At 55.8% G+C, this 121,896-nt stretch overlaps 3 protein-coding genes across 4 annotated transcripts; 1 reads left to right on the forward strand and 2 right to left on the reverse strand.

Moving 5' to 3' along the window:
• Positions 1–8,211: 8,211 nt before the first annotated feature.
• On the reverse strand, positions 8,212–14,277 carry AIPL1 (aryl hydrocarbon receptor interacting protein like 1). The gene is made up of 6 exons (XM_070394068.1): positions 14,182–14,277; positions 13,410–13,589; positions 10,726–10,914; positions 9,703–9,879; positions 9,438–9,579; positions 8,212–8,414 (listed from the first exon to the last, which is right to left on the reverse strand). The coding sequence occupies exons 1-6, from the start codon at positions 14,275–14,277 to the stop codon at positions 8,212–8,214; spliced, it is 987 nt and encodes a 328-aa protein (XP_070250169.1).
• Positions 14,278–21,250: 6,973 nt separating this feature from the next.
• Positions 21,251–24,981, forward strand: PIMREG (PICALM interacting mitotic regulator). Of its 2 annotated transcripts, none has more exons than XM_070394791.1 (4): positions 21,251–21,544; positions 23,131–23,426; positions 23,939–24,022; positions 24,975–24,981. In XM_070394791.1, the coding sequence occupies exons 1-4, from the start codon at positions 21,251–21,253 to the stop codon at positions 24,979–24,981; spliced, it is 681 nt and encodes a 226-aa protein (XP_070250892.1). The 2 variants fall into 2 exon arrangements, with proteins under 2 accessions (XP_070250892.1, XP_070250891.1); XM_070394790.1 differs by lacking the exon at positions 24,975–24,981 and adding an exon at positions 24,617–24,650.
• Positions 24,982–26,684: 1,703 nt separating this feature from the next.
• Positions 26,685–115,876, reverse strand: PITPNM3 (PITPNM family member 3). Its single transcript, XM_070393547.1, has 20 exons — positions 115,770–115,876; positions 96,402–96,497; positions 86,884–86,991; positions 72,312–72,359; positions 55,252–55,328; positions 54,559–54,794; positions 51,669–51,858; positions 51,162–51,284; positions 50,546–50,727; positions 47,781–47,929; positions 46,404–46,574; positions 44,967–45,161; positions 44,296–44,444; positions 41,776–41,892; positions 38,970–39,086; positions 38,473–38,621; positions 38,089–38,238; positions 34,832–35,015; positions 32,003–32,131; positions 26,685–30,649 (listed from the first exon to the last, which is right to left on the reverse strand). Exons 1-20 carry the CDS (start codon positions 115,789–115,791, stop codon positions 30,347–30,349), a joined length of 2,895 nt encoding a protein of 964 aa, XP_070249648.1. The 5' UTR covers positions 115,792–115,876; the 3' UTR covers positions 26,685–30,346.
• Positions 115,877–121,896: the final 6,020 nt, after the last annotated feature.

The raw sequence follows: 121,896 nt of genomic DNA on the forward strand, positions 1-121,896 counted from the left end.
GAGGACATGGGCCCCAGACCCTGACACAAACTGTGGGCAGCAGATTAATGGGCCTCCACAGCTGTCCTGGTCCCCGGAATCTGTCCATGTGTTACCTTAGGGGGCAAACGGGACTGCAAGTGTGACCTTGCAATAGGGAGAAGGTCGTGGATTGTTGGGTGGGCCCGGTGTAAGCACCCGGGTCCTCATGGGAGGGAGGCGGGAGAGCTGGAGGCGGAGGAGGTCAGAGCAGAGGCTGGGGGATATGGAGCCCAGGCCTGGACGGCAGTGGCCTCGGAAGCTGGAAGAGGTAAGGAACGGAGTCTCCCCTGGAGCCTCCCTCGGGAGCAGGGCCTGCGGGCGCCTCCACTTTCACCCTGTGAGACTCCTTTCAGGCTGACCTCCAGGACTGGGAGGCAGCAAACTGATGTTTCAAGTTCCCAAATGTGTGGTGCTTTCCTACAGCAGCCACAGGAATGAATACAGTGAGAGCCAGTGCAGGTGCCTTGGGGAAGGAAGGAAGGAAGGAAGGAAGGAAGGAAGGAAGGAAGGAAGGAAGGAAGGGAGGGAGGGAGGGAGGGAGGGAGGGAGGGAGGGAGGGAGGGAGGGAGGGAGGAAGAAAAGGAGGGAGGGGAGGAGGGAGGGAGGGAGAGAGGGAGGGAAACAGGAAGCTGGGAGAACAAAACCCCAGCCTCCCTTTCCACCAGCCCCCAGTGTCCTGTCGGGGCTTCCCCTGGAGGAACCCAGCTAGAAGCCCAGAGACCCTCGGCTGTGTCCACACAGACCAATGTCCAAGGCAGAGCGCAGGGAGAGGAGGTAGCGAGCCGATCCAAAGACAGCGGGGTGACCTGGAGAAGCTCCCTGTGGGCTCACAAATGGCAGAAGTCAGGGGGCTCATGTGCGTCGGGAGAAGGAGCAGGAGGCCTGCATTCCCGCTGGCAAGTGAGGCCCCTCCCCTGCCCTCAGAACAGATCCCAGAAGACAGACTCACACCTGGAGTGCGGAGGGTGGAAATCCCTCCGGAGCTTCCCGGGAGAGGGTCCTCCAAGGGTCTCGTAGCCACTCTTGTGGCCAGTCTGCATGGATGGCCAGTCTGCAGGGGTGACCACCCAGACACCACCACCCCTGGTTCTGTCTTACCCCCCAGTCCCAGCCCAGACCACCCTCCCTCCTGCCCCACCACCCTCCTCCTGCCCCTCCATGCAGGGTGAGTTTCTGGTGATGAGAGAGACGCCCAGGGCCCAGGTGCCGGGCTGGCCCTGGCCCGCTGACACTGCCCAGCCTCAGATGTGGGCATCCTCAGACCCCGCCCTCGGAAACCACACCCCTAGGCCACTTAGCTGAAACTATAGCCTGGCACCAGCAAATAGGGCAACTGTGCCATTTGGGAAAACGTCCCCCTTCCTCCAGGCCCTTTCCTGCCATCTACTGGGAACTTGTAGTAACTGCACAAGCCTACGCTGACAATGGGGCGATGGGCTCCCCTGGAATTGTGCCCTGCACAGCACCCACAAATGGACGTGGCAGCCCGTAGCCTTGGACAGAGCCCTCAGCACGGCTGGCATGATGGGATGACAGGTGCCTATTTGCGTTGTCGTCTGTCTCCAGCCGCCCCGAAAACGATCACTGATGCCCCCCAGCAGAGACCACCAGGCACACGCTCTAGACCAGCGGTTCTCAACCTGTGGGTCTCGACCCCTTTGGGGGTCGAACGACCCTTTCACAGGGGTCGCCTAAGACCATCGGAAAATGCATATATAATTACATATTGTTTTTGTGATTAATCACTATGCTTTCATTATGTTCTAACTCCCCCAGAAATAACCAGGTTCAGGTCCTCAGGTGAGGACCTGCATCATGGAGGCTCCTCACAAAGCGAAGAAAGCATTGAGGGGTCTGACCCCCACTGGTCCAAGGGCCCCATCCCGAAGCTTCCCTGGGAAGCTGGCATCTGCGCGCTGCCAGTTCCCACCAAGGGCAGCTGTTCTTCAATCAACCACAACCAGGCATGGCGGGAGGAGCATTTGGCGAGCCAGCTGATGGCCTCCCTGAATCAGAGGGAGCCCTTGATGGCGGCTTCCCCACTGCCAAGCCTCCCCTCCCGGGGCCAAGGGTGCCTTTCATGTTCCTTCCTCTGCTCTAGACTCAGGGCATGCGCAGGCCCTGGAGACGCAGCTGCCGAGAAGACGGGGTGGCCCTGAGGGGCAGCCAGACAGGAGACCCTGGGAAGAGAGGCATTTCTAAAAAGACAATGCAGCATCGCCCGCGGAGGAATACAGTGCTTTGAGACCAGTGTCACTTTTCTTGGTTCCAAGTCCCCAAAGGGGCCCTGGGAAGTAGCTGTGAAAGAACGGAGACTGGTGGCAAATACTCTTTCCTCTCTCGCACTAATGAGAACGGCGGAAGCAATGAGCAATCATAATGAAGCCGGGAACGCTGCACGCTGGGAACGGCCATAGATAAGAAAGGGGCTCAGCCTAGCCTCTCCATTCAGGGGTGGAGAGCAGGGCAAGAGGGGGAGAGGCTGAGCAGGGAGCCGCCCTCCTGAAAGCAGGTGCTCCGAGGGGGTCAGGATGGCCCCTCCCTCGTAGACCACTCAATCAAGGTGAAGTTCAAGGCTGGTCTCAGGTAAGAAACTTGACAAGCCCAGGGAGGAAGAGGGAAAACCAAGCGTCCAGATGTCGCAGCGAGAGGACCCGAACCTGGACTGCGGCTTGTCATCCCCCGGCACTTGCCATGATGAGGCCAGTGTCCCGCGCCTTCCGCAGAGGGGCTATCCCTCGGGGGAGAGGAGGGGCCCGGGAAGGCCCAGGTGGCCGCCACAGCCAGCCCTTTCCACCACCCCCTCCTGCCAGGACGCCATCGGGGTGACGGCCCTGCAGGAAGTGAGCCAGCGATGCCCTCTATCGTTTGGCTCATCCCCACGGCTGCCGCTTACTGAGCAGTAGACGCCCGGGTGAACATGGATCCAAGCCATGTGTGTCAGTCCTGGGCTTGGCCACTCAGAGCGGGGTGACCCAGGCCTTTCCGCCTCCCCCACCCCACCCCCAGCTGGCCCTCTGCCAGGTGGCAATCACACTGCCCATCATGAAGTGGGCGGGAAGCACTGAACAGGGGGTGCCTCCTGCAGAGTCCGCACTGTGGAAGGCTGGCTACGTGCACCTGACTGAGGCTGCCTGGCCATTTCTCGTGGAGGAGCAGGTGTTTGCCATGGCGGCAACCTCCGGATGCACACCAAACCCTTAGAGTCACTCAGGGTGAGCCCCTCCCACAGCCTGGAACTGAGGCCGTGCCCCAGAGGGGCAGGAAAGTGCTGGTTCCAGTCCCCGTTTGTGGCATCTGGGCCCGAATTCACACCCTGCCCATGCCCATGTCCCTCAGCCTCTCTCCGCTTTCCTTCCCTCCCTCCAGCCTGGGGGAGACCTCCAGCCTGGAGGAGAGCTGATACCCTCTCGGAGGGGTGGCCGTGGAGAGCTGATCGAGGTGCAGGTGTGACTGGGGTCCAGCAAGGAATAGGGGGCACTCGGGGACTCGCTGGGTGGAGACTGAGGGGCCCGAGGAGGCACTGCTGCTCCGGGGACAGTGAGGGATGTAACCTGCCCAACACCAGCGTGACACAGGTCGCTCAGCACAGCCGCTGCAGAACCTCAGCCCAGCCTCCTCCCCCCCCCACCCCCCTGCAGATCTCCCCCTGTGCCTCCTGGTGCCAAACCCAACTGGAGCCGGGGGGCCAGGGAGCCTGGGCATCACATGTGGCACCTCTTGGGACAGAGCCGCTCAGACAGATCTGGGGACAAAGGGGGACTATCTGGCTGTGTAGGCTCTATAATGGCCCCCAGGTGCCCCATCCTGATCTCCGGAGCCTGGGAATAGGTTACTTCATGGCAACAGGGACTTTGCACATGTGATTACGTGAAGGGTCTGAGATGGGGTGTGATCCGGATTAGCCTGGGGCCCGTGTCATCGAAGGCTGTTTATGACAGGGAGGAGGAGGCTCTCAGGCTCTCAGAGGGGATGTGAAGACAGGAGACTCTGGAAGATGCGGTGCTGCTGGCTTTGAAGGTGGAGAAGGGGCCACCAGCCGAGGCATGCTGGTGGCCTCGCGATGCTGGAAAAGGTAATGTTATGCCCAGATCTCAAGATCCCCAAAAGACCACACTAGGAGCCAGCCAGTTCGATGCAAAAGCAGAAGGTCCTTTTATTGAGCTAGCTAGCCTGACTCCCGCTCCAGGCCAACGCAGCGACCGGAAGCAGAGTGAGACCGCCTGAGAAAAACAGGGTTTTAATAGGGGGTGGAGTGAGGGGAGGGGAGCTGACCATGGGCCCTACCCGCGCAAGTCGGGTCTTGTTACACAGGATGTGGTCATCTCAATGGCGCACGTCCCTTGATTGTCATTGGTTAGTTTAAAGTCCCGGGCGTGGCCAGCAGAGGCCTGGGCTTCCGGGAAGAAGGTAGCACATGGCTGCTGCCCCAACATGGAGGATACGGGCAAGATGGAGGGCATAGCCCTCGCCCTTTCAGGTAAGGAAGCTGCTTGTCCTGGGAGCCTCCAGGAAGGACACAGCCCTGCTGACCCCAGTGAGCTGTAAGAGGATGAGTCTGCGCTGTGTTAAGCCATTAAGCTTGTGGTGATTTTCTAAGACCTGCACAGTTCCCAGGGGGATCCCTCTGGCCACCCAGCCCCCTCTCTGATCTTGAGGTCCCTGTAAGCCCCAGCCCCACAGAGGCCAGAAGGATGGCTCATGCCTGGGAGCAAATGCCTTCTTAACCGGTGACAATACTCAAACAAAGGCTATGGACATGCTCTGAGTTGCTCCCTAGTTTTTTTCTCCTGTGCGTGTGTGTGTGTGTGTGTGTGTGTGTGTGTGTGTGTGTGATACGTATGCCCATGTACGGACTGTCTGGGAAGGGAGGCAGCACAGTGTAGGACAGAGTGCCCAGCCCAGAAGCCTGGAAATCTGGATGCTCATCCTGGGTCTACCCCAGCTTTCAGGTAGGATCTAGGGGAGTTACTAACCTTCTCTGATCCTCAGTTCTCCCACCTGTATGAGGGATGGGACACAGGCCCTAGACTACTGGCGTTCTGATTCCATGGTTCTAACCACCTCCTCTCCTGTCCCCAGCCAGGCCGACCCTATGGGAGTGGGGGTGGTCAGGGCTCATGGAAAGTCACCACGGTCCAGAGCCCAAAGCCCTTTCTGGAAAGTCCCACGGGCCCCCAGCTCCCGGCCCAGGAACCACAGCCTGCCTAGTCTCTGCTGCCCGCTGCTAGGCCCTCAAGAAACAAAGGCTCCCAGCCAGATCTCTTGGAAGTGGTTGAAAAGGAGCTCAGGGGATGCCCCTGCAACCTCCTGCAGCCACCTGCCCAGACCTGGCCAGCCAGGCCCTCCTGGAGGCTGCTGCCGGAGCCCACAGGAAGCCAGTGCAGCGGCCTGGTGGGAGGCTGCCTGCTGTGGGCCCTGGTCAGCTCCCCCGACTCCTGCATCCGCCTCCCTGCGCTAGGAGAATGGGGTGAAGTGGGGAGAAGTGGGGAATTAAATGTTGCTGGGATCTTCCCGCATCTACTAGGGCCGTGGTTGGCAAACTGCGACTCGAGAGCCACATGCGGCTCTTTGGCCCCTTGAGTGTGGCTCTTCCACAATTTACCACGTGCAGACGTGCACGTACAGTGCGACTGAAACTTCATGGCCCATGCGCAGAAGTCAGTATTTTGTGGAACAGCCACACTCAAGGGGCCAAAGAGCCACATGTGGCTCACGAGCCGCAGTTTGCCAACCACTGATCTAGGGTAAATGGAAAAGGGGCTGTGCATAAATGAATGAAGAAACTAGAGAAGAAATATGAATTTGGAAGGCATTTTGGGGAAAGCCAGCCAGAAACTTAGTTCTAGTGACTAAATTCCCTGAATCCTGGATCTCAACCCAGGGCTTTTTATTCACACATTTTGCCCTCTAGCAAAGCAGATATACATATCAAAGGTAAGGTTTGGTAAACAGTAAGGATTATCTGGTTGGGGGAATTGCTTTCAGCCATTCAGCTGTTTGGCCAGCAGCAGGTAATAATATGCAGATTTTCAGCCCTGCTGAAAGAGTCCATCCAACCTTTTGAGGACTTCTCGCATTTATTATGCATTTATTATGACCCGTGGGACTTATCCTCCAGCAAAATGTCATGGCTTCTGAAAAGTGGTGCTCTTGTCCTGTTCTCTGCCTTTGGGTAATGGTAGCAATATGAGGTGTCCCTGTCCTCTCTCTCTCTCTCTCTCTCTCTCACGAATTTACACAAGAGAAGCTCACTAATAAGTAAGAAGCGTGCTGAACAAGGCAGAAATGACCAGCGAGAGGTCTGCTGACCAGGCTGCGTGAGGGCTGCCCCCGGGAAGTGCAGAGCCACTGTGGTTAGAGGCTGCGTACACCGGAGGCGTGTCAGAGGCCGGGTTTCTCCGTGTCCACCATACAGACAGACGGGCGATAGAAGCGCTGGGCCAGGCAAGGCTGGGGGAAGCTACCGGGAAAGTCATGAACCCAAATGTGGCCTGATGTCAACCCACTGGGTGGCGTGCAAGAAGGAATTCCTAGGGCTTTCCCCATAGAAATGTCCCTAATGACCACACAGGTGACACTACACCTGAGGAGGCTTTGAAACATGCCCCTCGTTGGCTTGGGCTCACAAATGCCCCAGGGCATCGGGAGCAGAGGCTTGCCCACAGGGTGCGTTGGGCAGGACCAAGCAGGGCCCGGGGACACCTTCAGGCATCAAGCCGGCTGGGGGACCACAGATAACGTGAGATCCCCGCTGTCCCCAGAAAAGGGGTGGCCAGCGGGACTACTGCATGTAGAAAGTGGGCAGGACAATGGAGGCCCGGAAGTCTGCAGGCCATAGCTCCTGGTGCTCAGAGGATGCCCCTTGCCAGCCTCTTTCTCCCCTTCCCAGCCCTGGTTGAGCCTCTGGTGGCTCAGACACCCCTGAGGCCTCTCTCCCAGGGCAGTTAGGAGCAGGGGACAGTCCTCTGCCGCTCCCTGCTGGCCACTCCGAGCAAAGGCCCCAGGACACTGCTCTTCCTGCTTCTGTCCCCTTCCCGTGACCGCCTCTAGAGCCGCCCGGGCTTCTCTCTCAATACACCCGGAAACCCCATTAGACCCTGAGCCTGAATCAACCCAAGATTAACCCTCTCTCCTCCCTGGTGGGAGGGCTTAACCCTCAAATGCCCTCGTCCTGCAAAAGCCGGGAGAAGAGAAAAATCAAAACACTCCCCGGTTCCAATATCTGCTGCTACATGTGATGCCAGAATACCTTCCACCTGTGCCAGGGGTCACGGACTCCGACCCACAGGAAAACAAATGCAGTCACGGTGCCAGCGGGCCCTGCGGGAAACGGCCTGGCTGGCCCTTCCATGGAGATGCCGTTTATCGATTTTCAAAGCTGAGGGTCAACCTTTGGACGCAGCACGGAAGGTTGAGGTCTGGTCACAGGCCGAGCACAGGTGCTGACAGCCGGGAGGATGGAAACGCCAAGGCCCATCCGACTGCTCGGTGGGGGACGTGGGCGGTGGGCAAGGGGTCCCAGGGGCTGCGCCCTCCACCTGTACAGGGGTGGGCGAAAGTAGGTTTACAGTTGTGAGTACGAGAAGCACAGCTTATTCTTGTCTTGTTATTGATTGATTATTGTATTATGTGTTTGTATTGTTGCCATAGGAAGGACTGTAAACACACTTTTGCCCACCCTTTCACGGAAGAGAGTCAATGGGCTTCGATAGAGAGTTCTGGAGGGAGCGGATGAAATTACAAAAGTAACCATGCAAAGAACCGAAAATATCACTATCCAAAACGGGGAGAAGCGGAAGGAAGGGCTGAGAAAGCGTCAAAGCACTGAATCCAGGCGTGGAGAAAGTGTGACGTGCACGTTATTTGGAGATAGAGAAAACGAGCAAAAAGAGTGAAGTCCAGGGCGAAACCGCTGGCTCTGGGCTTAGAAATAAGAACTTCACTCTCATTCATAAACGCTTTGGGCTTTTATTTTTGCCAGGGGTAGGTATTAAATTGATTTTAAAATTTAATTTTAAACTGTAACATGTGACACGAAAACATTGGCCAACTGAACCAGAAATGGCCAGGCCATCTGCTGGCTGCCCACGGCCGGGCTGTCCGGTGGGCACAGGGGGGTCAGCGCGGTGGGGGGTGCCCTGGTGGGAGGCAGGATGGGAGCCCCCCCCCCCCAGGAGGCGCCCTGCCCTAGCCCAGCATGTGCTGGCAGCGCAGCCGCTCCTCCTCCCGCTTCTCCTCCAGGCGGCTCTCCAGCAGCCTCAGCTCCCTGTGCACCGCCTTCCGCATGGCCGGCTCCAGCTCCAGCACCTTCTCCAGGTCTGCCTTGGCCTCTGCCTCATTCCACACCTCTGCGTGAGCCCGGGCCCGCACATAGTAGGCCTTCACGATGCCTGCAGGGATGATAGAACCGGACCTGCCACCCGGGCCCAGGGGCAGCCCCACCCATGGGTCCTTACCAGCTTACAAACCCCTTAAACTTGACCAGATCCTTAACGTCTCTGTACCGGAGCCCATGTCCTCGACTGTAAAATGGGGGTGATGACGACTCCCCACCTTTGTGCAGACCCTTCCAAGGCCTCATAACTAATGTTATACTCATGAATTTCTATCATTTTTTCTTATAGAGCAGTGGTTCTCAACCTTCCTAGTGCCACGACCCTTTAATACAGTTCCTCATGTTGTGGTGACCCCCAACCATAAAATTATTTTCGTTGCTACTTCATAACTGTCATTTTGCTACTGTTATGAATCGTCACGTAAATATCTGATATGCAGGATGTATTTTCATTGTGACAAATTGAACATAATTAAAGCATAGTGATTCATCCCAAAAACAATACGTAATTATATATGTGTTTTCCGATGGTCTTAGGCAACCCCTGTGAAAGGGTTGTTCGACCCCCAAAGGGGTCTCGACCCACAGGTTGAGAACTGCTGTTATAGAGGCTCCCCAAATTGTGCACGCTTCCGGCCCGACCCCTGCACCTGTCCCGTTCGGCTATGACACCGATGAATGGCATGCCGAGTGCAGAGGACCGAGTGCCGGGCGCACAGTAAGTGTCTGATGCTGCTCCTACGAGTTCAGACACCGTCGTCACATGCGCACTGTGGTGCTGACATGCCTGTGCGTCCAGCACTGCGTTCACCTCCCAGTGTGCTCTCCATCGAGGGCCCCTTCCTAAAAAGCCTGTCTACCCTCCACACCATCACAGGCCTGGGAGCGCTTGTGTGTCTGTCCTGGTGCACATTCCAGTGAGACGCCTGTGCAATGAGCTCTGCTCATCCATCCCCTGCGACAGGCGTGCAGGCGGGAACGGCTGGGTGGCCGCAAGTATAGGCGCCTGGATGGCGACTGAAGAGGGCGCGGAGGTCTCAGCCCTGGGCCGGCCCGGCCCCGCCCCGCCGGCGCCCACCTGGGTGGTGCCTCAGGATGTCGCTGGTGTGCTCCAGCACCTCGTAGTACTCCGCCCTCTTCAGCAGGCACTGGCAGTAGTTGAGGGTGAGGGTGTTGATCATCTTCTCCAGCTTCAGCCACTGCGCCTCCCAGGGCTTCTCCTGCCCGTGGAGAAGGGGCTACCGTGAGCTGAGGTTGCAGCGTGACATCCCCTCCCATGGCCTTGGCCCGGACAGGGCTGCTCCCCCGGCCCCCACCCTGATGGCAGGGCGGGCAGCCCCCACCTTGGTCTGCAGGTTCCTCAGGCAGACGATGGCTTCCTGGTACTTGGCGGAGGCCTCCTCGTAGCGGCCCAGCTTGAAGAGCCGGTTTCCTTCCCCATGAAGGATGGGCACCGCCTGCATCCTCTCCGTGTTGCTCAGGTTCCAGGTCTCCCTCTGGTACTCGCTCGGGGCCTCCACCTGGCCGGGGAGGTGCAGGTGAGCCAGGGAGGGGGGGGAGGGAGGGGCAGGGGCCTGCGCCCTGGCAGGTAGGGACCCAGCACCCGCTGAAGTCAGCTCTGCACTTCCTACAGGGAGGTGCCCTGGAAGGAAGCCATGGCCCAGGGGCCCACCCTCACCGGCCCTTCCGTGCCAATCAGGCACAGGCACCTGTTGGTCAACAACTTTACTTCCAACGTCCAGAAGCTGCCATAACACTCCTGCCATTAGAACAAGACGCGGCATCGCCATCTGCTGGGAGCTGTGGTTATAAAGGTCCAGCCGCGCAATGTCTGTGCTGAGCACCTCGGAAGCGCTGCCCTGCCCGCGGCAGTGTGCACGCCGCGCCACTGTTCACACCGGCCCCGTGGGACGCGGGTCTCATTTGTATTCACGCGTGTCCCTGGGCTGAGGCTCTGCTTTGGCCATAAGCCAAGTCCTGCCGGGCTTGGCCCGCTCCCACCTCCATCACCTGGGCTGTCAGTCACTCGGGAGAGTCCGGTCTGAACCCGCAACCCTCAGGGACAGGGGTGAGGATAGAATCCAAACTTTTGAAGACAAAACCGGAAGTTGAGAACCAATAGAAGAAAAATGTCTCCGCATGAAAACAGATGACATTTTTAAAAATTGGTGCCAAACGGGCTTCTCCCTGGGAAAGGCAAAGTACCCTTTTGGGGGAGGGGGAGCGTGACCAAATTCTCCTGCGGTTTATGAGCCCTTTCCGGGTGAGGGCCAGTGGCCGGTGGGGTGGGGCTCCCAGGATGCCCACGACCCCGTCGCTCTCTGATGCTGGGCCAGCCCTCCACACACCCCCACACACAGCCCCACCTGCAGCAGCTCGATCACGAAGAGCAGAGGCTGCGGCTCCTTCTGCAGCTCGTCCAGGTCCTCGTAGCCCAGCGTGTGGTAGGCGAACATGTTGGCCAGCCCGCACGTGTGCACGTGCCACTCGGTGGGGTCCTTGCCCTCCGCCATCTGCCGCAAGCTCCGGGACAGGATGGGGTAGACGCCCGTGTGCTGGGGGAGAGACGGGCGGATGGCATCGGGGCTGTCTGCTCAGAGCTAGCCGGGCCTCAAGCAGCCCACTCCCAGCCCCCCAGCCCTCGGTATCCCATGGCCCTCCTCCACCTGCCCTAACCACCCCCCCCCCCCCCCCCCGCCCCACTAACGGCTACAGTAACTGCGGGCAAAGCACTCCATCTGTTTGCTCCTTCCGTCCTTAAAATGACTCAGCAAAGGAGGCACCACTGTACCCCTTTTACACATGAGGACACTGGAGCCCAGAAAGACTAAGTGACTTGCTTACGGTCACACAGCTAGGAAGTGTCCGAGCCGGGACCCAAGCCCAGCTCCAGAGGCCACGCAGGAGCCACGAAGCCGCGCTGCCTCTGGCGGCCCTGGTGGTCAGGCTAATGACTTCCTCTCCCAGGGAGGCCCTGAGCCCACCAAGCCTGGGGCTCGCGGGAGGGGAGTGAGGAGAGCAGTGAGGGCTCTGGGTCCCTGAGGGCCAGGTTGGTGTCCTGGCCGAGCTCTGGTGAGCAGTGAGCCCAGGGTGCCTGCCGAGCCCCAGGCCCCCCAGGTGGCGCGTGTCCAGTAGTGGGGCTGTTGCAGGGGTTCAGTGAGATAATGCGGATGTAGGTCCAGCTCAGCACAGCCTCGGCCAGCCCGGGGAGCTGGGGTTGCCACCCCTGAGACAGAACAAGCCTGGGAAAGCCAGCCCCTTGGCCTCAGCTGCCCCCCCACCCCACCCCAGGCACTGGAAAGCCCCACAGGATGGTCTCTGAGAGCCCAGCTCCTCGGGCTGGGTCCTGACAAGGCCCCTGTCAAGCTCCTCATGGCAGCTCCACACTATTGGGAAGTCACCAGCATGAGGATGAAGGTCACCCCTCCCTGCCCCCGCCAGCTGGGGTCAGCCCGAACGCCCTGGGCTTCTCTGTGAGAGAGGTGACCAGATGGCGTGTAAGCCTTTGGGATTAGGGCTGGACTGTGGCGGGAGCATGGGGGGGGGGGGGGGGGGGGGGCCAGGATCAGCTTCCTACAGGGAAGAGGTGCTCCGGGCCCCGACTCACAGGCCCTCAAAGGCCTTGTCCCTCTGGACACCTGCTTCCCGGGCACTGCCAGGGCCTGGTCAGCACAGTGGCTGTGGGATGCCACCGGGAGTGGCATAAAGTCTCAGAAAGGAAGTTAAAGGCCAGAGAAGGGGCACAACTCCAGAATCCCACCCCCACCCGGGCAGCACCTCAGAGGGAGAAAGGAGGGAGAAGATCCTGGCTCTGTGCCCACCCCCCGCCCCCGCTCCCGCCCCGCACCCCCCCCCCCCCCCCCCCCCCCGCAGCCTGCAGCCAGCAGGGCAGCCAGAGTCCCAGGAGACTCACTCAGCCCATGGGCTGTGCCCGTGGCAGCAGGGATTCCCCACATGCTGCCCCCCTCTGGGCTCTAGGACAGCCTGCTTCTGCCTGAGGGACTCTATCCACCCTGGCAGTCAGCCCCAGGCCTCACTCAGCTCCCACACTGGGCTGCTTCACCCTCCTTTGGTGAGGACTTTTGTAGATTAGTTGCCAACATTTAAATACTGAGAGAGTGTACACGCTTGTCTCAAAAACTCAGACTATCCACTTCGCCTGCCCAGTGGGAGCTGGGAGCAGGCGACCTCCAGTCAGCAAGCTCCTGGCTCCCAGTGGGACTTTAGTTTGCAGCCCCTGGCCTCATAAGACGGCACCAGCAAAAATTCCCAGATGCCAGCACCCTCCGTAAGGAGGGGGGGGGGGGGGTGGCCAGGAAAGAACAAGGAGGGATGTATTTCAGGGCAGAAGCTCCAAGAGCCCCTCTGGTTTAGAGGAGGGAGGGAGGGAGGCCCCTGGCCTGGAGAGACTGTCCAAGCCAAGGGCTCTGCAGGGGCTGACAAGCAGCAACTGCTGGGGGAAAACAGGCCTCGTAAGGTCTTTGTCAAATAGACATGCCTGCCCCACTGATGGCTTAGTCTTTCCAAAACTGAATGATGAAGTGAGGGGCCACCCAAATGAAACCTGCCAAGCCTTTCATCCTTCCTGGCCGGGTGCTGCCTCTTGTCCCACTTCTAGACCTGGCGAACTCCTACTCATCCTTCAAGACCCAGCTCAATGGCACCTTCTTGAAGAAGTTCCCCTAAAACCCCAAGGCAGTCAGCTGCCCCTCTCCTGTGGCCCTGAAGCACGCTGCCCCGGCTGCGTTACGCCATGGCACTGGCTGCCCTGCCCTGTGAATGCTTAGGTGTCTGCTCCTCCTCCAGAAGTCAAGTTCCTTGAAGGCCAGGGACTTTGCCTGCTTTATTCCTAACACCCACTCCCACCAGCCAGCCTCGACACCGTCACTTCAGGGGCTTATTCTTAACCCATCTTCGTCTTTACAGTGGCAGGGAGTGTTGTTTTAGGCCCCCCTTCCTGAAACACAGCAGCCCTGAAACACACAGAGTGGGTGGGTGTGTGGGCCGCGGAGAAATCAGCCCAGGGTCTGGGCCGGCCTAGCCTACTTACGATGGTGTCACACCAGAACTCAGCCACCTCGCGGACCCGCATGGACGTCAGCAGGAGCTCCCAGACCTCCAGCTTGAACATGTTCCCGATGATCAGGTGCATGGGCTGCCCTGCCTGCTTGCTGTCGTCGATCACCGTCCGCTCCTCGTCGCATTTCATGGTGCGGAAATGGAAGGTCACCTGGTCCCCGAGAGAGTGGGCCCTGGTCTAGACACACCTCCCGAGGCCCAGCAGGAGCCACCCCTCTGTCACCGACTCTCAGGGCTGGCCTCAGGGTCCGCTCCCCAGCTCCGGTCAGATGCCTCAGACCCCCAGAGCACCCCCACCCGCCTGCACTCCCCCAGGGATGAGGAACCCCCTCCCCCATAAATGATCCTCGTCCCACTCTTGACAGCTATGTGGGTCAGGATGTCTTTCCTTAAATCAGCCCTAGGTCTGAGGCCCTAGACACAGCCCATCACCCAGGGAAGCCACCAGAGTCTTGTGGCCAAACACCACGATCCCGGAGAGCCCCTCCTTCTCACCTTCTCACTCAACATCTGGGGCTCCGGAAAACTCCCAAAGCCCGTCCCCCATCCCATGCTGTCGTTTAATTTGCAAAGTACCAAAATGCCCAGTGAATAGACACCCGTTCAGATGCCTCGGGGCTCACAATCCCAGGAAGGGCCTGCCGGCCATTTTTGGCAAAGCTAAGACCTGTCTGCAGTGCTCTGTGGCCAGCGGGCTGCAGAGGCTGCCATGGCCAGGGAAGGGGGGAGGGGGCCCCACTCACTCGAGTTCCGGTGATGAAGTTTGGGAGCTCCCCTAGGCCCCCGTGCAGAATGGTCTTCTTGATCCCTTCCACGTTCAGGAGCAGAGCGGCATCCATGGCTGTGGGAGCTGTCCAGCCGGAGCTGATATAATCTCACCAAGGGAAGGTGCTCTGGCTAAATCCTGGGGATTTGCCCTGCGGGGGAGGGGAGGGGTGCGAATTAGAGGAGTGAGGCAGGGTGGTGCCCCATGCTGGCTCCAGACTGCTCCTCCCTCAGGGCCACTCCCTGGCAACACAGCCTTCTGCCCCATCCATCCACTCCTCTCGGGGATGGGGGCCCCGGCCTGTCATTATTGCATCAGCTTTGGTTTTGTCAAGAAGAGAGGAAGTTGGCTGCAGCCTTCTTAAGGAAGACAGCATTGAGGGAGTGAGCAGTAGTGAGGACTCGGGCCACAGGAGGAAAGGAGAGACTGACGCAAAGCCCCTCGCCCTGCCTGTCCCTGGCGGTGGCCCTGGTCTCAGGGTCTTAGTCTCTTTGAACCCCAGGCCGGGCCCTGTGGACTGGGTGGTCCCTGCTTTCCCTCTTTTCTATTTCTCCCTCCTCTTCTCCCCAAACTCTATCCACCCACAAGAGGACAGGACGCGACATTGTGGAGGGAGAGGATTGGCAGGTTTCTAGTTTGGGAGAACACTGAAACAGGGTATGAGAAGCCGGGCAGCTTGGATAAATTTGGGGAGCCCTCCCCAGCCCCATTCCAGCCTCTCCTGCAATGTCTGGCTGGGGGCAGCGGAGCTCTCCCCTCCTTTTCGGGGGGGGGGGGGGGGGGCGGGGAATCCGCAGGACTTATTCGGAGTATCAGGGATCCCCTTTCTGCTCTCAAGTGAAAAATCATGTAAAGAGTTGGTGTCTGGCGCCACCGTGTGGCAGATTCAAATTTTTTTACCTGGTCTTTCCAAGGTCCTGAGGGTGATGAGGATTGTTTCTTGCATCACAAAACCTTTCTCTGCTGGACCCCGACTGACTTCTTTCCTAGAGATGGGAAGAACCCTGCCAAGGGAGAGATGGGAGTGCGGGTGAGCCAGGCAGAGCTGCATGCGAAGGGCTGACCTTGTGGCTTTAGGTGTCTCCTATCCCCAACTTCATTTTCCCAACTGAAACGGGAAAATCACTCTTTCCTGCCTCCCTCTCCTAGAAGTTGAGAGGCCTCCCTTGAGCAGTGAATGGAACCCCGAAACCCAGCACCCCTGAAAGTCTCCCATAGCGGCTGGCGTAGAGGAAGCCCAGCCTGGGCCAACTGGTCTGGGCCCAGGAGCCCAGACTGAGGCAGCAAGTCAGACCCCTCCAAGACTACCCCCCCCACCCCCTAGTGCTCAGACCCCCGCTCCGGTCCTCTCTTGGGGTAGGGAGTCAGGGTGGGGGGCAGAGATCCTCCTCTTCTGTCCCATCCTTTCTTGGCCACACAGCAACCTAGAGCATCGGAGGTAAGATGAACTCTTAGATGAAAAACTGCAAAGGAAATAAAAGTGATCACCATACAGTCCAGGGAGGGAGGGAGGACACGCAGCAGGGGTGGGGTCCTGGCGATGTCCTGGGTGACAGTTACATGAGGGTTTGCTTTCTCAGTATTCATCATACTGAGCCTCATGGTTTAAGCATGTTTCTGTTCGTGATATAATTCACATGGGTAGGAAAGGCTCTAATCATGCCTCACACTTAAACTTCTCCCACTGTTTCAATGGCTTCCCTGTGTAGAAGGGTCAAAGGGTACACACTGGGGTTACAGAGTTGCTGAGAGGAGGTAGACTGATAGATTGGGCCCCTGGGTGGCAGGGGTGGGAGGTGGGGGGACCAGCCTGAGGGAAGGGGGTGTTACAACTGATGCCAGTGGTTTCGGTTTCACTGCTGAGAAGAATGAGGTGCTCAGGCCTCAGCCTCCAGACAGACCCCCCAGCCACCCCGTGACCCCCAAACTAACCTTCTAATGGCCTTCCTTAAAATGCAACTCCAATAACCCCACTGCCCTCTTCAATAAGGCTCCCCACTGCCTCTGGACAAATCCTAAGCTCCTTCCTGCGAAGGAGCCCTGCGCTCCTGGCTCTTACCACCCAGGCCCCTGCCCTCCCTCTCGCTCAGCCTCTCTGGCTCTGGGTCCTGGCAGTCTCCGGCTCCCAGCATCCGCTCACCCCCTCGCGTTGTCCCCTAACTCCTTAGCTACAGCAGCCTACATATGCCAAGGGCAGCCTGCTCTGACCCCAGCTCAGATGTGGGTCCTGCCCCTTTCCCTCCCCTCGCCGCCCCTTGCACTTCCCACCCATGGGATTTTGCACAGTTTAATGTCTGCTGCTTCCCTCAGACTGACAGCCCCCGAGGACAAGGAAACTGGGGAAGCTTTGCTGTTGGACAGGAAGCCCCCAGGGCAGGGCAGGGCAGGGGTTGGGGCTGGACCACAGAAAGCCTCAGCCTGAGACAACTGATTGATTTTCCTCTTTACCGGGAGGAGCAGGAGCCCTGCACCCCCCACCCCCACCCCTCCACCTCCACCGGGGGCCTGCTCACCTCAGCACATCCTCCACCCCGCACCCTGCCCCTGGCTCCACCGCCTTCTCGCAAAGGCAGAGGGAGAGAGCCTTCTCATTCAGAAGCAAATGTTGCTTCCTCCCTTTCTCATTGCCATGGAAACTGCTCTTCCTTCACCTAGCCTGCCAGTTGTGGTCCTGGGGAAAGGGTGAAACACCCAGGCAGGGAGGGCCTTCACTCATTCCCTCCTGAGGCTCAGTGAGACCATGGAACCACAGGCTAGGAATTCAGAGGTCGGAGTAGGACACCCGTGCTTCAAGTTTCAGCTCCGACTCTGTTCCGCCCTGAGCAAGATACTGAATCTCCGTGTTGTCATCTGTAATTGGGAATACAAATCATATCTACCACATAGAGTTGCCAGGAGGATTAAGGCAGAATAAAGAAATGCACTTGACACACACATGCTAGGGGCTGGACAGATATAAGCTGTTGTGTCGATGAACATGAAGTGCCAGGCATTGCGGCCACTACTGACAGGCAATTGTAGCAAGGGGACCCCATTTGAGATCCTTGTGTCCAAGGGTTTCCCTCTCACTAGTCTTTCTCACACTTTCAGCTCAGTTTTCCTAAAAATATCAACACTTGCTTTTCTCCCCTGTGTTTCATTGATAAAGGACATGAATTAAACTCCCTGATTACAATGACAAATACGAGTGGCATAAGCAGGCCTGGGAACAAACACTTCTGAGGCTGGGAACAACTCAACCAGGGAACAAGGTGAACGGGCGAACAGGAGCAGTGACCATTGTAAAATCACTGTGGTGAGCTGTCACCAGCCTTTTCAACAACAAAATAGGTAAAATATCAAAGGATAGCACACAAAGTCAAGTATTGTTTCAGGAGAAGTTTGTTTCAGTTGCATGTGTGTGTGTGAGCTACATGGTCCCCTTGAACATGATATTCCCTGGGCAAGAAGACACACACACACTCAAACACACACATTCTTTGCTTGGTTGACTCATTCTCTGGGTCTTAGCTTTAATTGACATATTTTGTCATAATTTTGTTTGATTAATTGATTGTTGATAAATTGATTCATTAATGTCTGTCACACCCCAAACACTAGATTTGAGCTCCATTAAGGTAAGGATGCATCTGTTTCATTGACTTCGTGGCTCTTTATATATATACTAGAGGCCTAGTGCATGAAATTCATGCACAGGGGATAGGGGGGAGTCCCTCAGCCTGGCCTGCACCCTCTCCAATCTGGGACCCCTCGGGGGATGGCTGACTGCCAGACATCTCTCTCACAATCCAGGACTGCTGGCTCCTAACTGCTCGCCTGCCTGCCGATCCGATCACTCTCAACTGCCCTCCCCTGCCAGCCTGATCGCCCCCTAACTGCTTGCTCTCCCACCGGCCTGATTGCCCCTAACTGCTTGCTCCCCTGTCAGCCTGATTGCCCCTAACCGCCTCTGCCTTGGCCCCCACCACTGTGGCTTTGTCCAGAAGGAAGTCGGATGTCCAGAAGATGTCTGGTCGATCCAGTCTATTTAGCATATTACCTTTTATTAGTATAGACTTAAGGCCCAATACATGAAATTCGTGCAAGAATAGGCCTTCCTTCCCCCAGCTGCCAGCACCCGCTTCCCTCTGGCACCCAGGGTCCAAGCTTCCCTCCAGCACCCGGGACCCAGGCTTCCCTCTGGCCACCAGCAGGCACCCAGCACCCGGGCTTCCCTTGCAGCCCTGGCTTCATCCGGAAGATCATCTGGAAGGATGTCCGGAAGGACGTTTGGTCTGATCAGCATGTTACGCTTTTATTACTATAGTTTTGGGTTTTTCTTACTTTTTTTAAATTGATTTTTAGAGAGAGGAAGGTGTTGAGGTCCAACCCCAGAAGGTCCAAGGGTCCCCAAAGGTGTGGATGGAGTCGGCAAAGAAGGAATGACACCACACGGAGACAGCCTTCAGTTGATCAGCAGCCTAGTCAGGACCTCTAGCCAGGATCTCCAGCCAAAGTTCTGGTCGGGATCTCCAGTGAAGTTCTGGTTAGGATCTGATGTTTATTGTCTTGTTATATCTGTATTTATACCAGTCGATTTTAATCCTATCAATTTCTATTGCAAAGGTTAGGGCGTTTCTTATCTCCATTCCAGGGAGTAAAGATTATGTAGCTTAAGCATGATTGTTTGTAGTTAAAGTGATTAACTACCTGCCTGGCACTTAGTTAAGGGGTTGTATCCCCTCCCTCACCTCAGGGAAAAATCCCCACCCGGGGAAACAACCTTTCTCGGAGAGGTGACCTTGGTTAAAACACATGGCGCTAAGGAGAGCAAACATATTAAGAACAATATGCTATATATGCCAGGTCCCTTGAAACATATGCTGTGCAGATGTTTCTTTCCTGCAGCGACTGTGTCAAGCAGCAAGGATAGACCGGCTTCCGGCAGGAAGGGAGAGGAAGAGAGGGAGAAACATCGATACGAAAGCAGAACATTGATTGACTGTCTCCTGCACGCCACCTACCAGGAATCGAGCCTACAACCTGGGCATGTGTTCTGACCTGGAATCAAACCAGCAACCTTTCAGTGCCTAGAAAAACGCCCAACCAACTGAGCCACACCGGCCAGGGTTGTGGCCTATTTTTAGCACAGTGTTTAATCTCTCAGACACCAGCAGGTGTTTGGAAAGACATGAGAGAGGGGACTTGGGGACGGAGGGTGGGCTGGGAGACACAGGGTGATGTTTGTTGGGGTGGTGGTTTAAGGCGCCTGCAGTGCCCAGGAGTTGGTATCCAGGAGGTGGTGGATATTCCTGTCTGGGAGAGGTGCAGGCTGAGAAGAGGCGGTGTGGTGTGCTGGTGAGGCACATGGACCCTGGTCCCAGACCAGCAGAGCTTGTATCCTTGTCCCTGCTACGTACTAACTGAGGGAAATCCGGAACCAACCTAACCTCTCTCTCTATACCCGAGTCTCCTCATCTAGTCACAGGCTGCAAGGAGGGTCAAATGGGTTCATAGTATAAAGTGCTTGGAACACAGGTACTTGGTGCATAGTAAGTGCCCCATATGTGTTCATGGTTCTCGCCATTCCATTGAGGGGGTGGGGGGGGCGGGCGGCTTGATAACTGAGGCCGGAAAAGTGGGTGTGATCACCCAGAGATGAAGATGAGGCTGAGGACAGAGCTTCAGGGAGCCCACCAGCAAGAGAGTGGCCACAGGGGTGAGGAGTGGGAGGGAGACCCAATGAAGATGGCAGCTAGGAACCCCAGGGGTGGCGTGGCCAGTGCGGCTTTGAGATCCCCTGTAAAGGGAGGGAGGAAGGGAGGACGAGGGTGCTTTCTAAATGCCATATTTTAGCTGGTTTGGATGCTAAGGGCAGGGAGGGGGGCATTCAACCGGAGAGAGGGACGGGGTCAGTGAGCTGGGGTGCAGGGGTGCTTAACCGGCGGCGGAGCGGAAGTGCTCTCCCATCTGTCCCCTTTCCAGGACGGGTTTTCGGGGCAGGATGTGGATGGCGAGTCCGGGGAACACAGAAGCGCAGCGCTTTGTCTCGGGGCAGCAGAGGGTCAGGAGGGAAGTTTGAAACCAAACCTCCCGGGGAACTCTTTGTGACAAAACCCCTGGACGCTCCAGGCGGAGCAGGAGAGGAGCCTGGGAGCCCGGGCCCGCCTCCGCCCCGCCCAGAAAGACCAGCCCGAGCCTCGGTAGTTGGAGGAGGGGCCGGGCCCGGGGCCTGGGCGGGACCTGCGGACACAAAGGAGCCGATTCACGCGGTGCCCAGCCCGCGGGGGTCCCGGGCATGAATGGGGACGACCCGGCAAATCTGAGAGCCGGACTCACGGCCGCGAGAGCAAAGAGCCAATAGGATCCCCGGCGCGACAGCGAGGCGGGGACGGGGCCAATCAGCTGCGAGGACGGGCAGGGGGCGGATCCGCGCCGAGTTTCAAATTGGCCGGGGTGGGTGAAGTGCGTCTGTGCTCAGCATCTCGCAGGCGTGGGAGCTTTGGGGTGAGTGTAAGCCGAGGCGTAGTGGGCCCTCTGTTCAGAAGAGACCAGAGGCGATGGGGTGAGGGGGGTGTCTAGTTAGGACAGGCATGCATGTGGGCATCTGGGGGTGGCAGGGTGGAAATCGGGGGCTCTGGCCAGGCGACCAGGATCTGGGTGGGAGCTCGCTGGATCAGGGCGGGCTGTGGGAGGCGCTGATCCGGCGCTGGGCCCCTTGCTGAGGCTCAAGGAGGGCCGATCCCGACCCTGCCTCCCTCCCCGCCTGAGGCTGGGATGAAAAAACAGCTGTTCTAGCCACAGCAAGGGACCGCAGGAAATGCTGACCAGCCTTGTTCAGCCTCTGCCCTCTTCCGGGCATCGCTGACCACACCCTCTCCTTCAGGAAGCATTCTCCTCCCACACCCACGGTTGCTCCCGGCCTGAGCCATCCACCCACCCCATGGGCCTCCATCCCATCTCTTCCCTTGTACCCAGGTCTCTGTGGAGCCTGGGAATGGGATGGAGGATGCCTTGCTGACCTGCCTTTTGACCTCTTCCCAGGGTCTGGTGAACAGAACAGACAGATGGCCTCTCGGTGGCCCGGCGTGAGCACGTCCATGCGCAGGAGGTCTCTCCACGACCACCAGCAGCTGGAGGAGAGCGATGAGCTGCAGCCTGCAGCTGGCCATCTGGAGGCCTCCGATGGAGCCCTGGGCTCCCTCTGCAGACAGTTCCAAAGGAGGCTGCCCCTGAGAGCAGTCAGCCTCAACCTAGGGGCGGGCCCCTCCTGGAAACGCCTGGAAACCCCAGAGCCAGAGCAGCAGGGCCTCCAGGCTGCAGCTCGCTCAGCTAAGAACGCCTTGGGTGCCGTGTCCCAGGTAATGCTGACCAGGTCCAGGTCAACAGCTGCCCTAAGGAGTCCCCAAGAACATAGACTCCATGAAGACAAGGACTTTGATTTGTTCGTTGCTGTGTTCCCAGCACCCCAAACAGTTCCTGGCACATAGTAGGCGCTCAACAAATAGTTGAGTGAGGGAATGAAAACAGTGTCATGGAGAAAACATCCTCACTCTACAAGATAATACAGTTGTATTGTGATGGAAATTGTAAGCCAGTGGCTAATGATGGGAGGACACCAAAAACTAGCTTAGTCAGTGAAGGCTTCCCAGGTGAGGTGATTCCATGGAATTCACCCAGGAAAGGGGAAGAATGAGGAGCATGTGACAGGGAAAGTAGTGTGAGCCCAGACCCAGAGCAGAGGGAGGTGGAATACTGAAGAGAGAGAGCAAGGTGGGGCAGTGGGAGGGGGCTCAGTGTGCCAAGGGTGTTTGGGCACCCCCAAGAGAGACGGGTGGTCTTGGGAACCAGTGGGAAGAATTTACAGCAGGGTGGGCACCAGGTCTAATTAGCATACTAGCACCTGTTCTTTAGCTAGCTGGTGAGTTAGATAGAAGGGGGTTAGAAGCAGATTCTCCCAGGTGGGGGCGCTGAGAGCCTGGCCTTGCAGAGGAGTGAACAGCCTCAAGAGCTGCTCAGAAGGTAGATTTGGGGGGCTGAGGTGTCAGATGAGATGTGTGGGCACGAAGATGTCCCTTATGTTGGGTGTGAGGTGCCTGTGGACCTTGCAAGTGGATGTGTCTTCAAACCTAGAGTCGGAGAGGCATGGAGGTGTCACCTAGAAAGGACAGAGGCCATGGGAGTGAATAGACCTCCAAGGGGAGAACTGGGGGCAGGAGGGGGCCCTCCTTAGTATCTGACTTGGAATCTGAAGATATGGGACAAGGAAGATGTTTTGGGGACCCTTTGTAGAGAGGTGTCTGAACCAAATGTTAGTCCTTGTCTAGAAGAACCCCATGATTGTTTTATGCCCAGGGAGCGGGGATGAAACCAGGCAGCCTGCCCAAGGGCACATAACTTACCTAACGTAACACGGGTCTTGCTCTAAGGACTCGACTCTGGTTTCCTCTCACTGAGGAAGAGCCTTCACAGCCGTCCCCCAGCGGAGTGAAAGGCCCGAGAGTTAGGGCTTGGCCCTGTGGGTGATGAGCAGCTGTGGGAGGGCACTGAGCAGTGCAGTGTCATGACCAGAACTACCCTTGAGAGGGATCTCTGTGCATCAGTGTGGAGGGTGGAACAGAGTAAGACCAGAAGCAGGGGGACGAATGATCTCACAGTGTCCTGGGGGTCAGGCTTTGCTCTTGAATCTCCGGGTCAGTCTGTGTTCAAAAGAGGGCTTGGTCTTAGGCGCCTGGAGGCTCTGTGAGCCAGAGTGGTTCTGCTGCAGACCACTCATACCTGGGGCTCTGAGCTGGGTCCCTGCAGTGGCATCACCCATATCCCTCACACTTGAGACAAAGCTGCTTGTATGCGTAGGATGGCTGGTAGGTGGAGGGGGTGGAGGTATGGCTTGGAGACTAGGGTGGCCCTTAGCTTGTCTGTGCTCACACTTCCATGTACCCATCAGAGAATCCAGGAGTCCTGCCAAAGTGGCACCAAGTGGCTGGTGGAAACCCAGGTGAAAGCCAGGAGGAGGAAGAGAGAAACACAGAAGGGCGGTAGCCCCCCAGCTCGCAGCCTGAGCCAAAGGAGCACCCGGCTTTCTGGAACCGGCCCTGCCTGCTCAACTCTGGGCCCCTGGGGGTGGGAGCGTCACCGCCGCTCCACCCAGACGGGCCCACGTGCCCACCCTCTGCGGAGGTCCAGGAGGGAGGCCGCCTTCCGGAGCCCCTACTCCTCTACAGAGCCCCTCTGCTCCCCCAGGTAAGTGGAAGAGTGCCTGGCCCCCAAAACACTAAGGGCCCCTCCAGGGGCTCCCTGGAACCAGGGGCACCCTGAGCTGAGTCACATCCGTGTTCTGGCCAGCTCTGCACCCCACTAGCCAGGGACCTGGGGAAGTCTTCAAGGCCTTAGTTCCCCATCTATAAAAGGAAGGAGGGAGCTCAGCTCTGCCTGTATCACATTCCCAAGCCTCCTAGTGAGCCTATAAGCCCGTTTTAAAACCACCTGGAGACTGAGACTCAAGTAGGAAAACAGCAGGGCTCACCTTTCTGCAAGATCTCCTGCCCTTGGCCTTGACCCCATGAGCCTTGATCCATCTGTTCTCTGCCAGCTGCTCCAAGGTGCTCTGATGTCACTTCCTGGAGCGAGGGTCTGGGGTGATGACCAGCCCCCACTGATCCCAGGCTGCAGTGCTGGTTTGGGGGGCAGGAAGGAGGCACCTGCCACAGGTTTCCAACTAGTTCCTGGTGTCTGTGGCCTTTCCTTCTGTTCAGTGAATCCGACAGTGACCTGGAGCCCGTGGGGGCAGGAATCCAGCACCTCCAGGAGCTGGACGAGGCCATTGCGGCTGAAGAGAGGTAAGCTGGCAGCCATCCTCCCAAGCAATGTGGCTGCAGGGTCCCCCTTTATAGGCAGGCCTCTGGTTCTGGCTCTGGCCACTGTATGACCCTGGCCAGTCCCTCCCCTTCTCAGCCTCAGTCTCTTCGTCTGCAACATGAGAGGACATAAAAGACCTAGATTGGGGGGGTAGTTGAGGATGCACCCTGGAGATTCGTGGCTTTCTGGGCCTCAGGCCACCACACATGTCCACCACCTGGAACTTCCCCAGGCTCCTGAAGACCTGCCGGGCCTCCAACGCTCCCCACGGCTCCCTTATGCCCTGCCCACCCATGGAATTGGGAAATGCTGTGTGGCTGCTTGGAGTTCCTGGTCTGTCTGCTCAGGACCCCATTCTGAGGGCGGAGCCCAGGTCTGGAGCTGCCCTAACTTGGAGCCATTTGTGCCTACATGGCCGTGACGGGCTCCTAGGTGGCCCTGCTAGCTTTGACTATATGCCGAGTGTGCCAAGTTCCCACCATGTTGCCGGGTGTGGTCTTGCCTAGTCCAGCCTGGGAGGGCCCTCAGAGCCTGCCGCACCCAATGGCCTGTCTCTCCTGCTTCCCCTTCTCTAGCGCTGACATGGCCGTTTCTCTCCTTCGAGACTGATGGAGTGCCCTTCAGGGAATGCCCTCCTCCTGAGCATCTTTCCTCGCAAGCATCTTTCCCAGCGTCCTCTTCCTCCTCTCCTCCTCCTCCTACATGAGCGCGTGTGCAGATTTGGAGGCGCGTTAAAGAACTGAGACTCCTGGAAAAACCCACAGAGCTGACGCCCAGCAGAGTGGGCAGCGTGCTATCTTCCTACCAGCTCAGACCTGAGCTGCTGACCTCACCCACCACCTTCCAGCTCCTCATTCTGGGGGAAGGCTCTGGTGTCCTCCTCCCTCCCCGCTGAAGCACAATGAGGGGCAAGAAGAGAGCTCCTTCTTGCAGGAAGTGAGCCATACCTGACCCCTACACCCCCACACGTGGGATCCATGCCTGCGCACCCTTGAGTTCCTGGAGGAAGCCCCCAGGAGCTGGCAGTGCCCCTGGGCCACTGCTGACAAGGACCTGACAAGCAAAGGCCCAGGTGGGGGCTGATCAGGGGCCTCTGCTCTCCTGCTTGGACCACATCTGAGCCCCGCAGAGACCGCCTGCCACAGCCCAGGAGGTGACTCCCCGCAGACCCAGTTCCTGGGTGCACAGCTCCCATGCCTGCCCCAAAAGAAGGGATGGTGCTGGGAGCCGGTCCATCCTTGCTGCTTGACACAGTCACTGCAGGGAAGAAACATCTGCACAGCATATGTTTCAAGGGATCTGGCGTATATGGCATACTGTTCTTAATATGTTTGCTCCCCTTCTTGGCGCTATGTGTTTTAACCAAGGTCACCTCTCCGAGAAAGGTTGTTTCCCCAGGTAGGGATTTTTCCCTGAAGTTAGGGAGGGAATAAAATCCCTTAACTAAGTGCCAGGCGGGTAATCACTTTAACTACGAACAATCACGCTTAAGCTACATAATCTTTACTCCCTGGAATGGAGATAAGAAATACCCTAACCTTTGCAATAGAAATTGACAGGATTAAAATCAACTGGTATAAATACAGATGTAACAGGACACAGAACCTAGAGACAGGACTTGGCTGGAGATCCTACACAGAACCTAGAGAGAGAACATGGCAAAAGATCCTGGATAGAACCTGGCTACAGAACTTGGCTGGAGAACCTGGCGACCAAACCTGGCTACAGAACCTGGAGAACCTAGCAAGAGAACCTGTACACAGAACTTGGCTGGAGATCCTGGAGGGAGAACCTCGCTATGCTGATGAAGTGAACCCTGTCTCCGTGTCTTTCCTTCTTCGCCGACTCCATCCACACCTTTGGGGAGCCCCTGGACCTGCTGGGGTTGGACCCCAACAGGATGGGAGAGATATCCAGGCTCTGAGACCTGGGGCCTACGGGTACCCATTTATGTTCTCAGCACCGGGCACTGTGGGTGGCAGCGAGGAGTAGCACTGCTCAGCAATTTCTGCCCTTTGTAAATTATTTAAGAAATCTGCTTTGTCATTTTATTTGAAAGAAATCAGGGCATAACTTCCCTCCATAATGTTGCTTTTCCATAATAAGCCTCTGAGAGATTGAGGGAGTCTCAGAGGGAAGGCTGGGGTGGGAGGGATTAAACATGGAACTTATATGCACATATGCATAGTCCATGGACACAGACAATAGTGTGGTGAGGGCCTGGGGGTGGGGTGGGGAGAGTGTGGGGAGAAGAGGATCAATGGGGGGAAAGGGGGGACATCTGTAATACTTTCAACAATAAAGATAATTTTTTGAAAGAATGAATAGGAGAGTTCAGCAATATAACCATGTACAAAATATACCAAAAATAATGGTTTTCTCGATGTACCAGCAGTACATCTATGGGAAATAATGAAATGTCTTCTTTCATCATTAAAAAGAAAAAAGACTCTGTATTTGACATCTCTTCCCTGTAACAACCCCGCCCTGCCCCGTGCCACTCTGGTCTGTCCTGGGCCAGGTTTTGTTCCCCTCGTCCTCCCCACTTCCCTCCACCTCATCCAGCCAGCCCCCTGCTCAGGGAGAGCAGGAGTAACAGCCACAGGTTTCCCAGCTTCATTCAGAGCAAAGCACATTTTAAAGGCAAATAAGGTTTTTATTTAAGTGACAACGTTTGAGAGTTAAAAACCAGCTCACATCAAAATCAAGACCCGTTGTAAAAATCTTTTAACTCCGTAATGCTGTTTTTGTCTTGTTAGAAATCTGATAGTTTACATGTTCTTTTCTAACGGATTTTGTACAAGGCAGCCATGAGGGGTAGAAACCTTTTTCCCCACAGACCCACCCACCACGGACAATACTGAGAGGTACACACAGGAACAGTCAGACGGCGAACAAGACCAGACAGGCTACCACCACCAAGTAAACAAATAGAAAGGACGGTGGGGTCCGAGGGTGGGGGTCCCCATGGGCGAGCCACCCTCCTGTCCTGCCCCTCTTTGGTGTCACCTGCCACTCCTTGCCCCCATGAGAGTGAGGTCCAACTGGTATTTACCCCAACCACCCTCTCGGTTTCTCAGCAAAGAGAGCAGGACCCAGACCAGGCCTCGATGCTTGGACTTGAGCCTAAGTATGATTTTTTAAGAAAGTTCCCCCAAACCCAGAGGCAGCAGAAGGAGGGAGGTGACTTCTTGTGGCAGATTAGGTCCCCAGCACCCTGGGCACCCACACCCCTGGGGGTTCAGCTGGAAAGTTGGTTGTTTAAGGCGGGGTCAGTTTCGAGGCTCCTTCGCAGCCCGGGCACCCCTCCCGGGCCGGCTGCACCTGGGCTGGGTGGGAGTGTCCACACAGAGCCTCGCCACAGCTGCACTTGGCCTCGGGCCCAGCTTTCATTGAGAAATGGGTGCCATGCTTTGTCTGCAGGACACTTCTGGGCATGGGTCTGGGTCCAGAGTGGTAAAAGGAGACCCAGAGAACCCACCCCCTAGCGATGTCTGAATAGTGGGGTGCAAACATGTTTGTTTTCTCTGGCCCAGGGTCCGGGCAGGAGGGCCGCTCATCCAAATGCATGAAAAGTCTCCCTTTTTTTTCATATTTAGTGAAGCCTAAGGGAGGAGTCGAGCTCTTTAGAAAAAAAACCATGATGCCACTTGAGCAGGCCCTGGCTGTGGATGCACCCTGAACCCCCAACAGGGCGAAGGGACAGGCAGGCGGCAGGCGGGCCCTCCAGCAGGACAGCCCCCCAACTGGGAGGAACAAACATGCCACGGAGAAACGGGGCGCTTTGGTCAGGCAGGGAAGTCCGCTCTCCAGCCCCGGTGGAGCCGGCTCACGGGAGCTGGAGGGATTCGCCAGGAAACAGCCGACTGGGGCCACCACGGGACGACTTGGGGAGGGGCAGCGGCCCCTCCAGAGAACAACACGAGACTCGGCTCTTTGTTTTGCTCCGACAAAACTGGACGAACAAAATGCAACAAACCACCAGAAGAGAAAGTGCTTATTGGTTACAGTTGCTGTGAAAAGCAGAACTGAAACCGACAATGTCGAGTCTGGTCACTAGACAGAACCACACAGTCACACCCACTAACACTGCGAGCGCGCCTGCTCGCAGCACTCACTGTACACCCTCACATCCCAGGCGTGAGGCTTCGGAGCCCCAGTCAGAGCTCCCACATCCCAGCTCCCACCCCCCAAATCAGCCTGGACTCAAATTCCCCAGTGTCCGGCATGCCTGCTCCCTCCGGCTCCAAGCCTGGGGTTCTCAGGAAAGGCAGAGGGAATCGGACGGGGGAGAAGGATCTCACGCTAATTATTTTATCACTTGAGAGTAATACATCGGTGCCTTCTGCAAAGAGGAGGTGGGGTTTCAGAGAATCAGGATAAGTCTGCCCAAGTTGAATTCAGGGCTATTTGGGAGGGAGGGGAAGGATTAGGGTTGAGGTGGCTAAGCCACATGAGCTGGTGCCTCATGGACGCCGAGAAAGATTCATGTGAAGGAGGAATGTGAACTGCCGGGAGGGAGGCAGGACCAGAGGGGAAGCCTGGGGTGACCGCCCCTTCCCAGCAGAGTTGCTTGGCACTGCTGAAATGCAGGTGCAGGACTGAAGGGACGCAGAGAGCTGGCAGACAGGCAGGCTGGGGTGGCAGGAGCGGGCAGACTGTAGAAGACACATTTCTAGTCGAGAGAGCAGGGTTAGGGGCTGGGATCCCTGACCGCTCCAGCCCAGTCGGGCGCCCTGTTTGCCAGTGGTGCCAGCCGCCCTCACCAGCAGCGGCCGGCCATCGGGGAAGACACTGGCCACATGGGAACTGCAAGAGGTAGACATTGAGCAGAAGCGACACTGAGCTGACACAGGTGCCTGCTGTGTATGCAGCTGTCCGGGCGCTGGGGCGGCCTGGCCCGTGACACAGAGAACTGGGCCGCCTCAGTGACAGCACGAGGGGCTCAGAGGCTGGCCCGCGCTGCAGGAGACCAATGCCCAGGCCAGGGGCCCAGCAGCACGAGGGCCTGGACAAGCTTCGAGGGGCCCCAGGAGAGCTAAGCCCCACCAACCTCAGGGGATGATCCAGGAGGAAGTTCTGGGCACCAAACCAAGCTGAGTGGCAAAGGGGAGGAAAAGGAATACAACAGTTTGAGCCAAAACTACCCCAGAACTCTGGGATCTCAGCTCTACACCTTCCAGGAGCCAAAAGGGAGGAATCAGACTGGGCCGCGCTGGAGATGAGGAGCCAGATTCATGCCCTCTGGGTCGGTGTCTCTGCTCCTGGGACAGTGGGTGTGGGCATCAGTACAAAACCACCTCTCCAAGGAGCAGGGACCCCTCCCCCAGCCCCAGGGGCGTCTCCGAAGCGGTGGGGCAATAGCTGCTCCCTCCGGCCCACTCTGAGTCCCGCTCTCCGACTGTGGGGACAGGATGGATCCCTGAGCCCTCTGAGGAGCTCGGGGCCTGGAAAGCCTCATGGGGCAGGAGTGAGGGATAGCCTAGGAGTCAAAACACACCCCCCTCCGATCTCAGCTGGGGAGATCCCGCAATTACATAGGAAGGCAGGGCCCAGAGAGGGCAAGCAGCTGGCTCAAGGGCTCACAGCCAGCCCAGCTAGGCCAGAGCCCAAGGCCGCAGCCTCACAGGGGATGGCACCAGGCAGGACTCCAGAAAGAGGAACAACTGCCCTCGGGGCCACAGGAGAGTGGTGAAGGTACTGAGGACAGAAGGTGGGACTTGAACAGCTGCAGGACAGCCCGTCAGCACCAGACCCCTCCCCCCAGGGCTGGGGACAGACACCTGAACATAGCTTGGCCCAGGGGGCACCCTCTCTCACCCAGAAAGTGGCCGCTTTGCCATAGGAGAGCCAGGCCCAAGGTGGGGACTCCGGATATCAGGCACCAATGCCACTCGCCTCTCCTCCTGCCAGCGACCCTGGATCCCCGGTCTGGGGGCTTCTCACTTCGGGGCCTGCCTCGCATGACCTTGGAAGCCCGGAGAACCCAGAAAGATGGTCGCCTTTGTCCAACACTCCCGTTTCAGGCAGGCCTGCACCCACCTCACAGACATCAACCCCATTAGGGCTTGAAGCCGCAGGCACCGGGGAGGCAGCAGTGGCTGCACTGAGACCCGGGATCTCATCCCCTGGCAGCCTAGGGAGCCCCCCAAGGCCGGGTAGGGCCCCTCCCCGCTGTGGTCAGACAATACTGGACAGACACGGGAGGGAAAAAGCAAGAAAGGGCCTGTGTCCGGGAGAAGGCAGCCGCTCCCGTCCCCGCAGGCAGCCAGGTAGGGGCCCCCTGCTCCACGCACAGCCCACCCTCAGGGCACCGACTCGAACTTGGGGGTCCCGCGCGCCCAGCTGAGCGCGGACAGGGGCCGCTCGTGGTCCTTGTCGGACTCGGGCTGGCTCTGGGCGCGCTCGGGCTTGGGGTTGGCGGGCGGGTCGGGCTGCTGCACCGACATGGTTCTGCGCAGGTGGTTGCGCTTGCGGAGGAAGTCGGGCTGCGCGTGGAGGCCGAAGCTGCCCTTGCGCAGGACCATCCGCGAGTTGTTCTTCTTGGGGCGCGCGCGGTGGCTGGTCTCCAGGGCGGCCAGGTGGGCGGCGTAGCCTTCGCTCAGGAACTGCGGAGGGGACAGGAGTCAGGCCAGCGGGGCAGGCAGGAGCCTGGTCCTGCCCCCAGCCCCCAGCGTCACCCTTTATCTGGGACACCCCATCATGGAGTCTCCAGCTCTTCCGTGGAAGCTGCAGGAAACTGGACGCTCTTACCATTCAAGGCTCCCGCCCCGCTTTGGACGCCTGAGCCCTCACATCTATCTGTACCTGTGGGCCTTCCGGATCCTCTGGACCCTTGTCACGTTCACTAAAATCCCAAACTGTACGTCTCTCCCACCATCGGCCTTCTACCCGGGGGAACTTAGTCATGTTCTGACCCCGTCAACGGCCCCCTCGCCGTTCCTTCCCACTGTGTGCTCAGCCTGCTGCTCACAGTGTGGTCTGTGCACCCGCAGCAGCAGTCTCAGGCCCCACCCCAGACTACAGATCAGAACCCGCATTTAAACAATATCCCCATGTGACCCACGAGGCATTTAGAGTTTGAGATCAGCACTGCTCTAGAGATCCCCTCTCAGGGGTGCCTCCACCTTCACACTCAGCATGGCCCCGAAAGCTCACTGCCTTCCCCTCGATCTGCTCCTCAACCTGCTTCTCCCCAAGCCGGAAACAGGATGCCCTCCTTGCCTTTCCCTTCCTGCGTCCCACACATCTGAACTGCCATTACCCGATCCAGTCCATCTTCCTAAAAGTGCCTCTCAGACCCTCCCACCTCTCTCCCCTTCCACTGCCCTGCCACCTCCTCCCACCCACCTGCCACCTGCAGCCTCTGAATTGCAAACACTCCACAGACTCAGAGCCCCAACCGGCAAGGCACACGGGCCACACGCGCACTGCCACCCCCGCCCCTCTCCCACTGCCCCGTCACACTCGGCCAAGCTGGCACTGGCAGTTTCCAGAATACACACGTTCTCTGTCCCCTCCGACCTTTGCTTTTGCCGCTGCCTCTGTCACTAGTGCTCCTCCGGGATCCCTAGAGCAGTGCCGGTCTCAAACTTCTAGGACAATGCCTCACACTTCTGAAAGCCAGCCTTGCTCCGAGTGCAGGGCACCTGTCCTTGTCTGGGGCCCCGCCATTCTGTGCTCCCCTTTCATTCACTATGGCTCCTGCACACTGCACTGTCCTTGTCTGCACATGCTTCCACCTGCCTACTAGGCTGGACGACATGACACCGATTCCACCGGGACTCTCCCCTCAACACAGGGCGTTTCAAGGCAGGTGTCCAGCAGTATTTGCTGAATGAATGAAGGAAGGAATGAGCAGATGAAGGAATGAGCAAAAAAGGGAGCAACCACCTACTCCCCCTTACTCTTTCCCTGGCCCCCACTCCCTGACTCCCAGCCCCAGCCCCGCCTCCACCCACCTGGCACTGGGTTTGGTACTTCTTGGTGGGCCGGCCCACAATGAAGATCTGGGAGGGCGGCAGGCCCAGCACGCTGTAGACAGAGATGTCCTTCGTGGAGCCATAGGCAGCGCTGATCTTGATGAAGCACTGAAACACAGAGCAGCTCATGGAGGGAGAGGGCGGCCCAGTCAACCCCCCACCACACACACACACACACACACACACACACACACACACACCAGTAGGTTCCTGGATCCCCATCCTCCAGGAAATTCCTGCTGGGGGGGCCTTCTCTGTGCACCGATAGAATCCAAGACATGGGTCTGCCTTGAAGTGGCCTCCCTTCTCTGCACCTACCCTAAACCCCTGGCCCAATACAGGGTTCTGCCTGGAGAAGCCAGGACCACACCGTCAGCTGAGCAGCACTATTCATAGGTCATGTGACAATGAGGCAAAGTGTTCCTTTGTGGACAAGGAAGTTGAGTGCCAGGTTCCCAGGTTTCCATGTCACAGAGCCAGTCTCGTCTGTCCTCCAACCCTGTGCCATCCCCACCGCACCAGGCTGTAGGCGCCATCTGGCCACTGCCTGGTGCTGCTGGTCTGATGTCCTCCCCAGAGCCTCATCCAGTCAGAGGATGGCTCAGCTCCTCCTCATTCCAGCATCACTTCCAGATCCTCACCCACCCCACCGGGAAGAAACCCCACCGCCTCTGAGGTGCTCACCATCTCGCAGCTCCTCACTTTGAGCCCCCCATCGACGTTATCTTCTCTCCCATTCACCCTCCCCCCAAGTTCAATGGAGACTTTTGGTCCCAGCTTTTCTTCCTCCTAAGTCCCACCATCACTGGGATGACTTCCTGTCCACGTGGATGACCCATCCAGTGTCTTGCCTTCTTTAAGGTCAATGACCAGCACCTCCAAGACTGGACCGGGAACAGCCACCTCTGAACTCTGAACCTTCACTTTCCCACGCTGACCCCCCTCCTTCCCTCTATGGCTCTTATAGCCTCTGGCCTTTTCCCACCTGCATTCTCTGCACTGTCCCCATCCTCCTCACCCTGCCCGGGGCTCCCTGTGGCTTCCCTGGGTTCTCTCTCCTCCACCTTGCATTCTCCAGCCCCTCATCCTCCAGCCCCTCTCCACCACCACCACCTCCACACACACACACACATACACACACACACCCCTCAGCCTGGACTTTCTCCATATCCACTTCTCCATTTCTACAAGCTGGCTGCTGAGAGCGTCTGCAACACCACAGAACCACACAGCTCTGGCCCTGCATATTCTTTCTGCTCCCCACACCCCAAAACACTGCCGATTTTTACTTCCCTCCCTGAGCTGCTATCCAGGCCTAGGTGTCGAACCTGAGAGGGCTTTCTCAGCCTGCTGGCCCTCTCCTCATTAGCTGGTTTTCCCCAACCTGCCTTTAGCCCAAAGGAAGAAGCAGTTTCTTTGCCCCTCCCAGTCCCACTTCCTGATTCGCCCCAGCTCACTCCTGCAACCTCAGTCCAGCGAGTCCACACCTACCCACACTACTGCCCCTCTGAGCCGAGACCCACCGTCTCTGCTCCCACCTCACGGCTCTGCCCCTCTGACCTTCTGAGGTGCCCCTTCTTCATCGAGGCCGGCAGTGTTCAGCCTTCATCATAAGGACATTTTCCTTCACAAGGACACTCCCTCCTTCTTGAAACCTTCTCCTGCCTGATCCCAGGAAGCTCCTCCCTCCTGCCTCCTCCCATGTGGTGCCCTCTGGTTCCTCTGCTGCTCCCCTTGCTGCTCGTGGGGGTTCAGCACAACCCCTCTCACCCCCTCCCATGGCTTCATTGGCCTGCTTCAGCTGGGACTGACATAGCACGTGTCCAATGGCCATACCAGCCTCAATGTGTCCACAAATGAGCTCATCTTCCCCCAGCCTGGTCCCCTTTCATTTCATTCATTCGCTCATTCATTCTGCTAACATGTATTGCCTGCCCACCCTGTTGTCATCATTGCCCCATTTGTTGGAGATACATTGGTGACAAAACAGCCACAACTGTGCCTCCATGGAGACTACAGTCAGGTCAGATTAGTAGCACCTGGATTTCTCCTGGTTACTCAAGAGGGACATCTGAGAGCCCCTCACTCCCTCCATGAAACCATCACTGGGTCCTGGCAATTCTACCTCCCAATTTGCCCATGGCTTTCTCTCCACCCCATGGCTACCACTAGACTCTGGTCTTCCTGTCTCTCATTTGGGCAACAGCTTCCTAACTGACATCCCTGCCTCCTGCTTCTCCCACTAATCTGCTCTCCACAGAGCTGCCGGAGGGATCTTTCTCCAGCCCAAATTAGACACTGCCACTTTAAGCTCTTCCATGGCTTTAAGTTCTTCCATAGTTCCCCACTGGCCTCAGCAGAGAGTTCACGGTCTGGGCCTGGCTTCTAAGGTTTTCAAGACCTGCCAGCCTCAGGTCCCTGAAGAGCTCCAGGACCTCAGCTCCCAAGTGGCCTTGCTCTGCCATGACATGGGTGCCTATTAAATGAATAACCAAATGCAGAGACAAGAGGGTAGGCTTGAGGATCAGGAGATACAGGATGCCAGTCTGCCTCTGAGATCCTGGGCAAGTCGGTGAGCCTCCCCTTCTTCATCTGACACTGGGGATAACAATACCCACCTGGAAGGGCTGTAAAAGGACCCACCGAGATCCACGCGAATGAGCTTTGCCAACTGGCCATCCACGTGCACGATGGGAGGTGGTGGGGTAAAGGGATGAGGGCCCGCGGGGTTGAGGGAGGGAGTACGGAGGAGAGTCCTGGGGGCCGCAGCCCCTCCCGGCCGCAGCCCCGCCCCCGCTGGCCGCTCACCTCCTGCACGAGGTTGCGGAGGAAGATGGCCTTCTGCCGCAGCGGGTCGTGCACCAGCCCGTCCGAGAAGAAGATCATGCCCTGTGGGAAGTTGTGCTGGGACAGCCAGGAAACCACCCGCTGCTTCTGCATGTCCGGCCGCCCCGTGATGTAGAGGATCATGTAGCCCAGGTCTTGCCAGTGCCTGGGGAGAGGGCATTGCAGCATCCAGCCCCGCCCAGCCCACCCGCGGCCCAGGGGTCTGCCCCGCCTGCTGCCTTCCTGAGAAGACGGAGGGGCTGCTCCAAGGAGCACTAAGGAAAACCAGGGGGATCCCCAAATCCATTCTCCCAGTTGAGCCCCTGAGTCCTGGACATCTCTCTCGGATGGCCCACAGGCACCGCATGCTCACAGCCACTGGTCCCCGACTCCTGCCCTCTCTGCCCATGTCCTTCTCTGCGGTGCTGCCAATGTCATTCAAGTTTCTGAAACCAGAGATAAGCGCCTTTGATTCCTCCCCTTTCCCGTTGCTGCCCTCCTTCCTCCTCCAATCAGGGAGCCAGCCTCTCATTCTACCAGGTCCTACTGCATCCTCCCACTGTAATCCACTTCTCAGCCTTAGCTCAGCCCCAGGTCTGCCTGGGCCACTGCAGGAGCCTCCTGGCAGGGCCCTTTGCTCCACACACACCCCTCCCCGCCCCCCCGTTCCTCCCCCCCACACACTTCAATCTAACCTGGACCTGCAACCTTGGGCAGGTTAATTAACCCCAGGGTTTCAGTTTTCACGTCTGTGAAATGGAGATGATATTAGCAACTACCACGCAGGCCATGCTAAGGATGAAATAAATGCATTGACCCCAAATGGCCCTGGCATGCTGTGCTTTATACCGGTGCTGCACTATTAGCCCCTGGACTGTTGCCATGGTGATGTTTGTAAATCACAAATCTACCTTTGCCTAAAAGCCATTCCTGGCTCCCCAGTGCCCTGAGGCCATAAGCCCTCTCCTCACTAGTGGCCTCCATGCTGTGCCCTGAGCTTGGCCTCCCCCAGTCACAGGGAGCTGCTTGGCTGCCCGGGACCAGCTTGCACTCTCCTGCTGCACAACCTCCCCTAGCAGGCTCAGGGCCCATCCCCTTATGTGCCCATCCTCCAGCTCTCCAGGCCCCTCCTCCAGAAGCCTTCCCTGCTTCCCAGGCAGAATCAGCGCCTCTTCTCTGTGCTCACACAGCACAGTGGGATGAGCGCTCCTGCTCTGAGCACTGGCATCCTGGCTGGGAGAAGTCAGCTAAGCGCAGACCTGTTTGCGAGCTTCTGGGGCACTAGCCACCCACTGGCCACTACAGATGGGGGGGTTTCCAGACCTGGCAGGTGACCAAAGAGATTGGGGAGATTTTGTAACAATGCACGGCCCCGGTGTCACCCCCAGAGAGTCTGGTTAGACTGACGTGGGACCCAGTGATCTGTGATGACAAAAAGCAGCTTCTGATGGGCAGCAAGGTTTGGGGAGCACCGAGTGGCCCCAGGAGCCCGCGGGAAAGAGGGGCGAGCACCAGAAGGATCCCCAGAGAGGAAGGACCAACCACAGCCTCCCTTCCCCAGCTGGCGGGATACTGACGGGGAGGGCTTCGGAGAAGATGTTCAAGGGAACAAACGGCACAGCCTTGTACGGGGGAGGCTGCCCCCTGAGATGCCATTGAGCCTGTCCATGACCTGTTCCCACGGGGCATCATGAGGTCAGCAGTCTCCTAGGAGCCAGGATAGCATTCTCTCCCCAAAGCGGTCACTGCTACTGGGGTGAGGCCGGACAGTCACCATCCCAACACCAAGGACTCACAGGACCCAGGACCTGTTCCACTCTTGGGGTTCTGGTCACTTGGAGTCCTGGATCAGTGCCTCCCACCCGTAACTGGATTCCCCACGGGACCGTGATATTCCTCCTCCTAGGATCTCTCCTCATCAGTGCCCAGCCCAGGGCCTGGCTTAGGAAAGGGAGGCGGGGTGGAGGGACAAAAGTGGTGCCCCTTTTGCTTTTCTATTGTCAAAACCCTCTGCACCCCTCTCAGCAATGCAATGGCCCTGGGGGGCTGCGTTTCCAGCCACACACCTGCCCTGTCCTAATCTGGTCTCCAAAATCCAACCCTGAACTTGTCCCACCTGCCCCCACACATGCTCTGCTCTTCCCTGTCCTTGTCACCTTGTGTCCTCCTCTTGGCCTATCTAAATCAATCGGTTTTCTTTTTTTCTCTCTTTCTCTATTTCTTTCTTTCTTTCTTTCTTTCTTTCTTTCTTTCTTTCTTTCTTTTTTCACTTGATAATATTTGTACAATGGCATGGATTGAAAAAATATATATACATCCATCCTTTAGGGGCTATCTCAAATGCCACCTCTCCCAGGAAGCCTACTCTGCTTTCTCCAACCAGCTGGAATAGATCCCATCTCTCAACTAGCCCTTTGGGTAGCTAGTCTCGAAAGACGGCCCCTCAGTGAGCCATGGTTGCCAGCATTCACATGTATGTGGTCCCATCCCCTTGAATCGGGGCTGATCCTGCGACTCGCTGATAACCAACAGGATGCAGTGGGAAGGACTCTGTGCCTCCAAGGCTGGGCCATAAGAAGGCTTGCAGCTTCCACCTGGATCTGGGACCCAGGGGGAGCCAGCCACCCTGTACAAAGTCTGAATAGCCTGAGGCCTCCCAGGGCAGCAGCCACGGGGAGAAACAGAGCCCGCAGACAAGGAGCAGCAGATGCAGTCAGGAGCCAGCCCTCCTGAACACCCGGCCCAGGGGAGCCTTCAGACGCCCCCGGCCCAGACCACCTTCTGACTGAAATTGCTAGAGACACCCCACATGAGAACCTTGCAAAAGAACCCAACAGCCCCAAGAACCATGAGACAGAATAATAATTATTATTTTAAGCAGCTAAGTTTGGAGCCATTTGTTACACAGCAGGAGATCATCAGAACACACGGATTTATCCTGATTCGGGTCAGAATGTGAGAGACCAGGCCCGATTCCCTGCAGAGGATGCTCGAATAGAGTTAGAGTAAGCGGAGGAAGGAGGGCAGGGCGGGCAGGGGGATCTGGGGTCTAGAACACGGCAGGAAGTATCTCAGGGATGCAGGTAAATTAACACTGGAGGTGAAGCCAAGGCTTCGGGCTCCTGGCCTCGAGGCCAGTGGGATTCCTGGAGGAAACCAGAAAAAGCTTATCTCTCTCCCCCAGGTTCGCTGGCTCCTGCCCCCGAAGGACACGTCCCTTGCAGGGAAGTAGCACTCACCGGACAACGTCCACTGCCCCCGGCCGGACCTTGGGGTCACTTCCCATGATGGACACGCTGGCGGCAAAGGACCCGTCGATGCTGAATACCACGCACTCCATGCCACGAGGCAGCACCGTGAGGTAGCTCATCGCACAGGTCTGGTCGCCTCTGCAAAGAACCGCTGGTGGTCAACCATGTGCTCAGGTCAGGGGTTAAGCCGGGGGCCAGAGGTCAGCGTGCCACTGGGTCAGAGCTCAGTCTGGGGCCAGAGAATCTGAGGATGACCTCGGCCATTTTCTCTCTCCCCTCAGGCAGGGATGAGGCCCAAAACAGAGCAGCCGAGGGCCCCATCTTCCGGAGAGGCTCTGCTGGAAGGGCCAGGGCAGTGGTCCTGGGTCTCACCTGACCACCATCTTCACGGGGTACACTCCCACCCCCAGGCGCCGGGGCCTCGGCACGCTGTAGGTGATCCGGCCGCTGCTGTTGGTGATCTCCGTGTCCAGGTGCACCCAGCGGCCTGAGGACGGCTCCGCCATCACCAGGATGTCCACCTGCAGGCAGCGAGGGGGCCAGGGAACCACTGAGACTGGGGGGCTGCAGGCTTGGCTGGGGGGCTCCACCAGGGAGCTCTCTGCCAAAACAGGACTCCGGGGCTTGGGGTCCTGCCGGATGTTTCTTGGTTCCTACCACCCTCTCTCTCCACTGCAGCCACCACTGGCCCCTCAGATGCGCCAAGTTCACCCCTGCTTCCTGGCTTACCGCCCCCCAACCCCGACCTCCCCAGGCAGGGTGTCTCCCAGCTCAGCCTCCCAAAGCCCTCAGCCCACATGCCATGTGGTACCACGAGGCACCTGGTGCACGTGTGGGCAGCCAAGGGGGGGGATGCCCAGCCTCTGTACCTTCTCTCCCGTCAGAGCCACCATGTCCAGGGGCCCGTACATGAACCGTCCCACCAGGACCTGGGGGCCGTCTTCGGCGGCAATCACGTCGTTGGCCCGGTGGTTGGCAGTGACGTTCTGCAAGGACAGAAACCAGCTCAGCTTTTGCATAGGGGCTGGAGGGACATGGACCTGCTAATGCCCTCCTATGAGCCCCATTAGAGCTCCCAAGACACAGTCACAGGAGAAAAACAGACCCTAAGACCCTAACGCTGTCCCCCACGAGCGCAGGGGTCCCCGGTGATGAGCATCCTCTGCTCTCTACTGTCCCCATGGCGCCGAGGAACCGCCAGTCCTCACAGCCTGGCACCCTCCTAGCTTCCTAGGCTGGAAACTGCCAGTCCACTCACTTCGCTTCTTCCTTCCACCTCTCTGCTCACACCCCACAGCCATTCACCGTCTGTCTCTTCTTAGTGAAGATGTACAAGAGCAGAGAGGATCGTGTGCCTGACACCAGCTCCTCTGCCGAGCCACTCTCGGCCACTCTGGTGCCCTTCCCTTGCTGAGTCCCCACCCCACCCCACCCCAGAGGGTCCGGAGCCATCCCGGACATCGCAACATTCTATCTGCAGCCATCCCAACATCCCACGCTTCTTCCCTTCCAGTGTCAGTTCATTCTGCAGCTCAGAGGCCTCCACTGGCCAGCACCCCCACTCCCGGCCTGGCTTCAACACCGCAGCCACTCAGTCTGGTAGCCCTTCCCCTACAGAACTGCCCACATGGCACCTCTACCCCACACCGTGATCTCTCTCGCCTGGGCTCTGCTAATGGCTTCTTAATGAAGCTCCATATTCAAAAACAGACCCCAGCAGGTCCACCAGCTTTATAAAGCACCAATCTGTTAACCCCAGGAACCCCGGGATGAAGTCCAAACCATGAGCTCAGCATTAAAGCCCGGGCAGCCTTCCAGCCCTCTTTCCTGCTCCCCTTCCAAGCCCCTCTGGTCCTTTCAGGCTGGGCTCTGCCGTGGCCTCTAGGCCTTGGCTCACACTGGGCCCCCCACCCTACATGCCATCGCTGGCCTCCTGCCCCCCTATTCCAGCACATCCACTATGACCTGACTCAAGGTTGTCCCCTCCCAGAAACACTGCTTGGACGCCCCCAAAAGGCCTCTACCTCCTCTCAGTCCCCAGGGAATTTTAATTCAGTTCAAGGAACATTTGCAGCCGCCTCGTCTGCATAGGCCCATCGGCTGGGCTTGGTGGACACAAAGAGGAACCAGTCACTAACCCTGCCCTGGGGACACCCCATCAAGGGCGGGACCCAGTCCCCCTCACGGGAACACGGGAGGGGGAAGAGTTGGTTCATGGAAACAAGCACATGGAAAGATGCTCGGCCTTGCTAGTTAGTCATCAAGGAAATGCAAATCAAACTACAATGAGATACCATTTCCCGCCCACTAGGATGACTGGAATCCAAGAGACAGATAATAACACGTGTTGGTGAGGATGTGGAGGACTCGGAACCCTCGTACACGGCTGAGGGGTATGGAAAGTGATGGTGCTGCTTTAGACAAGTTTTGCAGTTCCTCGAATTATTAAACTAGAGTTACCCTTTGATCCAGCGATTCCACTCCTAGGTATATGCCCAGGAGAAATGAAAACATCTGTTCACATAAAAACCTGCACACGAATAGTTAGAGCAACATTATTCATAGTGGACAAAGGGTAAAAACTGATTCATGGGTAAACAAAAATGCGGTACATCCATACAATGGAGTATTAGTCAGCCATAAAAAGGAATGAAGTACTGATACATGCGATCACATGGGTGAACCTTGAAAACATGATGCCAGGTGAGAGAAACCAGACACAAAAGACAACATATTGTATTATTCTGTTTATGTGGAATGTCCAGAATAGGCAAATCTGTAGAGACAGAAAGTAGCTCACTGATTGCTTAGGGCTGGGGGATGATGGCGAAAGGGCGTTTCTTTTTGAAATAATGAAATGTCAGGTTGCATACATCTGTGAACACACTAAACCTACTGAATTTTAAGTGGGTGAATAATACCTGAGCTATAGCTCAATAAATATGTCAAAACAGAAGAGTCAATTCATGGAGCACTGATCACCTTCTACCTTTTAGGACTCCTTGTGGGGTCATGTCTGGATCTTCCCACCAGACTGGAAGTGTCCCCCATAGGAGTGGCTGTGTCTGTAAACCCCTAATCCCCACTCACTCCCTAGAAGAGGACCAGGGACACAGTGGTCACTGATTGTTTACTGAGTGAATAAATCAATGTGTATAGCAAACTCCTATTTATATTTCAATACCCTTTAATGACGACTCTTCATGGAAACCATGCGTGTGCTGCCCTGCAATTCTTCTTTCTATCTCCTTCCCTTTGTCATGGCAAATCTCTCTCCAGACCATACTCAGTGAGTCAGACTGTGAGCCCCATGATCATGGACAGGACTCTTTCTAATTCACATCTACATCTCTAGAGGCCCTGCATAGAGCAGTTGCTCCGTAATTGGCATCTCACCATCCCCGGTGCCCTGGACCCCCATTCTTCGGGTTCCTCTGGATTCAAGCCACCTGGAACCAACTCTCCCATCTTACACACGCCCCCCCCCAAACCCCACCCCACCCCCACTGCAGCATCCTGGGCCTCATCTAAGCATGAAGCCCAGTATGTGTGAGCGCTCAGGTCTGGGGGGCAAATCAAAGGCCTTACCTGCCATGCGAATGCCCCAGCCCCAAGGGCAGCCCCACTTCTCTGAGGTCACCTCCCAACCAGTGCGTGACTCCCACCAGCACATACCCGCAGCTTGACCTGGGTCCTCTTACGAAGCCACTTCTCTCGGGGGTTAGTGGGGCTCAGGGTGGCAGGATCCAAGCCATCGCTCTCCTTGATGGTCACACTCTCATAGCGCATCACCTGATAGACGCCAAGCAGGGCTCCAGGTCAGGCCATCTCCACCCCTCCTCCTCCCTCCCAGGGTGTCAGGGCCCATCAGCTTGCAGCCAGAAGGCCCACCCCCAAGCCTCCTCACCTCCCAGCTTGGAACCCTCAGGAGGCTGGAGATGCCAGGACCCATGTCCCTGCCCTCCTGTCCTGACTGCTGCGGCCAGAGCACAGGCCCACAAATGCTCTCTGGCCTGGGAGCACCTTCTGTCCCCCACACCCAGACTTCACAGCTATCTATGTCTGTACCCATTCTCTGCCTTCCCTCCTGTTAGGTAGGGGACCCTCATCTAAGGTCACTGAAGCCCTGATCCCAGCCCCTCCTGCCACTCAAGGCCATTGCTCCTGCAGCATTCCCTCTCAGTCCTAAGGGACTGATCAGTCCCTCTCCACTGAACCATTCTCCTTTGCATACAAATATGCTATAATCGTGCTCACCTTAAAGAAAGAAAAAACACTCTCTCTCGGACCCCTGGTGTCTCTCCAATGATCATCACATTTCTGCTCTCCCTTACCCTGTGCTCTATCTCCCTTCCCTCCCTGCCGCCTCCCTCTGCCCACTCCAATCAGGCTTCTGTCCCCATTGCTCCACTGAAACCATTCTCGACAAAGCCCCGCCCATGACTTCCATTCTGCCCCACTCAAAGGTCCTCTCTCATCCATCCTCTCTTGCTCTTCCGTGATTCCTCCTCCTCTCTCTCTTGGAGCTGCAGGACTCAGCCTTGAACTTCTCTATCTATGGCAACTCCCTCAGTATCTGTGGTGTTGTGATTTATCATAAGAAATATATATATTTGTTTTTCATCCCCATTTCTGGCGCAGAGCTTCTAAAATCCTTGTCATTTCCCAAGTGATGAGAGCAACAAAGGTGTCTTTTATGTTAGTATGTTGACTTGGGAGGGAGGGGGGTTGGTTGCTAGGGAAACCAACCTTGTGAATAGATGGTTTAAATTTTCAGCCCCAACCCCTAACCTCCAGAGAGGAGAGAGGGGCTGGGGGTTGGCCAGTGGCCAACGATTTACTCAATCGAGCCCAGTAGTAAAGCCTCCATAATGATCTCCAAAAATAGGGTTCGCAGAGCTTCCAGCTGGGTGGGCAGAGCAGCATCCCAGGGGAGGCAGGGACGCTCCCCCCACTTCCCCACACCTTGTCCTATGCGTCTCTTCCATCTGCCTGTCCCTGAGTTATATCCTTTTATAATAAACTGTCATCTAGGAAGGAAAATGTCTGAGTTCTGTGAGCCGCGCTAGCAAATTACAGTAATAAGACCCAGGAAGGGAAATGGGAGCCTCTGACCCGTCCATCAGAAGCCCAGGCAGCACCTGGACTTGCGACTGGCGTCTGAGGGGGGCGGGGTCAGCCTTGAGGGACTGAACCGTTACCCTGTGGGATCTGAGCTATTTCCAGGTAAGCAGCGTCAGAACTGCGTTGAACTGTGAGGCACCCGGCTGGTGTTGGAGAATTGCTTGGTGCGGGGAAGATGCCACACTTTGGAATTGGTGTCAAAGTCAGAGCATTGTACCTGTCACCCTGTCACCGGCTTTAAATGCCATCCGAGCTCTGATCACCCACATTTTTATCGCTAAGCCTGACACCTTCCCAAGCTCCGGACTTTCTACTCCCCTTCCCTCTCAACATCTAACAGGCATCTCACCCTCCCAGGCCCAGATACAAGACTCCGTTCCTCCCGCCCCCCCGCCCCCCCGGCCCTGCTCCTCCCCAACCGTAAGGAATGGCCCTCCTGTAAATGCTCAAGTGGAACAGGACCCGTAGGCTCCCCTCTCCCTTACAGCTCAGACGTCAGCAGGCCCCGTCACCCCAGCTCAAACCCTCAGCGCCTCCACCACCAGCACCTCAGCCCCAGCTGCCCTCGTGAAGTTGAGCTCCTGTGTTTGCCTCATGCTTTCTCCCCACAAACAGCAGCCTTCCTTCTAAAGACACAAGTCAGTTGATATCTCTCCCTTGTTCAAAACTCTGCCATGGCTCCTGATTGGACCCTGCATAGCATCAAACTCCTGACCTTGGCCATCTAGGCTGTGTGTGACCGGGGCCCGCCCCCTATCCCTGCACCTCCTCCCCCAGCTCTCCCCACTCGCTGGCCTGTGCCACCTACGGACCAGGGCACGGAGACCCACAGAGAGCAGGTCTCTGTTACTCCGGTCTCCAAGTTGAAACTTGGGTACATTCTCCCATGTAGTTTCTATCTCACTTTCTAGAAAGTACCGGGCTCCTTATGAAGCCCGTTGTCTGACTGTCGCCCTCCCACCTGGCTGAGTGCTGCAAGGACTTCCCAGCAGCCGGCGCAGCCCGCAGGGCCAGCTCTTCTCCAGACACAGAAGGGCAGGAGCCTGCAGCGGGCCCGGAGGGGCGGAGTACCTGTCTCAGGATGAAGGCCACCACGTCCGTGGACTCCCAGTAGCTGGCGTGGAAGAGGTGGGGCAGCGCCACAGTGGGGAAGGCGGTGAGGACCTCGGGGCAGTAGAGGGCGTAGTCGATGCGCTTGGCACCCCACCACTTGGCCGTGACTGTGGAGCCGAGAGGGAGGTGAGGACAGCGCAGACTGCCTAGGCCTGGACCCATGGGGCAGAGTGGGACCCGTGCACAGGCGCAGTGGTGGACGTCCCACTCGGGATGCAAGTGCGAGGCCAGCACCCAGCTTACAATGAGCTCTAGGACATGGCTGCTTCTCTCCCCACCTCCCACCCACCCCTCCTCTAGGACAGGTGCCACAGATTGGTCCCCAGGAATGGGGACCCACGGAGGCGTCCATGGTCCCATCCCCCGGGCTGCCGGTCAGCAGGATTCCCAGTGGGGAAACTGAATGTTGGCATCAGGGCTCTGGCCGAGGTCAGAGCTCAGTTTGTGCCAGGAGGAGTCATGGCTCATGCCACAGTCAGGGTCAAAGTTCTCTCTGAGGTCAGAGTTCAGTGTGATTTCAGCTACCCCTCCTCTCTGCCCTCAGCAGCTCTGGCGGTGGACCAGCGGCCGCCCAGAGGTAGGTCCCTCTCCCTTGAACCCAGGGAGACCCCCAGATGTCCCTCACTCACTGCAGGAGGCGCCGACGGGTGCCAGGCTGTCTGAGGACCTGGAGCTCTCGCTGTGCGAGCTGCCCTGGCTCATCCTCCGCCCCGGGCGCTGGGACTGCGGGGCCTGAAGGGGCGAGGCGGGGGCGTCCACCATCGGCGGGCTTCCCTGGGAGCTGCCCTCCAGGAAGAGGGCGCTGTGGGTGTGCAGGGCATCCGCTGGAGGGAGAACTTCATCTCAAACAGAGCCACCAAGCTATGCCGGCCCCACGCGGGTGGGAGGCAGGCGCTCAGAGATGACCACCCCCAGCCCTGCTCTCTCACCCCAGACAGGCAACCTGCACCTCTCACCCCCCGGAACCTGGCTGGGACGCCTTCCCCATAATACATCATCGGGTTTCATGTCCTCTAAATTGTGGGCACAAATCAGGGTCCCAACCATCATTCCTCCCCTAACAGCGCTGCCAAGGGCGCCCCTGGGAGAGGAACCCCAAACCCCAGCTAAGGTCACGGGTAAACCATAACCATGTGCTCTTGTATCAGACCTCACCCCTGAGCTGCAAGGGCCTGTGGCTGAGCCCAGAAGTGCATGGGCACCACAGCCTGGAGCTGGGGGGCGCTCTGGGGGCGGGGGCATGCCCTGACCGAAGAGGGACACATTGTAGGGTCGGGGAGGGAGGTTTCAGAGCTTCTTCTGTCGGTGGAAGCTCCTGACAAAGCGGGACTTTGGAAATTGAGTTTTCATCGAAACGGGAGGTGGTGGGGGGGGGGGGGCGGCGTTTACATCCTGAATGAGCCACAGACAGCTCTCCCCCCACAATCTGGCCACACCTCTGAACAGGCTCAGGGGGGTGGAGCCAAAGCTCGCATCTCCAAGCCCCTGACTGTCCAGTACAGGCCTCCCCTTGGCCTCACTGGCCTCCCCCAAACCCACCTGCCCTTGCTTCTGCTTGACCTAGAAGATCCCCCAACACCCATCCCCCAGCTCTTCTCCAGCCGTCCAAGAGCCTTGGTCAAAGCCCCCTATTCGTGAGGCCTGCTGGGGTGAGATACCTCCCGCCCTGCACCTCCGAGTACAGGCTGGGCACTGGGCAACAGCACTCAGCTGGACCCGGGCCTGCCAATGAGCTGACAGCGCGAGTATCATGCTGGCCCCGGACCCAGGAGCTTAGCCAGCAAGCTTGTCAGGGAGCAGAGCTCGGGTCTCTGCGCCCCAAGCTGCTCCTATAGAGCAGGTGCTCGCACAGGTGGGCTGCTCGGAAAGCAGGCGAGTCGGCCGTTTGCCTGTCCTGTGCCCTCAGAGCACACAGCCCCTGCTCAGATGGGTCTAGTCACTCCATCAGCTGACAGCTTGGAGTGGCTGGACCAGAGACGGGGACCCTGGAGTGCGCCTGGCTGGGGCCCAGCCTCTGGCTCAGCACACGCTCCCCTACGCCCCCCCCCCCCCCCCCAGGAGCCTACCGAGGAGGAGGGACTGTCCATCGCCCAGCGGGAACCTCTGGTAGCGGGGCACGCTGACGGGCGGCACCAGGTGGAACTTGGGCTCCAGCAGCGGCTCAAGCCGTGAGGCGGAAGGGTCTGCGCAGTGGAAGAAGCTGTAGACCTGGCTGCAGGCCGGACGCACCTGGAGTCCTGGGAGCAACACAGGGAGCCCCCTTGCTGGTCCCCGCTCACTCGGCCCTAGTGCAGCTTTGCGTAGCCTGCTCCTCTGCTCAAGAAATGCATGGCTCCCTGCCGCCACCAGCATCAAAGCCACATGTTCAGTTTGGCATTCAAGTCCTTGCCTGTCGGTGCCACCTGGGAGCGCTGCTGTAGGCACCCAGACTGCACCACGGTGGCCATGTGAAACGCCCCAGCAGGCTAGCTTTCTCTGGGCCTTGGCTCAAGCTGCCCTCCTCCCAGCAGGCCCTTTTCCCCCTTTCAGCTCTCCACTCTCACTTAGTGGCTGCCTGACCTATGCAGCCGACCCAGGCTCTTTTCCTCAGGGTCAGCTGCCCCTTCCTCCAGCCCCCACCCAACCCCTAGCCTGGTGGTAGTTCTTGGTTTGCCAGAGCCGGCAGTACACTTCTCTCACAGACCAGCAGGTGTCTCCACTGAGGCCTCCTTCTCCTCCGTGCGTCTCCTTGTCCCTCTATGTCAGGGGACTGGACTGACCACGTCCAGGGAGCTTTAGGGTTCCTTAGTGACATCAGGGCAGCCGTGGGGTCCCGCCTCCTCTCTCTCCCCACTTCATGCAGAGCCCCTCCCTGTTTCTCTGTTCTGTACTGTAGGTCGTCAGTGAGCTCTGGGACAAAAGAAGTTTGAGAAGCCCTGGTATGTGATCTGCAAGGTGCCTCCAGCCTCTTGCATCCTCAGAATCATGGCTTAGCCACCTGCCGGCGAAAACCACCTGGGTGTGTATTTCAGAGGAATGAGGACGGCATTCAAGGCTTTGGGCATTGCGTGCGTGAGCAAAGGCACCAAGGCAGGCCTGGCTGCAGTGGGCCTACCTGGGCACTGGGGAAGGAGAGGGTGGGGGCAGCAGGGTAACTAGTGGTGGTTTCTCTTCCCACAGAGCATGACAACCGAACAACAGGCCCGCAGGTCAGCCAGGGGCATGTGACAAGGACAGTGAGACCCACCAGAGGCTGCCTCACCTTTGCTCCATCTGTGAAACGACCCCCCCATTCTTCCTCCTCTCCCCTCCGCCTCCTCCTTCTTCTCTTCTCTGTCCACCTACCCCAACTCTGTGACCCACCCTCCCCCTGCCCCCGACACCCCACTCTCCCCAATTTGAGGCCCTGACACAGTGGGCTAGTGACACAAAGGCATCTCAGCCCCAGGCTGGGCCACACCCACCGTCCAGCGCGGGCAGCACCGTCCTCCGCATGGCCAGGACCAGGCCGAGGGGCGAGCCGAAGAGGAAGAAGTCAGACACGTCAAAGTCCAAGCGGCCCAGGCTGACCGCAGGGGGCTCGGCCTCATCCTTCAGCATGCTCGAGTGGATGCTGGGGAGCGGGGAGACAGAGGCGGCGGGTTAGGGAAGGGCCGTGGAAGGGAAGCATCCACTCAGCAGGGCAGCTTGAGGTCTGGGTACGGAGAGCCCAGCCCTCCATCTCTGGGGCCGGGCCCAGAACCAGAGACCACGCGCTGGACGCCATCAACACAAGCTGGCAGCCTCTCAGCATTGGCCACCGAGGCCTGGCCAACATTTGGCGAAGGCAGGGGTCATCGGCCCACTCTTTCCGTAAAGGGCCAGATGGTAAATATTTTAGACTTTGAGGGCCATATGGTCTCCATCACATCTACTTAACTCCGCCGTGTAGCATGCGAGCAGCCACAGACGACACCTAAACAAATCCGCGCGGCCAGTGAAACTCGATCCACTGCAACTGGCCGAGGACCTGGGCCCACTAAGCGTCCCACGCGCTGGCAGGCCCGCCCCTCGTGCCGGGTCTGTGATGGCCACACTGTGAATCCCGGCCCCAGCTACCCGAGAAGCCCAGCTGGCCACTACACAGACCAGCTGGGCGGTGTCGGTCCTGCCAGATTAGGGCTCTCGTTGTAACTCATGTTCCAGGCAACCCGCAGACACAGATGCACACAGCTCCGGCTTCCCTCCCCGCCCGCCTGCAGAGGAAGCAGAGCTTAAACAGAAAACGGCCAGACACAGAATTCCAATCACTCGCATCTCAGGCACCCAGTGCCCCCAAAGAGTCCGAGTTGATGTTTAGCCCCAGGCCCAGAGCAGGCTGCCCGGGAAGGGCAGGAAAACTGGGCCCTCCCTGGCCTTCCAGTTGGCGGCCTCGCGTTTAAGACAATCCCGTGGGATTACATAATTGATGAATCGATCAATAGAATGCAGATTCGACTGACATACTCCAGTTGGAAGAGAAAGGGACTTTTAGGAATCACAGTTGGAACAGGGTGTGAGCGAGGGTCCTGCACGCCACACGCCTCTGCCTCGGGTGGTGTGAGCATCTCGCCGTGAGGACGATGACTGGCGTTTAACAATACGTCTTCCATGTACAGCGTGGTCCCTAAACACCGGCCAACTACTTAATTGCCAAAGAAGCAGCCATCTGTCCCTGCACCAGAGGGAAAAGCTGGCTGCGTCGGACCAGCTACTGAGAGCCTCCAACTTCTTGTCACTCTTCAAATGTGGGGTTTTCTTAAAGGATTTTTCAAGGATGAACCAGAAATGTGGAGATTTTACTTTGCAGCTCAGACTTGAAACATAACTGCTTTTCTTTTAAAGAATTGTCTGTCGGAGGGGCTTTAAATAGCCAGAGATTTAACTACGCAGCGCCTCTGACCTAATAATTCCTCCTTCAGGAATGCATGCAAACAAAATAGCCCTAATATGCACATGAACGTTGATGCACGAAGGTCGTCACCAGGGCGCTATTTATAATTTTGAAGAATTGGAAAAAGCCAAAGCGTCCAATGACCGGGGTTAAGTAAATGTGTCCGTTTACTCAATAAAATATTGTTAAGGCCATCTACCAAGTATTTTTATTTTTATTATTTTTTAAAATATATTTTTATTGATTTCAGAGAGAAAGGGAGAGGGAGAGAGATAGAAACATCAATGATGAGAGAGAATCACTGATCGGCTGCCTCCTGCATGCCCCCCAATGGGGATCGAGCCCGCAATCTGGGCATGTGCCCTTGATTGGAATCGAACCAGGACCCTTCAGTCCACAGACCAACACTCTATCCACTGAGCTAGGGCTCTACCAAGTATTTTTAATTATACAGGGGGAAAATCACACTATAAGGGTAGGTGTGTGTGGGTTTTTTTAAAAAGTAACACTAATTGCAAAGCATGTAAAAAAATATATATATAACTGAACGAAAATAACGCCAAAGCATTAGCGTGGTTCCCTCTGGGTGGTGAGGCGGTCTCTTTCCCAAATGCTGAGCTGGCCTCGTGCTACTTGTCACTCGGGTAAGAAAGGAGGGAGCGACGGAGGAAAGAATTGAGGAGAAAGAGAAGAGGTGTTCCTTCCGATGTGGGTCTATGCTCAATACCTACTTGTATGTATCCTGAACAACGAGCAGATAGTTCAGGTAGCTGGGGTCGATGACCATGACCCTTCTAGAAGGTTAAAGGGTGGGCGGCTCCATGGGGGCCCTGGCACCGATGAGGAAAGGGTACTGGGTACCGGGGGCTGGGGAACCAGTGCCAAGCCCAGCTCTTGTCCCTGGCTGTGTGGCCCCAGGAACCTCCCTGACTGACGTGGCCTCTACTGCCTCATCTGAGAAACAGTAAGAACACACACCTGGAGTCGCTCACAAAACACACACCAGATTCTTAAAACGGCCAGGAAAGTAGGCTGGGCAGCATTTGCCAGGTTGCAGAAGATGAGCCTGAGGCTCAGGATGTGCGGCTGCCTGTCCCCTCCCCCTGAAAGTTGGGGTGGAGCAGAGACAGAGTGCAGGGCCCAGGATCTCAGCCCAGGGCCCATGGGGAGCAGCCTTGGGCTCAGGCTTGACTCTGGACCCCCCAGGAAAGACCTGGGACATGTGATGGGTCCTGAGCCACCCCTAGGATGCTAAGCCGAGGTGCTCTCTGCTCCGGGTGCTTTGCCGAAGGAAGATGGGACGCAGGGAATGGTTACCTTGATAGGAAGGCATGATGTTGGGTGATGGCCTCGCAGTCATAGGTGGAGGAATCGCTCTGTTTCCGTGGCAACGGCCTCTTGGGCTCCTCATCCTCCAACACGCTGGAGATGTCAATGCTGCTTTTGCTGAGCCGCTTGCTGCTGGCCAGACTGCACTCCTCCTCCACCCCCGGGGTGTCCTGTGGGACCGAGGAGAGGGCAGGAGGGCACTGCAGTCACTGGGGACTCTGGGGCCCTGCCTCCTCCCCAGCCGCAAGGAACCCCTTTCTCCTAGACGTGAGAGGCAGCACATCTTCCAAAAGAAGCATGAAAGCTGCCATCCAGTCGTGGTGGGATTTTAGTCACAGGGCTGTCTCCTGCCCACAAAGGGATTGGCGAGTTAGTGGGACTCGGGGCAGCTACCTGGGGACCCGGCCCCAAATTAGCCCCCCTGGGCCTCCGTTTCCTCCCCTGTGGTAGTAATCGCTTGCTACTCCTGTGAGATTGAGATACAATATATACTTTGTGACCTGGATTTCGTGGTGCATGTGTCAAGGGTTAACAGTCCTGCCCTCAGAGAGGCCCCTGCTCCCCAGGACAGACCCCTCCACCATACCCACCCCCTGGCCCGCACCTGGGTGCTGCTGACGCTCCCCTTCCGGCTGCTGCTGCCAGGGCTGTCGCCTGAGGGCCCCGCACTGTAGCAGATGGCATCAAAGGCCAGGAGGCCCCCCACACAGTCCCCGATGAGACACACCTGCAGAAGGCACAGCTGGGACTACAGGCCTGGCCACTGCTGACCCCTCACCCCCACACCCACCCAGAGCACCTGGATAACAAGGAGCCTGTCCCAGGGAGGCCTGAGAGCTGCAATAGGGGGAGGGGTGCTCATTCTGGGGCCAGGGTCAGGGGAGGACAGGGCTCAGGCATGGGCCAGGGCTCAGCATGGGCTCACAGTTAGAACTCAGATGTTGGCCTCACTCTTCCTATCTGTAAAATGGGGTCAAACCCAAAGATCTTAAAAGCCTTCTTGGATCTCAGACACCATGGCTCCTGAACAGCCTGGTCTAGATCCTTGGGGCAGATTCAAGCCTCTTTCCAGGTAGGGCCAAGGCAGGGAGGTGGGCGCAAGCTGTCCTACCTGCCCACTGAAGCCGATGCCGTCCGGGGACTTGAGGAACTCTGCGTAGACCTGGTTGGCTTGCTCGATGACGGTGGCAACTGCATCCTGGTACTGTGGGGAGGAGATGGCCAACAGGGGCAGCACGGCCAGAGGGACGTGGTCCTGGCTGTTGCTGAGACAGCCCTCATCGTGGCTGTAGGGATTGAGGCTGCAGACAGGGGGCCAAGGTAAGCCCAGCGGGCATCAGGCAGGGGGCGGGTGAGGGGCTGTGGACTGGGCAGAAGAGAGCACGTGCTGACCGGGAACTGGCCCTCCACTCCAGGGTCCCCTGCGCCTGCCCCGTAGCAGCCCGTGATGCGGGCCCTGGCGTCTCCTGTGACAACAGCTCTCTCCTGCCCTGTTCTGCATGGCACCAAAGAACCCCCAATCATGAAAGAAGCCACTGGTGCGGATCTGGGTGGGGACTGTCATCCTGGCAGACTTCCTAGAGGAGGTGGGGTTTGAACTAGGTCTCATGGAAGGCTTTCGGGGACGTCGAAAGGAAGAGAGAGGGTTGCCAGGCATGTCGCAGCTTGGGGTGGGCACCTAGCTGTATGCTCCATAGTGTGTCCATGGCCCAGCTGCCTACCCCTTCGCCAGCCCCACCCACCTGTCCTGCCTCTGTCCCCTGGGCCAATGGACCCAGCTGGCCAGGAGGGGCCACACGGGGAGGAATTGCCCAATGGTGACCCAGCCCCTGCCCTTCCCTCATCGCCTAAGCTCAGGCTGCCTGAGGTTGACACGGGGGACAGGTGACAGGGCTCAGGGACCCCAGGCAGGTGACAGAGACCCCAGGGTGTGCAAGTCCAGCCTAACAACCATCCCTCGTCTCCAAAGAACACAAATGAGAGGAAACGGGCCTCGACTGCAGCCGGAGAGATTTTAATTAGCGAGAACGAGCTCTCTCCCAGCAGTGATTAGGGCTGATGGATGGGCTGGCAAGGCGCTGCCTGGGGGAGAAGGACACTCCCTCCCGCCACCCCCTCGCTGTCCCCTCCAGTGGCCAGGCCATCCATCTTCCTGGCCATCAGGCCTGGGCTGGGTCACCCAGCTCTGGGGGTCAGATGTCCTGGGGGCGCAGGGTTTGGGGGAATCCTGAGACTGATTATGAGTGAGCCCAATTAACTCCGGCTGCTGGAGTGTGAAGGGAACGGAGCCACGTCAACCCAGCTCCCCAATCCTGCAGCAGAGCAGACGCAGCCGATTAACCTGTCGAAGAAGCACATTCCAGGGCCCTCCCTAGGGGTGAGGCCCGCTGCCCGCTGGGGAACTACGGACCTCGTCTCCTTCCTTCCTTCCCACTCTGATTGAGATCGGCCCTGCCGTGTCCTGGAGCACATCAATCAGACAGGTCTCTGCTCCCCCCACCCCCCCCAGGTGCCAACTTCCCTTTCTCTCAGAGACCAGAGGAGTGAGGCCTGCACGCCCCGCACAGGTGCTCCCCACCCGCAGGACGCTGGGCACGGCCTCCTCCCCTCCCAGCACTGCTGAGCCCTGTCTGGGCCACACCTGAGGGAGGGGCTGGGACGCCCTGCCCACCCTCCCCGAGCCCCACGTGGCTAAGGGCTCCTCTCTGAGAAGCCTCCGGGTTCTGGCAGAGTTGACATGAAAGGGAGTGAGGGCAGGAGAAAGGTGCCAGCCTCCCTTTCATCCCTAACTGCACGAAGCTCTCGGCTGCCGGTCCCCAGCTGGCCGCACGTTCCATCAGACCGGTGCTCTGCAGGTGCCAGGCCTTCTGTGCCCGCGTTAGCCGTGCTCCTACCGGGCAGGGACCTGGGAAGCAGAGCCCTCCGGGCCTGGGGCGGTGGGCAGAGCCTCCCACAGGCGCCCGGATCCTGGTGGGCCCCTGGTCTCCCTGTTAAGCCCCCACAGGCACCGGGGCAGGTTTGGATGAGGAGCCCAGGCCTGGTAAGCGTGCTGCCTTATCCCCGCCATCCGGGTACTCTGATGGCGGTCAGAGACACTGCCCTCCCAGCCCCCTGTCCACCAATGGGGAGAGCGCTTTCGCCCTGTGAGGACCATGACGTGAGTCACGCACACCCGCTCCGTGTGCTTTCTAAGTGCCCCACGCTGCTGCGCTAGGTGCTTCACACAGGCCAGCACACAGAAGCCTCAGAAAGACTCTGGGAGGTGGTTATTCTCCAGAGAATCCCCATGTTATTGACAAGGAAACAGACAGGGAGAAGCTAAATACCTCCCCCCGGGTCACACAGCTGGAACTCAAATCCAGGCTGACGGAAGAGCCCACGCCCTGAACCATGTTATGCTACGCTCACAGCACACACCAGTCACCTCCTCCGGGCAGCCCGCAAAGCCTAAAATATTTACTGTCTGGCCCTTTAAAGGAAAGTTTGCTGACCCCTGATCTAATGCCTGAATATCACTGCTTTGGACTCTCAGGTGCAGAGAGACCTCAAAGACATGCTGCCCTCTTCCTGAGGGTCCTCAGTGCCCTGTGCCACTTCCGTTAGAGCTCACATCCCTACTGGCTCCAATTACGTGGCCTGGGAGTGAGGCTGCCTGGGTTTGACTCCTGGCTCCATTCGCTGGGTGACCCTGGGGGAGCTGCATTGCTTAACCTCTCAGTGCCTCAACTTCCTCACCTGGGCCAACGAGACCCAGGGCTGTGAGCACAGGAAGTGGACCTGAGCTGCCAGCACCGCCTGGTCCCGGGCAGAGGAGGACTCGGTACACAGTGCTCATTGCTTGGAACTCTGCTGACCACTTCCCACGGTCAGTCAGGGGCTGACATCCCAGAGAGGCCTGGGCAGGTATCCCCTGCCCACCAGTCCCCACATGGCGGGGGCCGTCCCCTCACTTAATCCCCCCACCAGCACTCGCCAGTCCCAACAAGCAGAAAGGGACTCACTTGGAGACCAGCGAGAAGGCCTCGGAGCAGATGGCAGGACAGGGGACAAACTTGATGAGGATGTGGCCCAGGGCCGCAGGGAAGTGGGCGCGTGTGACCTTCTCCAGCACGGAGCTGAACGTGTGGATGTCGGCTGCCTTGCAGGAGGGGTCCCCCGAGCCCGTGTCCAGGACGTTCCCCCCGTGCAGCACCAGCAGGAGCACTTGCGTCTTGCAGGAGCGCTGGGAGAAGACTTCCTGGAAGGGACATCGGTGGGGACAGAGAGACAGGCAGCAGGGAGACAGGGAGGGATAACACCATGAATCTCACACACACACACACACACACACACACACACACACACACATACACACACACCCGGGGGGGGGGGCAGCAGGGGGGAACGCCTGCAGCCAGAGAAGCAGGCACTGTGCCCAGCCTGTCTCAGCTCCAAGTCAGGGACTTCTCTTGCCCCCATATGATGAGGGGCACGGGCTGCCAGGAAGGCAAGCCCCTCAATGTCTGGGTCGGAAGGATCCCAGGAGGCCCTTCTTGTTCATATGAGAGCCACAAGCCCAGAGCAGGAGGGGGTGCTGCCCAGAGTTGCACAGCAAGCCAATGACCCGCATGGAAACTAGGCAGCCTGTCCACCAGGACTCTGCCTTACATCCTGAGCACAGAGGTGGGCCCCGACAGCCTCGGAAACCCGCCTACCTCACTGTCTTCGTGGATCTCAATGCTTCCTTGGGCCGGGAACTTCTGTCTTCTCAAGGAGACCCGGTACAGCTCTCCTGAGGGGGAGCAGAGCAGAGCTCAGCTGGCAGGAGGCGTGGGCCCACAGGCCGTGGGGCGATAGCGTCGGAGCTAGGGCGTCACCCTGCTCAGCCCCGGCCTCCGAACCAAGCACAACGTGAAACCCTTTCTCCTCCTATAAAGCGGAAGCCCAGCAGGATGAGGCTGTGTCATGGTGCTGTCCCAGGGCCAGCAGGGCCACCCTAGGAAGGAACTACCCTGATCTTTCCTTCACTAACAGCAACAGTGTAAGGGTCGTCCGATGGCTTCCACTTCCTGTATTAGACAGAAATGTGGGCCGAGCATCCTTCTGGAAACAACCACAGCCCGGCCAGCGTGGCTCAGTGGTTGAACCAGGAGGTCATGGTTCAATTCCCAGTCGGGCACATGCCCGGGTTGTGAGCTCCATTCCCAGTGTGGGGCATGCAGGAGGCAGCCGATCAAGGATTTACTCTTATCATTGATATTTCTCTCTCTCTCTCTCCCTTTCTCTCTGAAATCAATTAAAAAAAAAAAAAAAAAAATATATATATATATATATATATATATATATATATATGTATTTTAAACTGACCACAGTTGCTGGATTTTAAAAAACTAATTATGTTTGAAGCTGTCAGAGGCCTTGAATTATGGGAACCCCATGCAGGGGAAGATGGCTCCTCAGAGGCAAGGCCAGCATTGGGTGCCACACTCATGGCTACTCTTCCCCTCCAGCTGTGGGGGAAACCAGTGCTGCCAGAAATGTTCTCCTTGCTCCCCTCAGTTGCCTGGCTCAACGCCCCCACCTTCAGGAAGTGCTTCTTGGCAGCCAACCCTCCCTGCTCTCTCTTTCCTCCAACACAGACACTATACTCCTGGGCCAAATCTGGCCCATTGCCGGTGTTTATAAATAAAGTTTTATTGGAACAGAGCCATGCCCATTCATCTGCGTATTATCTGTGGCTGCTTATGTGCCACAGAGACTTTACAGCCCGCAAAGCCTAAAATACTTACTGTCTGGCCCTTTAAAGGAAAATTTGCTGACCCCCTGATCTAATGCCTGAATATCACTGTTTTGGACTCTCAGGTGCAGAGAGACCTCAAAGACATCCAGCAGCCCCCTCGCTGCCTACGATGATGCGGCCACCACGAGAAAGTGAGGAGTCCTTCCTTCCGTCCAGCTGGCCCCTCTCCCCTTGAGACGGGTACTACTTTCTCTGTGTGGCTGAGCCTCACAGCTAGACTGTGAACCACTTGGTTGCCTTCAATGACAGGGAGCTCATCTCTTAAAGCAGCCGGTTCGAGGCAAGGGTGGCCCTTTCCTTCTTCTCACTTTCCCCCCACCCCAGCCGAGAGCCTGCTGCACCCTCCCAGGAAGCACATTTGGGGAGGGTCCTTCCCAGGGGCTTTGCAGGCAACCCTGGCAGGTGGGCTGGTGTGGGTGGGAGCCTGGCCAACAGCCAACGTGTGTCTGTGTCATCGTCTCCTCAGCCACTACTGCCAGGAATTCCAAACGAGAAGCTTTGCCCAGCAGGGAAGTGCATTTTTGAAATCGTCTGTCCTCGCAGACACAACCCTGGTCTAAGGGCAACTGCTTTATGAGCTCAGAGCTGCTGCCCACACAGACAGGAAATCATTTTGTAAATGATGGAGGGCTCTGGCTTGGAGAAGGAAGAGGAAAAACTTGTTCTGAGGCCTGGCTCTGCCCAGCACTTCCTAATGCTCCTTCCAGGGGCTCCGACTCTCCTGCCTTATTTCTAACATCCTATACCTTGCCCTGGACCTGGCCAGAGGACACCTGGGCCCTGCCCTCGGGACAGCGTCACAATAAACGACAGCAGTAGATGGTTCTGTTTTACTGAGGACGGATGTCCCAGGCCCTGTGTGCTGTACAGGGATCATCTCGTTAGTCCCCACAAGTAACCTCTGGGTTTTGGTCCTGTTATTACCCCATTTTACAGATGAGAAAACTGAGGCTCAAGCAACCTAAGTCATTCACCCCTGGCCACACAACTGAGAAGACTGAGCGAGCTGGCACATGAACCCAGCTAAGACTGCCCCACACTCAACAGAGGACAATGCTTGACAAATTGTTCCCTCATCCATCTGACATCCACGGCTTCCGGGGGAGGTGGACAAGAAAATCCTCATTCTGCAGAAGAAATAGGAGCACAAATCCATAAGTGACACCCCGGAGACGGAAGCCCAGTTTGCCCTGGGGGACCAGTTCACCAGCAAGAGAAAGAGGCCAGGAGGGAAGCCGGGTGTGGCTTTGTGTGTGCAGCCTCGTGTGCTGCTGAAGGGCAGGTGGACCGGGAGAAGCCAGGAGCCGGCAGGGCTGAGTCCGTGGGTGTGGAGCCTGGGAGGGCCCTGATCTGGGCCTGGGAAGGACCCTTGGGAAACCATGGACTTTGGAGCCAGAACACCTGAGTTCAGACCTTGGCTCTTACCAGCTGTGTTATCTGCACCTCAGTTTTCTCATCCAGAAAATGGGGATAATCATGGCAGTGACCTCCTGGAATGGTGATGAGGATAAACGAGTTCATGTACAGAAAAGGCTCAGAATGGGAACTGGAACATAGTAAATGCTATGTAAGTGATTATTATTATTATCATTATTATTACTATTATCATCCAGGGTGCATTGGGGGGCTTAGGACTGACTACAGCTGATAAGATAGGGCCAACCCTGGCTGGTATGGCTCAGTTGGTTGAGCGTTGTCTCATTCACTGAGAGGTTGCTGGCTCAATTCCAGGTCAGGGCACCTGCCCAGGTTTGGGGCTCAATCCCCAGTAGGAGGTATGTAGGAGACAGCCAATCCATGTGTCTCTCATCAATATTTTTCTCTTCCCGCTCTCCCTTCCTCCCTCTTTAAAAGCAATAAAAGCATATTTTAAAAATAAATAAAAAAAGATGGGGCCAGAGGCTGATGGGGACATTGCCGCCCCCGCACTCTCCTGCCTGTCCCCAAGTCCTCCCTGAGCCCTGGCAGGCTCCGGGCCTCGCTGGGCTGGGTGCCTACTTGCACTGGGAAGCCTGCGTGCAGTGTGATTACAGGATAAATACTGTGATTGCCACAGCAAGGCTATAAATAAGTCGCAGGGAAGACATGAGGGTCCTGCCATTTGCGGGCACCATGCCCCGCCCCATTAGGTGGGGGCTGCATCCTGCACCCTCACTGATTACACAGACGGGGGAGCACCCACCTCCTTGATCTGCCTGGCTCATTGCTGTGAGGCCCAGCTCCCCGGGGGCCCATGCGATGTTCTGGGCACCAAATCAGGGGACAAGTGCTGTATCCTGGCTGCAAACTCTGCTGAGGCAGTTCCTGGCTCGGTGGGGATGGGAGGCTGGCAGGTGGTCCCAGCCCATCAGCTCTGACCCCTAGAGAGTCGACTACCAGGACCAGAGTCGCCCCACTGAAGGTATGTCCCCGTCTTCACAGAAGCCGCTGCAGACAAGCAGAAAGGCCGCCTGGGGCCCCCCTGCCTGTTCCTCGCCCACAAGGGCTCTCTCTGCTCTTCCAAGAACCAGACATCCCACCACAGTAACGGCGGCCAGCGGCTCCGACTCACCCACAAGGTATCACTCTTTCCCTTGCCTGCCCTGAGCCCTCCGCCTGGTAAGCCCTGCCTCCCTTTGCAGACTGCAAATTCTCACCTGTCCTCAGAACCCTGCTCAGCCGCCACCGCCTCTGGAAAGCCTTCTCAGATCTACCGCAGCAGACATGGCTGCCCCGGGCATGGGGAGCAGGCCAGGCTCGTTGCTGCGAGGTCACCCGTCTATTCCCCCTCAGACCGCAGCCCCGAGACGGGGTGTAGCAGCTGTCAGGGCTCAGTGTGGCGTTTCTGTGAAAACTCATTACAAGTGAGGATCCAGGGCGCACACCGCCTGTGAGGCAGCTCTGGGCTGTCGAGCCCCAGGAGAAATTGGTTCAGGGCAACATCGTCCACTGGGAAGACATTTCTTAAAAGCCCCGAGGGACACCGCACTGGGAGCCTCTGGGAATTCTAGAACAGCCCGGCCCGGGCTTGTGGCGCCGCATCTAGAGGCTGCCCCAGAGCCGCTGGTGACCAGATCTGCTGGCTGGGGCCTGGGCGGTGGGAGCCACATGCCGCGGTGGGCCACGTCCTGTGCATGTCTGTCTGCTTGTTTCTATTCAGGCTGGTCCCTGTGTGCTCTGATATGGGCTGCGGGGCGTGGGGGGGGAGGGCGGGGGAGACAGCTGTTTTGTGACAAGCTTTGAGGCGGGCCAGCTACCACCGTGCTTGCACTTGCTTCCAGCACCCCTGCCAGTCCCGGTGCTGGGACTGGCGGCCCACCCAGCTCACCATGGTTCCCCCTGTCAGCTAAGGAAGAGAGGCTGTGTTTGCTTAATCACCACCTTGGAAAGGCACAAATGGTGATCATCCCTTCTAACTACCCATGTGCCATACTGCTCCTGGGACAACCGCCACGGTCGTCACCCACGCACTCAGCACCCGAAGCACAGACGCCCGGCTTGGCCCAGCCCCACCGTCCCCATTCTCTCCTGCCACCTGCGGCTGGGACCCGGGAGGGGTGGGTGCCCCCTAGCTAAACAGACACTCCATTCACCCTCCATCCTCCCGGCCCCTGCAGTGGCCCCGTCTCCATGACTCACCCCTGGGGTCAACGGAGCGGAGCTGGGCCCAGCGTGGGACCGTGGGGCACGTCCTGAGGTGCATGGACAAAGCACCTAAGCCCCTGTGGGTGCGTGGAAGCACAGGCCTGGCATAAACCATCTTGTGTTCGAACCCAATGGCTTTGCTCTCCTGCTCGGTGTGGGTGCAGGAGACATGCCTGGGAAGACCTGGGCGGTGCAGAGCCTGGTGCCGCAACACGCAGGGGGCTCAGAGCCCCCGGGGAAACCACACGGAGAGGGACACACACGCTGGACGAGGCAGGAGACAGGCCATGGGAAGAGTCACGTGGTGGGAAGTGAATGCCCTAGTCAGAGGGTGACCTCAGACGCCTTCCCCACGCCATGGCAGAACGAGAGGTTCCGAGCCAGGCAGTCAGGGATTCTGAGCCCAAGTGTGAGGACACGGTGCCCCGCGTGAGTTCAAGCCTCCGTGCCCGGCAGAATCACCCCAAGGACCCCGACAGCGCCGGCAGGTGCGATTGGCGAGTGGCTCTGAGGGACTGGGGAGAAAGGAAGAGGAGCCAGGGAACTGCAGGTGGCCAAGGTCACCTGGATTTCAAAGCGATTGATGCCAACTAGGGAGCTTGGTGCCGATTCCCAGACAAGTCCTGGTGCAAATTCACAAACACGCGTTTGGGGAGCCCTTAGCAAAGGAAGGAGCAAGCTCTGATAGGTTCGTTCCTTGTCAACCCTCCTCCATTGCTGGCTGAGGAGGGTCCCTGGCCTGGAACTTAAGGGAACACCTAGGGCTGGGGGCATCTGGGGAGGGGGGACAGGAGCAGAATGACTAACAGGCAAGGGAGCGCGCAGCTCTCAGGACAGCTCGGGGCGTGGGTTAATGAATGGAGCCCGTGCAGGAAGCCTCGACGCCAGGCCTCCCGGCTCTGCCTGATGTGAACGGCACAGCACGAAGCAGGGGAAAGAAGGGACCCTCGTCCGATGATTCTTAAACCTTTAAAAGCTGGGGGATCTTTTATCCCAGGAAATTTTCTTTAGGAGCCCAATCTGCAAAACAGATGGAAGTGGACCGGCTCTGGGGGAAGCAGGTTGGGGGGCCCAGAGCCTCACTTTCCTGCTCCACTCCCCGCTGCCCCTCAGCGGCCCCTGGGGCTCCACCGAACACAACTAAAAAGCTATCACCTGTTCACCAGCCAAACTCCAGGCCACCCTCCACCCCACCCTGTGAAAAAAACAGCAAACTAGGTGGAGAGGTGGGTGGATGGGGCTGTGTTTTCGGGGGAAACACGCCAAATGTTCATAAATGGTTTTGTCTAAATGATAGGACAATGGGTGATATTTTTTAAGTTCCTACTTCTCTCTATTTTCCCGTTTTTCTCCAGTGAGCCCATATTTTTTTTAGTTTAAAATTATTCCTGAACATTTCTATTGAACAGACAATACAAACATGTGTCTCATTGATGATAAGAACATTTTTAAACAAGCCACAGCCCCTCCTTGACTAAATGTAAACACTACAAACAAAATAAAATGTTGTCCTGCCCTCTCAGAGCTGACAGGCTAATGAGGAAATATAAAAAGGAAAAGAAATGCTTGTGCAAGGAACGAATGAACATCAAGCACACTGAGTGAATTACGATCCTGTGTCTGGGTTAAAAAAAACAACTCGAGTACTGGCTGGTGTTGCTCAGTGGATAGAGCATGGGTCTGCAGACTGAAGGGTCCCGGGTTCAGTTCTGGTCAAGGGCACATGCCTGGGTTGTGGGCTTGATCCCCAGTAGGGGGCGTGCAGGAGGCAGCCAATCAATTATTCTCTCTCATCATTGATGCTTCTATCGCTCTCTCCCCTCTCCTTTCCTCTCTGAAATCAATAAAAAATGTTTAAAAAAAAAACAAAAACTCGAGCCCTGGCTGGTGTGGCTCAGTTGGTTAGCCACAAAAGGTTTCAGGCTTAATTCCTGGTCAGGGTGCATGCCTGGGTTGTGGGCTGGATCCCCAGTAGGCGGTGTGCAGGAGGCAGCCAATCAATGTTGGGCTCTCACGTGGATGTTTTTCTCTCTCTCTCTCTCTCTCCTTCCCTCCCTCTTCCTCTCTCTCTTAAAAAAAACTTGACATCACTTGCTGGTTTCTACTATTGATTATTGCCCAAATTTGTGCCAGGGCTGAAAATACCAAGATGAATCAGATACAGCAGTGACTTCAAGGATCTAGCAAGTGCCTAGGGTCACATGATCAGGGTCCAGTCACATGACAAAGACCTAGATCATGTGATCACGCCTGGCCACATGACCAAAGGCTGCGAAGAGCCTGAGCCAGGATAATAGGACCTCCAGAGGTATCTCTGAGGCTGCATGCACTGGAGACTTCAGTTCACAATGAGGAGGGACATCCCTGCTGTGCCCTGCACCTAGGGCCACTTTGAGAGCATCTCTGCAGACCAGTAACTGGGCAGGAAAGGGTGGAGGGGGGCCCAGCCTGGAGGAGCCCAGGCGCTAGGGGACCTGGGGGCTGCCCCTAAATCCCTGCAGAGCCTTGCCTGGGTCCCAGGAGCAGAGGGCAGAGCCGGGATGAAAGGGGGTGTGGTGGTTTCTGGAGAGTTCCACGTTTTCAACACAACCTAGGAATGTTTACAACAGTTCAGGAATGACCCGTGCCGGCCTGAAGAAGGCAGGGAGTTCTCCTTCACCAGGTTATACAAGCAAGTTATGTAAGTGACCACTTAGCAGGGACGCCAGGGCAGGAATTTCCAACCAGACTTGGGGACCTCGAGGCTGAGGCCCCTCCTCGGACTCCGTAACCCTTTCTTTCGGTGTCAGAATCCAATCAGGTCAGCCTGGCTTCACCGGGCTAACGAGGCCAAAACCCCGGAGGGCCAACTGGCCCCCCACAGAGACACTAGCCCAGACCATGGCCTGACCCTTCCCAGGGTTTGAGTCCAGATCCTGCCTCTTGAAAACCTGTTGGCCACCCCACGTGAGCCTGGGGATAGCTCCAGGGAGCAACTCCTCTTGGAACCCAGCCCAGATCAGGAATGTCACCATCTCAAATCAGGCCCAGTGAAGCTTCCAGATATCCAATCACAGCAGAACCCCCTTAGCCTGCTACAACGTGACACTAGGAGGGCATGGCGCCCCCTTTCCTCGTGACCCTCCTGTAATAAACGCAGTCCTCTTAAGATCTGTCCCGAGTTTCTCATCGTCACCCAGGGTCTCAGGCAATCTTCCCATTCACTCTGAGCAGTCAGGGTGCTCTCCCCATTTTACAGATGAGAACACTGAGGCTCAGAGAGGGTAAGTGGATTATCTCCATATGCATGTGAAGGGATGGGGCTTTGAACCAGGTCACTAGGCCAGGACTCCTTCATCCTCCTGCAGCGATGTCGCACAAAGATGAGGTATAAGAAAGGGGTGTTCTCATCACTCTTTCAAATGCCTCCGTGCCACAGCCTGCCCAGCAGAGTGATCCCTGGAAGGAAGGACCCTGTCAGGCTCCCCCTGGCTCTGCTCCATTCCGCCTCACCCTGGCAATCCCCGCAAAATGAATGTGGGTTCCAGAAAAAGGACTGGGAATGGCCCTTGAACCTACGAAAAGGTGCACTCGACCTTAGAACTCGAAACTAGAGGAATGCTCATTACTCCAAAATGCCTTTCCTCACCTCTCAGACCAGCAGTTGCCAACCCCGTTACCCAGGGTGTGGGAAAACAGCCCTCACTCATGGCTGGAGAAGGTGAGAACCAGCCCCGCCGCTGTGGAGGGCAATTTGCCGGTGTCATTCAAAATGCCCAATGCCCTTGACCCACCAGGTCCAAGTCCATGTGCATCATGACACATGCACAACACGAACTGTCGCCAACTATTTATAAAAGAGATAAAAGACAGAAAGCAGCCCCCTGTGCCCGCCCCATGGGGGCTGGTGAAACAAATTATGCTGAAATAGGACACCCCGTTGCAAAGCCCCGCCTCTAAATGTGTTGGGATCATAATCCCAACGCCATATGCATTGTCTGAGGAAAGCAAGGTGCCAAGTGGGATGCTCGGGATGCTCCCATCTGTGAGGGTTATAGATAAAAATATGGATCGATGAATATTTATGGAGATGTTCTGGCATGCAGAGGATATTTCTGGAATGGTCTATACGAAACTCGTCATAACCTTTGCTTCCCGGAAGAGGGCCTGGGTGAGCTGGGGGACCGGAGAGGGAGGCACACTCGTCACCTTTTGTTCCTTTAAAATTTTACACCGTGTGTGTTCCCTACGCAAAAGGCACATTAAAAATCAGAATTCTCTCAATGCGCACATAGCAGGGTGGTTTTTCCCTGAGATGTTAATGCCTGCTTTCTCCTGGCTCTGGCTGCTCTGCCTCTGGGGAGATTTGTGGCTGAGCTCCATGGGTTTTGTTTCCAAAAGTACCTTTGTTCCCAGAAAGAAAGGCTTTGAGGAAACAGATGCTCTCAGGCTGCAAGTCCCAGCCCTCCCCAGGCTGAGAGGAATGTGGGGTGCCCTCCCAACATGGGGTACCTTCACACCTCCAGGGGGATGGACAACAACTCCAGGGGGCCGGGCCCCCCTCGGCCCCAGGAGCTGCAGACCAGGACGAAGGGACCGCCAGGCTGGGGCGGGCGCACACCCTCACAGCCCCCCCCACCAGGGTGGGGAGACACCTGGGGCTTTGAGAGGCCCCTGGAATCACAGAGGGGGAGTTTCACCAGCAGTTGGATAGATATGCAGGGTGAACAGTATAAATTGGTGTCTAGAAAAATGAAGGAAGCTTGTTCTTTCCTGTGTAAGTCTGTGGGCTGTGCAGGATGGTCTTCATTTGTCCCCATCCCACCCTCCAGCTCCCAGCCCAGCCAGGGTCTGAGGCAGAGACTCTGGCTTCAGGCTGGGCGTGGCCAGGGGAAGGTGCCCAGAGGAGAACTAGGGAGTGAGGCTCCCACCCCACCAGGTCACCAGAGGCAGGTCCCTCTACTGAAGGCCACAGCCCCTGGGGGGATGGTTCTCTTTGCTCTATTTTATTCCCAGAGGCTATCAAGTTGCTGGCATACAAAAGCTACTCATTTTCAAACAAATGAATAAATGAACAAATAATGTGTTTCCAGTTTGCACCCCTGTAGGTGTCAGAAGCTGTACACGTCCCCAGCAGAGCACCGACACCACAGGGGTAGGCTCACATAGACACACACGTATCTGTGTGTAAATAAATGCACCAATACATTGACATACACGCAGTGCACACACACAAATGCATGGGCACACAGGGCACACAGGTGCCTACACACTACAGCGGACCATGCCAAGCACAGACATACGCACACACACACACACACACACACACACACGCGCAAGCAAAGTGCTCCCAAGGCGGATGTCTGCCATCCTGAGCTCATTAAAGCTGGCTAAATATAGCTCGTCTGCAGCTGTGCTCAGCAAGCTGCCCACACAGACCAGAAAAAGACACCAGTTACCAGGCAGAGGAGTGGGGAGGCCAGCTGTGGGCAAGGGGCTCTGTGTGCCACGCCCATGTGGGCAGCTAGGCGGCCCCACGACTGAGGGGGTGCAGGAGCATTCAGAGCTCTGGTCACTGACCCCGGCTGTGGGCATGAGGTCAGACCACAACCCCACGATGGGGTAGATGATGCCGAACACCCCCATTTTCTCTCTACGTCCCTTTGTGGCAACCATACAGGTTCGTCTGACAGTGAATCTGGTGAAGGAGCCAAGCTCAGTCCAGGACCAGGAGCTGGAGCAGGACACAGCCTGGGACAAACCAGGCTCCATGGGTGGCTAGGGCAGCACTCGGGGGGGGGAGGAAGACCAAGGTCAGTCCGGAACCATTGAGACCCAATCGGGACCAGTGTGGGGTCTTGCTCTGGAGACAGAGAGAAGGTGGAATCCCACTGGGCACCCCACTCTAATGAGCAGGCTTGGCCGTGGGCAGACCCTCCCGCACCTGGGGCAGCTGCCTGCTGCCGCCACTCCCTCCTCTGATGCCAGGCACTGGCCCGGGGCAAGCCATTTACAACCACAAGTGTGGGCCACCTGTGTCAGGTCCACCAGAGGGCCCCATAGTCAGTCCTCCTGTCCTGGAATCTCCCCCATCAGGTGGGGGTGAGAGAGAAGAAGCCCCTCCAACTCATACTTTCCTCTGCACATTCTGGACCCCAAGGTGTTTGGGGGTGGAGTGAAGCTGGCTCTTGAGGGGGCACCTGCGTGACACAGGGGACAATGGGGCACTTCCCCAGAGGCCTGGGGTGACCGAGGAAAAGAGAAGTTGCAGGGAAACGGGAGCTCAGACCAGACATGGGACCACGCTCTGGAGGTGGAGGCGTGAGGAGACCGGGTTCGAGCACCTTCCTCAGAAGGTTGTTTATTTACCCTGAATCCTTGTCTTCCCTTTGTGACATGCTTGTAATGACCATGGCCCTTCCCAGCTCCCAGGTCATCATGGAGATCAGAGACCAGCCAGGACAGCGCCCTGCACTCTGTAGAGCTGCTGAGATGAGAAGGGGGAGAGTAAGGCGGCCACATGTCTCCTGGGAGAGCCAGGCTCCTCCCTGGAGATGGACCTGGTGGGCAGGGGAAGGAGTGACTGCTCCACTGAGCCAACAGCCCCGCCCTTAGCCTCTTCTGAGATGATGGCAGGAACCAGCAGGGAGGGGAGGCCCAGTGTCTGATCCGGGCAGCGGTGAGTGGGGCAGAGAAGGCAGGGACCAACAGAGCTGGGTCCCAAGGAATCGCTCTGGGACCCCAGTCCTTCCTACACTCTGCTGCCAGGGGGCTGGTTGGGTCCCCTCCACAGGGATGATGGGATGCTCAAGCTTCCCAATTGGCCTGTGAGAAAACTGTGCTAGAATCTCCACACTCCTTCCAGAAGCCGGTGTGGACGGGCAGGGGAGAGCTGATGGGATAGTGAACAGGTGGGTCAAGCAGGGGTGAGGCTCATCCTTGGCGGGCGAGGAGTCGCAGGAGGGTGGCAGGGGCCACGAGGGCAGATCTGCCTCCTGGGAAGGTCTCCCTGACACTCTGGAGGGAGGACTGGAGTGGGAGAGACTGGAGGCAGGGAGGCAGCAGAGGGAGGATGGACCGGCCTGAGAGAGAGAAGATGGCGGCCTCAGCTAGAGGAGGGACGGGGGGACAGAGAGGGGTGGAGGCGCGGAGAGATCTGCGGGAGGTAGAATGGATACTCTCAGGGGTCTGACCTCACTCTGGAAGGTGACAGAGATGGAGAAGTCTAGTAGGGCCCCGTGTTTCTAGCTCGGGTTTGTGAAAAATGGCACCATTTCCTTTGGATGGAGGACCAGGAATGAGGTTCCAGGAGCAGATGCTTAGTGCCCTGAGGGCTCGCACCCAGCACTGTGGTGGCCAGCTTGGAAGCACTCTGTCGGTGTTAGCTGTGCAGTGGAGTGGTGTGGACAGGGCTGAACAGAAAGACATGCAGACCACGGGAACCAGGAGACAAAGAGGCAGCAACAGAAAACCAGAGCAGCTAAGGGACTCCAAGTACAGGGGGCACCAGAGGCGGGACAGAAGGCGGGCCACAGGCAGGAGCTGAGGCTGCACAGCAAGTCAGTGAAGGGGCCCAGGTCTCCTGACCACCACCCAGGCTCTTTCTCTCTCCTCTGCCCTACCCAGCCCCACACACAATGGTTCCCAGACTTCTCATGTCTGATTCCAAATAATAAGCACAAGCAGCTGCGTGATGAAGGCTGGGGCCACCTGGTAGCCACAAAGGAGGGAGGATTCTAGGACATTCCCCTCGCCAAGGCCACGGCAGATGGCCCAGGGCACACCTCTTTCCCTGCACTCACACTTCCTGCAGCAGGTGCAGGTGGGCTCCCTGGGAATCAGACTTCTGAGGAAACACTCAGCCAGTAACAACTGAGACAGCCACAGGACCAACAGCGTCAAAAAGACAGCTCCGTGAGGTGATGAGCTTCGTCCCACACCTGTGCCAGGTGTTCCAGTTGCCAAGGCTCATCCAAAAGCCAATACTAAGTGAGAACCATTAAGTGCTTCTGTCACTGTCATAATTAGCTAGCCAATACTCATAATAGGCAGAAAGCAACAGGGAAGCCAGACATGATCAGCATGGTCATCTGGGCAGCTTCACCAGGAAGCTGCAACGTCACACCCCCCAGGGAACCACCACCAGCCCATTCCCTGCAGACCACTGGGGAAAGGGGTCAAACAGAGGGGGAAATGGGCACACGGGCCGTGAAGTCAGGGTGAAGTAGGGAAGGTGCTTGCCTGTCCGTCTAACCTGGAATAAAGATCACTGGCCAGGAGGGTGGACCCCAATGCAAGCCCATGAGAATTTGGGAATACCTAATCCCCAGACAAAGGAATTCTCTCTCTCTCTCTTATTCTCTCTTGCTTCTCTCCTGCTTCCTTGCAGTCTCTTGCTCTGTGTCCTGCACTCACCCGTGCACTAGCCCATCACGTGGCCTTAGCAACCACATGGCCCATAGCCCTGTGGACCCCACGCCCAATGCACTGCAGCTGGGAACACGAGCTAAGCTAGCTGGATGCGGGACTGCACTGTGCTTTACCGTGGAGCGGGAACACTGGGCAGTGGCTTTAGTCCTCGCTCGGCTGAAGACACAGCTGGACTGTGTCCAAGGCAAGACCAAGGGAGATGGGGCCTTGGAGGGGAACCCCTTCCACCTTACATCATCAATGAAGCTTTCCACGATCTCCCATCCTCCCGTGGGAGTCTCAGGAAAAGCAAGAGCTCCACTTCTACCAGTTACAGGAGGGGACTCAGGGCACCCCGCCAGCAACACCTCCTCCGTGAGAGGCACCCACATATATTATCTCCACCCCCTCAGCAAATCCGGGAAGTAGCCATTATGGTCATCTTTCCACAACTGAGTAAACTGAGGCTCAGAGATGTTAGATAACTTGTCCAAAGTGGCACAGCGAGCAAATGAAGGAACTGGGCCTCAGCCCCAAGGTCAATATCGTTAAAGCTCAGATGCTAGGATTTAAGGCCGTAGGATTTAACCCAGCCCCAGGTTTTCTGGTTCCTGGTCCAGGGCAATTTGTGGCACTTCCCACCTTGTTTTCAGTGAGGTTTTAAAAACCAAGTGGAAATTACAATAATATACATGGGTGTGACTGTAAATGGCAAATCACATTGTAAACATCAGGCGTTACTGTTATTCTGTTTTTATTAAGGGTCGCAGACTTTTATTTTGCCAATCTTTGGACTCAAAATGAACAAATCACCATCAATTACCTCCATCATTTTATAAGAGAGAAAGTATTAGAATGCACAAATTTGTAGGCAGGAAGCAATTGTGGAATAAAAAACAGTTCTCCCAACGGAATGGAAAAACATATAACAGTGTTGCTGTTTTTTCACTGTCAAAATAGGTTTGTCCTGGGAATCACTGACTTTAGCGAGCATTTCAGCTCCGGAATTCTTCCATCACCTACTGTTATTCTCCACTAAATAAGAATATTCCAGGCCCAGCTGGTTTGGTTCAGTGGATAGAGCATCGGCCTGCAGACTGAAGGGTCCGGGTTCGATTCCCGTCAAGGGCACATCCAGGTAGACAGCCGATCAATGATTCCCTCTCATCATTGATGTTTCTATCTCTCTATCTCTCTCCCTTCCTCTCTGAAATCAATAAAAATGTGTTTAAAAAAATAATATCCTTAAGCAGCATAATTCTGACCACAATCTATACTTATGTTGAAAAAATAAACTTACACACACATGTTTCTTAGCCAGTTCTAAAAGATACCAAACATTGGGTCGATTCGTGGTTTGGCTGTGGTTTCCTGTCCTAGAGGCCCAGAAGGAATGATCTGGGCCCTTTTCCTCTCTCAGGTTCCCAACATCCCCATATTAATCATGTTTTGTGGTTTTTTTTGTTTTTTTTTTTCATTTTATGTTGTTTTGACATCTTGGGGGTGCCTAGCTCGCGTGCCAATTCCTGGACACAGTAAACTGGCCTTTGCCTGTCATATGCAAACCAATCAATCCACCCCCTTTATCTAACTCTCACACCAAGCCCTATTTCCCTCCCTAAATCACCCAGGGCCAGGGAGCAGACTAGAGATTAGCCCTGGAGGCCGGAGCCTCAGACACTTTTGGAACCAGCCAGTCCTATGCGGTTTTCTCTGCTGCCTTCCTCCCCTCAGAAAATACGAGAGGTTCCGAATGCACAGGCTTCCCCTCCTCCTGCCTCCCGATCAAACCTCTGTCTGCTTCCCCTGTGGCGTAGGTTGGCGTGGCCCCTCCACTTGCGAACTGTAAATAATAAGGTTTTTCAATGGCATTGATTTCTCTGATTTGTCACTCAGTCACCTCTATAAGTTAAAATCCCGGGGTACATTTTTTTTTTTTTTAAATATATTTTTTTATATTTTTATTGATTTTTTACAGAGAGAAAGGGAGAGAGATAGTCAGAAACATCGATGAGAGAGAAACATCGACCAGCTGCCTCCCGCACACCTCCCACTGGGGACGTGCCCGCAACCAAGGTACATGCCCTTGACCGGAATCGAACCTGGGACCCTTCAGTCCGCAGGCCGGCGCTCTATCCACTGAGCCAAACCGGTCTTGGCGCGGGGTACATTTTAACACGGCTCCCCTCACCTTGCTGAGCTCAGTCCCTTACATTCGGTGAGGACACAGGAAAGGGCAAATGACCCCTCCTGCACTGCCCTCCCCTCCCCTCCCCACCCCCCAGTGCACTGTGGCCTGCGTCTCGGGGTTGCCCCTGACAGATGCAATGCCTCCCAGCCCCCAAGGGCTCTGTCTTACATCGCCACTGCATGTTAGACCATAGAAAGCTTCTCGGGAGGCCTGCGCACCTCCTGAAGCTGGAGCCAGGCCCTGGGAAGCTGGCATTGCAGGTACCCGACCTGCATGGGGACGGAAGAGGTTGGAGGGAAGCCTCAAGGAAGGCTGGTGCCTGCAGAAGGGGTAGGCAGAGTGGGCTGAGCCGCCCCCCCCCCCCCCGCCCCCACCGAAGAAAAGCAGTTTACCACCCCAAAATATGCCTTTTGAGATATTATTTTAAGCTGGTTATTTTTAAGAAACAAAAGACTCAGAAAAAGTCTTTCCCTCCCCCTCACCTGAGGGGGTAGAAAACCTGCCCACAGGAAGAGGGCTGTCACCTCAGCACAATATGAACTGAGTGGGGGACAGGAGGGGCCTGCACAGCCCCTCTGTGGCCCGTTGGGCCCAGCAAGCATTTGTTTGCCACAGGTTTGTTCTTCCTTATCTACCTGTGAATTGCCTACCCGCCTTTTGAAGTCCCAGACCCCTGCCACCATCTCCTCAGTCCAATGTGTCCTTAGGGAACCCTATGAGCACATATGTAATCCATTTGGTCATTTTTTCCTGTTCATCTGTTTCATGTCCATTTCATCATTAGTCCAGCTACAAGAACTTAGAAGGTTAGAAGGGAGGTTATTTTTCCTCCCCACACCCCCAAAGCTGCAACCACCGATCAAAATAGCAGGAGAGAGAAGTAAAGGGAGTTCTGAGCATCCATCCTCCTCCCAAACACACACAGGCTCCTCTCCCTGCCCCCAGCCTCGTGGGAAACTCAGTGCTGCCCAGAACAAAGATATGTGGCTCAGACAGTGCCCACCAAGATCACCCCACACCTCCAGGCACTATGTCCTGAGGTTACTTTGTCAGCAAATGGACATCTTTACCAAGTCTTTCCTGGTCGAATCCTCTGCTCGGTTCCCGGAGAAAACACAGGCAGAAGGCAGCCTGGAGGAGCCTGTATGCTCAGAAGGATGACAAGGCCTTGGGAGGCCCGGGCCCTGCAGGCATGGCCTCTGAGGGATGGGATGCATCGCTCATGCCCTGGCATAACCCTGGACTGAGGGCCTCTGACCCCAGTCACCACGTCACCGTCTGGAGTTCCTGGTAGTTGTGTCACCCGAAGGAGATGGTATTAAAGGCTCAGGAAGCCTCGCTCCCCATTCCCGTCCCCTCTCTCTCTCTCCCCACATGCAAACAACGCACGAGGCTTCCCTAGATCCCAGATCTGCTCTGTGAGCTCAGCCTCCCAGTCCCAGCCTCAGGCTGTCCCTCTGGCTCTGAAGCCCAGCTGTGCGGTGTGTGTGGGAACTCAGAACCCAGGGCTCAGCTCATGGGGCGGAGAGCGGCCCCAGGCCCTCTGATCCTGCCCACAGGCACAGTGACAAAGACCCCACCAGCCCCTGGGCTGTGAGTGGACAAGAGGCCCCAGGCCCTCTGATCCTGCCCACAGGCACAGTGACGAAGACCCCACCAGCCCCTGGGCTGTGAGTGGACAAGAGGCCCCAGGCCCATGGAGCTTGGACCCATCCAAGGGAAGGAAAGATGGGGGGGGGGGGGGGCGTGCAGGGGGGGCGGGTGTAACTCACTCTGCTTCTCCTGCAGGACGCTGGATGTGCAGGGCGCGCTCCCTTCTCCTGCAGAAAAAGGAAGAGCCATGAGCAGACATCCCCATCACTGCTGGCCAGACACTGGGAGGTCACTATGGCTGCTTCTGCCCCTCCATTCAATGTCTCCCTCCTGAGCTGGGTGTGGGCAGCCCCTCAGGCCCTGCCCCTCAGGCCCTGCCCCACCCTGTCCCACTTAGCTCTGGGTTCTTTATCCAAGACAAAGCATGCGCCTCATTGCCTGGGGACAAAGGGGGAGGGGGGCACTGGCCACCTTCCTCCTGGGCCTTCTTCTCTGGCACTTCCTCTCTCCCCACCGTCACACAGCACCCGCTTCCCTGGCGTTGCCCCTGTACACTTACTTACCTGCAGACAACTGCCAAGTCTCTGTCTCTAGTCCAGCCCCCTCTTCCTACTGTTTGATCCAGATCTCCAGCCGCCTCCCGGACATCAGCTCTGATGCTTCTAGGCTGCACGCCCTCACCGCGCCACCGCGAGGGTCCCGGCGCTGCCTCTGCCCAAGGCCCCACCTCAGCGAGGCACCACTTCCTCCCCCGGCTGGGAGTTGGCCACAGCCCTTTCCCTATTTTGTCCCCACATTCAATCAGTCACAGGGTGTGGGGCGTCTGCCTCCCAGTCTTCTCAACACACCTTCCCCCTTCTCGGGAGGTAGACTCCACAATGGGAGGCATTTCCGTGTTGTTCATGGGAGGGTGGGGGGGCGAAGGAGAGGTCAGGCCTAGGACAGTGCTTCTCAATATTTGTGAAATGAATAACTGAATGAAACAATCCCCTCTCCTCCGACACACAGACACATGCTACCCAAATACAGAACTCCATCCTGGCTTCTCAGAATAGCTTCTTCCTTTTACTGCAGAGCGCTTTTTTTCTATAATTACAAAGTAATACAAGCTTCTTACTGAACATTTGGGAAACACTAACAAAGCTTAATAAGGAAAAGATTCCTTATAATCCCATCACTGGCAGAAAACCACTGGTCCCATTCTATGTCATTCCTCCCTGTTTTTCCCATCATATTAGCTCTGTATTTCCAATAAATAGGTCGATGGCTGGCTCATGGAAGGCATCGTACATGATAACGAAGCAAAAAAACACTTCTGTACTTCAAGCTGAAGCATAAATAGCTCCCAAACCTTTAAAATATCATTCCAATGGCTATATAATCAGCTATGGAGATGATGTATCATGGTTGACTTTAACATTATCCCATTGGTGGTGTGGACGAAAGGGGCCACATGCTGACCTGACAAGCTCAGGGGAGGCCTGCATGGCGGTCTTGCAAACTCAGAGTCCTAAAGTAACCACAAAGGATGGTCTGAAATTAAACTTGAACTAAAAGCAGTTATGGTGGGCAGTTATGTCCTAGGCCAGTATCTTCACTGACAAGATCAACTTTGATCCTTACTGAGCCCATTTGCCTTTTTGCCTCTAAGATAACATACCCTTGAAATGTCTGGGTAATGTGTCACTTCCCTTTTTCTGGAGCCCCTGGGGCACAACCAAATGTGCTGGGCGCCAGGACAGATACTACAAATTCCTTCATTATCATGTTAATTGATCCTGCACCCACCTAAGTATGTGTCCATCATTTTACTTTTTATCCAATCCCAGGGGTTTCCCCTGCTTTGCTTTATCCCTCCTCCTTAATCTATCACCAATGAATTTCATGTAACCCGCTCTAGTCGGGGCAAGTGTGGGAGGCAACCAATTGATGTGTCTCTCTCACATCAATGGTTCTCTCTCTCTCCCCTCCTTCCCCTCCACTCTCTCTAAAAATCAATGGAAAAAATATTTTCAGATGAGAATTAACAACAACAACAACAAAAAATACATCCACCAAAGGAGACTCCTGGGTCAAAGGACAGGAACCTAAGGCCCTGATGTCACCGCCTGCTTGCTTTCCAGTGAGGCGCACCTTCTGATTTGCACACCCACCTGCAGCAGAAGGTACCTGCTGTCATCAACAGATACCTCCCTGGCATTGGCATTGGTCTGTTGAATTTCTCTGCCTCTGGCTTCTCCAGATTCATCTTTCTAGAGCTGGACTCCAGGGGCATCCCATCATCAAATTCCGAGCCTGGCAAGCAAGCCCCTCCGTACAGCTGCCGTGTCCCCAGGCCCGTGTCCTGCCGCCCCTCCTGCTCACCCTGCACCAGCCGGGTCACTGTTTCCGGATCCGCACTCACGGCACAGCCTGCACACCTTTACCTGTTCTTCCTCCCACTTCCCTCTTTCAGACTCACTGAGGCCTGCGGGAGGCCTGTGGGAGGGCTGGGAACCAACCCTGGGGTCATCTCTTCCATGAGGTCTCAACTCTTTCCCAGAAACCTCAATCTTCAGGACCTCTGTCCTCACAGGTCAGCTCTGGGTCCTAAGGGCCAGCACAGGGTCAGGTTCAGCGAAGGCCCCTTCCCTTCCCTCTCAAATGCCCTCAACACCGCGCCCCCCCCTTTCCCTCGCCCTCCCCATTTGCCTTGGGAACCTCAGAAACAGACCTAAGCCCAAACCCCCAGGAGCAGTAAAGCTCCCTATATCCACAGTGAGGCTGGAATCTGAGAAATGGAGGCCCCCACACCACGCCCCTCTGAGAGCTTAGCGAGTCAGCAGCTCTGTCTGAGCCTCCAGGCTCTGCAGGCAGAAGGAGCCCCTTGGCGCCAGGAGTCCTAGCCTTCCTCCTCCGCCGCCCTGTGTGTTTGGGGCCTTGAATATTCACACCTGTCCAGTGGAAGGTTGCCCTCTACCATGCTGAAGCCCCCCCCCCCCCCACTCCCCCCTGCCTTTTCTGCTTCCCAGGCGAGGTATCCTGGGCCTGGGGGATGGCACCGCAGTGGCTGGACTGGGGTCTGGGACATGGATAAGCAATGTAGAGGCCTCACCTCCAGCCTGAACCCAAGCTCAGATCTAGAGTCCAGATCCTGGGGCCTGATAAGGCCGTCTCTTCTGAACTTGACTGTGAGTTCCCCTAGAAATGTATCTGCAGCTTCCCCAAGGACCCCAGGTCTCCCAGGAAGGGGTCAGAAGGGAGTGGTTGAGGTGTTGGTGTGCGGGATTCACATGGGTATGTACCGGGTGGAGGAAGAATGTTGGAGGGGAGGTGAGAGCCAGTCCAGGAGCGTGGGCGCAGTCGTGTAAGCAGGAGGGGCTGTCCTTGGGCCAGCAGGTGTTTTACGGCTCCCCTGTGCCCCGTGGCCCCCACCGTTAGACCACTGTGACCCCACGGCTGCGTAGAAGAGGCCCCTTCACAGACAAGGACACTGAGGCTCAGAAGGATAAAGTCACTCACCCAATGGTTAGCGCTAGTCCCTTGACACCCCAATTCTGCTGAGGGCTCTTCCCGTGACCTCACCTGTGCCCCTGTTTGATGGGGGTCGGGAGCTTTCTCCAGCCAGGGCTGCTGGGATGGCCCGGGCAACTCCCTGAAGTAGGGAGTCATCGAGGCAGACAGGCTGCTACAAGTCAGGGCTGAGCAGCGGGGGTCAGGGGTTTGGAAAAGGGGGGTGTGCACAAGGTACTGGTGAGAAGTGTCCTGAGGCCTTGACCGACCCATATTTCCTCAGGCTTAGTCTCTCCTGCTGTAAAGCCTGAGCCGGCATCCGAGTGGCAGGGGCTGGTGAGACACCAACCTGGGCACGAAGGAGCTTGTGTTGATAAGGTGAGTGTGGAGCCAGCACAGCAGGAAACTGACCTCCCTGCCCAGGCCAGCCCCAGCCACTGCCCCAGCCCCAGCCCTAGCCCCAGCCCAGCCCCAGCTCCAGCCCCAGCCCCAGCCTCTGCCCCTGAACCAGCCCCAGCCCCAGCCCCAGCCCCTACCCCTGAACCAGCCCCAGCCCCAGCCCCTACCCCTGAACCAGCCACAGCCCCAGTCCCAGCCCCAGCCCTAGCCCCTGTCTTTGCCCCAGCCCCAGCCCCTGCCCCAGCCCTAGCCCCTGTCCTTGCCCCAGCCCCTGCCCCAGCCCCAGCCCCAGCCCCAGCCCCAGCTCCAGCCCCAGCTCCAGCCCCAGCCCCAGCCCCAGCCCCAGTCCAGCCCCAGACCCAGCCCCAACCCCAGTCCAGCCCCAGCCCCAGCCCCAGCCTCTGCCCCTGCCCCAGTCCCAGCTACAGCCCCAGCCCCTGCCCCTGCCCCAGCCCCAGCCCCAGCCACAGCCCCTGCCCCTGCCCCAGCCCCAGCCACAGCCCCTGCCCCAGCTCCAGCCCCAGCCTCTGCCCCTGCCCCAGCCCCAGCACCAGCCCAGGCTCCAGCTCCCTTCAGCTGCCAGCGAGTGAGCAGAGGAGTCAGCTACAAAGCCAGCTTCCAGATTAGCAGGCTCCCAGGACGAGGGTGATTAATCAAATGTGCAGCTGGCTAAATGAGACCCCACTGGCCCGCAGCTTTCCAGGGCCCTGGGCCCCACAGCCCTGCCTCAGCTGGAGCTTTCTTCATAGGCGGGAGCTGCCAGTTCAGCTACACAGAAAGGGCTGGGAACTGGGGGCAGGGCCCTGGTCGCCTGCCCCAGGCTCAGCCGGGCTCATCCTGCCTGTCCCAACCCCACAGGCCCGCACGTGGGAGCCACATCACCTGCTCCAATGGCTCCCTGAGCGATTTTATGTTCCCTCTTCCCAGGCCCTTCCGACAAACCCAGCGACCCAAGAGCAGGAGAATGGACCTTGTGGCTAAGAGCAGAAGGCTTTCACCAAACGCCTGAAACAGGGGCGTCTTCCTCCTCTAAGGGGAGGGTTGGGTGCCGCTGGGGGAGTTCAGACAGATGGGCCTCGGGGAGAAGACACTGGGAATGCCCCTCCTGATACTCCCGAACGCGCGCTGGCAGCCTCCACAGAGCAGGGATGGGAGCAGCTGACCCCCAACCAGGCTCTGGCCCAGCCTGGTAACTCGGACCGTGGAGCAGGGCTGACCCATATGCTGCCTCCCTGCTCAGAGTGTCCCCAACCCTGAGCCTCTGCTGAGTTGCAAGGTCAAGGTTCACGCTCATTACCTCTCACCCGGGCCATCACAACGCCCGCTGCACTCATGCCCTGGCCCCTGCTACGATCTTCTGCACTGGCTTCCGGAATGATCTTCCTAAAACAAATGGCTCCTCACCCCCCTGCTTACACTGCTCTGTGGGTCTCCAGGGGTGCTCCTGAGAAGAACCCTCTCCTCACCTGACATTCAAGGCCTGACCCCCAGCTCTCCTGCTCCGCCTCTTCTCCCTGACCTCCCACCCCTTACACCATCTCCCAGCCCAACACCTTACACCCCAACTTCAGTCAAGATGAACTCTGCAGGAGATGCTTCCCCAAATCCCCCTGCCTTCTCATACCTCCCGCACATCCCTGCACCTGCTGTGCCCTCTGCCTGCTGTGCCCTCTGCCTGCTGTGCCCTCGTGGGCCGGCCCTGAGCCCAGAAAGGCTTCCTTAACTCCTGTCTCAGCTCGAGCCCACATCCTCTTCGATCCTTCTATCCTTTGCTTCCACTCTTGTTAGAGCAATTTGCTTCCTGTACTGTAACTGCCCCACCCCGAGTGTGGGAGTCAGTCAATGCTGAGTCTATTTCTAAGTCGTCCATTTCTAAGTCGTCTATTTCCAAGTCTGTGCCAACGTTGATGGGCACAGAGTCTGACGGATGAGGAGCAGTGTGTGTGCACTGAACGCGTAAGTGGGCAGAGAATGCACGAATGCATGTGGGTCCCTCGGCACTCAGGCTCAGAAAGAGAGGCGAAGCACACCCCAGAAAGGCCCACCGGTAAGCAGACCAGTCAGCGCTGCACGGACAGCCTCCCAACCCGTGCCGGGCACCAAGGAGCAGGTCTGGGAGTGGCTGCGCTATAAGGGAGGCTCCCGGAGGAGGTGCATGGGATTGTGAGAGCTAGAGATGAACTCGGGAGAAAAGCAGGTGAAGGCAGGAGACAGAATAGCTCAAGTGGGCTGGAGGGTCAACTGGCTGGAACACAGGGTGAATGAAGAGGAGGAGAGGTGTGGCCCGGAAGTCGTGAATACCAGAGTCAGATGGGACAGGCCCTTGATAGTATCCCTCCTGGGCTGCTTGATTCTTGTTGTGATGGCGACCTTACTGTCCCCGGACAATTATAATGATTCGAAGAAGGAGGGGTTAGGATGGCCTGCCACGCCGGGCTGGGGAGTTAGACTTCATTCTGCAGGCAACAAAGGCCTGCCAACTCCCCAGCAGAATGACATCACCGGGTTCATATTTTAGAAGCATCCAGTAGGGTTGGATAGAGACGGTAAACTGGCAACGCGATCCAGCCTTTTTCTCCTGCCCCAAAGCCCTAGAAAATGACATTACAGATTTTCTACGAATTAATCTTTAGTGGCACTGTGAAATAACAAGGGCTGTCCTCGGCAGGCCAGAAATTGTAAGGCATCGCCCAAAGGCAGAAGGCAGGGAGATACGATGGAGGGAGGGAGGGACTGGCTACATAATTTGCAGTGACCATAAAAAACAAACAAACATGTGGGGCCCTTGTTAAAAACTATTTAAAATTTTACGATGGCAACTGCAGAGCATAACCACCAGTGTGAGACCCTGTGAAGTGGGGAGCCTTGTGTGACTGCTGAGGGCAAATGCCCATAAAGCCTACTCGGGAGACAGGAAACCATAGCGGCAATCCGGCGAAGGAAGGCCTGTGGCAGGCAGAACGGGCAGCTGGGAGGAAGAGCGGGCCCACAGGTGGGAAATACAGGAGCCTCCTGCTCTTGCCACTGTCTGGGCTTCCAGGGTAGAGGAGCCAGGTCTGCAGTCCTTCCCCCAACCCTTGGTTGTTCCAGGCAGGGCCCTTTGTCCCCAGGGGTGAGGAAGGATGAATGTTTGAGGGACAGGACAGGACGCCCCGGAAGGCTGAACAAATCAGAAGCAAATGGGTCACCTCACCCAGCAGCATTTTCTCCCTGTCCCTACCTCCAACAATCAGAGGCCAGCAGGGTGCAGTAAACAGACATTGCATTCCTCAGAGACAGATAAGGGGGAGCCGCAAATACAAAGTGGAGCACGCGTGCAAAGACTGCTGGGTATGAAAGCAAAACCAACCATGTGGATAGACGATATCCAACTCCAGGACAGAAGGCAGGGCCTGTGGAGAAATGGATCCATTTGAACCAACCTAGCGTCATAATAATGAATGGTGGTCAAGTTTTAGCCGACACCAGAATTACCTAAAGCCATGGTTGGCAAACCTCGGCTCACGAGCCACATGCGGCTCTTTGGCCCCTTGAGTGTGGCTCTTCCACAAAATACCACGTGTGGGTGCGCACATGCAGTGTGATTGAAACTTTGTGGCCTATGCACAGAAGTCGGTATTTTGTGGAAGAGCTTGTATTTTGTGGAAGAGCCACACTCAAGGGGCCAAAGAGCAATCCCACTGAAAAGGGATCGCTGAAACAGATGCTGGGCCCCACTCACGGAGTTTCTAATTCAGTGAGGCTGGGACGGGGCTCCAAGCTTGACATTTGTGGCACATTTCTAAGTAATGCTAATGCTGTTGGCCCAGGGACCACTCTTTGAGAACCAAATATCTAGACACAAGGGCATAAACTAGAGTTAGGGGTGAATGGTAGGGAAACACAGCTCCCTGGAAAGCTGAAATGAGGGCAAATGTTCGTGGACACCTAGGCTGCTTCCTTCCTCTCATGGCAATGTGGCTTGATGACACTGTTCAAAAACAAGAAGAGCCCTGATTGTAAATAGTCCCTTAAGTGACAGCTCATTGGGCTGTTAGCATAAATTATCCGGAAGAGAGATGTAAACCCAGAGCATGAAAGATTACTGACCTGGCAAAGGCCAAGTGGAATTTATCCCAGGAATGCCAGGTTGTTCAAAATCAATCAATGCAATGCATCATATTAATAGACTGAAGGACAAAAACCACATGATCATCTCAACAGACGCAGAAAAAAAGCATCTGGCAACATCCAACACGCTTTCATGATAAAAGCACTCAGTGGACTCATAATAAGAGGAAACATCCTCAACCAGATAGAGGGTGACTACAAAAACCCACAGCTAAGAGTATTTAATGGTGAAAGACTGAAAACATTCCCCCTAAGATCAGGAATAAGACAAGATGTTGGCTCTCCCCATTTCTATTCAATATTATACCAAAGGATCTAGCCTGGAAAACCAGGTAAATAAAGGAAATAAAAGGCACCCAGATTGGAGGAAAAGAAGTAAAACCACCCCTATTTGGAGATGACATGATCTTCTATATAGAAAATCCTAAGGAATCCCCTCCAAAAATATATAACAAATGAGTGCAGCAAGGGTTCAGGATACAAAATCGATGTACAAAAATCAACTGGCCAGTGTGGCTCAGTGGTTGAACATTGACCCGTGAACCAGGAGGTCAAGGTTCGATTCCCCGTCAGGGCACATCCCCAGGTTGTGGGCTCAATCCCCAGTGGTGGTGGTGGGGCGGGGGGGGGGGTGCAGGAGGCAGCCAATCGATGACGTTTCTCTCTCATGGATGTTTCTTTCTCTCTATTCTTCTCCCTTTCTCTCTAAAAATTAATAAAAACATATTTACAAAAACAAATAAACAAATAAAAACCCTCCACAGAGCTGCTGACCAGAAGAATGGGAGCAGTGGGGGAAGAGAAAGTTGATGAGCAGTTTGTCAGGTTAGAATGGAGGAATAGTTCCAGAACCCAGCAAGGATCCTATATAATAAAAGGCTAATATGCAAATCAACCAAATGGCAGAATGACTGGTCGCTATGATGTGCACTGACCATCAGGAGGCAGATGCTCAGGCAATGGTGGTGGCAGGAGCCTCTCCTGCCTCTGCGGCAGCGGAGCCCTCTGAGAGCTCCCAGACTGCGAGAGGGCACAGGCCGGGTTGAGGGACCTCCCCTATGTGCACGAATTTCGTGCATCAGGCCTCTAGTTAAGACATAAGAAGAGAAAGAGCAAGTTGAGACATGATCCCAGTGTCTGTCTAACATAAAATTTGGAGCGAGGAAACATAAAGCAACACTTGAAGAAATAAAAAGAAAACATCACAGTAATGAAGAAATAGCATAGCAAGCGCAGGCATGACACACTACAAAGCCTCACCCACAAGCATTGTCTGTGACTCCAGAAAAAGAATAAATATTTTAAAACGTAAAGCTTCAAGGAGAGAAAAAAATCAGTTTACCCACAAATTTGCCTCAGACTTCTCACCAACAACACTAAATGCAAGGAGGCCGTGAGGAACATCTTTAAAGGTGGTTGGGAACATGATTATGAACACAGGCAAATTCGTATTCAGATGAGAACGCAAAATATAGACATGTTTATAAATGCAAGGACTTGCCCTGCCTGGCTGGTGTAGCTCAGAGATTGAGCTTCCACACAGGCACCAGGAGGTCACAGGATCCATTCCTGGTCAAGGTACATGCCCTGACTGCAGGCTTGATCCCCAGCAGGGGGCATGCAGGAGGCAGCTGATCGATTTTGATGTTTCTCTCTCTCCCTCTACCTTCCCCTCTGTCTAAAATCAATAAAAACATATTTTAAAATAAAAGAAATGCAAGGACTTGTAAAGTTTCTATCACAGTTCCTATCTGAGGTGATATTCTAGTGAAAAGAGGAAGTAAATCCAAGAGAAAATCATGAAGAAGCAGCAGTGAGACCTATACAATAAAGAGGGTGAATGTTACGGAATGTAAGTCATACCTCACTGTGCTTAACTGAAGGAAGCGCAGGAGGAGGAGGAGGTGGAGGAGGAGTGAGAGGAGCAGGGGGAGGAGGAGGAGGAGGAGGAGGAGGAGGAGGAGTGAGAGGAGCAGGGGGAGCAGGGGGAGGAGGAGGAGGAGGAGGAGGAGATGACAGCATTATAGTCAGGATCAAACAATCATTCCTGTTACTCAGCAGCTATCTGGAGATCCTGTGCAATGCAATTTAAAAAAAAAAAAAAAAAAGCAAGCAGGCAGTGTAAATATTGGCAAGGATATAACCATTAAGATTTGTGAATGATAGGACATCAGAAAACTGACAAACCATGAGCCCTACTAAGAAAATTCAGCCAAATGGCATGATTTAAGAGGCAAATATTTCAAATAATTTATACCCAGATTATATATAAAGGGCTCCTAAAAAATAAGAAGAAAAAGACAAGTAATCTAATAAAAGATGGGAGGGGGGGGGAGCATGTTTAAGAAATTCAGAAAAAAAGAAAATAGCTTTGGTCAACACATTTATGAAAAGATGATCGATCTCACTAGCAATCAAGGAAGGACAAAACAAAACAACAAAATCTCTTCACCCATTAATCAGGTAAAACCTTTCAGTTGATAAGATCAAGTCTGGTAACACTGTGGAGAAATGGCTAACCTAATCCACTGCTGGTATGAATATAAATTTGCACAGTCTTTATGGAAACTTTTCCGCAGTATCTATGACAGCTGTGGATGCTTATGCTTTCAACCACGTCTGTGTGTGTGTGTGTGTGTGTGTGTGCGCCCCGACTAGGAATCGAACTGGCGACCTTGCCGTGCACTGGACGACGCTCAACCAACTGAACCACACTGACCAGGGCTGCTTTTTTAAAATAATGAAACATTCCCATGTCTATCACTACAGAATGGTCAAGTAAATGATGGCCCATCTATTGTAGATGATGCTATAGTACAAGTAAAAAGAATGAGTTGAATATACACTGAGTGGCCAGATTATTATGACCACCTGACATAGATCGACTATGAAGTGAAAATGAAAATTAAGTGGCAGCAATAGCAGATGATAGGGTCTCTCTCTATTGAGATCCCTTCTGCACTGATAAAGTCTGCAGTGAGGTCTGTGATGGGAAGAAGTCGATAAGGGAGACTTTGGTTTTCTTTGTGCTTTTTTGTTTACAATGAAAATGTGTTCAAGAAATAAGGTGATTATCTGTTCGCCAATGTTCATAGAAGCATTATTCACAATAGCTAAAGGTGGAAACATGTCCACCAACAGGTGGCTGGGGAAACAAATTATGGTAGAAACATACAATGGGATATCATTCAGCCTGAAAAAGGAAAGAAATTCTGACACATGCTACCACAGGGATGAACTTCGAGGACATGATGCTAAGTGAAACAAACCAGACATAAAAAGACAAACACTGCATGATGGCACTTACACGAGGTCCCCAGGGTAGTAAAATTCATAGAGCCAGATTGCAGAATGGTGGAAGCAGGGGCTTGCGGGGGAGTGGGGGCGGGGGGCAGGAAGTAGGGAATGGAGAGTTCGTGTTTAATGGGTACAGGGTTTCAGTTTGGGAAGATGAAAAAGTTCTGGACAGGAACGGTTTATAGTTGCACAACTATATGAATATACTTAATGCCACGACACTGTACACTTGAAAATGTTAAAATGGTAAGTTTTATATTATGTATATTTTACCCAATTAAAAATGATAAATAAAAATAGCGATGCATGCCATTATAAAAGTAGTAATAATAATAAATAAAAGTGAACTGGACTGATGCTGAAGGATCCCCTTCATTAAAAAACATATAGACTGGGCAATATATTACCAAAAAAATGTCCATATAGAACCAAGCTCAAAATAAAGAATGGATCATCCAGAAGTGCCGGAAACAACAAGGGAGCTACAATGCGGAGACGAAAGCAGAAGCCAGCCTGGAGGAGGCCCACGGAAAGCTCAGATGGACAGAGGCTCGGGGACTAGAGGCTGAAAACAGCACCGTCAACTCCACAAACTGGGCCTCAGCCTGTGGGAGCTGGTGAGGCAGTAGAGTGGGCCCCCTGCACAGCAGGGATTGTGGCAGGGCTGCTCCATCCATAAAGGAACTTAGAAACACAACGCTCCTTAGGGGCAGCAGCACGGAAACCATTCACAGACAGCGAAGCAGGAAAAAGTCACACGTGAGTAACGAAGACCCTCAGCTTCTGACACCGGTAGGTGTGTGGGGTCTAAATCGACACCACTCGCCAGCATGGAAACGCGGAGCTGTAAGCTGAGCATGTAAACCGTCCAGGATCCGGGAGACACGCGGCCCCAGCAGAGACACACGACCACGTTTCAGGGAAGGATGTTTGAAGGAGGCAGGAGTAGAGCTCTATCTGTGCCACCGATTTTGATATTAGCCTTTCCCTCACAGCCTCTCCTAAGGCCCCTCCCCAGCCTGTTTAATTGCATAGTTTTCCTCTCTGCTGTGAGCTCCTCAGAGAGTGGCAACGCCAGCCTGCTCCTGTTGATTTCCCCCACTTCTAGCCCAGGGTCGAGCCCGCCGTGGCTCCATAAATGACTGTTGAAATGAATGAAATTAATGTGTGTGTTCTGTCGTGTTGTGGGAATTCACATTAGGAGTCTCCTGGGGAATGAGACTCAGAAGGAGCTGGAAACACGGCTGGTTCCCTCTTCCTCTCCTCTTCTTCTCTCTCGCCCTCCTGCTCCCCATCTGTGCTGGGAGGAGACAGCATCAATTCTCAACACAATCAAGCACTGCCCCTAATTCAGCCTCTCCTGAGTACCATGAAGCGTCGGTGAGCGTGGTACCTGTGCACCATCTTTCACTCTTCTCCCTGCTTCCAGCGTGCTCATGACCTGTTATTGAATGCACGTTGCAAGCATTAGCTCGTTTGATCCTCAGAGCCTTTGTACTAGCCCCGCTCTGCAGAGGAAGAAGCGCAGGCTCAGAGAGGTGATGTGCCTTTCCCTGGCCATAAAGCCACACACCGGCAGGGCCAAGGTTCAAACCCCAGACCTCTTAGATTCCAGAGCTGCAGTCGCCGCCTCTCCCACCAATCTCCCTCTGCTTCCTTCTCTCCTGCCCTCCCAGCCGCGCTGCCTCTCGCTCACCCACTCCTTAGCTCACACTGTGTCTGAGTCACATATCTTTTGGCAGACAAGTGAGGCTGGTGGTGGGACATGGGTGGCCAGATGGGTGGTGAGTACAAGTCTGGGGTTGTCTTTTTGTAGCTACCAAGCATTGTCCTGGGAAGCACCTGGAGCCCATGACCTCTTGTGGACCCCCTGCAGGGTCCCCCAGGTGAAGGAAAGAGCAGACGAGGGTCCATCTGCAAATGTGTACCTGTGAAGACCGGAAGCTGGCCCTGGGCTGGCCTTGACGATCAGACGCAGAGCCTGCCTTCCTAGGACGGTGACAGTGGCCGAGGGGTGGGGCTTTCCTTTAAGACTCTGGGCTTCATGGCCTCAGTCCTATCTGGGAGGTGAAGCCCTGGTCTGGGAATCAAGAGACTAGAGATCTGAGTGTGATGCTGCCACCAACTTGGAGGACCTTGGGCAAGACAGGGCTTCTCTGAGCCTTGGGTTTCTTCACTTGTCTAATAGAACCATCACCCCAGGCCTGTCCATTACTCGGGATGGGACCTTTGCCAGGGGAGGACTCAAAACCAAGGAGGCAGGATGAGGTGAGGAAAGGCGCAGAGGCTCAGGCAAGTCAGCCATCACCGAGACGGCCAGCAGCAAGATGTGTTTTTCTTTTGGGCCGGGCCAGCGCATCTCCCCGAAGAGCTCCTGATAGGATGGCCTTCCCGGGCAAGCAGCTCTGGCCCAGACCATGACTAAGGCATTACAGGACCAGGAGAGGAAGAAAAGAGGAGATGAGGAAGAGGGGAAATAGAAGGAGTGATATAGGGGGTGGGGAGGAGGGAAAGAAAGAACTGGCCTCAGGATGACAAATACGGAGGTTAGCACCTACATCTGGGATAGGTGGGAGCCTCACACCAGTCCCACCTTAATCATATACTGCTCCTCTCTGAGCCTCGGTTTCCGCATATGTCATCTCAGATGTTACAACCGCCTCTGCTACATCCTCCACTTGCCTTTCAAAGCCTGGCTCCATAGCTTCATTGTCAGGAACCCTTCCTTGAGCCGCCCTCTCCTGCCTCCTTCCTAAATTCCTGCCTCTCACCTCTGGGCCCAACAACCTTCCACTTAAGCCTGACCCCCTAAGGTCTTGACTTACACTGTGAGACACATCACAAGCCAGGGGCCTCAGCTGAGTCACCTTAGGTCCCTCCTATAAGCACTTCACACACAGTAGATTTTTTAAGAAACATTCTGTGAGCGACGCAATGTGGTCTAATGGACAGATGGATGGATGCCTAAAAGGATATGGCTGCTTTGTCTGCTGATTAATCTTCTGGTCAAAACTCGTCTCCATAAAAAGCCTCCTGGATTAATTCCCAGCCACAACTCTGTCTTCAACAACTCAGCCCAAAACGTAAGGCTCCCGCTCCTGCCCCTCTGCCTTGTTGCCTCTCAAAGGCCCCTCCGGGGGCTACCCTATTTTACCAGATTCCAGCACCATAGGCCTGGCCTGGCAGTCCAAAGAGCTTGGACCCTGCCACCTGCCCTCAGTTACCCATTCTCCTGGGAACAAAGGACGTTCTGTGAAAGACCCTGGAACTTCTCTGCTGCAGAAAACCCCACAAAAGTCTCCATGAGGGTTCCCGCAGGTCACAGAATTCAGGGCTCACAGGCTCAGAGAGGGGAGGTGCCCAGACGGATAGAAGACCCAAGTCCTAGCACTTCGACCCGCCCTGCAATGTACATATGTACACACCCTGGTCGTGAGAGAAGCAGAATCTCACCTTGATGCTCCTCCAGTTTGCCCATGGACTCCATCTGCTCCACCAGGTCATTCGAATTCCACTGGCTCATCCCGATGAGGATGGCATTCTTCCCTTCAGCCACCTCCTCTGTGGAAGGAGCAGAGATGTGCATGAGCAGGGAGGGCAGGGTATAGGTAGTCCTGACAGGAGCTTATATCTGAGGGAGTACTTATGCCTTCCTTTGACTGGAAGTGTCTGTAGTTATGACAGGTACAAGGCATTCAGGAATTTTTCATCCAAAGAAAGTCATGAGAGAGGCTGAAAACCCACAGAAGGCTCCATTTCTAGCCCTAAGAGAGATATTTCTTGAAAGGAAGTGTGCTTGGGGGTGAAGGGGGTCCTTGCCACCGCTTTTTCTTTGGGTCAGTGACTTGCCTTCTGAGCTTCAGTTTTTCCATCAGTAACATGGGACAGGACGTTTCTCGCTCACAGAGCTGTTGTGAGGACTAACCGAGATAATGGGTGTAAAGGCCTCGGTGCATCAAGGGTGGTCATAAGCGAGCGATATCACGGTCATTTCTTCACATGAGAAGTGAGTTGCCATCAGTATTTGAGTGGACCTGGATTTGAATGGGGCAGGGGCAGCTCTAGAGTAACTGGAAGAGCAGAAGACCTCTGCTCTAAGCGAGCCCTGAGCTGTGTAGAACCCTTAGCCCACATCGTAACTTTATGAACTTATTAATGCCTTCATTCCCCATCCCCAGTCCTCCCCTCAACCCTGTCTGTATCCTTATTCTTTCCCAGTCTGAGCTTGGTGGTTACTCTGAGAGAAATCGATGGGGCCACATTCCCTAGCCACGCTGAATACAGGTCCCTGGGTCCCACACATCTGATGTAGGCCCTCATCCCAGAAAGGGGCATTTCCTCAAGAACAAACCCACAGAAGTGGCCGCCCTCTCTCTTTGAAGGGCCTTCCTGGTAAAGAGCTTTGTGTCCTACCTTGTAGAATAGACATTAAAGAGTGGTGAGGAGAAGCCTCAAGCTCATGATAACCAAAAATAAAGGGACGAGACCCATTTCACTGCCAAAGAACTTTACAGAGCAGGTGGGTCCAATATGGTGGATCTGAAGCTTGGGGCGCTGTCCAGAGTTCTGAATTCCCCTAGAACTCAGTAATCTAGGACCCATGTCTGGCTGGGGTCTGGATCATGATGATGGTGATGATGATTCCTGAGTTATTTGATTTATTTGATTGCTTTAACAACACATCAAATCCTTACTATGCACTGAGATTATTATAGGTGCTTTTAAAATATTAATTCACTTAATTTTCATAAAATGCTAAAAAAGTACAATTATTATTATCTCCATTTTAGGCATGGAGTAGTTCAGGAATTTGCCCAATATCACTGTGTAAAGCCAGAATTGAAACCTAGATATACTATTTCAAGAGTCCTTAAATCTTCCCAGCTGGTGTGCTCAGTGGTTGAACATTGACCCATGCACCAAGAGTTGCTGGTTCAATTCCAGGTCAGGGCACATGCCCAGGTTGTGGGCCTGATCCCCAGTGGGGGGCATGTTGGAGGAGCCAATTGATGTTTCTCTCTTATTGATATTTCTATCGCTCTCTCCCTCTCCCTTTCTCTCTCTCTAAAATCAATAAGAACATTTTTTTAAGAGTCCCAAAATCTTGTCCTCCCGATGGCCTGCCATGGGCATCCTGTATTGGCTGCCCAACACTCCAGCCAGGCACCACTCACACCAGACAATTTACTCAGTGTGGTGTGTTCCGGGCAGCAGTGTGCACCTCTTAGCAGCACTGTGCTCTGGGCAGAGCCATGACAGGGTCCCAGTCCAGAGAGTGCTACACATGAGCCTGTGCTTTGCATACATCCCTCAGCTCTTCCTGTGGTTTTTTCCCCTTAAATGGGAATAACAACTCTAGTTTTACAACTCTGCCTAGCAAGCTGCCATGAGGACAATGACATACTACATTTGCAAAAGCTTCACAAGCCAAAATGCTGTGAACAAACATCAGGTAGTATCACTCTGGGGGAAGGAGGACACCAAGGGGTAAGAGCTCAGTTCAGAGTTATGTTGACTCCTTCCAATCCTGCTAGATATATGCCCTTTGACAATAACGTAGCTTTCTGAGCCTCAGTTTCCTCATCAATAAAATGACATCCCAGTCATGGCTATGCCATAGGATTGCCGTGAGGCTTAAATGAGACCATGAAGGTGAAGTGTTTACACAATAAGAGCACAGCAGTGGGTATCAGCACATGAAGATGATGGTCCATCATCACCTCCACCCCAGAGGATGTGGTGTATGCCCCAACATTCCCCACATATGTTGTGCTCTGCCCCTGTGACCCTGCCCCAGACCCAGAGGGGGTAATCAGCCTGTAGCCCACTGTGAGTGCTGTGTCTCCTGGCTCTCCGTTGCCCACTTGTTCATTCGAGCATTCCTTCTACAATGAGTGGACTCCTGAGCACCTACTGTGTGCAGTGTGACATGACCTCTACCCTAATTTATGAGAAAAAAAAAGTAAATAACTCTGGTGCAGGAGATGAGCATGCTGGGGGTCCTGGTCCAGTGCCCGGTATGCAGTAGGTGCTTACACATCCTAGCTCTCGTTTTTCCTACAATGTGCAAGCCCTATTCCTGGGGTGTGTATGAGGCTATCAGAACCCGAGCATTCTCCCAGGCTCTGAGCTCGGAGCACGCCCACTTCTGCACCATCCTCGGCCTCTTTCCTCTCTTCCTAGTTTTGTGCATGACCCTCCTCCATCTTGCCCTTTTGGTCTTTTGTCTGTGTTTCTAGTAGATGAGCCTTCCTCTCCAACTCCCACCGTGTTCCTCTATGACTCAGATCTGCCCCACTCAGATCCGATCTTGCCAGATCCCTTCCATTGATCTCTGTCCCTCTTGGTCCTTGCATTTCTCTGTGCCTCTCAGGCTCCCGGGACCATTTGGCGATGTTAACGACCCCCTAGCCCAGAATGTGAGGCCCTTACCATTTCATTGCCTCTCTCTGGGTCGACCTCAATCATGCTCCATACTCTTTGCTCTTCCTCTCTCTTTATCCCAGCATCTGTCTCTCTCTTCTCTCTGGGAAGATGTCTCTGTCTTGATCACTCTCACTCTCTGGGTTTCTCTTTCTTTCTCTGGGTCCTGCCCCTCAGGAACTCTCTGCCCATGCAGGTCTGTCGTGCTTTCTCTGGTCTTCTCTCTCTCCTTCTGAGTCACTGTCTCTCTTTCAACTCTCTCTGGTTCGTGTGTGTGTGTGTGTGTGTGTGTGTCCCTCTCTCTAATCCTCTCTGGGTCTCCCTTGCTCTCTCTCCCTCTGCTTCTCATCTTTTCCCTGACTTCCTTGGGCTCCCTGCTCCTCCACCACATCTCTGTCTCTCCAGCTGCTCCCCACCCTCCCTTCCCTGTTCCCTGCTCTCAACACTCAGCCTTCAGATTCTCACTATGTTCCCTGAGAGGCAGTGAGAACACACACACACACACACACACACACACACACACACACACACATGATTGCTCCTTTCGGAGTCATTCAGGCAAATCTGAGCTCCAGGTCTCTGCTCTACTTCCCCTCACTGTGGTACGTGCCTCCCATCAGGGCCCAGAGAGGCCACAAATGGCTTCTCTGGATAAATGTCCTGCTTATTGATTTTGCTTTTCGGCTTCTGGTGAGTGTTCCCTGCGCACCATTCTCACCCCCAGTGGCCGCCAGTGTGGACACAGTGTCTGCATCTATGTCACTCCAACTGAGCCCGTCCCTGCCCAGACTAGGTGTCAGGCTGAATCCCATCCAGAGGCACCACAAACCTGGCCTGGACCCCAGACTGACTCCGACCCTGACCAAAGCCTGGATATACCCCTTTAAGCACAACCTCCGGTGCCGGAAGGAAAGCCTTTCCTCCTCCCAGGCCTGTTTCGGTGGGACCCAGGGGCCTTCAGAGCAGGAAATCTCCTTGCCCCAAACCAGGAAGAGGTCACTTCCCGCTCATGGAGCGAGGGTGTGTCCCCTTCTGCAGTTGGCCAGTCCAACACCGAGCATCACCCTTTGCATCAGGCCCACGATGCCAGTTTTTCCAAGGACCTGGATGAGCATTGCTCTGGGCCTTGGGGAAACAAGATCACTACCCCTCCCTAGAGCTGTTTGACACCAGCTCCATCCCCTCACCCACGGCCATCACCCCTACTCTCTCTTCATGGCAGTTGAAAGGACCCAAATTCTGCCACCGTGAAGCTGCTTTTCAGAATATTGATTTTAAACTGTTAAACAAAACTCAGACAGAACCTTTGAGCCACCCCTCTTTCCTGCCCGAAAGATTCAGACAGACAAACCTGCCTCAGGAAGGCGAGTTTAGGGTGTCACCTTAGCCTAACTGGCATTAAGTGTGGTAAACAGGGGGCCTGTTAGCTAGACACCCCGTGTCCCATTATCTCTGAGTCATTTGGCAAGGAGGTGCCTTCCATGTGCGGTCCACCTCCTTCCACTCCCTGCAAGTGGCCCATTCTCGCTTCTGAAACCTAATACCCTGTCCCCCCATCCTCCAACCTTCTCCTTTGTCCATAAATGTCTTATATGCCCAATGTTGCCTCCCTGTCTTTGGAATTTTCATGGAATTATCTTGCCCATGTAAACTCCTCGTGCACATGTCCTGAGGCTACTAGGTCAAGCCTACTCTCCCACCCCCTACGGGGGCAGCGGACTGACAACACTAAGTGGGCACCCCCTTGCTCACTTTTGGCACCCACGCCTTTCTGCTCATTCTTCTGGTAAAAGCTTCATGCTGGCTGTTCCCACTGCCCAGAACACTGTTCCCCCAGACACTCACATAGTTGACTTCTTGTTATTCAGTTCTCAGCTCATGGCCGTATTTGAAGGCTTCTTACCATCAACCAGTCACTGTGTCACACTCCCTTATGTTATATTGGAGGGAGTTCCCCCATTTTTTAAACAGTATCACTGAGATGTAGTGACATTTAGTTAAGTCTACACATTTAAAATGTACAATTTGAGGGAGAACCTCTCTATCATTTACTAGTTGGGATGCTGCCTAATTCAGATAAAAAGCAGAAAGTACAACTTGATCATTTTTGACATGTGGACACACCTGTGGAACCATCACCCCAGTGGAGACAGTGAATGTGTACCCATCGCTCTCAGAAGCTTTCTCCTGTCCCTTTTTAGCCCTCCTTCCTGCCCCAGGCAACCACTGATCTGCTCCCGTCACTACCGATTTGTTTGCATTTTCTAGAGCTCTATATAAATGGAATCATACAATATGTACTTTCTCCATCTGACTCCTTTTACTCAGCTTGCTTATATTTGAGATTCACCCACGTGGTGCGTGTATCCGTGGTTCATTCCCTGTTACAGCCGAGTAGCATTTCATTGCATGAACGTTTATCTAGTCGCCCGCTGATGTACATTTGAGTTGTCTTTGGTTCAGAGCTATAACAAACGAAGCTGCTATAAACACTCATGGCCATGTCCCCGGTGAAAGATGCATGCTTTCCTCTTGGGTCCATTACCTAGGATTGGAAGGGCGGGCTCATGGGGCAGTTAACTTTGATTGACTTTTTAAGAAGCTGCAGTCCACTTTCTAAAATGGTTGCACCATTGTCCATTCCCATCAGCAGAGTTTGAACGTTCCAGTTCCTCCGTATCCTGATCAGTTTTTTAAAAATATATTTTTGTTGATTTCAGGGAGGGAGAGAGAGACGGAAGCATCAATGATGAGAAAGAATCATTGATCTGCTGCCTCCTGCACATCTCCTACTGAGGATCGAACCTACAACCTGAGGAATGTGTCCTGACTGGGAATCAAACCATGACCTCCTGGTTCACAGGTTGATGCTCAGCCACTGAGCTACACCAGCTGGGCCTGATCAGCTGTTTTAATGAGCTGTCATAATAGGTGTGTAGTGGTATCTCACGGTTTTAATTGCATTTAATGACTAATGATGTTGAGCATATTTTCATTGTTTTGTCATTCATGCATATTTTTTGGTGAGGTGTTTGTCCCTTTATGTTATTTTATTTATGCTAATTATCAATATTATTTACAAGCTTGTATATTGTCTTACCACCACCGCCCATCAACACTAAAGTGCAGGCTCCAGGAGGGCTGGGACAGGACCTACTTGTCCCTGGAATCCTACCTGGTCCTTGATGGGCAGATACTAGTAAACTTGAAAGAGTGGATGAATGAGTCTGATTTCTGGCTCCTGTTCTCTCTGACTCTGTGTGAGACTGAGCAGGTTGCCCAATTCTCTGGCCCCAGTTTCCCAGCCTGAAAAATGGGATAGGCTGTCAAACTCAAAACCCCGAGGGCCCCCAGCTCTGACATGGTCTGGGTTTCAGGCACATCCCCTCACTCTGCCCTCCAAACTTGGTGGACCAGGCCATGGCTCCCCAGATGTCCTTTCACTGTATGGACAGGACAGGCAGTGGCAGCTGGTCTGGTCTGGAGCCTAGATCCCATCAGCCACCCTGCAGCATCCAATCAGGCATCCTTAGGCTGCCTTGGCCTAAGGAGCCAGCATGCTGCCCCAGAGTTGTTATAGACCCAGAGGGCTCCACACTCCTGCCTGACTAACCCCAATCCCTCCTATGCCTTCCATATACAACCAGAACCCCCAGAGCCTCCCCTCTGCTACTAGACCATGAGCAGTGAGGGTCTCTCACTGGGCCAAGGGCTGGAACTTAAGGAAGGAAGGAAGGAAGGAAGGAAGGAAGGAAGGAAGGAAGGAAGGAAGGAAGGAAGGGAAAAGCCCATATTGCAGTAATAAGTCAAAGAAAAAGGCCTGACCTCGCCATTCAAATCCTGGGTTCCAGCCCCTTCATCCCCACCCTGGTGTGTGATCTTGGGAGGTCCCTTCCATGGTCTGGCCTCAGTTTCCCCATCATGCACTGAGGAGGAGGAGGACATGGTGTCCCAGGGGCCTGTTCAGTGCTGACACCTCCCAATACAGTCCCACGAAGGCTGGAGTGGGAACGCCGAGACAGCAGGATGCAGGGCCTGCTCAGGTGGGGACAGAGACCACCCTCAGGTCAGGGTCAGGGCTCAGCCTGGCTGGAGAAAGGAGGCCAGGGAAATGGCCCTTCCAGGAATGCCCAGGAAGCTGGACACCCATGGCCTGGCCTGGATGCTGAGAGGGCAGGCCAGGTGGGGCCTGGACCAGCTCCTGGGAGCAGAGAAGAAGGATGGCTTCACCTCCTACTGCCTTTAGCCAAGGAAACATGCAGAGGCCTTGTCCAAGGAGTCCACGCGGAGTATACAGGACGGGGGGGAGGTGGCAACTCAGAACTACAGAGGATTCTCTGGCCTGTGGAGCTGCTCCTGTGGCTGAGGGCTAGGGATGCTCTGCAAGGGTGAGGGGGGAGGGAGCAGAGATGCGAGGCTGGTGGGGAGTGCCGAGAGGTGGGGAACCAGCAAAGAGACAGAGAGTCTGGAATTCTGGGGCCGTGAAGAGAAGGAAAGACCGAGTGGGGAGAGCGGAGGAAGAGATGGAGATGGAGGGGCCTTCAATGAGAGAGAGGTGAAAGATGAGGCCAATTTGGGAACCGCAGACTGAGCGGAGAGGTCCTGGGAGGGGAGGACAGGGAGCTGAAGGAAGCAGCGGTCAGCAGGGAGGAGAGCAGACGTGTCCACAGCTGCTCGCAGGGAAAGCAGGTGAGCAGGGCCCCGAAGGATGAAGGTGATGCCTCTGCAGCAAGCCATCCTTGTCATCTGGGAATGCGAGCCCTGAGGCATTCCAAAAATATTTTAAATAAATGTGCTACAAGCATCAAAATATTGAAGCCATTGTTGTCACACTGCAGCTTAGTTGCTATGGAGGAACTCAGCTCCAATGGGAGACAGGAAATGAGCCCCAAATGGGCTGGTTTAGGGTTGGCATCAGGGAGAGGGTTCTCTGCCCAGAGCCCAGCATGAGGGAGGCTGGAGCCAGACAGCATCCCACCACCCAGCTGTGCTTCCCAAAAATCACCTGGACTGGGTATCCTCCGTTTCCGGAGATGCAGAGCTAACAGGGAAACTGAGGCCCAGAGAAGGGGAAAGACTTGCCCACGATCACAAACAAGGTAATGGCATGGGTGAGCCCGTGCCCCGAGTGTGCTGCTCTGGGCCCAGAGGTCTTCCCAGCACAGTGTGTTTCTCCTTCAAGACCCCGTTTTGCCAGGCATTTCAGTTGGCTCTGCCTCAGAAGGCAGTTAACCCCCCAAGTATGGTGACTTCCCACGCCAGGCAAGTGAGAAGTGGGGAGCCTCCTGGGCCAGAGAAGAGGCCCTTGTTCATTCCGCCCACTCGCACACAGCGCCCGTGAGCACACCTGCGAGGGTCCTCTCTCCTGAATTCCAGACAGACACTGCCTCCCACTGGTCCTTACGCCTGCCCTCCCAGCCCTTGCTCAGGCTGATCCCTCTGCCTGAAGTGCCCACCCCATTCGGTGCCCCCTTATCCAGTTTTTGCAAAGCTGCTTATTCTTCCATCCTGGCTTACAGAATGCCCCTGGCTATGTCCTGTGTGCTGGCCATGCACTCAGCCCTGGGTAACCACCTGACATCCTGCCCACCATCGTCTCTCCTCTGAACAGCTGCAACAGGCTTCTAACAGGTCCCTACCTCATCGCTCTTTCCCTCCCAGCCCTGGGCTAATCCTATAAGCCACTCACTGGGTCTCAGGCAGCGTCTTCTCTCCTCTTCCCCTGGCTCGCTACCTCCCTGCCATGAGGACCCCCTTCAGTTCCCAGAATGCCCCATCTTTCCTGCTTCAGCCCCATCATACCTACAGTGTCCTGCCTAGAGGGTCCTTGTCCCACTGCTCACCTAGCCTCCTCCTCCCCTCAGTTCTGCAGAGGATGTTAACGACCCGCCAGCCCTAACTGAGTTAGGTGCCCCTGTCCTCACTCTGAATTAACAGCTGATACTTTTCCTCAGTGTCATTATTCCCCATTCTGATTGCATTTCCCTTTGTGAAACTGTTCAATGCTTGCCTCTCCCACTAGACCAGTGGTTCTCAACCTTCTGGCCCTTTAAATACAGTTCCTCATGTTGTGACCCAACCATAAAATTATTTTCGTTGCTACTTCATAACTGTAATGTTGCTACTGTTATGAATCGTAATGTAAATATCTGATATGCAGGATGGTCTTAGGCGACCCCTGTGAAAGGGTCCTTCGACCGCCAAAGGGGTCGCGACCCACAAGTTGAGAACCACTGCTCTAGACTGTAAGCTTGGTGGGGGCGTGGCCATGCCTATGAGTTTCCCACAGTATCAGGAGGGCCTCACACAGCTCCTGGGATATCCAAGGGACTCAGCAAGTATCTCAAAGAGTGAGTGAGTGAGTGAGTGAGTGAGTGAGTGAGTGAGTAAAAGCTGAACCCCAGCCCCCGGGGGCCCCCAGACTGGGTGAGTATGAAGAGTGGAACCGAGTGTCTGAGTGGGGAGAGATACTAACCCCCAACAGAGATTCCTTCTTGGGGCTTCCAGAAAGATCAGCCAGCAATGATGGGAGCACGCGGTTCACTCACCTCTTGCATCAAAGAATTCATCATCCGAGCTCTCCACTGAGTCGCTGAGGACATTTCGAAGGTGCCAGGGGGCACCGCCGCCCGGGGTGGAGCCACCTGCCAAAGGGAACACACCTGTTAACCCAGCCTGAGACCAGCACGAAGGAGGTACACCGGGCGGTCCTGGACCCAGGGTCCGTGGGTGTCTGGCATGTCCCTGCCCTCTCCCCGCTGGTGCTCAGACCCCACTGAGCCCTCCCACGGCCCCGGTTTCATTTCAGCCCATACCTTTCTGAGATAGCGCCGCGGGGGGCAACAAGTGTGCCCGTTTTCTACGCCTAAAACGGAGCCCGAGGCAGTTAGGGGAGGGTCAAGGTGCCACAGTGCATCAGGAAGCATAAGGTAAGTTTCCCCGTGTTGACACGTGATCTCAGCTGCCTAAGACAACAATGGCTGGTTTCTCACTCACACACACTGGTTGGCAGGGGGCTTGTTCATGGCGGCCACCTTGTGATGCCATCCTCTCAGAAGGAGACCCCAAAGCCTGCTGCAGCCGGAGAGGAGAGCACAGAGTCACACCCCGTCAGGGATGCTCCTTCAGGAGAGCAGGGAGGGGAAGCAGACACCTGATGAGCACCAGTAGCATCCACCACACACAACTGTGCAGGCCAGGCCAGGGCTGCAGCTTCGGGAGAGAAATTCTCGCGCTAAGAGCAGGGCCTGAGCTGGAGCTCTGCCCATCTCTGTCACGTGCAAGCCTTTCCCTTTCCAGACGGCAGCCTCGGTTTCCCCATCTATAGAAAACTGACAACAACCCTAAACCCGAAAGATCAGAAATAGTGCATGTTTATAGCCAGTATCTCAGGAGGCGCCGTCATGGCAATTGCTATTATTCTTATTATTGACAGAGGCCAGGGCATCGGCGGAGGGGTTCTCTGGAGCAGGGAGGAGCAAGGGCACACAGCGAATGTGGCCCCTTCCCTGAACTCTGCCCCAATCCCCGTCCTGCCCCTGGACCAGGGAGGGGAAAGCCAGCAACAGGAGCTTCTTCCCACCCCCACCCCCACCCCCACCCCGCATTGTCTGCCCCCTCCATAGGCACTTTGGGACTCACATGCAACCAGCTGATGCCCAGCACATCCACAAACCTCTCTGCATGCTCTCCTGACACATGAAATACTGGGGACTGCAGATGGATTAAAATCTAATTGTAAAAATTAAAACCATAAACGTGTTGGGAGGAAATTGACCTGGTAATTTTCCTGAGGAAATAATTAGAGAAGTACACAGAGATGGAAGTATACAGTTGATCTGCTCAGTGTTCTGGTAATAACAAAACACTGGGAGCAATGCCATAGGGGACTGGAAGTCTGTTCAAATACCGTCATAGGAGAATTCTTTGCAACTATTCGAAAAATAAAGTAGCTCCTTAGGTACTGACATGGAAAGGTGCCCATGGGGTATGGTTAGGAGAAAAATATTGCAGAACCATATGTTCCTTTGGACCTCACTTTTGAAAGACATACCGTACTCATATCTGCATATCGAGGATACGAGCAGCAAATTAGTTAAGAGCTCAGGCCCTGAGGTTGAAGGGGCCTGGATTCAAGCTCAGGCCTCGCCTCTTTGAAACTGTGTGATGTCAGGTAAGTCCCTTCATCTCTCTGGGCCTCAGTGTCCTCAGCTATAAAGAAAGGATAGCTCATACCTGCCTCATGAGCCTGTTGTAAAGATTAACTAACATGCCTCAGAGTGCTTAGCACAGGGCCCAGCATATAGCAAGTGTTCTCAACAATAATTACTGTATAAATATACTTACAGATGCATTAACATGTCTCGAGGACATGCGCCAAAAATGTCAATAGAGATTATCTCTACTGAGTAGAATTTGATTAGAAGAGGCAGGGAAAACTCGGTTGTTACACTGCACGTGTAATTTTCTATGATTATCGATTTTATGAATTCATCTTATTTTATCAATCCTAAGACGCACATTTTTCACACTTTATCATCTTTAAAATTGGGGTGCATCTTACATGATGGTGTGTCATAATTTAATTGGCATTGTTTATTGCTTCTCAGGGATCTTATAACTGGTGCATCTCATAATTAATTGTATCTTAGATGCAACAGAAAACAGTGAAACCAGCAGGCACACAAGGGTATATCTTCCCTGAGGCTTTAGCCCTGGCCACCGAGCACACATGTCCTGTCTCCAGAGAGACCTGGGCTCCTGTATCAGCAAAGCCACTGCCTCGGTTTCCTCATATGTACAATGAAATCCTTGACAGAGACAGTCCCTTGAAATTTTTCAATTCTGACTGATGTTTGAGGAGCCCATCTGGCACAATAAACAAGTGAGAGGCGGGCAGCCCTTCTCTCCCCTCCACTCGTGCCACAGCTACAGTTCACATTACGATGAAGTCCTTGGAGAACCTACTGCAGCTTCCGCTCACCACGCCCTGTCACCCTGCAGCATGCCAGCACTGTTCCCTGCCCTGAGCCCAGATCTCAGAACATAAACTGTTCCTGAAGCAAGAGGCCAGCCCAGGTCAGCCCAGGGCCGCGGCCCTCCTGCCTGTCCCTCCTACCCCACCCACCACCAGCTGCCAAGACCACACCCAGCTTGAACTCCATGGCTGGGAGCCAGGCAAAAGCATGCTCTGAGACATAGAAAAGGCAGAAGCCACAGGGAACACTGATCAGAAGTCACCTCTGGGTGCAAAGCTGGGTCTTCCCCACGCTCCCCATGAGGACCCTCTAACCTTCTGATTCTCACCCACCAGTGTCGACAGCTTGACAGGCTGGTCAGCAACTTCCTACCCCTGGGCCCTGGATTTGCTGTAAGGGAATTTGAGAATCCAGATGCACCATAACTGAGTATTTCTAATGGGGATATGGGACTGTTTCCCAAAGGAATGTGGAAGAAGTCTGAGCTAGTGCAATTAGACAAGAAAAAGAAATAATAAGCATACATATATTGAAATAAAAAATAAAACTGTCTTTATTCTCAGATGGCATGGTATTCTATGTAGAAAATAAAAAAATCTACACAATCTATTTTAAAACCCCACTAAAACTAGTAATTGAGTATAGCAAGATCCCAAGATACAAGATTGATATGCAAAAGTCAATTTCACTCCTATATCCCAAATGAACCATTAGAATTTGAAATGTAAAAACCAACACCATTTACAATAGCGCACAAAAATCAACAAAGTGAAAAGAAGTGTTGGATATAAATCAAATATACGTGCAAGTTTCTGTGACTCAAAAAATACCATCACTTAAATGTAACTTCTTTCTGAATTCGGCACATTTATATGTTTTCTCAAGCAACAGCTACTAAAGATATAAAAACGATCACACATTCTCTAACACACAAATATCCCTTGCTGTCCAAATCTGTTCCATTCCTAAGAAGCAAGAACCTGGAGGATCAGGACAGTCCCATTATCCTCACCTACTTGGTTCCTGAGGGCTGGGTGGAGAGCAGCAAGAGCTTAAGTGGTGACAGGTTCATCTGAAGGTTCATCTGAGTCTATCTGGTCCCGGAGTTTGAAGAGCGAGGGTTCAGGGAGGAGTTCCTGGATATGGTGACCCTCATACCTGTACAGCACACACTCCACCCAAGAACAAAGATGAGGACGTTCCTGCCAACCTCCCCCTCACAAACAGCATGTGCGGGACAGAGCCTGAGGGAAAGAGGAGAGAAAGCTCTTCCCCCACCGCATCCAGCTCTCAGGCCATTGTCCCAGGTCACTACGACACTGGCAGCATGGGTCCTGAGCTGGCCACCATGGGCGCCCCAGTGGGAGAACCGGGCAGGTGGAGGCTGCAGGGAGGCCAGTCCAACTCGATCTGAAAGAGATGTTTGCCCGGCTAGAGGTTGACAAAGAGGGAAGGGGTTTTGGGTGTCAAAGGGATCTGCCCATCACGCAGGCGCTGTGTTTGGTTTGGGGAATATCAGGGATAAAGTGGGGCCCTCACAAAGCATACATTCATGCAGGGGGTGCTGGGGGAGATAGGCCTGGAGAAGTGGACAGCAAGGATGATTTCAGCAGCACAAAGTGCTATGCAGAACAGAAAACCTCTCCCTCCTGTCTCCACCATGTCCTCCCTCCTCAAGCCTAAAGGGTAGGCTGGTGTGAACACAGGGGTCTGTACATCCACGCGAGAAAGATCAGGGCAGTCAGCCCCAGGCATCAAAAGAACAGTCACCTACTGGTATTTGAGTTACAAATGCTGAACTAACACTGTGTCTCCTTTCCGATGGCCAGTCACCTGATTGTTGACTCTTCTTTGTGCTCAAAATCTGTATGTGAATTTCTTTTTTCAAAAGCATATTTTATCGCCAAAACCGGTTTGGCTCAGTGGATAGAGCGTCGGCCTGCGGACTGAAAGGTCCCAGGTTCGATTCCGGTCAAGGGCATGTACCTGGGTTGCGGGCACATCCCCAGTAGGAGATGTGCAGGAGGCAGCTGGTCGATATTTCTCTCTCATCGATGTTTCTAACTCTCTATCTCTCTCCCTTCCTCTCTGTAAAAAATCAATAAAATATATTTTTTTTAAAAAAAGCATATTTTATCTTGTTTGCTGCCATCCTCCTTGTTTTCAAAATGCACTGGTTTTTATTTTATTTTATTTTTTTGTTGTTAATCCTCACCCAAGGATATGTTTTCCATTGATTATTTTTTTTTTAAGAGTGGAAGAGAGGGGCAAAGAGAGTGAGAGAGAGAGAAACTTCGATGTGAAAGATGTGAGAGACATGGATTGGTTGCTTCCCACATGAGCCAGGCATCAAACCTGCAACTAGGCACATGCCCTTGAGCAAGAATCAAACCTGCAACCCTTCCATGCATGGACTGATGCCCTAACCACAGGGCACACCAGCCAGGGTAAAATGCACTAGTTTTTAAACATTTATACTAATAACAGAGGAATATGCAAATTGTCTGGGACACCATCACAGTAACAGTAACGACCAGCAGGTTGCATGGGGCAACAAGGCCAGCAGGGGGGTTAGAGAGGGACAACCAAACGACTGAACAGCAGGCTGTGTGGGGTGACCAGGCTGGCACAGGGGGGCAGTAAGGGGCTAGACCAGCAGGGGGGCAGTTGGGGGCAACCAAGCCGGCAGGGAGGGCAGTTAGGGGTGAGGCAGTTAGGGGTGATCAGGCCGGCAGGCAGAGGTAGTTAGGGGTGATTAGGCAGGCAGGCAGGTGAGCAGTTAGGAGCCAGCAGTCCTGGATTGTGAGAGGGATGTCTGACTGCTGGTTTAGGCCCGATCCCTGGGATCAGGCCTAAACCAGCAGCTGGACATCCCCCAAGGGGTCCCGGATTGGAGAGGGTGCAGGCTGGGCTGAGGGGACCCTCTCCCCCCCTGCCCCTCCCCCCCCCCCCCCCAGCCTGTACATAAATTTCATGCACTGGGCCTCTAGTATCCTATTAGTTTCTTTAAATGTGCTACCAGCCCCTCCCTCCTCTCAGGCAGGGATTGCCAAACAACCTCTGGAAAGTGGGTGCCTGGGGGCATGTGGCTACCTGGTCTTGTATAGAGAAGAGCCTGGGCAAAGGGATGCTGCCAGGAAGCAGCCGTCCCCTGGCTTCTGGGCAGGTGATGCTCCCTCCAGCTTTCCCTCCAGCTTGCAGATTTTTTTTTGCAAACGCCAAAGGTCGCATTTCAAAAAAAGAAAAACAGCGATGGACAGAACATCTTGGGAGGAGTGTGAGAGGGAGACCTTTCTGAGAAGTGTCAGAGGAGTGGAGGCTTGAATGAGAAGGAGCCAGATGTACTAGTGCTAGTGTGTGTGTGTGTGTGTGTGTGAGTGTGTGTGTGTGTGTGTGTGTGTGTGTGAGTGTGTGTGAGTGTGTGTGTGTGTGTGCGTGCACACACACGTACGGGCTGGACAGGCAGGGGCATGCATGAGAGCCTTCGGGAAGGAGGAACTGCAGGGCAGCGCTGCAGCGGAGCTTGCACATCGGAGGAGCTGGAGGCTGTGATGGGGAGACAGACAGATAGAGGAGGAGGTGGGAGCGGAAATGGCGCCAGAGGGTGGCCTGTCATGGATGGGAGCTCAGAACAGGCGGCTGTTAAGGGTCCAAGCCTCACCCAGAGCCTATCACCCACACACGTCAGGAGGAAGGGACACAGATGCCCCCGAGGGTCAGGACGGCTCCTGCGGGGCGGGGCTCGGACAAGGTCAGGTGTGCAAAAGGCCGCACACAGTCTTGACCGTCAGAAAAGTGGGCACCGTGATTCCAACACAGAGAGGGTGGAGGCCAGAAGCTCAGTCCCCTGAGCAGCTCCCTGCCCTGCACCTCTCTACATAGTCTGCGTCCAATACGTGGTCCCAAGAGGAACAGGGCCAAGAAGGGTTTTTGACAAAAAGGTGAATTAATAAAAATGGTTTGATGAGTAAATCTACTCCACTAGCTGCTTCACAGGTATGATCCATCCTAACCAAACCCTGTGGGGTGGCTGGCACGACTCCCCAGCTTACAGCTAAGGGAAGCAAGCCTCGGAGATGGGAAGGAAGTGCTTTGCTCAAGGTCATAAGGCTCGGAAGTGATGGAGGCAGGATTTGAACCCAGGTCCATCGGACTCCAGGGTCTGTGCTCAGCACCACATGCTGGGTGCTCTGTGTCGGAGCTCAGGGCAGTAGGTATCCTTCTCGCCCAGGTATCCTTCTCGCCCAGGTATCCTTCTCTCCTTCTCTCTCTTGGCCAAAAGAACTCTCCCACCTGCTGCTGGCCAGCTTGGCAAGGGACTGGAGGCCCCTGGCTGTTCTCAGGGCCCCAGCCCTGGGGGGCAGCTGTCCCAGTTCTAGAACCATCCACCTACCAGGTCTGCAAATCTGTGTCTGGGTATCCTTGCTTCTATGTGAAAATCTAGATGTGTGTCCGCCTACCTTGGAAAGTGTCGTAGCAGGATAGTAAGAAGCTAGGAAAATCCCTGGGCAAGTGGAATGGGGAAACTGAGGCAAGAAAATCAAACAAGGCCAAGCAGTTTGGGCGGCTTGCAGCCAGCTTGTGAGCTGCAAGACTTTATCTTCCCCAACCAAGGACACTTGAGAGCAAATGGTTTATACCTCTCCTCCTTAACCAGAGAACACAAAGCTTAAATCACCCTGCCTGGGAAATAGAGAACAAAGACCCAATCAGTGCCATGTGTGCCAACCAAACCCAAGGACAGATGAGTTGGGGAACAAATAACAAAAGCCCCATTAACGCCAGACAGACCTAAGATAACAGTAAAAGACCAGTCATCCAAAACTCCCCTATATACTCATTTTAATGCATCAACATATTTAAAAATGAACCTGGGAAGCTAATGAATATTGTACTGAAACCCTCCCCTAAGATTCTCACCTGCAAGAAAAAGAAGGAGGAGGAGGAGGAGGAGGAGGGAGAGGAGGAAGAGGAGGAGGAGGAGGAGGAGGAGGAGGAGAAAAAAGCCCTCAGGACAGAAACTCAATGAAGGCTCACTCTAGAGCACGCCCATGCCCCTTCCCTGCATGATTTTTTAAATTTATTTTTAAGGGTTCCCAGGAAGCTTGCAGCCAGGGGAGCGCTGGGCAGTGGCAGCTTGACCCAGGCTCACCCCCTGATCCTGTCTCCAAGGCCCCCTTTTCCTCTGACTTCCCAGTGAGCTAGCAGCAGCCCCACAGTGGCTCACTTCTTTCCTATCTCGTTTCTAGGGAGACAAAGCACCCGCCTGGGCTCTCCCCTGTTGTTTCTTCCTTTGTTCCCCTGTCCCAGCTTTAATAAACACACCCTCCCACCCGTCTGGACTCACGAAGTGACATCTTTCCTGCACCAAGTCAAGGACGCACACACTGCAGGCCGGCCTGAGGCAGACCTGCTCCGGTTGGCCCCTGTCCAGTAGCAGTGTGAGCGTCCTCAGCCAGCTACACCCCCTTCCAAAGCCCATCCCTGAGACACATCCGTTTACTCTCTCTCTTATGCCCCTCTCTTTTACACACACACACACACACACACACACACACACACACACACACAATCAGCTCCCAGCCATAGGTGAAAATTTAGCAGAAAAGTGAGAACATGGGCTTTCGAGCAACACAAACCTGGGTTCAATGCTACCACTTACAAGTGTATGACCTGAAGCAAATTACTAGTAAGCTCTCTGAGCCTCACTTTTCTCATCTGTAAAATGGGTATCGTAATCTTACCTCTTGTTAGGAGATTTAAGATCATCCATTGACATGCCCAGCACTGCCGGGCACTCGGGAGACAGGAGCCTCATCGGCTGCAGGGGTTAAGGTTTAGGTGGGGCTCTGGCAGCCGCCTGCACCCAGTGGGCTTCCAGCAGCCTCCAGGGTCCTCCTCGAGGCTACTGAGTTCCTTCTGTATCTTCAAAGGCTCAGCCTACACCCTCCCGCACACTGCCCTCTGTCCCACCTTCATGCCCACATTTATTGAAAACTCTAACTCAGAATAAAAGAGAAAGGAGACTATCCCAACCCTGCCCCAGCAATTCAGAGAGAAACAAGGACGCTTCGCCACCCACGATGCCTGGGTCTCCCCACAGAGCTCCAAGCTGGGCCAACCCCCCTTCTCCTGGTCCATCTACCCACTGCCTGCAGGTCCAGTGCAGTCTTGTCACAGACCGAGGTCTCCCCAGAATGGGTGCAGCCAGAGGCCCTGAATCCAATCGTCCTCTGCACACACCCATCTTCCCCACTTCAAACCTGGTTCTCAGGGACACGGGAATTGGCAGATGGACAGATGGACAAGAGCCTGCTGTGCATGCTCCGCCCTGTACCAGGACCCCAAGCCCCAGCCTGAGGGCCAGCACCCCACCAGAAGGAAGCCCCACATGCCCTCAGGAGCCGGGTCTGAGGGGAACACTGTTTCATGGTGAGAAAAGCCAGGGAGTGAGGGATGTGGGTGTGGCCAGCTCTTCCTGGGCCAGACCTTGGACTAGATGGTGCCGAGAGGAAGGAGTTGGGGACAGAGCTGAACTGGATCAGTTCCCGTCCCTGGGGTGCATGCAGCCTTGGGCCCAGCCCTGTACCACCCTGCACGGAGCACAGGATGGACAGCGCAGCCTGACCCCTGGGCTGAATGCCACACCCCCTGCCCACCCTGGGTCTAGACAGCACCTCCCTCAGGCACCTCCCTGCAGGCTGGGGGCCCGGAGGCCTTCCTGGAGGAGGGGTGAGCTGTGCCTCAAGGGAGGGTGAGCAGGGTTGGCCAGGCTGGGGCAGGAGAGAGGGAGGGAGAACAGACACAGGTCAAAGCAACCAGGCCACTTCCAGGAGAAGCTGGATCTAGAACTTTCTCCTCCAGAGTAAGGTCCGGCTCATCAGAGCAGGGAGGGGACATGGTGTCTGCTGTGACAGCCACAGCCCTGAGGTGCCAATCCCCAGACCTCCAGGGAGCCACAGGTGCCTCTGAATGGGTCAAGGTTGGGTGCCGCACGCTGGGCCTGTCTCCTGTGACTGTGGCCATAGAATGCCCCACCCTGCAAGGCTGCATCTGAAACCAGGGCCTGGCCCGCTGGTGGGGTCCAAGCAGACTGTGCCTCAGGGGAGGACAGGGCTGAGGGAAAGTGCTCGGCTGCTCGGATGTGGCTCATGCCGGTGGCCCCCATCTCTCTCTCTCTGTCACACACTGCCACACAGCTACACACACACACACACACACACACACACAGAGCCTCTCTCTCACACACACACACACACACACACACACACAGGGCCTCACACACACACACACCTCACACATACACACAGCCTCACACACATACACACACACAGCCTCTCATACACACACACACACACACACACACACACACCTCACACATACACACAGCCTCACACACATACACACACACACAGCCTCTCATACACACACACACACACACACACACAGCCTCACAAGGCACATCTAGATGACACTTCTCTGCTCTCTGTCCTCGCCTGGGGTCCCACATGCAGGATGTAGAGTGTGAGCTGCGGAGTCTGCCTGAGGCCCTCCTCTCTGCCCTCCTCTGGGAGCCTGGCCTTCCTGCTCTCTCACGTGAACCACCGCCCCACCCCCACCCCCACTCCCACTCCCACTTGGGGCCGGTTCAAATCCCAGCTCTGCCACTTATCAGTGATGCTCTTAGTAAATGTCACTGTCCGCCACTCCGTGCCTCAGTTTCCTCCTCTGTAAAATGGGAGTAATAATAGTACTTACACAGGGTTGCTATGAGCATGAAATGATTGAGTATTTGGAAAAGGTCTAGCATAATGCCTGGCACTCAGTGCTGAGAGGGTTTGTTAAATAACATAATCATGCTTACCCACAGGCCTTTCTTAGGTCCTTTCCTATGTGGAGACTCCCAAGGGTGAGCCCATCTCCTCCTGAGGCCCTGGAATGGGAGCCTAGAGGGAAAAACAGGAAATGCCTTCTCTCCCTGAAGCTGCCCTGATGCCCATGAGGTGCTCCTGCTGCCTGGCTGGTCCCCTCCCCAGCATAGCTGCCTGGGGCTGTGTCTCGCCTGCCCCCCAAACCTTGAGCTACATCCCAAAACATCCTGTCTGTGCTCACTTATCCCCAGATTGAGTCTAGGCCTGCCTGCCCCATTGAGCTGTGGGTTTCCTCATGGCAGACACCTGGTAAGAACCTCTCCAGGCCCCTAGCCTCTCCCAGTCTAGGGATGGGCACAGAGAGAGCTGCTGTTATGCTCAGCATGGCCCAGCAGGGGCCAGATCTCAGGAGGCCTCCCAGGGAAGTGTCCCATAGAGCAGGTCCGCAGGCTCCCGCTCCGGGTCAGGATGAGTGTGGTGACCAGACCCATCCAGGGCCAACCAGCCCGTGCTGAGGGGCTGCGGGGCCACCCAGGAAGGGAGGAGAGGCCCAGAGACGCTGCTTCTAGAAAAAGGCATTATTGAAGGAAACCAGTGCTGGTTGGGGGTTGGTTGCTATAGAAACACGTCCTAACTATCTCCCAAACTGCTGTATGCGCCATTGATGAGCTTGTGTGCTAGGCTGTTTCAGGGGACATGCCAGGAGTCCCAGGAGGGCCTGTCTGCTGGGGTTCCCAGCACCTGGAGCCCAGATCCTGAAGGGCCCGGAAGGAAACCAGCTTCTGGGGCAACCAGGCAGCTCCATCGGCCCAGCGGTGGGCTCAGGACTGAGGCTGTGTGTCTGGGCTGCAGAATCATCCTGAGGTTGGCCGCCGCCCCAACCTTGAGCTGGCCACAGATCAAGGCACAAGCATGATCCCCGGACATGCTGAGACCCAGCTGCAGATCAGGCCACAGCCCCAATCTCAAACCAAGCTAGGAGGTGAATCAGACCCAGCCGCAGATTCGCAACCCACCAAGCAATGACTCCAGCCTGACCCTGGCCTTAAGCCGCACGAGGCGCCATCAAGGGGCCTCGCCAATCACTTCGAGGATGTTTTCAGGGCCAGCACTGAATCCGCACGGCATCTCCCACCCCTGCCAGGCATCTGTGTGGCCTTCACTTCTTACTATCTCCACAACAGCCCAGCGAGGTCAGTATAGAAGGGCCGTGATCCCTGTTCGCAGATGGGAAAGGGGAAGCTGGGAGGAGGAAGCTGACCTGCCCACTGTCCGGCTCTTGCTCCCGGGTGGGCTGAGTGGGATGAGAGTCTGGCCTCCCAGTAAGGACACAGTTGGCCAAATCAGTTGCCTTGGAAAAGATGTGCTTTTTGAAGACCTGCTAGTATCTCATAAATATGCCATTTAAATACCCATTAATTACCTTATTGAGGAACTAATTAGTGATTAATAGCTTTGGCTATCTATTGTACTTTCATTTGCTCTGCCAACTCGGCTCCCAACAGTTCTGAGTTACTTGGAACAAGTCTCTCAAGCCCCAGATGTCCCCTCTCGGTCCCTCCAGACTCTTGCTCCAGAAGGGAGACACTTTCTCCTCCCTCTAAAGGGAGCTCCCACAGCATCTGCCACCGATGGCTCTGCCACCTGCGGGCTCCTCAGGAGGGCAGCTGGGAGCAGGGGGAGCCCCAAAAGAGGGGACAGAGGGCCCCCCTCAGCATCCACAGGAAGGCACTCCTTCCAATCAACTCAGGGCACCTTTGGGAAGTGGGGACGGAGGCTTGTGGGGGCCTGGTGGGGGCTACAGATTCCATGGAGAATGCTGCTCCCTGCCAGCCCTGCCCACACACATTGACCTCGCCCCCCACAGCGCTTTCAGAGACCCCCCCACCTCAATGAGTGAGCCAGCTTTCTGGTAAGGGCACCAAAGGCTACCGTGAAGCACGCAGCCCTCCACCAGCCAGGACCTAGTGGCTCCCGTGGGCCATTCCTACCACCTGCCGCTCCAGGCTGCTACTAAGCAAAGATGGGGCCTCGGCTGCCTCTCTCCCCAGGCTCTCCATTTGGTGCCAAATCCCAGCACAGGGAATTGAGAATTGCCAGCCAGGAGGGACCCCAGAGGCGGGGCTGCATAATGCTTTCATGGCTGCTTCAGATGACACTGTACAAGAAGGAAACACACAGGCAGCAAGGGATAAACATCATCACCACCACCACCACCACCACCCCACCCCACCCCCCACTGGGCAGTAACAGGAGAGCTGAAAATAGCTTTTTACCACTGGGGATGATTCCAGGGTTGCTCAGCTGGGACCAGCCTCAGGGGAGGCAGGAGGCGGGGAATGGGGGTGGGGAGAGAGAAGGAAGCCCCAGGAGGAGCAGCCCAGAAAAGGTCAGAGGTGTGCGAGTGATGGGCGGCCCAGACGCCCCACACCTCCGGAAGACAGACTCCTGAGCGCTCCCACTTCGGTGCGCACACCTAGGTCTCTCCCAGAGGAGCCAGGAGCGCAGGGCGGGATGTGCTCAGCAAACACGGAGAGCCGAGCAAACAGGGCATCTCGGTAGCCGCTCATCCGCCAGAACTCAGCGCCCCTCCCAGACCGAGCCCGGCGCGTTTCTATTTTTGCTTTCAACCCTTGTTTGGCATCCCTGGCTCCCGGTCGGCGACTTCCCCTCCCTCCAGAATAACGGGTCATCTGGGAAGGAGAAGCACCTCCTCGCTGGCCTCCCCTGCCCCAGGTCTGCAAATAAACGGGCTGACCCTCACAGAAGGGGGTGCCCAGACCCCCTCGCACCTTCCCCTGGCAGAGCGCCATCTGCGCCCTCGCCTGCTCCCCGGCCTCGGAGAAGAACCTCACCGAGACGCCTAGAGAGACAGCTTGCCACCCAAGAACTCTGGTTTCCAGATGCAAAGGCACCTGCTCCCTGCCAGCCCTGCCCACACGCGTTGACCTCGCCCCCCACAGCCACAATTCACCGGCAGTGAATTCACTCCGGGTCCTGAATTCACCCCACAGACAGGCCTGAGCCCGAGCCCCTACATGCCACCCCAGGTCTTGAACCAAGCCCTGATGTGGCCACACAGGCTCTCAGCTGGCCCCAGCCTGAGCCAGGGCCCTATTCCCAAGTGAACCTCACAAATGCAGCCCCGGAGAGAGCCCGGGGGAAGCAGGGTGGGGCCCCGCTGCAGGGACCAGCTCCCACCCCGAGCCACTGACAGGCAGCAGGCTCCCCACTCACCACCCCTCCACACATGATCTCCATGGGGGCTGGTGGCCACGCAGCTGCACAGGCCTTCCAGGCACAAGGCCCTGGAGGTGGCATTACCTCCGGAGTGACTCACTAGGCGCCCATTCCTTTGTGAAAGGGGGTGCAATTTAGCATTTTCTTTCTCCTTAGAAAACAAGAATTTTAGAAGCAAGAGTGTAGAGAGATTTGAGGGAGTGGGTGGGGAGCTCAGATCTCATTTGATTTTTACTCACTTGTTACGCATTGCCTTCTGCCCCCTGCTACTCCCACCCCTTCCCCTGGGGGCTCTGACACTCCGGGGTTGCTCAGCTGGGACCAGGTGCTCTCTATGTCCAAGCCCTCAGCATCCGAATTGTTCCCCATCTCCCACCACCGTTCTGGGGAGGGTCCTGTGGGCTAGAGAGAGGAGGAGGTGAGGCCCCTGGAGGCATAGTAAAGCCAGCAGGGAGGGAAGCCAAAAAAAAGGAGCAGTATTATCAGAGCCAGAGCTGACTTAAAGCTCATTCAGACTCCCCAAGTCTTTCCCTTCCCTCCCCCTTTTACAGATGAGAAAACTGAGGCCCGGAGGAGCAGTTCAAGGTCAACCAGTGACAGAGCGGGCTCTCTTCTCTGTTGCCCAATTTAACTCTTAGAAATGTTGGCTCCAAGAGTAGAAGAGACCTAAGTGCTGATTCCCACTTTGCCTCTAACTGTATGTGTGATTCCAGACCCAGACACTTAACCTGTCTGGGCCTCAGTTTTCTTATCCATAAGATGGGAATAACATCTGCCCTACCTTAAAGGAATGCTGTTGGTCCATTGGACAGGAGAGCATGTTGAGGACTGCTGCCAAGCAAAGAGCCAGATTGTTCTCAGGATGCTAATCCCTGACCTGGTCCTACCTCTCACAAGCCTGGATCCCGGAGTCCCTAGTCCTCAGAGCCTCGCTGGTCTCTGGGAGGTCACGCTCTTGGTCCTTGAAGACCCCAGAGAAGGACGCTTTGCCTTTCTGGCCTCGGTCTCCCATCCTGCACGATGGCCAGGGGGCCTGGCAGACCTCCCAGCCTCTTTCAGCCATGAACTGTCCCAGGATGCTAAGGTAGGGGAGAAAACACCACACCTTTCGGCCAATGCAACAGACACAGCCCCAACAAGGGGGAGTCTAGCCCTGTCCTCACTCTCTGTTTCCTCCACCGGATTCCCAAACCCCAGCCAGGCCACAAGGGCCTTCGTTCCACAGGGACAGGGGATTCTGGGCTCAGGGTCACAGGCTTGAGGTGGGGCTTCTGTTGGAGCTGCGCTGTCCTTGACTCTGCAATCACACCACAGCCAGCGCTGAGGCCCCAAAGGTCTCCAGCTGGGGCCTGTTGTGGCCTGAGGGTCTGCAAGGACAGGTAACTCGGCCAGGAACAGACCTGCCCAGCTCTAGCACCCCCAGGTCTGCAGGGACAAAGGCTTCCCGGAGGCAGATTTTAGAGAGGCGTTGGGTCAGGACAGTGGCATCCAATGTGGCCTCAGCCTTCCCCCTGGCACCTGAGCAGGTGAATTTACGTATAATCTTGCAGAGCTTGATGCCCTTCCCAAGATGCATCCCAAAGCAATCCTGATACCCTGGGCCTGAGAGTCCTGCCTCAGTCCCCTGGCACCTACCCAGCATCCTGAGAAGCCCAGTGCTGGTCCCTTTCCCAGCTTCCAGGCATCCCCTCCTCTGAGACACTGGGCCACTCCCCCTTCCCCAAACCAAGGTGCAGGGGGCCCAGGAGGAGCTCTGACTTTGGATGGTGAGAGGGCAGCTAACTCAGCAGAGCAAGGTCCAAAGTGAGACTCCAGAAAGACAGGTTTTCAGCCCAGCTCTGCCACCACCTTCCTCTGTGGCCTCAGTGTCCCCCTGTTGACAAGGGTTTGGAAAATGGGCATCTGGACACATCCTCCAGCTGTGCCACTGTAGGATCAGGACTTTATTGACTGGAATTACTGGGTTCCAAATACTCCAGCCCGCTGGCTCCTCCCCTCAGAACAGAGGCCAACATTTGGGAGCAAACTGGTTCCTCCAGCCTGGAAGGCCCAGCCCTGCAGCCCCAGCCCAGCCTCTCCACACGATCCTGTCCCAGCTTGAGAGGTTCTAAGACCCTCTTGGCTGCTCCCTCTCTTCCTGCTTGGCCAGGGGCCTCCCACTTGCCCTGCCAGCCTGCTGGGGTGTAGAGGGAGGGCCCCAGAGCCATAGAGAGGAAGGGAGGGGCAGCAAGCCTGGCAGGAACCAGAACAAACCTTTCCCAGCCTGGTAGAGCCTCTCTCCGCCCTCCCAAAAGCCCTCAGGTGGCAGCCAAAGGGACCTGTCAAAACACCCAAATCTCACTGTATTGCTTCTGTCTTCGATGCTCCCCCAAGTTCCTTTTAGCCATCTGCACCCCTGTAGGGACCCACCATCCCAGCCAGACAGATTTCTGCACCCTGGGGCATCTCCTGCCCACGCATGCCATTCCCACCGGCAGCTGTCCCTCCACATTTAACCTCTGTCCCATTCCAACCCCCTAGCCTTTGTTCAAGTCCCACCTGGAAGCCTGCCCCTTGCCACCTTCCTGTCCAAATTCTGCTAGTCTTTGAGGCCCAACTCCTAAGAAATCCAGCCTTCTCCATCCCAGGCCACCACTGGCTTCCTCTGTGTCTGCACTAGCCCATAGGGAGCCCATAGGGAGCCCATAGGGAGCTCTTATTGGAAATCACCATTTACTAAATGGACCTCCTAGATCAGTGATGGCAAACCTATGACACACGTGTCAGAGGTGACACGCGAACTCATTTTTTTGGTTGATTTTTCTTTGTTAAATGGCATTTAAATATATAAAATAAATATCAAAAATATAAGTCTTTGTTTTACTATGCTTGCAAATATCAACAAATTTCTGTATGTGACACGGCACCAGAGTTAAGTTAGGGTTTTTCAAAATGCTGACACGCAGAGCTCAAAAGGTTCGCCATCACTGTCCTAGATCCTTCCCCACCCCTGACCCCACCTCCCTACAGCAGCCTTTCATCCCCAAGGTGGGCCTCTCTCCCCCTTTGTCCCAAACTGAGAGCACAGTCAGGGCAAGGGCAAGGGCAAGGGCTCTCCTTCCCTCCCCTTTCCTCTCGAGACTGAGCAGGCACCACAGTGATCCTGGTCCGTGTGACTGAAACCCCCCCGAGGTTGGGAGCTAGAAATAGCCCGTTTGGGATTCACCCTCCATGATGGATCCCATCCTGCCTGGGACCTGATTCTCTGTACCCGGGGCCTCCGGGCACGTGGCAGTGCCTGCACTGCCCCCCCTTCAGCTCGAGTCTGGCACAGTGGACACGGCCATGGCTGGCTGCTCAGGCAGAGCCCGCTGGGAGTCTGAGGATGCCACTCACCCGACTACCTTGCGATGACCCTGGCGTCACACCCTGTGGTGGCCCTGGGGCCCAAACCCCTACTTCTTCCCTCAGTAGGTGGTCCCTGGCCGGCTTTTAGAGGCAACACCTCACTCACAGGCCCGGTTCCCACAGCCTCCGCCCCTGGCCTTCAGCCTCCCTTGGTTCTAATGGCATCTGTCCCCAGAGTGAAGGCCGGGCCTGATCATTTCTGACCATCACTCTGTCCCTGAGAGGAAGATGGTCCTGAATAACCATCCCGCTCTGTGTTACCTCCCTTCCTTGGGCCTCAGTTTCTCTCGCTGTAAGGTGAGGGACTTGAGCTCCTGTCTCCAAGGACTCGCTCTGTTCTAACACTCACCAGTCTCTTCTCAGAGACTCTGCCAGCGGGGGAGATGTCACCCCAGTATACCCATGGCTGCGTGCTGCTCTCAATTCAGTAGGTTTAGGAGCCTAAAGAAGAGGGACATTTGCAAAATGCAAAGTGGCGTGGGAGAGCTGAGGAAAGGAGTAATCCGATTTTGCTGGGGTCAAGCCCACAGGCTGCTTGGGGTGGCAGCTGAGCATGGACAGTTCGATCCACAGAGGAGGGGAGTCTGTGCCGCCCCGAGGGAAAGGGCCAAGCGTGAAATTGCAGCACAAAAGACAAACTGCTTGATGCTCGGAGCAGGGCCGTTTTTTCCACCTGTCACTGGAACACATTCCCACGGACTCTCAGCCTAGGGACCGAGCCAGCACCAGCACCCCCATTCCAGGAGGGGTGACCTATCCAGACACCGATGGAGAAACCCCACCCCTGAGAGCCCTGAGAGTCCAACAGAGCTGGTCTTCGTCCAGGCTCTGCCCAGACCCTCTGGGCCACCTGGAGGGAGCCATTTCTCTGCGTGTCTATTGCCAGATGTTTCTGAGAGGGGAGAGTAACATTTCCTGTTACTCCACCGGGTGCCTGGGACAAGCAGTAAGTATTAACAGCTATTGTGGTGGCAGTGCCCGGGCAGGTGATCTGTGCCCGGGGGTGGGCACTTGCATGCACACACATGCCCACAGAGAGCAGAGGCGGTAGGCGGACACACACCCTGTCTTGTGCCCTTTGGGAGGAGTGAAGTTGGGTAAGGACCCAGCTCAGTGGGGGAAGGAGAGAGAGAACCTTTCCCAGCCCCAATGGTGTCATCTCACTGTGCCTCCCCCAGCGGGGAGAAGGGAGGGAAGTGAGAAAGGGGGTGTTTAAATGTGTTCCCTTCTTGCTGTGTCTCACACAACCTGCCCCACCCCAACAGGACTCCTGGGGGACAGAATGGGAATCTATTCTCAGGCAGCTAAATCATACACCCCGGTGGTATTCAGGGGAGATTTGAACCGGGTCCAGGGTCCGGGGCAGCATTTGCGGGGTGCAGTGGATTCACACACAGCGGGGTGGTATGCACGCTGAGTATGTATACACATGAATTCACACATTCATGCATTCCATCATTTTCATCACTTACGGGTAGAGTGGTGGGGTTTGTGCCAGGCCAACGCCTGGTCCCAGGGGATGGCATGGCACCTGCCAACGTCACAGGTTGGTTATGAGTTCATGGCAGATCTATTCACACATGCCAGCTTCACCAGCCAGCCTGCTGAGACCCGGCTTGCTGCCCACACTGTGGGCTTTCTTCAACCTGAGCCTCCCAGGGCACCAGCGGGCCCACAGTGTGCAAACAGGGGCAGAGTCTGGTCCTCATCCCATCCCCAGTGCCAGCTCAGGACCTGGCACACAGCAGATGTTGGTGAATGAACGTCTGGCTGAATGAGTGAACGAATGACTAACGCCCACTTCCCCGCACCGCAGGCTACACTGCGTGAGTTGGAGGGAGGGCAGCGCCCCACCGGACCCCAGAAGGGGTGGCACCTTCAGACCTCCGCACCTGAGGCTCTGCCTCTGGGTCCGGTGGGGGGAGAGGGCGGGACGGTCACCAGGATGCAGCGTGGGGCAACCCCCTTGCCAAGAAGAAACCTCGGTCTCCTCCCCGAGCTGGGGGCGGGGGGCTGTCGCATCCTGGAGATAGCGAGTGGCAGGACGTGGGGGGCGCCCCGGTTTGGGGAGCAGGGCGTGGAGCGGCGGCCGCGGGACAGCCCCTCGGCCCCCGCGCCCGGGCCGGCCGGGTCCTCCGGAAGGTGGTCAGGGCGCCCACAGCCTGGCTGGACAGGGCGCCGCAGCCCTGGCCCTTCCCAGCGGGGCCGTGGCGAGGGGGACGCGGTGTCCCACGAGGTGACGGTGGGCACGGGAAGGACGCGGGGCGCGCCGAGCCCCTTCTGCACGCGCCGGGGTCTGGCCTCGCCGCCGCCCCCCGCGCCCTCGGGAACCTCCGCCCACCTGCGCGAGCGCTTCACCTGGACCGGCCGCCCCCCCTCGGGCCGCGCGGGTCCCTCCCCCGAGCCTCGGCCCTGCCCTCCGGCGCCAGCCCGCCCTCACCTGCACGGCCCGCCTTGGCCATGTCCCGGGCGGCGGGCTCCGCTGAGCTGCCCGGCTCCTCGCGCTTCCCGGGCTGGGCCCCCGGCTCCGAGCCACCTCCGGCCCGAGTGGACTCCGAGCGCCGCGCCCCGCGCCCCCACCCCGCGCGCTCCGCTGCCGCCACCGCAGCCGCCGCCTCCCCGCTCCCTCCCGCTCCCTTAAAGGCGCCGAGCGGCCGCCGCGCCGGCCCCCCGCCGCCGGGGAGGGACTAACGAGCGAGGCGCCCTACCCGCCCCCGCGGGCCCGCACCCGCCCGGCCGCGGCCGCCGCTCCAGCCCGCTCTGCTCCGGTCACAGCGCGCGGCGACCCAGCCCCGGGCGCGTGCAGAGACCGGGCGAGAGACACGAGAGACTGCGGACCAGACAGAGACGGGGACGGGGACGGGGACGGGGACGGGGAGGCAGGGAGGCTGAGAGACACCTCCCTAGGGCTGAGCCACCGGCGGGGAGAGGAATTCAGAGACAAAATGCAGAGACTAGAAACACAGCGCCTGGCGCCGAGAGTGACTGAGGCAGCAGGGATGAGGAGAGAGGATGGAAGAAGGGGCACGGGGCGGCTCCCACGAAGCCAAGAAGGAGGTGGCTCCAGAGCTCAGAGACAAGGGAGGGCCCCTCATCAGCCCCCTCCCGAGCTCGGGGCATCTCCAGGGTCGGACCTAGTCCCAGAGGGGAAGAGGCTCCTGTGCCCTCACTGTAAAGGAACCTGCACAACACATGCAAATCCGGTGCGCCCCACCCAGGCTGGAGCAGAGCTGGCGAGGCCAGTAGCTCAGCTGTGAGCAGTGCCCCCTCCACCTCCCACACCTGGGGTGCAGATGTTTTGGTGAACAGGCCTGGTGGAGGCCGGGGAGATTTTGGTTGTGGCTTCTGCAGCTGGGGATCCACCGTCCTGCCCGACAGGGGTTAGGAGATGGCCAGCTGTTCTGGTGGGACCTGGGTGGTAGCCAGGGGAGGCCCCAGGGGAAAGAAGCCTCCTCCCTAGTCAAGGCCAGACCAGGTCTGTGGGCCCAACAGATGTCTGACCAGCCTTCGGCAGCTCCCAACAGCCCCCAGGCCAGATGCCGGGCTTCCTGCTGCTGGAAGGGATAGGGAGTAGCTACTTTCCCAATGCTTTTCCTCTCCCCTGAGAAGATGCCTTCCTCCTCCTTCTAAGGAATTGGTTAAAGCTCAGTTACAACCTGCAGCCAGTCACCCCCACCCACCCTGTCCCAGTCCCAACCTTCCAGGGAAAAGGCCCATCAGATAATTCCAGCCTTGGGCTAGCCAGGGGTTCCATCAGCCCCTCTATGGAAACTGCGTACACGTGGGGCAAAAAGGAGCCTCGATGGACATTTAGTCCAGCACCCCCTCTAGGGCTCTAACTCCACCCACAGAATCCCCACCCCGCGATCCTTCAGCTCTTGGCTGAGTACATCCAGGGACAGAGTTCTTCCGTCTCCGGGTGGTGCTGACTGTGAGGATGTGTTCCCTCATTTGAGTCGAATTCTGTGTCTTTCACGACCCACCTGTGAGTCCTTCTGATGTCTCACCCGGCAAATCCAAAGCTCCCCAGGGCCCTGTCCAAAAGCCCCCGTGTGGCTTCACCCGCCACCCAGGTATGCAGAGCCTGTCTCATTTGTAGCACTGACAGTCCCACGTCCCAGGAAACCCTTCAGTCCCAAGAACTCTGGATCCCAGAATCAGCCGGCAGTGCTGTCTCCAGCAGACAGAATGCCAGAAGCTCCGAGGTGGGGAGCCAGAGCTGCTCTCCAGTGTGTGCCAGGGGTCACCAGCTGGGAGAGCGTGGATGGATCCCTACAGCCTTTCCCCAGCACTGGGGTGAGGAGCAATGGGAATAGCAATGGATTTTCATTGGACAGGCAGGGTGCTCAGGTGCTCTCTGAGGTGGACTATATCACCCGCAGTTTACGCGTAAGGAAATGGACGCTGAGAAGTTTGGTGCCCACGGTCACGCAGGATTAGATTTCAGGCCTGTGCTCGGCCCTGCCCTCACCCATCCCTGCAGGTGGGACACAGTCAGAGGCCTGACCGCTTGGGTAACGTCCAGGTTTGGCCACCTGGTCTGTGGGTGTGAGTGGTCACAGAGGAGCAATATACCTGCTTCCCAAGCAACACACCTGGGTCTGAGCAGCTCCCCCTGAGCCCTTGGCTCACGGCAGCAATAGTGACCACAGTCTGGCAGGGGCCCTCCGCACATGTGTGTGTGTGTGTGTGTGTGTGAGAGAGAGAGAGAGAGAGAGAGAGAGAGAGAGAGAGAGAGAGGACACATCCTGCTCAGGGAAGATGCACCTTGAGGTGGGCACTGAGACCCCTCCCCACCACGGAGCCCAGTCACCACAAACCCTTGGGAGAGGGTGGGTGGAGCAGTTGAGGGGAGGTGCCGAGTAGATGGGAATCATAGAAATCATCCAGCCAGAACCCCCTCCGCACCCTCATTTCTCAGATGGGAAGACAATGGGCCAGAGGTGGAGGGGGCTTGCCACAGGACCACGGACTTCCCGGCTGGATCCACGCTTCCCCTCTGTCACCCACCACAACCCTAGCCCCATCTGAAATGCAGTCCCATTGTGTGGATCTAGGGTCTGACAGGGAATGTGGGGCCCTACTCCGTACCTGCCCCCCCACCCCCCGCCCTAAGGCAGCTCCTGGACGTGCTGTCTGTTAGCAGCTGCCCAGGAAGGCCAGCCCTGCCTTCAGACGGAGCAAACACTTCAGGACATGAGGCCATTAGATCAACCAGTGGGAGTTCACTTCCTGCTTCAGTAGAATCGCCCTTAATTGAAGAAAAGAATAACTAGCAATTTAGAGATGCTGACCTCCGCTGCCTGCAGGAGGGGAGCAGGAGCCAGCAGCTCTGCGAGGAGAGTGACGGCACCAGGGCTCCAGACCACACGCTTTCCCTGGGACCTGCTGCCCAGGCCTTTCCTCGGACCACAGTCTTCCTCCTCCTCCTCCTCCTCCAGAGTGGCCAGCTGCTCCCAGGCCCAGCCAAGCATTGCAGCTCAGAGAACTGGAACAGAAATGTGCAGAGGCCCGAGCTGCCTGTTGTCTGGGAGAGTGTGTGCACAGATGTGGGCAGAGCTCCGGGCAGGTGGTGGGAGCTGGCTGGGGGGACTCCTCAAGGCGACAGACCCCAGGCCAGGGCATCCATCCTGGGCAGGCAGTATCCAAGCACTTGGGAAGGTACGTCACAGTCTTCAGGAGCCAACGTGGCCCCTGGAAAGGCAGTCAGGCCAGGCTACGCTCCCTTCCTTTTGGGACACATTACGACCGGTGGAGTTGGGTATTGCCCTGCCTGCTGGGCCTGGCAGGGCTGCTGCCCAACTCTCTGGTAGTGACGTTCTGAACAGCATGGGAGTCAGGAGCGGGACAATGGCCGGTCGAGGGACTTATTCCTGTCCACCTCTGATGCAAGGAGGCCTGGGACCAGCTCAAGCACTTCAGCAAGGGTAACCACGACAGCCAAGTCCCACTGCCTCTGCCAATGGCACCTGTTCCCTCTCAACTGAGCCCCTGGAGACGTCTTCCCTCCCTGCAGGGCCTCCTGGCCGGCTCTGTACCCATCTTGGCTCCCTCCTCACTGCTTTCCACTCTTAAGTCCCTTGGTTGGTGTCCACTGCCATGGGGTCCACCTCCAATCACAAAAGTGGCCCCAGAAACAGATGCTCTTCTTTGGAGCCTTCCAGAGTAGCTCCGAGAATGGCTGGTGTGTTCTCACCACAGCCTTCTTGCCCCAGGCGAACCCCAGTTCTGCCCTCTGGCCAGGACACTCATCAGACTTTCACTTGACCACAGTGTGTTCCGTCTCTGCCTCCAGAGTGGCCAGCTGCTACCTCATTGAATACTTGAGTGTCCAGATGAGCTGAGGCCGCGTGGATTTCATGTCAGCAATTGCTCTTTAGCTCGCTTCTCAGTCTCACCCAGTGGGATTCTGGAGAGAGGGTCTGGAGAGAGGCTGAGCGGTAGGTTTTTCAAGAAAAAGGGTGGTTGAGTGGAGGCAGAGAGATGTAGCAGCTTTGCTAAGGGGGTTTGGGGGGAGGGACCGAGCTGGTTAAAGACAGAGGCCGTCCAATAGTTCCCACTGGGTAAGGGAGAATGGGACCCCTCCTCCCCTGCCCACAACCGGCAGCAACAATTTGCCTCCTCTGGCTTCAGCTTCAGCCAGTAGGAGCTGTATTTCGGGTTTGTTTGATGTCAAGACTGCTGAGATTGGCCCCACGCAAGCTCAGTTGTCTTCAAGTGATACTTAGACCAAACAGGAAACTAGGTGAACACCTAAACTCTGTTGCAAAGGCGGCCCTTGCCACGCCCATCAGCCAGGTGCCCCGGTGCCCTTCCTGCCCCACCCCGCAGCATTGTTCATTTATGACAAATTCCACAACTCAGAAAACCAAACACAGTTGTAGATGATGAGGCACTAAAAAAACACCAGGTCGGCAGGGAAAGCGGCCTGTGGTTCCTGACTAGTAATGCAACAGCGTGGACAAGGGCAGGAAATCACAACCAGGTTAGGTAAACAGATTATGCGGCTTTATCTGCACCTAGGATACCATCTACACCTGTTATGGCTCGTGTACACCTTGCCTCAGGTACAGCCTCCCCTCAGGCTCCTCCTGCTCAGGCACGGACCTTGCTCTAGACGCCAGCAAGCTCCCAGCTCCCGCCAGGCTGGCCGAGAACACGGGAACTCGGGATGCGGCGTGGGAAGGTCCTGAGGACCATCCAGACCTAAATCTTCTTGGTTTATTTTGTTTCAACCCGCGATGCACAGAATGGCATTGGTGTCCTGCTCCCCGGCCCCCGGCCTCTCCCACCAATCGGAGCACTTAGTATGATAACACCTCATCTTTCTTCCCAGTCCCCTCTTAATGGCCCCCTCGGTTCACAGCCCCTCGCTGCTACAAATGCTGCTGCCACACACATCCCCGTGGGAGAGATCCTCTGGGGCCCACGCACGGCAAAGGCTGGCGGAGCTGCCGAACCTGCCCCTTTCCCTAAAGACCACGTGGCCAAATGGCTCTCCAGAGAGATTGTGCTGTCGACGCCTTCGGTGACGGATGGTAAGACGGAGGCCCCAGCAGGGCAGCGCCTGTGCCCTAGTTTAGAACCTGTGTTCCAACTCCCAGCCAGGGGTCTGCTTGCTCAGAACATTCCGTCGCCTCTCCCTTCCCGGGCTCCTGCAGCCTCCCACGGAGTCAGCCCTGCAGCTGCAGCCCTGATCCGGAACCGGCCTGTGATACAAACTGTCTCTCTCCTGCGTGTCCAGTACAATGGTACCCACCACGCACCTTCCCAGGGGGCAGTAGAGAGCCGAGAAGGTGGGAGGTCCGAGCTGACGTCGGAGTGGGAAGGCCTCCCGCACAACCGCAGGAATGAGCCTGGCAGCCCCACTGCCCATGTGTGATGAAGGTTCGGCCACAGCCCCTGCCCGCCCTGCTCAGCTCTGTCCTTGCTGATACGGATCTCACGGTGTATTAGTCTTGATTCCCCACAGAGGAGCCGGCACTGCTCAGGGCTCAGGGAGCTGCAGAATGAATGCCGGGGGAGGAAGGCTCGTGCTGTCCATCCTCCTGCCTCCAGACTTTGCTGAAACCTTGAGACCTCTTAACAGAGAGGCCAGCTGGGAAGCTCTTCCTCTCATCTGCTCTAGTCTCTCCTACGTAAGTAGACAGTAATAATGATGACAACGAGCAGTAGATATTTGCTGGGTGACTACTTTGAAGTGCTTTTCATGCATTGCCTCATTTAATACTTACAGCAGCATAATGAGGGAAGTGCTATTATGAGCATTTTGCAGATAAGGAAACTGAGGATCAGAGACCCTAGGTATCTTTCTTTAGGTCACACAGCCAATAAGTGTTGAAGCAAAAGTATGCTAACCCAAGCCCTTTTTTTTGGTGTTGTTAGTCCTCATCTGAGGATATTTTTCCATTGACTTTTAGGGAGAGTGGAAGAGAGAGGAAAAGAGGGAGAGAAACATCGATGTGAGAAAAACACATCCACTGATTGCCTCCTGCACAAGCCCTGACCAGAGCCTGAGCCAGGGAGGAGCCTGCAACCAAGATACATGCCCTTGACTGGAATTAACC

The sequence above is a fragment of the Myotis yumanensis genome, unplaced genomic scaffold, assembly GCF_028538775.1.
Source record: "Myotis yumanensis isolate MYYU_CA2020_CCGP unplaced genomic scaffold, mMyoYum1.0.hap1 SCAF_16, whole genome shotgun sequence".
Classification (NCBI taxonomy): domain Eukaryota; kingdom Metazoa; phylum Chordata; class Mammalia; order Chiroptera; family Vespertilionidae; genus Myotis; species Myotis yumanensis.

Excerpts from the sequence above, each read along its gene's own strand:
- AIPL1 (XM_070394068.1), bottom strand. The coding sequence starts at position 14,277 with ATGGATGCCGCTCTGCTCCTGAACGTGGAAGGGATCAAGAAGACCATT. Across the intron at positions 10,915-13,409 it reads AGTTCTGGTGTGACACCATC|CACACGGGCGTCTACCCCAT; the intron begins GTAAGTAGGCTA and ends TCTCTCCCCCAG. Across the intron at positions 9,880-10,725 it reads TCGTGATCGAGCTGCTGCAG|GTGGAGGCCCCGAGCGAGTA; the intron begins GTGGGGCTGTGT and ends CTCCCCGGCCAG.
- PIMREG (XM_070394790.1), top strand. The coding sequence starts at position 21,251 with ATGGCCTCTCGGTGGCCCGGCGTGAGCACGTCCATGCGCAGGAGGTCT. Across the intron at positions 21,545-23,130 it reads CCTTGGGTGCCGTGTCCCAG|AGAATCCAGGAGTCCTGCCA; the intron begins GTAATGCTGACC and ends TGTACCCATCAG. Across the intron at positions 24,023-24,616 it reads GCCATTGCGGCTGAAGAGAG|CGCTGACATGGCCGTTTCTC; the intron begins GTAAGCTGGCAG and ends CCCCTTCTCTAG.
- PITPNM3 (XM_070393547.1), bottom strand. The coding sequence starts at position 115,791 with ATGGCCAAGGCGGGCCGTGCAG. Across the intron at positions 96,498-115,769 it reads GGCCAAGGCGGGCCGTGCAG|GTGGCTCCACCCCGGGCGGC; the intron begins GTGAGGGCGGGC and ends TCCCTTTGGCAG. Across the intron at positions 30,650-32,002 it reads AGTACCAAACCCAGTGCCAG|TTCCTGAGCGAAGGCTACGC; the intron begins GTGGGTGGAGGC and ends TCCCCTCCGCAG.